Source organism: Ornithodoros turicata, chromosome 7, assembly GCF_037126465.1.
Source record: "Ornithodoros turicata isolate Travis chromosome 7, ASM3712646v1, whole genome shotgun sequence".
NCBI lineage: Eukaryota > Metazoa > Arthropoda > Arachnida > Ixodida > Argasidae > Ornithodoros > Ornithodoros turicata.
In genome coordinates, this window is record NC_088207.1 from 38,705,457 (window position 1) to 38,830,222 (window position 124,766).

The window sequence follows — 124,766 nt, forward strand, 5'->3', positions numbered from 1 at the left end:
TGAGTTTATTGACACTTGGGTGCATCTACTGATCTTGCTTGATCCATGCGCGCTCAACACACACACACACCAAACAACTCGAAACGCCACACGGAACGAAGGCTGGCCACAGAACTTTCACCACAGCAACACTCTACTACGAGTTGTAGTACATTTCCCACTTTCTTTGCTCCTTGCACCTTCCCTTCGCAATAATTCAGTTCGCATTCCAGTCGGTAAACACACACTGGCCGCCATGTTGACCGCAGTAGCGGCTGTGTCCGTTTCTGGCTCCCGCAGGTTTTCAGGCTGCCGCAGCGCCAACCAATAGCGATGCAGCGCATTCTCCTATGCGTAAACTAGCCTACGTTACGGAATTTCGCGCCCGGGCCCCCGGCCCGTCCGCGGGCTGAGTCGGGCTTGTTATTGGCTGTCTGCTCCGGGCCGGGCCCGGGCCGACAAATATGTTTCCGAGAGTCAGGCCCGGCCGGGCCACGCAGCTAATTCCACACAATGGAGATGCATTAGTTCGTATCATCATGCGCTTGCGTCATTCCTGTGCATATTTTGCAAAGACAAGCAAGGGATACTGCATTATGCACATGATTCGACCCTCTAGAACATTCTGAAAGCCACTTTACATTGCTCCTCACGTATTTCACAATCACTTGGCAAAGCTTGGTGAGAGGGGTATGGACTGGGAGAAGGAGTTTGTCGACAGCATCCTCTACCTCCGCAAAATCTTGACAGTGTAACGATAACGCCCATGCCCGCGTACGTTCTGGATTTAATTTGGTCTGGTGCGGTTATGGTGTTAAACCGCCATCAATTGTATGTTTGTCTTCTCTCCTTATAAATTTACTGATAAATTTGTTTTATAATCGCCAGAAACGTCGCGTCTGGAAATACTATGCCGGGATCTACTCGCCGGGACACCGGGCCGGGCCGGGCTCTATTTGCTTAGATTCCGGGCCGGGCTCTAGTCACTGGGTCTCCAGGCCGGGTCGGAAGTCAAAGTCTGGAGTTTCTCGAGATAAGACTCTGCATTCCTGCATTGCAAAACGAACCACTAGTATGACGGCCGGACGCTGAAGCTTTCATCTGTGGCAGGGGTCTCAAACACGCAGCACACAATCAGCTCTTGCGTGGAAGAACTTTATCAGCTGTGGATGTTCATTTAGTATTGGTCATTTACATAGTTTGGGAAATGGGTGACACCATGGCAGGGGCGGATCCAGACCCTCGGTTTGAGGGGGGGGGGGGGTTCTTCGTCGGAACACGTAGTGGGGGAGAGGGAAATCCAATGTATAAACTGACATTTTTTGGGGGTGGGGGCGATCCCCCCCGGGATCCACCACTGCACCATGGGTGGCGAGCATGCTGCCTGATAGTTCTGAGCCAGAAATGGGTGGGTGAGCAAGAGGGGCAACATGGTGAGAAAGAGCCAGTTTTGACAAGTTGCTTGTTAATGGATGCTTCCACAACAAGGCATAAGTAGGCATTTCAGTATGTCTTCACTCTTGTTCACCTCTCAAAACATCAGTGGCAATCCCAAGGGGGGGGGGGGGGGGGGTCAACCCCCCCCCCCCCCCCCAATACATAGCCCAGTCCAGTTTTCGTCTCTTTCCCTGTGACACTCTCAAGGAGAGTGAAGAGGGCGCACCCCCAAACTTGTTACTCGTAAGACTTCCCATCGTCTAGCATACCAATCCTTCCTGCTGACCGCAACACAACAGACGGGACCCTGCTACCAATCTAGTAATAAGATGTATCAACTTGCGTGCCTTCACTTTTAATACAGTGAAGCTAAGCAATCTTTACCAGCATTGTTTGTGAAATGTCACAAAGATGTCAAACAAGCCGTGTCCGATTTCAATATTAATGGCTGAATGAAACAGCTGCAGAGTACCATATGGGCGGCTCGATGCTAGCTAGGTCGACATGAATGCGGTCCAGGTAGAGTACAACGGGCTTTATGCTGGGTACTATACCTAAAATGGATTACCAGTGATAGAATTTCACACGAGAAAAGGTTGAGCCCATGTCCAGAACCCCTCCCCCCTTCGCACCCAAATGGAAAGCGACTGGCTAAAAGATCGCCCCTGCGAAACATTGACTTTTATCGACTTCATTCAATGTCCATTCTTTTTGCCTGCACTGCCTGCACCTCCTAAACTAGTTCAAGGCGGGTGGGGTTAACACCCAGAACCCCCCTGGCTACGTTCACTCTCACATGCCTTCAGTCAAAGCAGGGGGGAGTCCGGATTTCCTTATCCCCCCTCCAATTTCTGTTGTTGCATAGAGTTTTAATTGTTATTAGGTATTATAGTAGCATGCTGCCCAAGGCAAGACCCCCCTTCAGAAAAAAACCTGGATCTGCCTCTGCATGCATGAACTGCCGTGTGTGTGGTTACTGTTATGTTCTTTTACATTTTGTTGATGTAACTGCTACTGTAATACCTGATGGCAATGTAGGTAAATAGATAGATAAATAAATACTGAACAGGTGCTCTACTGATTCCAATGAATGGTCTACAGGAACGGCACAATTTACTGTCATTTTCCCCCCTTATCGTTGCTTTAACGTCACAAAGAGTTAATGTTTTACGTGCCCTCTCGTTACGGCTTTCGGCACGGATCTTCTATCCTGCACGATAGGGGTCCCAGTGGTTTACCTGCATACCCTTCAGGACAGCGCGTCGCCTCACGCAAGCTCCAAAACCCGAGGCGCTGCACGCTACCCCTTCCCAAGAGGGACGTGGATGTCCCGAATATCTCAGACGCTAAAGCATATGCACAGCAAAAGTGCATTGCCTAGACAACAGAGAATCTTTCGCTCGACCTCTGTGTCACGCACAGAGAAGTATCTCCAAAGTAACCTAGAAAATGAATAGAAGTTGTTGAAAAAAGTAGTATTTAAGTTAGATTTTTAAATACTGACCTTTAAAAGTATTTGCACAATACGAAGTTGCTTAATACTTAGGTTACTGTACGTTGTCTGAGTCAAAGGCATGTGCAGGCCTCATAGGCCTTTATACAGGGTGTTTCACCTAAACTGAACAGGAAATCGTATAAGAAGATCCACGTGTCTGAACACTATGGAGTCGACGTGTTTATCTTGGGGGAGATTTTGCCATGACTTCTGAGCACCTCTATCAAATCTAATTTGATCTTTGATCCGAAACGTCAGTGCCTTGTTATATTTTAGCCTGTTGTGTATGCAGTGAGCTTTTATCGCTTTTATAAACAAATTTAACTTGCGCAAAACTGAATTTTCCAATTGATCTCCGAAATTTGCCACGTTCACCTCACATTATTTTTTACAGAAACAGAAAGTGAACGTCGGATTTACCCCATTGCACTGTACAGTGCATTCCCTGTTGCTTTGGGAATAGCTGAAAAAAAAAAAAAAAAAAGTGAAAAATGTTGTTTCGAGGAGTGCAAATTGTCAGCCGAGCTCAGTTCTCAGTAAAATTAATGCAAGATGCGGTGGAAGAAAAATGGTCACCAGCCCCTTCTTGTTTCCTTCTCACTTATCTTCCAGATATCTTTGCCTTGCAACCATGCTGCCCTTATCAGCAGAAGCTGCTTGATAATGGGAAAGTGAAGGGGCAGGTATGGTGGGCTCCACGCATCGCTTCTTTAGGAGATCTGGGCGCAGCCGGCAATTTGCGCTCCTCGAACCGACATTGCAGTAGTGAATGTACTTTGCAATAGAATGGGGTAAATGTGGCAGGTGCTTTCTGTTTGTGTAAAAGAAAACATGAGGTTGACCTGGAAAATTTTGGAATTCAATTTCTCGCAAATTAAATGTGAAAAAGTGCTCAGAAGTCGTGTCAAAATCTCCCCCGAAATAAATAGCGTTGACTGCATAGTGTTCAGACAAGTATGTTTTTCATACTTTTTTTTTTTTCATGTTAGGTGAAACACTCTGTGTAGCAAATTTTAAAGGAGTCCTGTACGAGAACCTGACAGTATGATGCAAAAAAGCCGATGTAGGTTCGAAGAAAGTAACTTTTCCTTGTGTCACAAGTTTAAGTACACCGTTTTCGGGATTTTGTGTTTTGCGTTGTTACGGGACCTGCAAAACATTAGATTGATTATTACTTACCACTCCAATACCAATTGAATAGTGTACTTTACAGGGGGTTTTGTGCTCGATTTTGGCATCTGTGTTAATGCTCATGTCAATGCCTGCTAATGTTCACTGCACCAGCAATAAAGTTACGTAAAATCCCGAAGTACCCTTTGAAGTGCACTACTACTCCTGTGCCTGTATCAATGGCACTAAATGGCACTAAAAAAATGGTAACTAAAAAAATTTCGATTTAATAATGCTCAGCTGTGCTCGTAACAGCAGTTAAAGAAAGAGAGAGAGACAGCTGAGTGCAGAGTGCAGAACTCTTCTAAAGTTCTGTAGTATTCCACTGTTAGAATCACTGACGCAAAAGTGGTCAATATAAGTAAATTTTATAACGTATTCTGGGCCTGTAATAGTGGTAACAAAATCTCACTGAAACAGAGTACAGGCCCCCTATAAAATGCACTATTCCTCTGCATGTGTCACTGCATATATGTAGTATGATAGCAGTACTAAGCAATTGTGAATAATAGTTTGCAGCGATGGCAGGAAAAAAAGAATTCTTCCCTTTAGAATTCTTCCCGTTAGTTCGAGAGCGGCAAAAATAGTGTTTGTTCTAACAACGTGATACATTAACAGTAACATTTTATTTGGAAATGGTGCAACAAGGCAATGCTATATCTCTTCAGAAAACAGAACAAATGCACCCAATTTTACGATTTGAGCAGAGCCCATAACACAGTTCCACAAATTTCCTGTGAAACAACCATTTTCAAATGGGGCATTTAAACATGTACCTCATCAGACACTCTGTTGTACAGCCTGCCGCAGACACATTATTTAGATGGGCAGGAGAGTATGTAGAAAGCTGTATTTACAATTTTACATGCTGTTACTGCACTTGCAATGAGAATACTGACTATGCTTCGGAGAAGTACCTTCGTATATAGTTTGATTTTGTTTCAGTACCTTTTTGATATGTGGGCCACCAATGATTTATACAAAGCATAGGCCACAGTCCATACTTGTCATTTTTGTGAAACAATAATTGGCACCAGCTGACAAGTTTCTACCAGCACAGCTTTTGTGAACTACAGTTGTACCTTGTCCTTAACAAGTGAGGATATATGCATGATGCCTTTATGGAAAGGCAACAATTTTAGATTGACAAAATAAGCATTCTTAATAATATGTTACAGTGGCTGAGAAACTGTTTGCAACTGCTTATGTGCAATGTGCTGTGTAATAACATTTGTGCACGCACATTCAACATACAGTCTTGCATCCCTCTGTGGAACGACTTGCCCCCATGAGGCATTCTAGAACCACTGGAGATTGCAAGTCGCCTCTCTGGAGCAATTTTTGTCACTACAAGTACTGTACCACACTGTACACAATGTGCAGAATATTTGCAACAACTCGCTCTTGCATTTTTTACTTGCTAACCCAGTGCACAATTATTGAAAATAGATGTTAGCTGCTAGCGTTTAAAAAGGTACTCTGGACATATAGCTGCAGAAATTTCATGGCAGCATTTCTGTATCTACTTTATGGCCATATCTCCCTATAAGTACCTTGCTAGCCACACACAATTGTACTCAGGTGGATATAAAGACATATGATTTGTACATTTACTACATGGAAGCAATGGATTTTGTACACAATGTAGATGTACCAGGAAACCACAAGAGTCTACATTATGTCAACAGCACATTGTAAACTACTTAAAACATCTAAAACTTTGTGCATAACCACTTTGTAGATAACCTTACAAAGAGTAACATAATTTCTTCTCAGTCAGATAAAAAAGATAAAAAGACAGCATGTACCATCCACAGCAGAAGCCTCCTTTCACAGTGAAACACATCCATGGCAACCGTGCTACCAGCCGGTCAGGGGTACCATCACCCATTCATCTGAGCTTGGTCCATTTGATGTCTGCCTCCTTTGCTGGTCTTGTTGCGTTTTCAGCTTCTGCAGCTGACACTTGAGGCTCTTGCGAAAGCTTATTAGGCCTTCCTATAAATTTCAAGAAAATTATGCTACAATCAGGGCAGGGGAGGGCAGTGCACCCATGCTGTCAAGTACCATTTGAACTACAGCAAACGTCTAGCAAACGTTACACATTTCGACTGCATTGTAAAAATAAAAGACGTTGTTTAAGCCAACCCCAAACTTTGCAGACTGCTAGACATTTGTCTGAAGCTTTGTTGGAATTTTGTGTGAGTATTATGGTCCTATAGAAGAAAAATAAAAAATCCAGCAAAATCTTGCTCCAGATTAATCTGCACGGGTAAGGGCTGTAAACTATTAAACCGTTCCTCGCAGAGGGGAAAGTTGTGTACCGTGTACGTGAACAGTGGCAATCCAATCTAGATAGAGAAAGCCTGCTTAATGCATCCTGGCCCATGATTGGCTGGATACTGGCAATACTGGTCCAATATTTGTCGAGTATTGCCGATATCCAGCAGATACTGTGCCAAGATTTCGTGGTGCATGGGTAGAGTCGGGATGTCGTCTGCTTCAGCAAATCACCGCAAAGGATATCAAGCACAGGCTTTCTGTGGCTACAAGTGGCTGTCAATGCGGCTGATGACGGCTTGTCTCCATACTTAGCCGCCAAAGCGCGGACATGATTGGTGGACTCTTAATGAGTATGTGCAGTGGCAGCTACAATTATGTTGCATCATTTAAGCGATCAGGCCTCGTACTATAGATCAGTGGTTTGCAACTGGGGGTTTCGTGAAATTGTCGAGTTCCTGCAAGTGTGAGTTGCTCAGTGCTCATCCTAGGCCAACTAGGCAAAAGCCCACTGTGCCCAACACCTCACTGGTGGCATCGGGATAGGCATCGGGATAGGCATCGAGACTGCAGAACCGCTGCGGCTGACGCTCGCCATATAAAGAGTAGACCAAGCAGCTATCATCATCTATCACTGTGTGGTAGTAGGTTCCTCGAACCTGGTACCATTGTGGGTTCCCTCGCATAACATAAGTTGAGAACCACTGCTCCTTGATGGTGTTGACAGTGGTCACAATGCATATGGCCACTTCCTGCTATTAAGCACAAATAGCTAACACAACATGTTAAGTGCAAAAAAAATTTATTTTGTATGCTCTTCCTTGCTCCTAGAATTAAGTAAATACACTAGTCGCTGCTTTTGAACTTATTGAAAATGTTTATATAAATTAATTCAACTTCTTTCTCAACTACTTCTTCTACAACATTCTTCAAGGCCTTCTCAACTAAACCAATCCAATCCACAGTTTACCTGCCTTTTTTGAACTTCTGTAGTATTCTGATACTAACAGAGCTGAGATGAACAACAACAACATGCACTGAAAGTAAATAGAGTACCTTTTCTTTCTCAAGCTGTTCACGTTCATCATAGTATGTGTGTAGCGGCTGAGCTAATAGTGGTTGCTGCAGCTCCTTGTCCAATTCAAGGCTATCAAGAAAGAGACCAGAAAAAGCACGAATACTGAGTTGGATGTACAGTCACTGTTTTAGCTAACCAAGAAGTCACAATCGAATCGAAGAGAGCCTTGTGCAGCGAACCAAAGTTTCAATTCGAAGCAACAACCCAAAAAACGGTGATAAGACAACAAACGTAATCAGAATGAGGTAGCCGAAATAAATAACATCGCAATGAGACAGAACTGAATCAGTGCTAAGATTCGAAAATAGGAACAAGATATGTATTGTATGATATTACCCATTCCTATTCTCCCATCATTTATGATAAGAAAGTTTCAGTGCCATTTTTGTTGTCTTTTCCTCTACAACAAAGCAAGCAATGTATGAAAAAAGAACCATACCTCCTCTGCTGTAGAAGACTGATTTCAGTGTGCAGCTTAAAGTGCCATTGGGCAAGACGTCGATGTGCTTCAAACAACTCTACAGATTCTCTGGAATGCAGGTCAGGAGACAGAGGCTGCAAGGATTTGTGATGTACAAAATTAGCTATCAGGAGAGCACCTGGCTTTCCCACCAGTGATAACTTCATGTACCTGCAGTGCCGGTTCAATCAGCAGGTGAGCGTTTAGACCCAGATCGACATCTTGAGGACATTCTGAGAGAAAAAAAAAAAAGGCAAACAAAGTTGGGCTTAACACAGTGAGGCATAAACTACGTAGCAGCTAGTTTCCAGATACCAATTCACCAGGAAGCCCGACAGCCTTGAAAATACACAAAGTGGAATGACAAAATTATGTTAAATGCTAAATTGATAAGTAAATTTGTGTCCTCACACAGGATAGTATAAATGACTAGCTGTTAGCAATCATAATGCTAGTTTTAAAACAGTATCCATGCCATTCAACATTCTTCCATTGCATGCTAGCCTCAAGGCATACATACATGCATGCATATTTGATGCGATGCTGCACTGCTTTCTAGTGCAAAGCAATTCTTTATCATTCTTCGGCATAAACTCAATGTTGTATTGTATGGGTAGTGAGGAGTACCCATGTAGAGATTCAAACTAATTTATTACCATTTTGAATTTAACAATAACCTTGACGTTACTAGGATATTTTCTCTTCCTATCAGCTCAACCACTATCACACATGTAAATAAACTCTTGTCACAGTGACCACCACATTCGTGTTCTACTCGCCAATTTGAATTTGAATTAAATCTTCCTCAATACAGAATCAAAATTTTAGTGACTGTGTACTCTCAATGCTGAGCAGCATATTCAAGCATACTTTACTGCAGTATTTCCCACCTGGTGTAGAAGGCCACGAGGTTTTGCGAGGTCCGTCTGGTTTTGGAGTAACAGTATTTGCCACAGTAGAATGCCTAGGTGTTGCACCTCCTCTGTTAAAGTCACCACTACTTTCAGGAGGGCTCCAGCCAGGGTTCACTGAAGCTCCAGCAGACCCTGCTGATCCTATACGACGGTGTCCTACAACGAGATGAAGTTGCAAATTGACACCAAGCGATAATGAACTAAAAAAAGCTACATTTCCGATTTTCAAACAACACCACGGACATCATCGAACACTTCATAAAGACAACACATTTTCACGTCCAATGTTCTGAACCATTCCTTCAAAGAACAGCTCAAATTTTTGTACGCATTTTGACTTGAACATGGCTGACGTTTTCATGCACGCATCTCCTGACAAGTGGAGAACAACAACGAGCAGTCCATGTGAAATGCATGCATTTCCAACCTGCATTTTGACATTTCTGTGGGGTAGGGATTGGCATTACATTAGAAGGCTTTCTTTTACCTAGCGGTTTATTCTCTTTGCTCTGGCACAGAACACTGAAATCCACCGACTGCCTTTTTGCTGATGTAGTCACTGCAGTCCCATCACGAGGATTATGAGCGCCAAATGTCTGTGGTAGCCTCGACACATCTTCCGTGCTGCAAGAGAGTGATGCTGGGGCGCTCGCCTGTGTAGGATTGAGCTTGTCGTTGTCCTAGAGAAAGGAAATTGTGCCACATTGATAAAATTCCTACAAGATGGATAAAACAATGTAGTATATGAAGGCCCTCGTGTTTTCGGGTCGAAAATCGGCGAGTCAAAGTCGGGTTTCAGCATTCCAGGAGCTGTCAAATCTGGCGATATCGAGTGGAAAAGCAGATTTTCAGGTGGAAAATAAAAACAAGAGCGCTGCTCGCATATCAGATGACTGTGGCATGCTGAGCAGCTGTGCTGAATGCACGGTGCTTAGCGTTCTCCGGTGCCTGTATTGGTGTCTGCATTTAAACTCTGGCAAGTTATTTATTTATTTATTTATTTATTTAAATACCCTCAGGGCGTTAGCGTTACAGAGGGGAGTGGTGGTTGAAATAAACGGGTTACACAGGGTACAAAAAGCTGAATACAAAGTATAAGAATAACAATGTTGATTACAATGTTACATAATCACTAATGACACTTTTGAACTGAGCGATGGGCGAAATTGATGTCAGTGAACCGGGGAGTGGTCCCAGTCGATGGCGGTGAGGTAGAAAAAGGAGTCAGCGTGAGATTTGGTTGAACAAGATGGACTGTGTACTTTTTGACGATGGTCAGCGCGATTTGATATGTATCTAGGTAGAAATATAAAGCGAGATCGCAAGCTATCGCTATGATAATATATTTTGTGCAACAGGCACAGACGGAAAATTTTTCGTCACAAAGCTAGGTTAGTAAGTTGCAAGTTATGTTTCATAGAAGTTACACTGGCTGTGTGTTGGTAGTTGCGGAAGATGAAACGGGCAGCCCTGTTCTGAATGGTTTCAATGGCCTGAACAAGAACTGCTGAACTCGGGTCCCAGACCGAAACTGCATTTCAGGGTTTTCACTGTTTTCAAGGTTTTTTGGGTTTTACCCAAAGTATGACAATGACGCTAATCGGGCGGTTGACACAAGTTTTGCTGGGTTGAACCCTAAAGCACGAGGCTCTACGTTTATCTAGGCCCGGTGGAAGAGGGAATCTATACTGTCAAAAAGCTTGAACATGTACTAAAGTGCAAAGTTGGGGTAGTTGGTGTGACATTACTAGTTTAGGCTGCCAAGGGGGACGTCGGACAAAGTAGGAGACACGACAACAGAAACAGCTTTACCATTATACTTCCGGTACAATGGGGGTCTCCTTCTTATTTGAAAGCTGTTTCTGTTGTCGTGTCTCCTACTTTGTCCGACGTCCCCCTTGGCAGCCTAAACTAGTAATGTCACACCAACTACCCCAACTTTGCACTTTAGTACGTTATACTTCCGGTACAATGGGGGTCTCCTTCTTATTTGAAAGCTGTTTCTGTTGTCGTGTCCCCTACTTTGTCCGACGTCCCCCTTGGCAGCCTAAACTAGTAAAGCTTGAACATGGACACAGAAAATACTGTTGCATCGTGTTTTCTGTGCACAAGTTCACTGTTTTCAACATAGATACGGCCCTTAGCTTTCCAGACATCCGTGAAATTTTGCGGAACTGGTCATGTCTCGCGGAACCTGCCATTTTCCTGAGAATCGTCCATTTTCTGCGGAATATTCCATATCTTACAGAACCATGTAAGGATTTCAATCGATCTGCGACATTTTTGCGGGTTGAGCCTAATCAGTTGCGTCTGCAATGCCTGACACCACTGATAATGCCAGTTGCACGGCTGAATGTGACGGAAGGAAATTTAATGACAGCAATGGCCGGAGAGAGAGATTGACAGAGTCGAGTCTAGTTTGCTTTGCGCATCGAAAGTTACAAAAGGCTGGAAAAGCGCACAGGATGAGTCGCCGTGAGAATCGTTCTTGGGAGAACGCTGCACCTCTCTTTTTTTTTTCTTTATTGTTTTCTCTTGCCCGTGGAATACTGCAGATTTGTAAATCCCACTTCGCTGAAGACTAATTTTTCCACTGCAGAAAGCCGGGGGCTCTAAACGTAGAGCCGGACAAGGCAGCACCTTAATGACTTACTCCCGCTGCAGGAGGTTGACCTTCTTGCGCTGCACGGCTGCACTCCGCGGTGATCGACGTCGGTTGTCCTTGAGATTCCCAAAAGCCCCCAAATGAAGACATTGCATACCAAGGGCGCCGTGACAGTTGTGACCCCAAGCTACTTCCAGCTTCGCCAGCTGCAATTCAAGGGCTCTTGTTTATGCCCGTCGCAGAAAAAACAGAGAGAGGGCACGTTTCATATGCGCGACTACTCACAATCTTCCGGTGTGGGATAGGAGAGTGGTTCATCAGCGCCAGGAAAGTACTGAGATATCAGTTCCATCTTATGCTCTACTTCAGACATGGAAGGCCTTTTCGTTGGGTCTTTCAACCAACATCTGTACCACACAAGATGCACTAGAATGATTCCACTGAACAATACGAGTGATAAGCAAGTATGCATCTGGAGCTGTCACACTCATACCAGCATGTACCGAACACCAAAAGAAGCACCCCAAACAATTGTCCTCACAGTCACTGCTCCATAATGCTGCAACCGCACGGGTAATCAGTCGGTGCTGCTTTCCAGCACAAGCCATTCGGAAAAGGTCATTAAGGAAGCACTAAAGTGAAAAAATTTATCTTCGCAGAATGAAAGACGCAGTTACCTTGACAGCAAAGTAAAGGAAACGAGACTAATCCCTTGTGTGCTTTACGCGCGAAGGAAACTGCAATTTATGCTTTCCCTCCTCCCAAAGAAGTGCAAAACAGTGGTGCACATTAGGTGGCCAATCATTAGAGGTCTGCACGGGTATGTAATTCTCGACCCGCTCCTGCACCCGCAGACACAGTCTCCCAATCCGCACCCGTGTGAGTTTTGGTGGAGGTACCCACACTCGCGGGTCGTGCGGGTATATTTGCAGGCCTGCACTACAGGGGCATGCAGCCAAGTGGAGCCATTTGTGGACGTTTAATCACACTCTACATTTGCTACATCAAATGCATGATACAGTACATAGTTGTTAAAAGAACGGCCACCAAATCATCATAAAACGCACTGGAAGGCAAGACACGAAAGCGTGTATACCCGCACGACCCACAGTGGCAATGTGGGTGCACACGCACTTTGCCCACGACCCGCATCAAGTCACATTTTCTACCCGCAAATACGAGATTAGTGCGGGTATCCACGCGGACCTGCGTGTTCGCCCACAACCACACAAGCCCCTACCAATCATCATGGAAGGCCTTTTTTGTGGGGACCAATGGGAGGCAGCACTGCCATGTTGCTACTCCTGGGAAGGAGACAAGAGGGAATGCATAGGTTGCAGTTTCCCTCTCGCCTAAATCATGAACAGTGCAACCGAGAAATCCTGTTTCTTTTATGTAGCTGTCAAGGTAACAGCATTTTGTTATACGAGATTTTTTTTTTCACTTTGTAGCGTCCCTTTAAGGATCAATGGATCCGTTATGCTGGTACACGAGAGGAAAGAAGTTACATTACCTAGTCATGAGCGTCTCGAGGGACATCGGGCACCCCTTGATGAGTGGTGGTCTCTTGCCTAAATCGGGGGTAGATAAAAGGTTTTATGTTCTTGTTGATAGAAGGCGTGTATGTAGGGCCATGTGTTTTCTGGTTTCATGTTTTTTGAAAATCGGGGATAAAAATCGGGCGTTATTTCTGGAGTCGTGAAACAGGCTGAAATTGGGGGTCACCCCATCTGGAGGAAAAACAGAATTTCGGGTGGAATACCAAAAAAGGAGCGCGTGTCACATTTTGGGTGAACAGGAGACACGGAATGGCAATGCTGAGTGCACAGTGTCTAACGTTCCCCCGTGCCCATATTGGTGGCTGAACTGGTGACACTTTGCAAAGTTACAGTTTTCAGGGTGTTTCAGGCTTTAACCTTAACCAGGTTGGGACACTTTCATAGATGTGGTCCATTACATCATGGACACATTGTACTGCACGCCAGAATACTGAGGAAAAAAGAATTATTCTTCTACGGGTCGTATTTAGTGAGATGCAATCCCTGGAACACACTCCCGAGCAAAGGGCAGACGTCACAGGGCTCAGAGTTGTGTCCATTCCCAATGGCAGCTGTGCTGTCAAAGCTGCATGAGTTTTGGTATATTTGCGGTGCCCATTTTCTCTGTTTCTATTGCCCCCTTCGTTGTGAAACGTTCAATGCAGGTTCACATCAGTGCAAAGAACCGTCTTTTACGTTGATATGGGATATCCTGACGCGACTCCTCTGACAGTGATGCAAATCAGGGATCAGAGAGAGAGAGAGAGATTATGGGTTTAATGGCACAAAGGCAACAAAGGCCATAGAGCGCCAAAACTACGGTGAGTATGTGAGAGATGATGATGTGAGAGAGAGTGTGTGTGGTAGTTAAAAGCTATCTACAGGTATGAGCGATGAGATGGACCAGGATAAGAGAGAGAGGAGGATGACGATAACAAGTGAGTATGGCAGTTAAAAGCTATCTACAAGTGTGAGCGATCAGGTGATCCAGGATGAGATATTTACATGAGGAGTTCGGTGATATTGGATAAAAGCAGAGCAATACTTAACATCTACATCTGACTAACTAACCCACACATGGTCAAAAATTGGATGACATTATTAAATGTCACAAGAGGAGTGTCACCCAGTAGAAGGGCTGGGTGGAGTGGGACATGGTATCTGTAGAATGCGGTGAAATGCTGTCAAAATGTGATAAAAAAAAAGAGCAGGTTTTACCATGTTTAACCCTAAAACACAAGGCCCTAACTGTATGTTAGAGCAGGCAGAAATGAGATCGACAATAAAAGTTCCTCACCCGTGTGCACTGCCCACATGATTGAAAATGCTGGAGGTCCACAATCTTCGAAGGGCTTCTGTCGCGTCAGCACTTCCCATAATATGATACCCCAGCTGAACACATCACATTTCTCAGTGTAGTTGACACCTACGGGTATAAAAAGATGACGTCTTCTAGAACTGCCCTTCATTTAGTGTCCCGTTTGGCTCTGTGAACAGTAACTTCAAAATCTGAAGCAAATACGAAATGAATAGTTATGTAACTGAACAGAGGGTGAAGCGAATAGTGGTAACTGGACCAAGCACGTACAGGTTGCTTCAGTAACGGTGTCAAAAAATTTTAATTAGAGAAAAGCACGCCTGGAAAAATATGCCATCAACCACAGTTACCTTTAGGGAACTTAGTGCAGGTACTTTTATAAAATTTTAATTGAAATAAATTTAATTTCTTAAATTGAACCCTGAAGTTTGCCAAGTCAACGCCATTTTCTTTTGCCAGAAACAGGAAATGCATGTCATACTTGGCATCACCCAATCACAACAGCAACACAATATCTATGGAACATCAAGAACACTGACTTTCAAACACCTCTGGTGCCATCCAAGCTGCACTGCCTTTGTTGTTCGTCATCACTGTCTGGACGTCACATGCTGTGCCAAAGTCACAAATCTTTAGGATTGTACCTCCATTCACAAGCAGCAGGCTAAAGGAGAAAAAGGGAAATAACGTCTCAGAAAAAAAAATGCAATGTATACCCAGCACATATTAGTATCAGATGCTTTTCCTTAGGGTAAACAATGTGACTGCATGTCTAAGTAACAACACATGTGCCCAGGTTATGCCCACCTGCTTTGCTACATGACTTCACATGATGACCATAAACAGATCGTGATCATAAACGTTCATGCATATCGACGCACTAAAATAATATTAATGCCATTTGTCACTGCGTTGCATTGTCACTCCAGAAGGAAATTTGACGTGATTGTTAGCTTCTACATGATGAAAATTATCCCGTATCTCGTTGGAGCACCGTGTTCAGAGAGACTGAGAGCATGGAGCAAAAGCGAGGCAGTCACTTTTCAGCTATGACTTCTGCGAAGCCCTATAGCACGTAACAGATACTAGACTGGATATTGTTGGGAGAGAAATTGTGCAGGCACAGACCTCCAATAGTCAGTGTTGAAATAGATTTGAATTACTTACTTGGGTGGCTTAAGATCCCTGTGAACAAGAGCCTTTGGTTTCATGTTGTGCAGGTATGCCACTCCCTTGGCGCACTGGAGCACCCAACTGATGGCATGTGCGGCTGTATACTGGATATCCTTCATTGTGTGTAGCACTAATATAAAAAAATAACAAAAACAGGCACGAAAAGGGTGGATGATCATCAATTCAAATGATTTACGGGCAATCCAACGGTGCCTTAATCAAAGTACTGATCAAGTAATGCAGGAGCTGAGACCAAATTGGAGAATTGAGAATTGGAGAATTGAGGGCCTAAAGCTTCAGTTCCACAATAAGATTTGTAAATTAATTAGAAAAATGAAATTAACGGATTGTATAGGGGGAATTGGTACATGTACATGGTGAAAGAATTGCAGCAAAAAGACAAGAACAATGCCTATGTTGTTGTTGTTGTTAAACTGTTGTCCTCGTCTTTTTAGCTGGAATTCTTTCACCACCAGAAAAATTACGAGTTACGTACCATTGTACAAAGACCCACCCTCGGCATATTCCATGACAAGGCACACCTAGAAATATAAGAGCGATGCTTTTTATTAGGGGCTCGCTAATATTAGAGTTCTCGAATTCGAATCGAACGTCAAACGCTCAAACTATTTGATTCGATAATTGAATATCCAACATTCGGTTTTCCGAATATTGGACTGTTTCCCGAATATGAATGACACCACCCCGAAAGTGGGCTCCACGTGATGCTTCCCTGCACGAGGTGAAGCCTGCCTTACGAAATATATGCCATCAACCACAGTTCCACAGTATGCCACAACCACATCCCAAAACGGGCCACTACACGCCAAACGGCCAAAAATGGGACACTAAATGAAGGACAGTTCTAGAAGACGTCATCTTTTTATACCCATAGGCGCCAACTACACTGAGAAATGTGATGTGTTCAGCTGGGGTATCATATTATGGGAAGTGCTGACGTGACAGAAGCCCTTCGAAGATTGTGGACCTCCAGCTTTTTCAATCATGTGGGCAGTGCACACGGGTGAGGAACTTTTACTGTCGATCTCATTTCTGCCTGTTCTAACATACAGTTAGGGCCTTGTGTTTTAGGGTTAAACGTGGTAAAACCTGCTCTTTTTTTATCCCTGATTTGCATCACTGTCAGAGGAGTCACGTCAGGATATCCCAGATCAACGTAAAAGACGGTTCCTTGCACTAATGTGAACCTGCATTGAACGTTTCACAACGAAGGGGGCAATAGACACAGGTTACACAGGTGGGAGGATACAAAGTATCCAAATATCCATGTGTTTACCCAAAATTAATTGTGTTTTCGTCGTCTGAGGAAGGGACATCTTCCCTCCCACGTGCACTTTAACGGTGCCGACGGGGGACTTTAATTTGATGTCTGTGAGGTTGCCGTTAAAAAGTTAAGATTCCTGAATAATGACTGCAGCCCACAAAGAAAAAGGGTGTCTTAGAGACGTCCCGGAGGTTCAGAATTTCAGCAACGCAACTTCCCGGTGCGAGACATAGACCCTCCAGGAGAGAAGCTAAAGGGTGTTCATGGCAAAGCTGAGGCAGGACGCCAATTTGTTTGTTTCACAAGTGACCTGTGGTTGTCCGAAACAATTAAAGCATTGTCTGTATAACATGCCGCTGCCTGACGTAAAATTTGGAAATGACGATAATCACCCCGGTAAGTATAAGATTCACCCTGAAAAGCAGGAAGCACTCTCGTGTAAAATTAAAGAGTAGGGGCTACCCACAGAATAATGCCATCTCTCTCTTGTGACAATTAATGCCAGAAAAATGTCACTAAAGCCATGGGCTACAAATTGCAAACTTTTAGTGTGAAAGCCACACATTGTAAAATTTGCACGAATATTCTATATTCGATGCGACTTCAAATATTCGGATTTGCACACCTACTTTTTACTACACAAAAGTATCAAAGTATGTGTGGCAGCTACATATGCAGTCTGAAAGCATACTTTCTCATATTATTTGGAGAGACTAAAAGAACTAAGTCCGTAAATGAAGCTCCTATGGCTAAAACTAAAAGAGATACAAAACACGAAAAAAAAACAAAAAAAAACTCTGCCTCTAACCAAGCCTACCAGGCTACACATAAAAATTTCAAGCACCAGTACTGCCACATTAAAACGGTGCACACTACTTCGGAAGCTCTTTGGAACCACGGCCAGGTTTGAAAATGCATGTTTTGAGCCTGTAACATCTTGCATCACTCACACCTGATACGTTTATGCACTGCTCAGACTGGTACACTGCACATCCCTGCCAAGGCATGCACTTTTTTCACAAGTATTGCGACAACTATCCCCAAGCAACATTTCCCTCAGCACACCCTGTAGCAGCCTGTAGTTAGTATTCCCAGTATGCGATCCAGAGGTTTGGAATAACGTCAATCTTGTATTTTATTGTGTTCTGAATAATTTTCGAAGCTGCATCAGGAACTTGAAAGCTATACAAAATGCTGTGCATACAGAAGCAGTAAATGCTAAATAAATAAATAAATAAAATAATAATAATAAAAGCAAACATACTGTAATTCATATTTCCTACTGAGGTTGAAAGCCATCAAAGCACAGATGACTTAGATTGGATTAAGGCAAACTCAGGATTGCATTTCAACCTAAATGTAAGAGTAGTTGTGCTCAGAAGTGCACATTTATGAAAACAAAATAAATTATCAGTCATATGTGTAAAACACACATGTAAATTCTACATTTAATTTTTTTTTTTCTGGTTATTGTGCAATCTCTAGGCAGTGCTTCTAGGGGAGTGGGGCACACTTCATGGCCATCCTGCACCATGCAAAAGTTGGGCCATAGGACATCTCTGTGTTTGCACAATGTCAGGTTTGGATAATAGAACTATGAGGTGATGAGTGATAGTATGTTGTAATGACGAGCCTTGCTACTTACAGGACAGTGGACTCTGGCACCATGTAGTTTCACTATATTTGGATGACATACTCTAGACAGCTGACGAACCTAAAAATGTGATAGCACGATTATTGCAATATATACCCAGAAAAGACCGAGAGTATCCAACTGCAATAACTAACTGCTGAGGGGGGGAGGGAGGGGGCTCTATTATTTCAGCATTTGACACATGTCAGCCTCGATACATAAAGCAGTTACAACGCAACTATAACAGTACTATAATAATAATACTGTAACAATGGCCCGCGATTTTTTGCAACATCTCCCCCCGTGAATGCAATGTCGAATAAACCACTGCATTTATGCAATGCGAAGCCATCCCATTTTGCTCGAATGTAACTTCCTGTAGAAAAACAAGAAATCTAGCTTTAATGACGACTACTTCCAAACTGTTGGACATTACGATCTCCCTTGTTGTAAGTACTATGTGCGCATTTACCTCAACTAAAAACGCTTTTTTCTCATGGTCGGACTCAATCGACTTCACAGCGACGTCCTGTCCCTTCCATCGGCCTCTTCTAACAAGTCCGAAGGTTCCTTTACCAATCACCTGTGAAAGAGAAACGACATGACAACAACACGCATCATAACCGAAGACGACAATACGTTAGGTTCCGCGCAGGTTCATCACTTCACACCAGTGTATGCTTTTATGTAGTGTAAAATAAATCGGGAACTTGCAGACCTCAAGCAGCTCGATCTCCCTGTAGTCGATCTCCTCAACGAACGGTAACGGAGATTCAATACTGTCAGTATGGGAGTTGTCGTAACTATCGTAATCATTTTCATAATACATCGTGCGGCATTGCTTATATTAGTTTATTCGATCACTGAACTGCACGTTGCAACTTCACCGTAAACAAACAAAACTGAGTAGCCCCCCAACACAAGATTTCGCTGGCTATTGCCTACTGCATGATCAACAGAAGATCTGATTGGAGGCAATCGCATCTCTCACATCACGTGATCACGTGATCCAATGAAACATTGTTGGTGGCATGTATGCTGAACTAGCTGAACCATAGCTGAAACCGCTGAACTCGTTCAGAAAACCGCCAAGGGAGAATATTAATATTGGACATGTGTCCCATTTTGTCCTGACCTTGCAGGGCATAATGTTTATCGTGAGCTGCAAATAGTATAGCTATTATATCAGTAAAATAAAATATCCAATAGTTGTTTCATGCGGTAGACGCAGGTGAGAGCGGGATTATGAAACGCGCTCTTTTAGACTTTTAGACATCAACAAACTAGCGCACATGTTCAGCTTTTGTGCGTGAATTCACATGTCACAATTGCAGTCATGTCAGAGTTAATGCCAAATGTTGATATTGGAGGTACGTGACAGTTATCTTTAATGATCAGGACAACTTTTACTGATGCACGCAATGTCATTTTGCAGAAGTCGAACGCGATCATACATTCCTTGGTTTTGTGCGATCCCTTCCGGAGGTAAGTCATAATCTTGTCTGACAGGAACATTCCCCGGATTTTCATCTGGGGCGTGGGGAGGAGGAGTGTATGACACCTATATGTGCTGCTTGTAGTGTTTTTGGCCTTTCTAGCCGGTATTTCTTTTTTTTTTCTTTTTAGGGGGAGGGGGGAGTGCAAGATTTTGGGGGGGGGGGGGGGCTGCTGTGAAAATCCTTGTATGTCTGAGGCATTCGTCATCCTTTATGTTTTACCATACGAAGGACGTATTACATAGTTGATATGGGGTAGTTTGTATATCTATACATAATGAACCACCTTCACTATGTAAAGGACATATTGCTACCGTATAACGTTCACAGTACGGATTGTATGCTGAAAAAAAGTTTTTCCTGTGAATACACTGGAATAGAGTGGGGGATATGTTTACCTAAAAAAAAGACTCTGAAGGCACTGGAACGGCTTACCTGATGAAAGTCAATGACAGCATGCTACATACACTGCCTAACATAAATAGGTGACTGAAGCAGTTGATGACGACACGAATTAAGGGATGTCAGGATATCCAGACTTTGCTAAGTGCTTTCTTACGGGTGTCTGCACATTTTTCTGCCTGCATGCGGTGCCCCCTCAAAAATTTTGTGTTGCCCAAGCTTTTGCGACCAAGTCACGACACACTTGTACCATTTTGAAATTCCAGAAACCGAACACCACATTTAGGTTCTTCGACAGGAATGTAAGTAGTGGGTTAGTCCCTTTATACTGCCCCCTGTGAGCGCTCTACAAAGCAAATGTTTCTACTTCAGGATTATTACACTGTTCATGAATCTGATGCGGAGTATGTGTGCCGTGAGGTGTTCAAGACTATGTCGGTGCTCAAATATCTTGGGTCAGGTACGTGAGCACCCGTTAAGAGACCTCACCTAGTCAGCACTAGTAGATGTCCGCGCTGCGAGGAGCAGCTCTTCATAACGCGCATCCTCATATCATACCTGTTACATGAGCGTCTTCATCAATGGCACTTCAGTGTGTTTTTTTAAGAACCTTTACCATTTCACCTTGCCCTATTGGGGTGTTCGTACTGTTTCTATGCACGTACAACTTTGAAAGTCCTACTTTAAAAGTTACGCAAAGTTCTTTGTTCTTCATTGTTTGGCACAACATGGTCATTCATGCACCATAAAACTCCACCTCATCTTCATCATCATTTACTGTCATTTTCGGTGTATAACACGTATGTTATACATGCAAAAAAGTTGAAAAATAGGCTGAGCATGTTATCTACGAGTGCATGCTACACATCGATACATTTCTGCATAGGACCGCCAGCAACCTTGTATAACACGCAGGGTGATCACACTGGCATTCCCGAGGGCATGCAACTAACCTTAATCCTTGAATTCTTTCTGATTTTTTTACACGACAAGGCTGCGCCCCGACAAAACGTGGCATAGATCAATGGGATGTCATGGTACGTAGAGCTGTGCTTGTATGCGCTGCCAGTCATGCTGACCGCTGCTGGAGCCGATGCCGAAGTGTGTCTGGCGTGTTTTCTGTTCAGACTTTTGAGTTTTCAAGTGTCTAGCACTAATAACGCGTGTGACATGAGCAATCTGTAAAGGTGTGCTATACGCCGAAACATTTTCCTCAAGGGCGAACATCAATGGGTGCATGTCATATAGAGCCTGAAGTTTTGGGGAAATATTTCTTTCTAAATTCTGGGGGTAAAAATCGGGTAAATAAACATGTGCACTAAATTCATGCGAATTCGGGAGAAAAAAACTTCCAGTATGCTAAATTCGGGGAGAAATCGGGCTCAGTTACTCAAACTGACTGTACAGGTTTGGTACAAACGGTGATGTAACTGCATTTTTCTAGCAAACAAGTAACGCATTCCTACAGACATCCCAGTGAGGGCAATTTGCCGGGTAAAAATCGGGTTTCACCCTAAAGAGGCAACCTTCAATTCGGGGTGCAAATTCGGGGAACAATCGGGTAAAACCCTAAAACTTCAGGCTCTAGTTATACATGAGTGTGCGTTGAATTACTTTATATTTAATGTTTGTGACATTTTTATAAAGGCTTTGCATCCTTTTTTTTTCATTCTATGCAGTACAAGTTTGAATGACTTTGTAAATGCAGGAGAGAACAAGGTTGGATCAGTATGTCTTAGCAAAGGGAACTTTGAGCCTCTTCTTGCTGACCTTTTACTGGTGAAGCGCTACAGGGTTGAGATATACCGCAACACCTCGTCCAAAGGAAATTCTTGGACCCTCGCTGTCAAGGTAAATGTGAAATTCTTTACTGTAAATTAAACCTCCGAGGATAACGGGCAGGAATAGGGTTAGGGCAGGAATAACATGGTTGTTGTCCTCCAAGGGGCTGAATGTATCAAACCTTCTTGTGGTTTTATTTTTTGTATGTATGGTTTGTATTTAGAGCCGTGTGTTTGAGGGTTAAATCTGCTAAGACCCACTTTTACCAGATCCTCCCCGATTTGCATCATTTTCAGTTAGGGTAAAGCCTGAAAATACCCTGAAAATGAGCTTGCCAAATGCGAATTCAGTCGCCAGTACAAGTACTGGAGAATGCTAAGCACTACGTATTCATCACAGTTCAACACCTGAAACATGTGAAATGCAAGAAGCACTTTTTAAAAATTCACCACCCGAAAAACTGTTTTTACACATGATATACCATCCGATTTTGCTCTATTTTATGGCTTTTGAAATTTAACCCAATTCTAGCCCCAATTTTCGAAAGACACAAAAACCCAAAAAGACAAGGGCGTATTTACATTGTACAAAGTAATGACAGCACGCGGTCTGATATTGGGGTTTTCTTGGATCGTTTTGCTTCTAGGCATCACCAGGTGACTTGACACAAGTTGAGGATCTTCTCTTCACCGGTGCTGCCACTCTCTCCGAAACCAGAGGTGTATTAGCTGTTAGCGTTAAAAATGATGGGAAACAACAGGTAATGGCAGTTCTTGCAAACTGTCTGCATGAATGTTAATATGCAACCTACTGATGATGTGCTTGTGTGGTTGAAGTTTCATTGAAGGCTGAAGCCTGTTATGTATTGTACAAACTGTATCTCTGAAAATTTGATTTTCCTGTAGCTTTCGTGCTGTCATGCACCTCTTCTTGTGGTGTTATTAAATGAAAAATATTGTACGATGCCCCTGGAGCACTTTGCATTTCCCTTAGAACTTGGGGAGCTCGTCAGATTGGATCTGCAAACGTATTGAATGATTGATCTTTGTTATTGTTGCACCATACCTTACAAAATTATCAAGCTTGGCTATGTACGTAGTATTCAATTTCTTCTCCAGATAGTGGGGATTGCTCATGGAGATGCTATTCTCCAGAAGTTGACTGTCGCAGAATTTGTCGATGACGAGCACTTCTCAAACTTAAGTGTGAGTGTTTTCATAATTTTATTGAATATGATTCTTTTGGATTGCTCATCTTGTATTAGCATGCCTACAATTTTCCCTGAGTACAATTTCATGTGTACTCATGATTGACAGACCACGTTATTCATAGGTAGGTGATTCTAATTCACCTATGTCCACAAGACTGTCTTGTGTCCGCGACGGACTGCAGAAAGAACACTGAACTGAAGAGCTTTGTCGCAACTTTATTGACCACATGTTCTTTTTCACGTCTCATTATATATTAGCATGTCCACAATTTTTTTGTACATACGATTCATAGGTCATTCTAATACACCTGTCCACAAGAGTGTCTATGACAGACTGCAACAAGAATGCTCAATTAAAGAGCTTTGTCGTAATCTTATTGACCACATGACTCTTTTTGATTGCTCATCGTATATTACCGTGCCTGCTGTTTTTCTATACACATGGTTGATAGACCATATTATTCGTAGGTTACCCTCATACACCTATGTCCACAAGAGTGTCTTGTGTCTGTGACAGACTGCAGAAAGAACACTAAACTGAAGACCATTATTGAACGGTCCAACATACTTCTCACAGAGTGCAAAGCATGTGAGTTTATTTGAGCAAATTTACACGTTGAACACACTGATGTCAAAGCGCACGTAAACTTCCTTGTGCAGCCGATTTTAGCTGCAGCGACATTAACAGTGACCTGAGTCGTCTCCTGAAGCCAAGTTCAATTCCCAGTGGACAAGTTAGCATGTTGCGTAAGTATAAGCAGCAACCACGGAGACTCGTTGTTGTTGTTACATGGTGTCCGATAACTACGTGGATATTTTTTTCAGCTCAGATAGACATGAAGGCAGCCATGGAGGCGGTTGTTGCAGTTGCACATTATCTAGATGTAAGTGAGCAACGAACAATATCGTCTGTTGACATATGTGTGCGGAAACCTTGTGTGGGACAGGCGTGTGGCTTTTTGCACATTTGTTACGAATTGTCTGGTGAGAAGCCCATACCCAGTTCAACTTGCTGTGAGAGAGAAGAGAATTTACCAGCGGTGTTGAGCATGAGAGGCATGGGCTCTGAGGGGAGTCCAGTACCTGGCATGCGAACGTCGTCGCATGTGGGTCGTTGTCTGTTAGTGGTGATCATGCGAAGTAAACCCTCTGCAGTGGAAGCGATACAGTTGGAGAGTTTCACAACGAGTGTACTCTGCAACAACCATATCTGTTGATAACCCTTTTTTTTTTCTTTTTCTTTCTTTTTTGCAGATGCAAGGGCATCTTAAAATTGCAGTTAAAACAGCTACAACTTGCGCATTATTAAAGCCTGACACACAATCCACACTTTGTTCTGATCTTCTTTTTTTTTTCCCTCTCTTCTTCAGCTCCTCTCAAAAAGTGAAAACTTTGGTCAGTTTGAGCTGTCAACGTTTGACTTCAGTGAGTACGTTCGGCTTGACTCATCTGCTGTGCAGGCATTGGGCATCATCCCAACAACAGAAGGTAAGGATAATTTACCGAAGTCTACGAGTCTACGCTACGAGGCAGTTGTAACGGTGATTGTACAGAATATTTAAAACACAAAGCTTTAGTCGCTAACCTTTCTTTTTTTTTCTTTTCCTCTCTCTCTTTTTTTGTACTTGTGGGAGCCACTGAGTTGGGTCTGAAATATGAAGCAGTCAGGTTAAAAAGGTTCGCCTGAGAGGCATGAAACACTCTGAAAATGTTTGTCTGTGCCCACATCCGCATCCAGCACGACAGCCTCTGCAATGTTTTTCTCAGTTGATATTGAAGATAATATCCCAAAATTCTCCACCATTGCACACTTGGAGCAGAGCACAGTGCTGAGCCGTTGAGCAGGTGCACGTAAAGCTCCTCTTGAGTCGTGTTAGAGCCTACACAATTTGCAAAAGCATTTTGGTCATTCCCCGAAGAAGTGGTACGAAATATTGGAGCTAAAAATATACCTTTCAATTCTGGGGAGGGCGAGACTGTGGCAATGATGTCAGAAAAATCGAATGCCTATAAACTTTTGCAGTCTGAAAAACCGATCGGAAACTGTGCCACATTATTGCAGCGTTTCCTAGTCGTCATCCTGCTGATGTTTGTTATACTCTTTTGCTGTTGCCAGATCCGAGAGCAGATGGCAGTTTGCTTTCACTGCTGAACAGGTGCCGGACACCTGGTGGACAGAGGTTACTATCTCAGTGGATAAAGCAGCCGCTGATGGACGTCACGAAGATGGGTGATTTCCTTTGTGTTGTTTTTTTCTACTCGGTCAATCGAATAAACGGGGATATGTTATGGAACTTAAGTTCAACATGGAAGACGTTACTTAAACTGCGATATATATTAGGTTTTTTTTTCCTTTGCATTTTATAGTTGGCAGCAGTGTGCCATTATGTTGACACATGGCACCACGTGTCATTATGCCATGTGTTGAAGTAAATTTTGCTTGCACCACAATCTCGGTCCTGGACCTGTTTACGTTCTCATTATATCAAGATAGATCATGTAGTATTTATTTCACTGATTACATGGCAGCCTTAAGAAATCTGAATATATGTACCTTTCATCTGGGGCACCTCTGTAGCTGTGACAGTGCAGTATGTACGTCAAGAACACCCCTCTTGAAGGTACACTTGTATAAGAAATGTGTGATGCACAATGTATAACAACCTGCTGCTTTGATAAATGCTCTTATCAATAGTTACTCACAAATTTGGCTTGGGCTTTTTGTTTTCTTATGCACCTTAAGACCCTGTCACACTACGACGACGCGACACCGATTTCTGTCCAACATTGTAGGCAAAGCTGCACTGTGGCTTTCAGTTCATGAGGCTCTCACCCTGACATTTGGTACCACATTACCTTCTAATGCCACCTTCCAAGAAGGCTGCCTACCGATGCAGTGTTTATGAGGTGACAATAAGGCTGAAACCGCTGTCTTGTGCTGGTAGTCCTGGTTTGGCGATGTTTGAATATGTACATATGTATTATACATAAGGCCCTCCGTTTTCCGCGATTCTGCGATTCCGTGAAATGCCGCGGAATTTCGGAATTAATCGTGGAATCCTTCGTTTGGCACAGAATTTCACGTAATCCTTTATTTTTACGGGTGTGCGGATATTCGAGTTCTCGAATTCGCATTGAATATCAATCACGCGAAGTATTCCATTCGCGAATCGAATACCCAATATTCGGGTTTCCGGATATTCAACTATTTGCCGAATACGAACGACACCCCCACAGTGGACTTCACCTGACGCTTCCCAGCATGAGGTGAAGCCTGCTCTACAAAATTGAAGCCTGCTTCACGAAATTGTTTATGCTGCAAGACAAACACAGACAGATTGTAGTTTAGCTCAAGATAATGTTAGCCCAAGTTTATCGTGTATGCTTCACCCGAGGAAGGGGCGGCATCCGTCCCATATGCAGTTTAGCAGTGGCAGTGGGGGATTTTGATTTGATATCTGGGAGGTTGCCCTCAAAAGGTTAAGACTTTTAAATAATGCCTACGGCCCAGGAACAAAAGGGGTGTCATAAAGATGTAACTTCCCCAGGGCATGTATTGTAAACTCCTTCATATAAAGTTCCCATAAACTCTGTAGATGCTGAACGATCTTTCAGCAAGTATAAAATGATTGCAGGCGACAGACCGCACCAGATGAGAACACAGGATATCATGCATGTAATGCTGAGCCACAACAGTGCTTTGAATCTGTAAATTTATAACATATTTTTTGTTCTCACATTATCCAAGAAAATAAACTGTTTCTCGCAGAAAGTCGCAGAATTTACAAGTTACTGCCGTGGAATTTTGAATTTGCCGCAGCAGAAAACCGAGGGCCTTAATTATACATAGAGCCTGAAGTTTTTGGGAAATATTTTTTCTAAATTTGGGGTGGTGGTAAAAATTGGGTATAAATAAACATGTACTCTAAATTCATGCGAATTCGGGTGGAAAAACTTGCAGTATGCTAAATTCGGGGAGAAATCTGGCTCAGTTACTCAAACTAACCGTACTGGTTTCGTACAAACGGTGATATAACAGCATTTGTTGCTAAACAAGTTAGTATGCATTCCTACAGATGTCTTGTAATTTGCTGGGTAAAAATCGAGTTTCACTCTAAAGAGGAAGTCTTCAATTCGGGGTTCAAATTCGGGGAAGAATCGGGTTAAACCCTAAAACTTCATGCTCTAATTATACACAGCCATCAAGTTTGACTTCTTTTTCCTTTTTTCTTTTGCACTTTACCGGCATTGCACCAAGGCTCTTATTTGGTGAAGTTGTCACCCTGACAGGGTGACATAATGTTCCTCGTGACATTCTACACTTCTGCAATTAAACTTTAGTGAAAAGTAGTACATTGCTACATCAGGTACTGGAAAAATTTAAAGATTCTCTTTTATTTGACAGCTTATAGGATAATACATTGCTAAATTTTGTAAGTAACAACAGTTACTATTAGTGTGAGTATATGGAAAACAACATTTATCAAAGCAGCAGGTTGTCATTACACACTTCATGTGCACTAACTGTAGTTGTATGAGGTGTGCCGATCACCATAGTTATCGTGCGTCTTTTATTTGTGGAAATCAGAGGAACGACTGGATGTTGTAGAAGTCATGGTCCACGATGCAGAAGTACGGCATTGCTTGTATGATGATTTCCTGCGGCGTTTCTCTGACCTCGCAAGGTTGGCAAAACGGTTACTTCGGCAGAAAGTTTCACTTCAGGTATGAACAACAGCTGCATGGTTTTTGCCTTTATAATTGGGATCTGTGGTTATTCAGAATGGCAATTATATAGCTTCTTACATTGACATGTTGGTCCTCTAAGTGGTGTAGACATCCATTGCCAGTGACAGAATCTATATGTGTCATAAGAAACATGAAATCAACATGGCCCAAAATTTCTTGTCATGCCCTGAATTGTAAGCATAGCTGATTGGAAGGGAAAGAGATCTTTCACAGGAATGGTGGAATGAAAGTTGGGAATCCAGCGGAAGTGTGAATCCAGCAAGCGTGACAGAGATAGCAGAAAGACTTGAGGGTGAGAGCCTGAAAAAAGGAGAGAACAACCTTCCATCGCTTCTCTTTGCGGTCATGAGTGCATTCCAGGTCATGTGCTCTGCAACAAACGTTGCAATAGTGTATCACACTCTCAGTTAAGGAACTGTGGGTAGTGATCGCGCATGGGCAACTTTGGCCATAATGCGCCAAACAATATGATGGGACCAGAAAAGAAAAAAAAGGAGTACTAAAAGTGCTCATGTGTATGCTAAAACAAAATGGCAAAAGCTGTAAATAGGCATGTGTTACGTATAACTGAAAATAGTATCAAAAGAGAGGCAAAATTGTTCTCAGAACTACAGGTGTTTAGGACAACCAAGGTTGTTTGTAAACACAAAAAAAGGGTACAAGGGCATGACCACCCAGCAAGAGAGCTGGGGGGAATGGTAAAAACGTTTTGTAAAACGCCGAAAAGTGTGACTGGCATTGGCACTCATATCGAGGACACGATACCAGGGAGACTATGTTAGCAGATAGTCGCGATACTAGATCTGTTGAGATAAGTAATTGGAATACACCTATTGGCCAGCGTTGCACACCGTGCTCCCCGCTGTCCAATAGGGGCCGTGAGGCAGACAACGGAGGCTCTTTCAGCTCTCCCACCATCACCAATAGATGCGTACCGATTATTTTTCTCGACTCATCAGGTTATCTCTACTCTGAACAAACTTAGACTGCCAGGATTCAAAACTGGGTCGAGAAGACCCCAGCATATCTGGCCCTCCAGGACGTTCCACCTCTGTCAATCTCATCTACTGTGATGCCCCCCCATCTGGAGGAAGATCTCCTCTACATATCTAACTATGTATCTAACTATGTATCTAACTATGTATCTGACTTCATATCTGACTTCATATCTGACTTCATATCTGACTTCATATCTGACTGCATATCTGACAAGTGGGTTGGGAAGATCGCCAGCACATCCGGCCCCTTCGGGACATTCCATCTCTGTCAATCTTATCTACTCACTCGGACTCATCTGGAGGAACATCTCCCCTGACCGCATATCTGACTGCATATCTGACTGCATATCTGACTGCATATCTGACTGCATATCTGACTGCATATCTGACTGCATATGTGACAAGTGGGTTGAGAAGATCGCCAGCACATCCAGCCCTCCGGGACATTCCATCTCCGCCAATCTCATCTACTCACTCGGACTCATCTGGAGGAACATCATCTCTACATAGCTGAATACGTATCTTACTACTTCTCTGACTACGTATCTGACTCCATATCTGACTCCATATCTGGCTACATATCTGGCTACATCTCTGAGAAGTGGGTCAAGAAGATCCCCAGCACAGCTGGCCCTCCGTGACATTCCATCTCCATCAATCTCAACTACTCACTCGGACTCATCTGGAGGAACAACATCTCCTCTACATATCTGATTACGTATCTAACTGTTTATCTGACTCCACATCTGACTATATATCTGGGAAGTGGGTCAAGAAAATCCCCAGCACATCTGGCCCTCCGGGACATTCCATCTCCGTCAGTCTCATCTGCTCACACGGACTCATCTGGAGGAACGTCATCTCCTCTAGATATCAGACTGTCATTTTGAAGATCACAAGTGACAAGCTTGATTGCATATTTGTACAATCCTTCCTTAATGTTCTACACGTTGATGCTGTCTGCTTGACATGTTCATCGTCAAATTTATTATTTACATATTGAAATTTTTTGGTATGTACGTAGTATTCTGTTTGCTGTACTTGTGGTGTGTGTACTTGCTTCTGCTTATTAACTCTTGACACTCATTTACAGGACCTTTATAAGATGTACCAAATGCTGCAAGTCATTCCTAAAGTATCATCCACCTTGCAAAAGGCAGTAGGAAAAAGGAGAGGATTCATTTTACAGGAGCTTTTTGTAGTACCACTTAAGGTATGCCAATCAATGTCGTCTGCAATATTTAACCCAACACTCAAAACCTGCTGAATGTGAATCCCACCAACCCAATTCGAGAAAGTATTAGAGCTGTGCGAATAGCAAAATTTCCATTGCGAATCGATTTCAGATAATCAGGAAAGGCCCAATTCGAATGATTTCGAATACCTCATGGTAAAATATTTTGTGGTGTTCGTGGTGTTGTGCTCATTCGATGATGTTCTCCAAACTTGTGAGCCTTTTCGTGCAGCATAACATATCGTGAGAGAAGGGTCCTTCTGGGTTGTGTATGGTAGACTGCATTAGTGGGATGAACGCCATTGAGGGCTAGTCAACATGATCTATGCAGCCCGCTTTGTGTGCATCTCCTCATTTCTATGTTTACATTGCGAATTTCCTGTACTTTTTTTTAGAAACTGCACATATTTCCATCTGTTACTGAACATAACTCTGAAAGTTGGGAGTACATTTACTGGAACGTGCAGTGCCTAGAGTACAGCGTTGATCATGAGGTCACAGAAGTTCTAGACCTTAGTGACAGAGTACTGTAAGCAATGTAATCAGGCGAAGCCCACTTGCAATTCGAAAAATATTAAAGAATTTCGAATTCTGAAAATAGATTGCGAACAGCATTCCAGTAGCATTCGATATTCGATTCGTATTCGAAATGTCGAATCGTCTGTCATCTATGCCTTTTTGTGTCTGTATAGTCGATTAGAAAGGTTTCTTGGTCCCCTTAATACAGCGAGGCCTACTGGCTTCACTAACCACGGGTAAGCGGCATCATTCTGTGCCAGTCATGCACGCACCATTACAGTGATTCGTTCAGTGCTCCTCATTGCTCCTGCACAAGTACCATCTTTATAAGTACTAAGTGAATTTAACACTTAATAAGGAATTAATTAATTAATAATGTCTCCGACATGCCAGCAGTGTGCTGCCCGGTGCGTGGCCGAGTTCTTTCCGGCCCGGTGCTTAGTCGGACGCAACTGGGCAATCTCGTATGAATAAACCGTTGTGCACTTTCATTCTTTCAAATTACCTAGTGTTTTCCCCCACTCAAATACACATGACTTTGATGGACCCAAGTGTTGGTTCGCATTATCCGGAAGTCCAAATTAAGAGATCTGAAATTCACGGGATTGCACTGCACATCTAGTACCTGCTGTTGACAACTCTGATTTATACTACAGGAACTGGAGTCCGATTTTACGAAGTACGTAGAAATGATAGAAACTACACTTGACCTTGAGATGGTTGAGAACGGAGAGTTCATGGTTAAGCCAGATTTTGATGATAACCTTCAAGGTGAGACGACCGTGTTTCCGCGTACTGCATCCACACTTTTGGTAAATCATTCGTGACAAAAATTACATTTCAGCTTTACGACGTGAACTTGACTCTGTCGAGAAGAAACTTAACGGACAGTTGAAGAGGGTAAGCGTTCATTGAGACTTTCACATCAGCGTGTTTCAAATGTGAGCTCCTCTTGCTCCACACTAGGTAGCTCGAGACCTAGGGCTTGAAGAACACAAGACAGTAAAACTTGAATCAAGCAAAGACCTCGGGTACTACTACCGGATCACGAGGAAGGTATGTTGTAGTTGAAGTGTGTTGATCTCTTGACGTTTGTAAGAAATCCCCCTTGACATCTAGAGGTGTTGCAAATATAATAGCTCCTGTCTCTTCTGTGCACTGTGCTTCACCAGGAGGAGAAAGTTCTGCGAGGAAAATCCACGTATAGCATCATTGACACGAAACAAAACGGAGTGCGGTTTCGAAGTCCGGACATGCATTCAGTCAATGACACATATTTGTCCACCAAGAAGTCCTACGATGAAGCCCAAGAAGGCATTGTGAAGATGATGGTTGAAATCGCAGGTTTGCACATTTGAAAACATGCTACATATTGTATTTGTATGGTTCTAACATTAACTTTTATGCCTCAAAATATGCATTCAAGATTAGATGTGCATTACAGTTGGGCCCAGAGACGGAAATTCAGATAAGAAGATTAGAGAGCTTAAGGTGTCTAGCCATATTGCATGCTTGCATTCGGCGGCGAGCTGTTTGAGATATAATTTCCCGCTAGCATGGCAAAGAAATAATTGAGCTTGGCAACTGTCTCTGGATTTCGAAGTGTGTGCCTGCACTTATTACTAGTATTTTTTTTTATTTTTTTTTAATTTTCAGTGTGTCCAGCTAGTGCACCTCCTCAAATAGCGAGGTGTATTTGTCGTCACCAAATGTACCATTGAGTTTGTTCCGAATTATATTGCAGTGGTATGTCAGTACAGTAAGCACTAAATGTAGTAGGAATTTCTCTCAAGTCCCACTCCAGCGAGTGCAGTTCATGCTGACTACTACAACTACTGATGGATTATTTCTGTGCTGAGGTGCTGTAATGAGGTGCTACTACGGCAGATTAATCCTTTGGGGATTCTGCTGTTCTGTACTTTTCTGTCTCAAGTACCGGAATATGTATTTTGCTGTCCTTTTGCAGCTGGGTACTCTGACCCAATGCAGTCACTTGCCAATGTGATATCGCACGTTGATGCCCTTGTAGGACTAGCCATGGCAGCTGTAGATGCACCCAAATCCTATGTGAGGCCAAAGATCCTTCCAAAGGGTGAGGTCCTGACTTGTCTCTGATGTCTAACTCGAAATGTACACTTTATGTTTCTAGTGTAGTGGCTGCAGCTGTATTGGGTATGGTATGCATGACAAAACTGCAGAAAAAACAAAAAGGCTTTTGTTAATGATGGATGCTACATATCACTCCATGAAAGGAAACATTATGAGTGAATTTTGTAGGATTAGAACTTTAGACACACGTGCAACACAGAAACAACCTTGTGATACAATTGCAGAGGGCAAAAGTAGAAATTGTCTCTGTGCAGGTTCCGGGATAATTAAACTTGCTGGTTTACGTCACCCTTGTGTGGAAGCTCAAGACAGCGTGATGTTCATTCCAAATGACATTGAGATGAAGAAAGGTGAGTACATGGCAGCACAGTGCTCCAGTGGCAGGCATATTTTTACGGTATGTCTGTATTGCAAGAACCACTCATTCAGCAAGTAAAACTTTGTTGTAAAGACTCGTCTATTTGCACTACGTTTCTTTTTTCTGTGGTGTGTAACTAACTGGCCAAAATTCCCCTTTAATAAATTGTCCTTCTTGTCTTCAGGATCAAGCTCCTGCTATATTATTACCGGTCCAAATATGGGTGGAAAGTCTACGTACATTCGTTCCGTGCGTATCGGTTCCTCCCTCTTGAACCTGCATGTGCATCAGCTGTGTTTGGTTCAATTCAAGTAGTGCGCTCGCTGTCGGAACACGATGAAATAAAACTGCACTTTTTTGCGTGCAGGTCGCGTTGGCCGTGCTGATGGCTCAGATTGGGAGCTTTGTACCCTGCGATGCTGCAGAGATATCTGTGGTGGATGCAGTGCTCACACGGATTGGAGCTGGCGATCAACAACTGAAAGGTGTTTCCACATTCATGGCGGAGATGCTGGAGTCTGCTGCTATTCTTAGGGTACGTCTGAGTTGGGCTGCTGGTGCTCTGCGTATTACTGCGTAGGGTGTCTGTACGGTGCTGGACAAAAGTTTACGGAACACACTCCGGCGCATTCCTTCCTCAGAGTGACATGCTGGCAGCGAGTGGGACCGTACGGACTTCCAGACATGTGCCTCTGTAACCCAGTCGCCTGTTTGTAAGTCTGTAGAGTCTCATTCGCTGCCAGCGTGTCACTTGGAAGAAAAAATGTGCAGTGTTCCGTAAACTTTTGTTCAGCACTGTACATTGATTGGCCATTCATTTTTTGCAGACCGCTACCGAGGACTCTCTGGTGGTGATTGACGAACTAGGAAGAGGAACTTCAACATATGATGGATTTGGCCTTGCATGGGCCATATCAGAGTAAATGTCTATTGCTAATTTATTTTTTGGCATATTCAGAAGGTGTTTTTCAGGGTCTAATATTTTCCTCGAATTTTGGGTTTTCCTTCGTTTTGTTTTTACAGACAGGTTAATATTCGATTCACAGAAAAAGTGATGGCTATGAAACAATATTACTCTTTGTTGAAACAACATATACTTTTCTTGTATGATGTGCATACCTTTTCCTTTTTCTCTCATGGTGATGTTCATTCTGACTGTGTGAGCGATATTTTGTTTTCTTTATGCATGTGAGTACAAATTTTGTTTTCAGGGGTTTGAAAATGGTTCCATTTCATATTTGTCCAGGCACCTGGTGACGTCCGTAAATGCGTATTGTCTCTTTGCCACCCATTTCCACGAACTTACAGCGCTTGCTGATGAAGTTCCATGCGTGCGCAATGTCCATGTCTTGGCAGACATCACAGAGGAAAAGTTTACGCTGCTGTACAAAGTGAAGCCAGGTAGATGGAAGAGCTTTATTCAACCCCTGTTTATTGATTTCTATTAATATTTCTATTGATGCCCTCTAGGTGTCTGCAACAAGAGCTTTGGAATAGAAGTTGCTCAGTTGGCTCAATTTCCAGAACACGTCATTAAGGTATGTACTATTTATGGGTGCATTGCCGCCCGTGACTGTGCATTGGTGCAATGATAATACACTGTACATCTACTTGTGGTAGTCATGTAGCACGATGAGTACAAGAGTTTGGTGCGCTGCCAATGCAAACTACACTATAAAAGTATGTTTACATGAGGTTGCTTGTAGCCTGAGGAGTAGCTTACACACGCGTGCTCAACGGCTCCGCTTCAGACGTGCAATGCCAGTGGATTTCAGATTCGTGTTATCTTCGATGACGTACGAAAAAAATGACACAGCGTTTGTCACGCTGTGTGCAGGCATGGGCTAGGGTGCGACAACAGTTGAGACTATAGGGATGTCAGTATTCACAACTGCCGCTGCGTCTGTGTTACGACGTCCTCGGGTGCACCAACAGCATTTTTGTTTGCGTATAAAACTGACAATGTGGCACATGCTGAGGTGTTACACATCAGTACCCTGGGCTGCATGATAACAGGCAGATAAAGCAGGCAGAAGCAAGAGAGCTCTCTTGCTTCTTGGCAACAACCTGCATTTGTGCTCTTTTGCCTCATATCTGCATTTAGCAAACTTGATAATGTTGTGATGTCTGGTGCGTTAGGTGTAGTCCGGTTAAATCGGGATGAGGTTGATGTTCAGTTTCCGTCAAATGACTGACCGGCAGTCAGGATGGTAGCCAGAAAAATATTTCGGGGGTGTTCTGTGGGCACTTTACATGGGAGGGGGGATTTCGCATTGTTTCCCTCTCCAAAATTAACTACCAAAAGTATGAGTTCGGAGGGTTGAACCCCCTAAGCTCTCTCTCCTCCTCCGGTTACACCCATGCGTCAGTAGCCCAGCAAAGACAAGCGCAAGCTAGACAGAGTAACGAGCTTTGACCTAAATGCCTTCTTCACAATATACTTAATGGACAAATCTTATGATACATGTATGTTGGCAATAACAGTTTGTGGCTTTATATCGTGAGGCAACTATTATCTTGGGGAATGCCACAGTGGTCTGTGTATGAATCTTGCACCTGAGGGTATTTAAAGGGGCCATGAACAGATCCAAAAGAAATCTGAGCTCATGGTATGGAATAGCCCACAAGGATGACTTTTATTTGAAATCTATCCGACTTTTGACATATTTCATTCAACGCGGGCGCAGTACACGCACAAAAGAAGCGTCAAGCAACTGCCCAGCACACCCCCTACAAGCTGCCTGACGTCAGTTGCTTCATTTGCTCACTGTAAGGTTGCACCGCCAGCGCGGACGGTCACCTGCTTCTGACGTCATATCTAGGTTTCTCCGCGGCGCCGGCAACGACCGGGTCGCAGCGGTCTCCTTTTTTGCCAGTGGTTTTTAGTTAGTATTAGAGCTGTGCGAGTATTCGAAATTTCGAATATGAAATGAATTCCTGATGCTATAACTTCGGAACCTATTTCCAGTATTCTAAATTTTCGAATATTTCTTCGAATAGTACTGAAGCAAGGTATCGCGCTCGCCATTCTGCAAGTGAGCTTCACCTCGTTACATCCGAGAGTTAGGTGAATCCCACTCCACGTTACCGCCATTGTTCTTTTGGTGTGCGGCTCCATTCCGCAAGTCGGCACACTCGAGTGTTAGATGAAGCCCGCTTTACAGTGTTTACAATATTCTGTCAGATAAGTATTTAAAGAGATTGAAACCTCAATTCAATCTCTTTAAATACTTATGTTATACATGTGCGAGTGCTAGACTTTTCCCATTTTTGCCTGTTAATATTCTGTCAATAAAGTCAACAGCTTCTGTGACCAACACTGGTGGTCAACACTGTACCCTGGGTACTGCATGCTCTAGTAAATGCATTTCCAACTTTCAGAGTTATGTTGAGTAAGAGATGGAAATATGTGCAGTTGCTAAAAAAAGTACAGGAAATTCACAATGTAAACAGAACACACAAAATCTCTGCACGTGGCACACTGACTGATCCATCGAGTCTGGTACATCTACATTGCTTGTAGCTGATATTAACTGCAACTGATTGATTGTATTGTAAGCGATTGCTCGAACCAGGAGGCCATCTGCTTCTGTACTTTAGGATGCCAGAGAGAAGCTTGCGGAGTTCGAGGGCACAGATGCTATGGACGTTGATGATGGACCTGCGTGAACATGAGTAAATGCGATGGAACCAGCTGTGCTACCTCATAATAGTTGTTGTATATTGTACCTGCTGTAACATGTTCAGTGTATGTGAATGAAAGTTGGAATCTCTCCTTTCTGTGCTTGCTTTTCTCAACTATCCTAGCATGCTCGAAGGCTTATTACAGAGCATAGAACCTGAATCCTCCAGTCCCCCATCTTCGGTTACTAGTGCACATGATCCCGAGAAATTTGTGCTGTCGCAGCTTGGATGTGAGCAACACATAAAATTTAGATCCTTTGAAAGGAAAGTCCGCTCCCCAGAGCAATTGAAAGAAGTACGTTGAGCAGGAGAGTCTGCCTCCAAACAACTGTCCTACGAGCCCTTTCGTTCGAAATCAAATAATTTCCAGAGCTAACTGATTGGTTTTTTGATGACCATGTTCGAAAATACGGGCACAAGTGGTCACTCGGTCGTGAGAGGCGGCAGCGGACCCGTACTCCGGACCCGGGAGAATCGCCTCATCAGCTGCCGTGACGTTTCTGTGACGTTCCACCAAGGTGGTCACGTGCGAGCGTCGCCAGCCGCACCTCCTCCTCCACATTTCGCGGCAGGAGGGAGCGACCGAAGCAAATCATGAGGCCTGGTGTACCGGAACGCCCCCTTGTCGTCACACTATCGTCACGCGTACGTCTAATTGCGCGGGAATTTCAAACCGTATGAATTACAATGACGCCGAAATGGCGATTTTCTTCTTTTTTTTTTTTAGCTGCTCAAGGCTGCGAAAAGTGAAACGGATTTGGGAATGCACTGCCCGTAGAAACAAACATGATGTTTGAAAGGTGAACCATGCCTTTAAAACTTGGGAAAGTTGCTTTTTTTTTTTTTAGTTTCGCGTGTCTGCTCAAACGAATTGTGCATATGAGCATCTGGGAACTGATGCACCGAACGTTGCTTATTATTTTATTGCGATATATTTTAGATGTCGCGCACAGTGAAAGACACCCGTGCGATGACACTGTGTCAGTTCTGCGAACTTGTCATCGAAGTTAGAGAACATGTCACTAGTCGGAAAGTATCATTAAAAGAAGAAAAACAAACAAACAAACAAACTTGCTTTGCAAAGGTGTTGTTTGCTCTTTTCTTTTACCTAATTTTCACGTTTTCCAGACCAGTTTAATCGTGTTAGGAAGGTATTTACTAAAAGCAAAAAATATTGGCGATCAGTTGCATTAATATGACGGAAATGCGTTAGCATTCTCGCGGTCACCCCTTCTGGAACCATGTAGCTACACATGTCCGTACGTGCCCAGGAGCAAACGCCAGTACAGTTTATTTACAGTAGTGTATTTTGCAAATCGGATTTCGATCACATTATTTCGAGGTAGATCCAAGTTCAGCTAACATAAAAAAGTCAAGTATATGAGCGCCATAAACGAGAAATAAAACCACATCGCATGAAAAAGCGAAATAAAATTACATGTAAGTGCGGTGAGCAATTGACAGCGGTTTCGTGCGCACTTACGCATTTAAATAACAAATCAGTCTCCCCACCTCATGATGGCCTGAGGTCCTCGGAACCGTGAACGGGGCGTTGTGATGATGACTCACGGCTTCATTGCAAAGTGAGACTAGAGAGTTCTTCTGCAGTACAGTGTCATGACTACGCGTTACAATGGCGCTACTACGCCCCCATAGCTATTCAGCCAGTCAGTGGGCTGATGTATTATGATTATGTTTGTCTTAAAAAAAAGCACTTCACGAGTCTTTGAACTTGGACTTCTGAGCCAGAAGGAACACTGCCTCGAAGGGACAAGGAAGCGCCTTGCAGTCTTGTAGTAACAGGAGAAGTGGAACTGCTTTCGGTATTTGCGCTGCACGCGCTGTGTTCCTACTCGATATGCTATCGGTTCGTAGAACAGCCCTTGCTGTTGTCGGCCCTCCCATGGCGAAGGTGGCGCATAAATACTTTCGTTAGTTCCCACAGCCCACGTGTAATCTTTGCGTACAATATGCAAGCCAGAGAGACCATTGCACGATGCCCATGTCGACATGACGGTCAGCATCACTGAGCTAGCATCCCTAGCTAGCAGCTAGATCTCCCACCACGCTTCATCACACTGATTACACCAACCACCGTCACAGTCCATTCCTTCCGCTACCATGTCACATGCACGACTGCCGTGTGCCCGCGCCGAGCAAGTCAGCGGTATAGGCGATTTGTCCGCCATGCCGGGGCATCGCACATGAACGCCAGCGGTGTTCCGGAGCAGTTTTTAACGGGCACATATGACAGTGCGCCTTTCGGAGTGTGCTTCAGCAAGTCTCGCACGGGCACTCGCGGTGCACGGATCATGGAACGTGACGTCAGGAGTGACGAACTTCCTTCGCTGGGATACTTGGTTGCGGTAGACCATCACGTGATGCAGAGCCTAGACATGCCCTACCTGTCAACGTCGTCGCTAACGCCTCATAAAGAGGGTTTCCAGCAGCCATTAGTACATCAGCTACGTACTACTACTTTAAAACCTGCAGATTATGGCCCCAAATGCCGCCTTCCCGTCCCGACTGGTCGAATCATTCGCTCCGACGTCACTGCAACTACGTGGTTCGCCTCACATCTCATCGCAGCCGAACGACTTATTACAAACCATACCGCCATGCACAAAGAAATGAGCAACGCTGCAAACTCGCCATTAGTTTGAAATTGCTGCTGTTAGTTCCATCAGCACTCTGCAACGAAGTCCTGCGCTGCGAAGTCCTGCTGCGTTCATGCTGGAGTATGTTCAAAACTTACGCTCGCACCCGTGATCACTGGTCCAGCATGTACCGCATGTTAACTCCTGTATCCAACGCCAACGCCGCAAGCGCCAAATGACTCCGGCCCCTGGTCGGCTACATCCTATACGATCTCCCGCAACACCCACGCAATCGGCATCGACCTTTCGGCCCCTTACCAAACACGTCGGCATGGAATAGCTCGCTGTTGACTACGCTGCATTGAATCAGCCGCCTTACCGAGCGCAACGGCGGAGCAAAAAGTAGCAAGCCAGCCCTGCCTTGGCTAGCCTCTCCCACAACCCATAACCCACAACTACTTCTGAAAGCCTGCCGTACAAGGCCACTACCGCGGGTAGTGGCATAAATGGTTGTTTAATAACGCATATTAATGACTCCTACAACGGTCTGGTCTAATATATTTATTGTGCAGAACTTTATCAGCCTTCATTCAACAGCAGTCTATCATAACCCACAGACAGACGTCGATGACGGTCGCCGCCCATACTTTACAATAGCAGATCGCAAAACGCGAACTTCGTTACCTACACGTTACTTGGTCATAGAAAAAGTGGAACAGCTACGTTAAACTATAAGAGACTATAAAACAAAGAGTAATTGACGACTACATACTGTTTACGTAGCGCCATATCGAACAATTATTTAGCGGACGCATGCCAGACCCTGTCCTACAGTGGAAAGTGCTTTGAAACTCGTGCGTATTCCAAAGAGAAATCTTCAAGTTGCGAATGGCAAGTTTTTTGCGTTTCTGAATAACGGATGAAACTGGGGCATGTGGAAGACTGGACTGGTTAACGTGGCACTGCCCCACCGCAAAGTAAATAAAGAATATATGATCCGATCGAAAGTCCTCAAGGAAAGGAAGTCTGACATCCGCATGACCCGTCGATTGGAGCTGGACGTACCGTCTGTACAAGAGGAATGCGGGCTCGACAGCCGCGCTGTCTTCCAGTAAGTGACGAAAATTAGCGGACGGAGTCGCCTGGCTCGCGATACAGTGTCGTGCTTGTGCTAACTGCATCGTAGAAAGAGGCGACCACCAGCTCTTAGTGACGGCTTCGTCGTAGTGTGATGGCACTTGCTGAAACAGCAGCTGGAGAATGCAAGCCATGATGCGTGCACCACCTCGAGCGAGCTTACTACTGAGGCTGTTATCGACATCAGGAAGTGACGCATCGAACAGAAGCTTTGGTATGTAGACTGTCTTCGATTGCAGGTCGTACCAGCAATCAGTAGCCAGAGCATGGCCTGTCCAAACATCGGAGTACGGAAGACGAAGACCAAAAGACAACGATGCCGAATGTACACGAGTGAAGGACCATAGCGCATGCCTTGCGGATATGTTAGGCAAGCTTATCAGGTAGTCTGATAGCCTGCCCGTATCATCCAGCCAATCCGGGCCAATTGCTTTGAGCTTCATTTCGGCAAGTACGTTTCTTGAAAGTAGCCTTGTGTAGTTATCCATTATACGCATACTGTCTAAGCTTTCCATTACTGTATTCCGAATATCTTCGAGAAAAACTGGAGCCATGCTGGACGTACGCGATGTTTTGGTGACTTTTTTGCTGGCATGCAAGAAAAGGTAGGGTAGAGCTCGGTGAACCATACGCTGACACACCCTCCAACGGGAAACGTGCGAGGTAGGAAAACCAAAATAGTGAGCTACCGACGCTTCAAGTAGGTCACGGCCTATCCCAGGAATAAAAGCGGCGCTCCGGACAACAACATGCACCCCTAAGAAGTTTAAGACGACGTGAATGTCTGTGCTCTGGAGCAGTGTCTTTAGTTCTTGCAGGTAGGTGGCTCTCTTCAGAAGGATCAGCACACCTTCGTCTAGTTTTTCATGTAGAAGCTCACGAAGAAAAGCTTCAACATCTGGCGCCCTCTTGAGAGGAACCACTTTGAACGAACCGCTGTCCTTCCGTCGCGTCAACGCGTTCAGTCGAATCGCAAACTTGACGACTTCATTGATGGACGACTCGGGCATGAATTCTTTCTTCAGGGCATTCATTGCAGCTCGCACTATTCGGTTATATTCCAGAGAAACAATGGCGTGGTCAGCGTTCGGCAAGGCTAGTAGCTTTTCCGGGAGGTCAACGCCTATGATCCCCCTTTCTCTATCAAATCGGTCCGATGACACTCCGACGCTCAGAAGAGCGGACGCGCCGCAAAGAGCTAAAACTTTTGCAGCTATCCTCCAAACGGGCACAGTTGACTGCACGGGTGGTGTGAAGGGAAATCCTTCTAGCGACGACGCTGACAGAAGACTCCACAGCGACTGTAAGTTTCTGTTGCCAGGACCCATATTCACGCAGGAGTCAATTAACTGCTTAAGAGGAGAAAGTTCTTTGTGCAGCGTGGCATCAAGTGGCGACCCTAGTACCCTATGCAGATCATTCTCTAAATCCACGACGAGGTCCATATCGCTTGATGTTGGTGTGTTTCTTCCCGTGCTTTGGTGACGGCTTCTCCATCTACTGCACACGAAGCGGTAAAAGTCATTACAGGGATCGACATCACGAGCTATGATACTGCTGAGATACAAGCCTTCACTATGGCAAGCATTAGTTGCACAAACGTCGAGCCTGTGTCGATCCGCGCCATGCATTTTGCGTGTCACTGGCAGAGGGGCGGCCACAGTCATTGGGTTGCCGTCGTTCTCATAATCGCTCGTATCAGATATTGTTGCCGCGGTTGACGTACTAGTATGTTTGTAGGATTTGCCAGCTCTGTCATATGCTAAGGTGACCGACCCAATAACAAGCAGCGCTATCAAAATGCATGTCGGGTGCAGGAAGACGTCTTTGTTGTACGTGATAAAATGGTTTGCGTTCCCAGGTGGTGCGCTGACGTCACCTGTCGCGGCTCCAGGAGAAATATAGCCGTCATAGCTTCCTTCGGTGGCCAAAGCGTCTTCTGCAGAGCTACATCTGCAGCGCGGGTTACTCGTAGCGCTGAATAGAACATTAGGGGCTCGGACGCTTCGGAACTGAACATCTTCCGGAGTGCACTCTTTGACAGTCCACGGTGTTTTCTCGGCGTCAGGTAGTTTGTCGTAATGAACAAAACGTGGGTTTTTATGGTTATTCGACCGACCCTCTCGTGCTTTGCTAGTGTTAGGATGTGAGGTTGATAGTGGATACTGGCACGTCGTGTCCTGTTTCTCCTGTTTATTATTTTCGCGGACAACCACTTCAGTGGTAGTGCACTGCGTCGGACGTAGATGCCTTGCACAAAGGTGAGAGTCTGCATCACTTAGCTCATCTGCTGAGGTTTCATTACACGAGGTTTTAGGACCAACACAAGCTTCCTTGTTCCGTAAATTTTGTTCGCCTGGTTGGTTCTGTTTGTCGAACGGTGTGGAGGATAACCTGTCGTCCTGTGGAGGGGCAGCGCACACGATTGTGTTTTCCGCCCCCAACAGGTACATATGAGAGTGAAGAGATGCCATTGACCCTTCAGGCGAGGCAGTCGTTTTGCCAGAGTTTAGCATTTTCTTTCCGTCAGTCTTCGGCGTTAGCCTCATGGCCTTTGAAAGTGTAACGCCCCTTCGCCTCGAGTACTGTTGTGATCTGCGTATGTTTTGTGCTATTTTTGACCGCGAACTGTTTCGTGTCCGAACGAAAACTGCTGGTACCGAGTTCGCTGAATATTCCGCAGCGCGTACGGAAGACATGTTGTCATCCATTGGTTTTGCAGTTTGTGCATTCATAGATTGGACTGCTGAGCTCTCTTGCGATGACAAAGAATGCTCCACCAAGTTATTCGGGAAGCTCGGCGCCTTCGCGGATGTGTGCAGTACTCTCTTCTTGCGGCACGCCACACCTGGGGTCTGCGGGATACCCGATATCTCAGATAGATGGTTCTGGTTTTGTACGACCGCCACTTCGTCGTTGTTGTGCCGAGCATACTGTTTGGCACCTGGAACAGTGGTTCTTTGAGACTGCTTGGCGCAGTGCTTATATCTTGAATTCACAAATATTTCTTCGGCTTTCTCGTCACTCTCCATAAACGGCTCTCGTAGGTCTTCGGGCATTGTCGTCGTCAGTTTGGGAAGGGAGCAGCGTTGTGAGAATCCTCTAGCATAGTACGTAGTCGGGAATATCCTGGACACAGACGCTATGCTCGACGGGGAGCGCATGCTGACGTGGTTAATCCCGCTCCGCGAGTGCTCACCCATGTTTCGTTCGGTAACCTCTCTGGCGCGTCTGTTCCGTAAGATGTTTGCCGCCTTCTCGTTGATGGTTCCGAAGATGCTTCCCTTGGTCCTTTTTCCTCCGGTCTTTGCTGGCCAGAATATTGACCTGCTCAATGGCAATACGCGTTGACGCTTGCTTCTCTTCTCGTTGCTTTGGAATAGCAGGAACTTTGAGAGGTCTTGGAGCCGTGGCCATCGTACGTACCGGTACGTTGACGGATTATCCGAATTTGGTCGCGGTGGCGAAATCATAGCGGCTGCTTTCTGACTGGGAGCTGTTCTTTCGTCCCGCTTCTTGCTGCTCATTTGTGAGTTTCGCATGAGAACTGCGATAGCGGCAGGTAGCTCGAATGAATCGTATCCGACGCACGCGAATCGCGCGAATCTTCTTCTTCTTCTTCTTCTACCAATGAGATAATGGCCGTGAGCGCGAATCGCCAGCTTCACTCTTCTTCTTCTTCTTCCTCCTTCTCCTCCTCCTCAGTGTATACACAAAGGGATATTCATTCTTCTTCTTCTGTCAATCAAACGATGGCCGACCACTAAGGCTAATCACTTCCTTCCTTCTTCTAACTGAAGGGTATCTGAAGCTATGTGACCTCCCTGCGGTGGGCACCTGCAGCTCCATTTCTTTTAAGCATCAGCGTAAGCGTGAAGATGTGTCTTGAACGTGTGACGCTCTGACATGAGCGCCACTGTTTCCTTCATTGTCTCATTTTCACATTAGCATGAGGTTGACGATGCCGCTGTCTTTTAAAAATGCGCAGATGGCTTTCATTACTTTCACTTGTTGAAATATGGTGAGCTATACTTGAAACAATATTCTATTTCTTCTGTAACAACTGCAAACATCTTCTTGTTCTTCTTTCACTTATACAGAGTACGCGCAGAATATTTTTTCCTTACAAGCCCATGTCTCGGTTCGTGCAGGATTATGTCGGATCATATGGGCATCCTCCTCCGTGCACCGCCGTTACTAGATAGGTATCGAATTTTACCGTGTGTGCATATTTTGTTACAACTTAGCTTCTATTGCTATATATCCCCCTCCATTCCCGTTACACAACCGTGCTATCGCTTGTACCGCACCATCGTTGTTTCTTCGTAGATTGCGCCATTGTCCCTCAGAACACGCGCTGTGTTTCGTTGTGATAGAGTTAACCGCATTGGTGGTGGTGTACTGATTGCTGCAAAAACTTGTCTTAAGCCTCAGTTGATAACATTGTCTGTTATTGATCTCGAACTGATTTGGATCTGTCTCCATGGTGCATATAGTACGATTGTAGTCGGAGTTTGCTATCGCCCGCCATCTTCACCACCCTCCTTTATTCACTCCTTCCATGACGCTCTTTATGAAGTAACTACCCGATTTCCCTCTTGTTTGTTATATGTAATAGGCGACTTTAACTTTCCTACCATTACTTGGGGATCACTGCCGTCCTCACACCCTCGAAGTTCTATTTGTGACGATTTCCTCAATGCTGCATCCACCTTTAATTTAACTCAGTTAATCTCAGAGCCAACCCGCTTTGGGTCATCTTGCTCGAGTACTCTCGACTTGCTGTTCAGTTCTCATCCGGACACTGTAAAGTCCGTTCAGGTCTTACCTGGCATTAGCGACCACTCCATTATTGTTGCGACAATTCATACACCCTTTGTTAAACAGCACACGGCTACCAAAACCATCACTTGCTATGCAAGAGCCAACTTTGAGGCCATTAACGCAGACCTCCGCACCTTTTCGGAAAGCTACCTTCCTGAATTTTCTTCGAGGTCCCCAGAGGAGAACTGGTCCCTTCTGAAGAATGAGTTCAACCGTCTTATCGATCTGTATATACCACGCATTTCAATTCCTGTCTCTAGTAATACACCATGGTTCAATCGTGAGCTTAGGCGTCTCCGTAATAAGAAAAAGCGCCTATTTCGCAGAGCCCGTAGGACAAGCGACCCCATGCATTGGGCTTCTTACTATTCTGCTGCTAATCAGTTCAAGCAGTCCTTGCTATTGGCAAAGACCGCTTTTTTTAGTTCAACCCTGCCTAGCCTCCTTCGTTCCAACCCCAAACGATTCTGGCATGCTGTTAAACCGCATGAGGACCGAACAGTAAATTTAGTTCTTGACGGAGTAAGTGTACCTGCTACCTTGTGTCCAGCTGTTCTGAACGACGGGTTCACAAAATCGTTTACTGTTTCTGACTATCTGGGGACACCACATGTTAATGTTACATCCCCTGCTATCGTATTTCCTGTGGATCCTCTGGCCCTTGATGTAATAGGCATTCATAAACTTATAGACAAATCAAAACTCTCGTCTAGTTGCGGGATCGATAACATTACAACCAAGTTCTTGAAAAACACGAAGGATATATCTAGTGTTCTATTGTTTAAACTATTTTCGCATAGTTTGCTCTCTGGTAGAGTCCCGGACGACTGGAGGGTTGCGAAGGTGATTCCAGTTTACAAGTCAGGTAGCAAACACGACCCAGGTAACTACAGGCCCATTTCATTAACGTCAGTTCCTTGCAAGTTACTCGAGCACGTAGTTTACTCTAATCTCATTAAATTCCTTGAATCCAATTCATACTTCTCTAACGTACAACACGGTTTTCGCCGTGGTCTCTCATGCGAAACGCAACTAGCTTACTTCACCTATGACTTATTTTCATCTATACACGCTGGTTCCCAAACAGACGTCATATTCATTGACTTCCGCAAAGCCTTCGATAAAGTTCCTCATCATCTTCTCCTTCATAAACTGTCTCTCCTAAGAATTGATCCAAATTTACTCGCATGGATTGGGGACTTTCTTCACAACAGAACTCAATTTGTCTATGCAAATAACACCACTTCCTCAATTACATCTGTCTTATCTGGAGTTCCACAAGGTTCTGTTCTCGGCCCACTTCTGTTCCTAATTTACATTAATGACTTACCGCATGCCATTTCATCAACCATTAGACTCTTTGCGGACGACTGTGTGATCTATCGTATAGTTACATCCCCCTCTGATAAATCTGCCTTGCAAAGTGATCTCCATGCCATTTCTTGCTGGTGTAACACTTGGCTTATGCCATTGAACATTAACAAGTGCAAACACATGTCATTATGTCGCACTAACCATACGCTCAACACTTATTCTCTAATCTCTAGATAATATCGTACTTGACAATGTAAGTTCATATAAATATTTGGGTGTTCATATAACTAACAACCTCACATGGGATCTTCACATTAATCATGTATGCTTGAAATCTAACCAGATGCTAGGCTTCATCAAACGTAACTACTCCAAAGCACCTATCGAACTGAAGCTTCAACTCTACACCACACTAGTTCGCTCTAAAATTGAATACGCGGCGTCTATTTGGGATCCTTACCAGGATCACCTCATTCGGAAATTAGAATCTGTACAGAACAGGGCTGTTCGCTTCATTTTTTCTGATTACTCACGTCATTCCAGCGTCAGCGAGCTCAAATGTCGTGCCTCTCTACCACCTCTTTCTCTACGCCGTAAACTCTCTCGTCTGTTGCTGTTTCATAAAATCTACTATAATGACACTCTTCCCAGGTATTCTCTTTTTTCTCCTCCTCACCGTATATCTAGGTATATCTAGGTACTTGGATCATCCTGAAAAAGTCCTCATTCCCTTTAGTCGAACTAATCATTTCCAGAACTCATTCGTCCCCAAGACAGCAAATGACTGGAATGACCTACCTGCGGCCATCGCAGTGGTCCGGGACTCAACAAGATTCCGTTCCTTACTGCACGACGTATTTTATGTGTAACTTTGTTTTTTTGTTTTGTTTTTTCATTTGCTTCCTACCACTCCCCTCTGTAATTCCATGTGACTTGAGGGTAAATAAAGAAAGAAAGGAAGGAAGGACATGTCATGATAATTTTATGTGCCAGTGTAACATGAGCGACGTATCCAGTGGCTCGACTTCTTATACTTGTTTATTTTCACCAAAGTATATATTTTCGTACGCGTTAGCTGGAATACGAATACTGAGGGCAAGGATACGTACATTAGATTACAGGTGTGACCACGTGGTAAACAAGCAATTTGCCTTAAATGCTTCTTTTACTTTTACGTCACCTTTTATAGACGTTAAAGCGACCGAATCTTCGAAACACAAAAACTGCGACAATACTTAGCACGGGCATAAAACAAAGAAAGACCGTCCACATCGCGAACGAAAAATAGTAGAGAACAGGCTCGCAGTAACGAGGATCATCTCGTTTCGCTGAGGGCCATGTGCCGCTGAATACAAGTATGGAACCAGCCGTTGAAGCAACGGCACCAACGACTCCCACCAGAGCAATAATGACCGGGCAGTACGAGTTCTGACTGTTCCAGTCGAGGGCAGCACTCAGCAAAGGAATCAGAAAATACGAACAGCCCGCCACTGTAAGCGTTACCGGGATACCAGGACTCAGCTTGCAGTTGGACAGGTTCAGCGATCCGATTGTGATCATGGCAACGGGGACGCACAGGAACAGTAGAAATATAATGGTAACTATGACCGACTGAAAGCAAAGCACGATGTACAAGTGCTGTCCATCTAGCTGGCTGGATGGCTCGTCGTATTTCTTCTGTACTCGGTCCATAATACAGCATGACGGAGGTTCCGCTTTGGGAGCCGCGGGTGGCATTTCTGGACGGAGGAAGTCTTGTGGAGGCACCGCTGGCCGCAAAAGTGCACCAGACGGTCTTGCAGATGGTACACGTTCAGGAGTTGGGTATACGATGACGGGTCCGTGGAAGGGAATATACCTTTCAGGAAAGCTTTGGCGGTGGAGTCCTTGAGTGGGTGGTGGTATGTTCATGGACACGCTTGTTCCCTTCAATATGGCGGGTGCGGTGTGCTTCGAACTACGCCTTGCAGTGCACGGACGTGCAATTCCCGGCATCGTGAATGTATAGAAAGACGAAATTAGGAAGAGAACGGTGCGCTTACGGCGAACTTCAATGTCTTCGACTAAATTTGCAAGGCAATTGCATCAGGCAATTCACGACGGCGCGTGAACTTCGTCGTGGATGGATCGATTGTAGTGGCACACCTGGTGGGCCTCTTTGCAACGAGTGTCCAGCACTAAAGCGTGCGGACATGCCGTGTTTTTATGGTGATCACGATGGCAGTTTCTATGCACATCTTATACTTTGCCCGTGCAACGTATCTTCGTGCATGGCAGTGGCGCAGTGGCACGCGGCAGCGTGCAGCTCGGGTGCCCTGAGGGTTCTCTCTCGGACGATAATGAGGTTTCTCCTCCACAATTTGTATGTGCATACATATGTGTAAGTGTGAAATAAACGAGATGCCAACGGAACCCTATAGCTGCATAAAGGGCAACTTGGGAAACTGATTGATGAAGTACTTTAACACATGGGTAGAGTGATGTTGTTTCGTGGTCCTTGTCTTTGTGTGGCTTTTAGCGCTTTGATCATGAACATTACTTTTACATGTCGACAAAAAAAAAAAAAAAAAAGAATGGCAACCTGGTTTCGCAGGTGACGCCTTCTTCAGGGTATACTTTGTCCCAATTCCCAGCCGTTCAGTCTTTCATTATGCAAGCTTTATAATTCGCGAGACTGATTGTGCAGCTGAAACAAATTATTATTACAGCACCTCGAACTGTATAGTATCTTTTCCGACCTCTCCAGCTCGAGAGCAACTATGCCAGTATATAACATTAAATCTTTCGTCGTTTCCCCAACGTACTAACGGATATATATTATTTATGCAACGTACATATACGTGTACATATATTATGTAACTTGCATTAGACACAAGAGACAAACCGTGGGTATTCAGCGTTGCGGTGTGAATGTAAAGCGCCTTTTCACGATTTTCTCGTTTGTTGACCGTATCCCCGAATAAATCCTGCTTCTTTTCATCACCTTGACGTTAAGTATTCCATATGCATTCTTGGGGTGAATTTGTCCTTCATTAAGCGGTCTGCCTTGTCGGACCATGTCTTGGAATACGGTCGCGGTCGTACGGTACGTACTTACGGTACGGTAAGTACCGGTCGTACTGTCGCGGGACAGTATTGCTTGCAGTACTGCTCCCGGGAATATTTTTTCCCCTAAATCATTGGATGCAAGACGTGTACACAGGAATCTTAATTACGCACCAGTGTGCATACAAGAGGTAGCTGGTGTGTCTGGAACCATTACTACACTGATTTTGAGCCACGGTAATTTTTCTAGTCCTGCACCAGTGCTACAACTGCTGATGCCGTGAATTACCTATAAACCTTTGCCGCATCTTCCATGTTCCTTCGCTGAACAAAAGACGACGACGCCAAGCGGTGTCTTTGTTTCCATGTCACGTTCGCCAGGCGAAGGAGGTAAGGCAGCACTCCGACCATAAAGACCCAGTACCGAATTTTTACTATTGCTATAATGTGTGTTATTTTTGGGTAAGCCTATTCTGTGCTTCTGTCTTGCAGATAGCTGTCAGTGTATCTGCTGCCAACATCCATTGGAACAGCACCACTTGCTCGCGAGCACACCGCCGATTGTGACGCTGCCGAATGGCAAGTACCACCGCCGCTGCGATTCCTCTCGCCACTGCGCCGTCCATAGCCATTGCGACCCCTATGGCATCCACGACCACTAGTGCTGCTGCGTCCCCAGCAACACCAGTGGTAACCCAGAAGCACGGAGAGGTGCCGCCGACAGCGCTGACGCAAGAGGAAATCAAAGCGGTTCGAGCTTCGTGGGGCAAAGTTCGGGAGAATTACAGGGTGAACAGCGTCGACTTCTTCATGAAGTTCTTGATGCAGTTCCCAGAGTACAAGGCGCTGTTTCGAGCTTTTGCAGACGAGTCGTTCTTCTCGTTGCACAACGATCCCAAGCTGATAGCGCACGCTTTGTCCGTGTTCTATATGTTTTCAGCGTTTGTAGACAACATGGACCGGCCTGACGTTTTGGAGGCGCTCGTGATCAAGAACGCCAAAAACCACACACTGCGGGATGGTGTTACAACCACTCACTTCAGCAACATTGAGAAGTCCATGAACGAATTCCTTCTTCAGAACTGGCCCAACGAAATGACACCTGCTGCAGTCCGCGGATGGGAGAAGCTATTCGTCACTATATGGCTGACGACGCACAGAGTATTCCGCGAAGATCGCAAACCGACATCTGATTGAGATGTGAGAAGAGCGCCGAGTATGTCCATGCAGTGTAAGCGTGTTTCAATAAAACGTCGTCGTGGTTCCTACAGAAGTAAGATCATTTCTGAAGACAACTTGTTCAGCCAGGATGACGAATAGTTGATGAAACCAAGTTTTTGAGGGTTCACAGAAATGTAAGGGAGTCTAATCCGAGCGTTCTAAGGGAACAATAGAAGTTGTCGTAGGGTCTAACACTAAGTATGTGTGCTGCACCTGCACCCGACTCGGCTTCCTGTCAGAGGTTAGCGATTGTACGTAATTGTATTTGATGCATCTGCGCGTGGGAGGTACGTTAAAAGTGTAGCAAGACCGGAGAGGTCATTGCTAGTAGAACCGCCATATGAGGAAGGTGGGGGAAAGACCCTTTCCAACCCAGCAATGTGGATAACGTCCATTGCAGAGGTAGAAGTAACGATAAATAGGTGAAGACTGTGCTGCCTGGGTGTCTTTCCTGAATGTTCCACAGACGCCCTAAGACACTTTCCCTGTGGAGTCGGCCAAGAATATTCGATCCGTTGGAGCACAGTGCCACCCCAACTCTCTGTTGTACGATTCCGGAATATTCGGTACATTTGTCCTGTATTGTCGGTGTATTTGTCCCTTCGGCCTTATTTCGTTGTGCCGTTCGGCCTTTAGGTAATAGAACTTCGAACGACGAGGCCAGAAAATGACAAGTCACGGAATAAACAAGGCTATGCGTTCGCAGACAACGCACGAAGGACGAAGTAGTAGGCGGAAAATTTTTTCATTTTTCTTGGGAACGCGCGTCATGGTCCTCTGTGGCATCCCGAATCGCTTTGTAGAGTTGTTTGGAATATTGGGTACAGTATGTATATGCGACAAAAAGCCAAGGGCGAAAAATATGTTTTGTTTTGTTTTGTTCATTGCACATTTGTGTTTTATTTTTCCTGAGGCAGCAAACGGGCAGATCACGAATTCTCGTGGTGGCAGACAGGCTACACGTGGTACTGCCGATAGCAGGGCTGCTACGTCAATCCCCTTCACAGATATGTCTATTTTATTTCGGCGAGAGAGCTTGGTAGGGAGGATGATGATGCAGATTTTCTCTGTGCTACTGTCTTATTGAAAACGCACACAGTGGGAAAGGCTAGACCTACATGACCTATATCATTTCGCGCACCCTTCTACCGTATGCATTGAAGAAGAAAACGTTAAAAAGTTCACGCGTGAGGGTTCACAGGGACACCCGGCGACATATTCGGCGACACATTCATTCATTCATTCAAATCGGCGACACTCGCAGGTACGATACGTGTGGAGGCTTTGTAGCTTATGCTATGTAGAAGTGCAATATGTTCTACGATGTAGTTCCGTATCGGGACCACTGGCTTTTTTTAAAGAAAAACGAATAAAAACAAAAATCTAACGCTTTTACCTGAAAGAGGAAGTAATTAGTAACGAAATTCAACAGGAATGTCCCTCGTATATTTCGTAAAACGTATAAAATTTAAATTTTATCGCCGGTTTCTTGATGGCAATCCGCCATCTTGACTGAGGACCTTACTGACCTAACCCGAGGCACAGTCTCGACGCCCGCACCGCCTAGTGCGTGCCTGGGGGGCGGCACCCCAACAGATCCCCCCCCCCCAATCTGTAGAACCTAACTAAACCTAACCTGACTAAAGTGAGGTGTTTTAGCCCATTTCAACGACCCTACCTTTCGGAAGACGGCAAGTTTCGAATCCGTTAGGCTTAGCATTCCCGTGTTTCTCCTGCGCTAAAAGTGAATCGGATGGGGTTGTTTAAATGCATATAAAAAAACTTCTAGTCCACAGAATTTTATAATTCTTACATTTCTAGATTCAGTATATGTTCTTCTTCCACTTCCATGCAATATTTACTTTCCTAACCGTTTCAGTAATTTTTAAAAACGTGGTCCCGATACGGAACTACACCCGCAATATGTAATATTACAAAAACAATATGCGATGGTGTGCAACATCAATGAGAAAATATCGCTGCGGTGATCTTGTCTTGATCTTGTATACTGTCCGCTGCACTGAGATATCCTGCTTCTTTCAAGGAGCCGCAGATCTAGTTCGAACAGTGCGTGTTGGATGAACCGCGATGTAGAGCTTTGCGCAGTGATAGCGCCGGCACTTTCACCTCCATGGTGCTCGTTGCGCGTTATGCACCGACAAATACGGTGCTGACGCGATACCATTGCTACGAGTAGCAGTTCGTACGAGTAGCCTCGAGTACTTTTTCTTACAGTATTACAGCATTTCCTACAGCATAAATATTGCATACTTTATAGGGATAAAGCATGGCTGCCGCCACTCAGCAAGCAGCACCATCGAACACTATCCCGACCGCTAACGCACCTGCAGCGCAGGAAGCTGCTGCGCCCCAAGCTCCGGACTGGACTCAACAACTCCCCATGGAACAGGAAAAGAAGAAGAAGAAGAAGAAGCAGCGGATTATTGTGCAAGACCTGTCAGACGATGAGGACATTCCAAGTGACGAGATTATTTACGACAAATCTTATTCCAAGAAGTCTAAAAAGAAGCGAAAGAGGAGGATCATTGTAGATTCGTCCGACAGCGACTATGAACTGGATGACATAGCAGTCGGCCAAGTCGACGATCAGCGCCGGGGCAAGTCCAAGAAGGAGGACACGAGGAATAAAAAGACGGCACTCAATACGTACATTAATATTTATTCCAGCGCTGGCGGAAATACAGTAGGTGTATCGAATGAGGCGCCTCCACCGCCTACGGTCGTCGTTCCGAAGACGAACGTTCCGGAACAGCCGGTCGCACCTAGTTACCCCGTACGTATCATCACTTCAGCTGATGGAAGCCTCCCAGACAGAAGAGGAAGTGCTGCTAGAGGGCAGGATGTGTTAGTTATACCTATTCCGAAGCATTTGCAATGGAAACTTCGTAAGCTAAATATGCTGGCAAGTCAGGTACAGTCCATGCCACTTGGAGGCGTTCAGGGTTTGTTTCCAGTACCAGAGGACGTAGTGGTTGAGCCTCAGCAGCTGGGCCAGAGGAATAGCGTGCAGTGAGTATGAAAGACACAAACTTCATATCTTTGTTCGCTCTTGCTATTTTATTTAATTTTCGTTCGTATACTGCACTCATAAGTCAGCCATAATGTGTAGCGTCCCATAAATAGTGGGATGACATACTTGAGCGGTTTCAATCCATGTGCGTCAGAATGACCACTACCTCGGAATTTTTTTTTACGTTGCGTTTGCGAGCATTTGGGTTCTTTAGAGGAGACCGTTGGCGGGCAGCAGGGAGCTAGGTTAAACCGTACAGGAACCTTCGTAAACTTTCCAGAAGTATCCGCGACAATGGAATCATTTTAGCATTTTGAACTCCTGTGCATACGTACCACGATTATGGACACGCAGCGAAATGTCGCGTATACTAACTCTAACAATGGTTACAGACGATGCAGTATACGAACAAAGTGTATGACGTCCGTATGGGTGTACGCTGCCGCTCGAGCTGTCGTATAGCTATACAACAATGTACAGCAAAGCCAATATATTTCTACGCTAAGGTACAATGCGATGTTTACTGTAAAGGATAGGGAGACCAGCATCTCCCGCTACTGGAACAGTCAGACAGCCTCGGACATCACTGCAGAGTCACCCGAGTTTCGTGTCAGAGAAGCAAACGCCACAGCAAATGGACGTCCGCGTAGCTGGCGTAGACCAGGCCGTACAAGCATCGCTAATAGGAGACCAAGCAGGTGCGCAGAAAGCATATCAGCTTGGCAACCGGGAAGGAAAGCCCCCTGTGACGGGAATCCAACAGCAACGGTAAGAATGGTTGACAAGTTATTATCTCGCACATTGACAACATTATCTGCCGCACCCTGCTGTCTATGTGTCGCAGCTCGGAGTTGAGCGCTGATACAGGAACGTTTACATACAATATTATTACAGGGTACTTAGTGCGGTATTCTTAAACGTTCTGTATTAGATCCTTCACTCCATTTTTCTGCTACAGAAATGGACCTTGACTCAAAGCGCTACCTGAGCGGAGGGAATCCTTCCCGCTTTCCTCGAATACTATGCATGGTAGCACTGCTGATTCCTTGAAGCTCAAGTGGAGCAGCGCTTTCCTGCATTCACTAGAGCTCATGCAGGGCGTCGAATCGGGGGTCGTTTAAGAATACGGCGGTTGGGTTTAAATAGAAGCATAAATTAGAAGGCGCGGTAGGGGGTTACATACAGAAGCACTATAAATCACTATTCGTAAGGTAGTGCGTTCTGCTATCGCACTTGCCAGATGATGTTAAGGTGCAAGCTCTTGCATTGAAGGATGACTTCGAAGTAGTCACCCGCGAAATAATTGTACAGTTCCGTGTCAGTCTAAAAGGTAACGCTGACTGTGTACGCTTGCTTGCTTCGAAACCCTAAAGCACGTTTATTCCTTCCAGGTAAAACGGTCACCGCTAGTCTCGAATGCCAACCTGATGACACGTTACACTTTTTTTTACAGTCACTTCCTTTTTGAACAACTCTCGTCCATGCCCAATGGTGACAACCATGTTGCCACGTCCCATCGGTCATGTCCAGGAGGACGGCGTTGAGTGGCCGTCGTGTGGTGATGGAAGATTAACATATGTGTCCCGATTTTAACGTGGCCTACACACGACATGGCCACGTCCTCGGTGGGCACACGTTACTGAACGATGAAGTTTCCCGTATTGGTGGGTGCTTCGAAGTGGACGCTCTTGGCCGCCCCACGCTAATCTGAAGGCATACCCAATGCTCGATCAGTCCAATCCACGTTGCCGGGGTATATCATGGGGTACGGGGCAGTGGGGCAGACCCGATGTGGACGGTCCCACTTGTCAGCAAGAGGTGGAAGAGCCTCTTTAGTCAATTTGGGGCATGTTGATTTGTGTGGCGACGTAAAACTCGGAATTAATGGAACAGCGCGGGCGAGTCCTCTGTTCTGCAAACCTTTGAGATATCCTTCTCTCTTTCGAAGGGCGTTTATGTGAACGAGGGAGTGAAGGAAGAGGGTACTTCGTGACGTGAGCAGTCCCGATCATGTGACGCGTGACGTAGACCGACGCTGCGGAAGCGGGCATAAGCGTGTGAGCTGAGAAAGAAAGAAAGACGAAAGGCATTGAGAGCGGCCGACGTCGCATGAGGAGATCGGGCCGTCTTTCCGGGGGTGTTTCCTTCGAATGTTTTTTGTAAATTTCATTACGCAGTGATGATACACCGCAAAGCGAAAATGTTTTGAGTGCTGGCTCAACTTTGCGAATGAAACAGGGCTTCAGGCCACGTTAAATGTCACGTCCCTGCTCCTTTAATGTCCACTTAAATGTAAACATCGTTCTCTATATCCGCTTCTGTAAATGATACCAGTGTACCACTTGTATGTTTCGTTGCATCATTCAGAGCCTTACAGACACGTTGTTAGTCAGTTCAATCAGGTATAGTAATATACGCCATCGATCCTTCTCTTGAAGGCCCGCAGTCCCAGGAGGGCCAGAGGCCAACGCATCGAGGAACGTCTTGCCGGTCGCCTTATTGTCCATGCTCTTTCTCGTCGCGGTCTTCCTGGCCGTGGTTGCATACCAGACACGCTTGGGAGGTGAGCGAAGGCGGAAGTTTACAGAGGAGTGTACACACTGTCACATCGATCGGTCGGGGACTTCAGAATGCGGGTGGCTGGAATAACAAAGAAAATTAAGTTAGCGGGGATAATAAAAACCGAAGAAAACGGAGGCTGCAGCAACGTGCTTGTGTCTCCTTGACATCTATGTTGCAAAATGTATTGCCGTAGAACTTTTACACCGTATAAGCATCGTAGCGCGTGAGCATTATACTTTTCCCGACCGCGCGCAAGTGTTGACTTACAATTTCCTACAGTCCTCTAACCCAATGACGACGGTGCCCATTATAGAAGAGCAGTCTCTGTTCGAAATATTGGTGGCTATACTAGAACTTGAGGCTTTTCCTTCAATCATTATAATAACGGTTCGTCCTAACCCTGTTGCGATTTACGGTACAATGCCATGACCGAAACATTACGAACATTACGAGGTACAGAACACGTTGGTTGACACTGAACATGATGAGAGCGCACAGAGACAAGAGACTGAGAGGCTGCCCGTGAACGGTGTCCAGGGGCGGTTGGGCGATCGCCCCCTCCCCCACTAGGCACTCCGACAAAGAAACCGCCCCCCCCCTCCAAAACCGAGGGTCTGGATCTGCCCCTGACCGGGTGTCCATAATCTTGTCTCCGTGGTATAATCGCAGCGCTTCTCGGCTACCTTCTCTACTACTAGTACCTATACTACTCTTCTCAGAAGCCTTTGACATCGTCAGTGGAAAGACTGAAGATCGGTGACCCGACATCGACTCAGTGACTGACTTTGACTGCGCTTGGACGCATGTCTGCACGACTAGGATGCATTGACTACGCTTTGACTGCACGCTGCACTCAAAGCCGGCGCTCGCGGAACTTTCCGTTTAGTGTAACTCGCGACCCAAACGTGGTATCGGGACGATTCGGGTGTCTTTGTGTATAACTTCAATTTCAGTTTATTTCAATTTCTGCGGTAGAGAAATTTGGTCCATGTACAAAAGTCCCAGGCCTGACGAGGTACATGGACCAACAACTTGTCGAAATCAATCGACTTAAGTAATAATATGTGGACTTTGAACAATATTACCCTCACAAGCCAGCCGGAAATACATATTCTGCATAACGTTGGAAAGAGGAGGCTCTGGGCCACACACCGGTACCTCAATGTCCCGGGCGCTGATCAAGCGAGACGGTTTCAGCAGCGTCGCAAAATTGACCCGGCGCGCGCGGTGAACGACGGCGCGAGCACCTTACCCCCCCCCCCCCCCCCCTTTTTTTTTTTAAGTTGAGCATCACTCGTAGATTGCAATATTTTGCAAGTGCTGCTTAGATAACAAAAGTTGACGTCACACTAGCTCTTGGACGTGTCTTGGATGTCACAGTGTTGGATGTGGTGTGACATTTTACTAATTCGCTTAGAGTGTCTCGTACTCTAATGACTCGGTAACACTACGTTTCTTCATTAGATAAGATGGCCCGCTTCGGCAACAGGACAGCGCTTAGCAGCGGTCATCCTATGGGGCGTGCATCAGTAAGGTCCGGCGCGGAAGATCCTTATTGGTAAGTGCAGATAGTAGGTATCTGGAGGGTGCCTTCGGGAGCGATCACCTCTCTTGCATCTCCCGTTCCATCCCTATACCGTGGCGTGCCTACACTCAAAAAAAAAAAAAAAAAGAAAGAAAGAAAAAGAGGAAAGAGAAAGAAAGGAAACTGAGTAAAATGTGGAGTAATTGCAGTTTCTAGTCCCCTAGATTGCAGTTACTCCCCGTTTTTGTCCCCTAGTCCCGAAATTTACTTCTCGGGACTGCAAATAATCACGCAACTTCATCGCAACTTTGCTTCCGAATGCAACCGTCTACGTAAATATGTGCTCTCAGTCAATTTGATGGCATAAGGCTTCTATGACTTAGCCAACTTAGCAATTTTCTACCCACACAGAGTAAGAAACAGTCAGCGCTTCTTTCTTCGCAAATTGGGCCTTATGTATGTAGCAAGATTTTATATCACTCGACATATCACGGTTGACGGTTTAATATAAAGCATTTTCATGCATGCACAAGAATTATGTACCTGAGACTCTTGGAACCGAGCGTGAAATGCAGTCCGCACTCTGACATTCATTTACTCCCGTGCATTTACTCCCTAAAGGGAGTAACTTTTTTTCTGGCAACGCATTTATAGCCCCTGAAAGGGGTAAGATTACTCCTCCTGAACCTCTACATCACCAAAGTGTCGACGGTCGTCTTCTTTCTCTTAAAAGGGTCTTCAACAAAGCTTGTAGCAATGTCTAGGGCCTCCGATACCATGTGAGTGGAAGTCTAAGGGTGCAAATCCCTCACATTCCTTAACGAAGCACCAGTTGGGTGAACAAAATATCGGGACGGCTTGCACGTTGATGAACTTGCTCAGCGTGCCGTTCATGGTGGCTTTACCAGTGTTCTACGCACGAGCAGCGTTGAGGACATAAGCGCATTAAGCATTACCGAAGCTATTGAGAACGCAACTGAGGATTTCCTTAACAGTTGTGTAAGCTGCCCTGGTGCTCTAAGAGGGTACATTTCTTGACATTTGCCGTTGTGTACGTGTGAACTATACATGGTGTGTTTTTGTTTTCGATGCAGGGACGTCGATAACTGAGCATGGTTTTGGAGGACATCCGCATGTCTGAATACGTGCAGAGTGCTAATACCGAGCAAGACAGCAATATGAATTCCTTATGAAAATCAACATCTATTTTCCACGAAAACATACGCATGTCTAGTGTATCATTTCAACGAGAAAACAGTTGTATTATATTAAGCAGAAGAAGCCGCTGCACAATTTCTGCATTGAAATCCAGAGTCGATGTGTGGCCTCTGTCTGTTTCATAAATTGTGCTGGGTACAGCTTGGGACAAAAGTTTACGGAACACCGGGGTGTCGCACTTCTCCGTTGGAGCGACATCCGAAAAGCGAACGGGAGCAGACACACACACTGATAGATGGATGGAATTGCCGGTCACCCGTTTCTTATTCGATCTCTTCCTGATATATAGTAGGCGGCCGCTCCCATGAAGAAATACGCCAGTGCCGTGTTCCGTAAACTTTTGTCCCAAGCTGTACACGAAAACTCTGGGCAATTCTGAAAAACTTTGCATGGACGCCCGCTCAACTCGCACCTTCTTGACATCATTAGCGAACCACAAACAATTACATACTGTACACGGTATTCCAAATGCCGTTGAAACCGATGATCTGCTCTCACACGCGACACGCGTTCCGCTTTCATTGCGCTGCAACATGCTTGGAGCGTTCTTCATCCCCTTGGTTTCGTTCATAGGCCCGCAGCGCAGCAAGACGTTCTTCAGTAAGAGGTAACTGTCTTGGGTTGTCCCATGACCACTTTTTGTAGAGTAAAACGGTAGCACTCATTTCAGGTTTCATACTCTACTAGCCACTATTGGACACACAGCCATGTGGTTTGATAAAGCGCCACGCCACGCGCCGACGCTCCGCGCTGCTGCGCCGCGCATAGGCTGCTCCAGTGCGCTCAGCGCTGCAGCGAGTTTTCACAAACATCGTACAGATAATTCGAGGGTACCACAACAATACTGTCGCATTACAAAAACTTGCGGTGTCTCTGCTGATCGAACCACGCGTAATTGTGTGACATTGCTGCTGATTCGTTGAATTGCTAAGGCATTACACGGATAATTTAAAATCCCACAGGATAGCTTATAGACATTGCTCTATGTAGGAACAGATTCGCATTGAGAATTGCATTGACAGAGAATACCAAGAAATACACAAGTCCAAGAAATACACACGCACACGTTTTATAGTTTGTGGTTAGTAAACATTTCACTCAACTTCAAATGCTGCGTCGCTTCTTCTCTCCCGTTGGTGGTAGCCAAGGTCGTGCTGAAGACTGGGAGCTGGTGGGTTCAAATCCTACCACCGACAGTGCTACTAATACTAATCCCCCCCCCCCCACTCCTTCCTGCCGTCCTCTCTCCATCTGTTCACATCTCTACTCCGCTCATAGCCACAGTTGCTTCGTGGCGCTCACACGGAATCGAAAATGAAAATCGAAGAGCCAATACTGCAATCCAAGTATTTCCGCGTTATATTCAAAGAACCATTGATTCGAGGCGTCGCGCAGACGCTCAGCGGCCTGGTGCGCCGAGCATAGGCTACTCCAGTGCGGTACAAGTATGATAATCTATCGGCGCTCAGCGCTACCTATGGAACGAGCGTCGAAATGCCGGGTAGTTGGAAACAGTACATAATGATCAAAGGTATAGCAGCCAGGGAGAAGGACAAGGAAGCGCACCAACGAACTGCTGGGTGCTACCTATGGGTTTTTAGCTCATATCGCACAGAAAATCCAGAGGGGTAGCACAATGATATTGCCACGAATCATCTTCGAGAAACTTCCAGGGCACGCACGAAACGGTATATCCCGGCACATGCTGAAGAAGATGAAAGAAGCTTCCAGACACTAGCCCGCCATACAGACACATCGCCTGCTCTCTGGCAAACGCACGTGCTCTTTCTAGACTTCTCGGCGCGACGCTTAAATGCTGGTGCGCTCCAAGCTGGAGCATTCATTCTTTGGACTCAGTTGTGTTCAGAGAGCTACTACTCTTGTGCTTTTGCTACCAAGTGTTTAATAAACCATTTGCTGTTTATTCGACGACTCGCCGGCCCATCAGACGACGACTCGCCGGCGCATTAGAGACTCCGAATGCTACAAGCTGCCATTTCTTGCCTACTGCTTGCCGTCGGCCTATGAAACTTGGTACATTGCTATGCTATGCTACTACGAATGCGATTATACCACTACACTACTCGTCATATGGGTCAATCAAAGGCGCTTAAAGGGAAACCATAATTCCGGGCAAATTTCCGTAGCGATTCCGTTTAGAAGTGGGTCACTGCATCTCGGCTAAAACCTCGTCTGTGAAAGTACGATCGAAACTAGAAAACTGGCAGTCCTTACGTGCCAGAGGTCGGTCATAGGCTTCCAATGCTGCGGCCTGACAAACCCAATAAAAATGGAATGCGTTAGGTTACGCTCTTGCAAAAGCGGCGTCAGGGGTCTAAGACGGCGTCAAGCAATACCCGGTGCTTTTTATTCGATGCAGATTTTTCATTAAAAACGCTGGGAGAGCAACATAATGAGCTCCGCTCCAATACCAACCCCTGTTACTAGATGACGTCATAACCTAGCGCCAAAAAGTAACTCCGAGTCGACCCTCAATCCACGTCAGAGGGTAACGTGCATTGGAGCGATAGACATGATTGGAGCACGACCTACTATTAGAGACCTGGACATCCGCAAGGCTCCCAGCACCGGGGTAGTAGTTCTGGCAATCGCCGCTTCGCTTTGGGATTTGGCGCTAGCTAGCACTATTTGTTACCACGAACCAGGCGTAATGGTACGTGGTACGGTAATGGTGTGACATTGCTGCTGATTCGCTGAACTGCCAAGATACTTGATTTGCCGAAACCGCGGCAATGTATGGTGGACTGTGTTGACAACGGCGAAGGGGTACAGAAGAGAGTAGCGCGTGCTTAGCAACAGCCTATGTAGTTGTGTATGTAGGCCTGTGTAGCAGACGAACGATGGTGGCAATGATGATAATAGTGTACATGTCATTTTCTCTCCCCAATAACCCTATGTGGCGCTTGCAGCGGTTACTAGCGTAACTAACCCATGACCCGTCTCTCCCATAGGCAATTGCCATTTGTCCAAGTCTCTAGTATAGAGTACGTCGTGGATTGGTGTAGGTGCTGATCTGCTCACCAGATCGCGTTGCGGCCGAGACAAACCATATCAAGCCAAGTCATATCCTCCCTGCGCTCCTGATGCGTGCGGTTTTGGTTTCGGCTCATTTGCATAGCAAAATTCGGGGATGGATATTTCGTCGTACGCGCTTGTTTCCGGATTTTTGTAAACAAATAGAGTAGCTTTCAAGGAGGATTATCTCCCATTCTGGTGTCTCACTTTTGCACGAAAGGCCCTAATTAAAGAGATAATTTTAGGTAACTTGTCATCTAGTAGTTACACATTCACTTCGAGAGGATGTCCGCCTGGCCGTATAACTCACCTGCAAAAAAGGCATCTATGCTGTTCTCGTAGCTTTTTAAATAAAAAATCTAACAAATAAAGGGGACGCACTGTAATTCAGGTTGTGGCCGTCCAAACGTATTACTTCTCTTCTTAATGGAAACTTGAAGAGCAATTCGATAAGGCTGTGGCTTGCATGATAAAGTATCCCGAAATCTATTCCGCCCATCTAGATATTCGTAGCACCTGCACCGTAGATATCAGTGGGACCAGATGTGACGTCCATAATTTGCTTAATCATGCGGACTAGTGTGGCACGTTTGTAGTTCGTGGAACGTAGTTCGTTCGTGAAGACGAAGCTGCACGGGCAGGGATGCTCATACGGAAGTGGTTCTGCTCAGGGCAGCAGCTACAGCTGTCACGTCAGTCATCGGACATCCAGTAAGTTTCCAGGATTTCCTAACTCGTATTTGCTCTTCGTTTTTAGGGCGAGAGCTGTACTATTTTTGAAGTGTGACGTGGGCAAGCATTGCGCTTGTCCCATCCTACAGCTGGCAATGCAACTCGCATTTGCCATTAGAACCACCAAGTTTCAGGGATTTCCATAATAATTTCTATTCAGAAGTCAACACTTGACGTTGTTGAAAGACCACAATTTCGCTCTGAGTAATCTGCACTGAGACGCTGTTCTGAAGGAATCACACTCCTGTTCTTCGATGCGCGTAGTTGTCCAGCGTAATGGACATAGCTTTTAGTGGAGCGTTCTCTGGTAAGGGAGAGTTCGATGAACACGGTTGAGGAACGCAGCCTTCAAGAGCAGTCATAAACGTGCAGTGTACGATGAAAAGATCGGAGCGTTTAGCGATCTGTTGTAACTTCAAGTTGTGTGTTAACGGAGTGTGTTAAGTTCCACTTTTAGGAGCAGGAAGCTTACAGGATGTAAAATCTCTTCCTGAAAGTAAAGGCAGAGAAGACAGAGCAGGGAAAATATGACTTTGGCTGGGCATTCAAGGAGTGCCAAATGTTGCAGTTACTTAACTGAATTCCACAACTGAGGCAGGGCAATAGGGCTCTATAGCAATAATGGTGGCCTTTTGGACATCAGGAAAGGACACCACCACCACCTCAGATATATTTTGCTTTCCCTGTGGTTGTTGTCTTTTTGTAATGTAGCCAGCTAGAAATGTCATTTTGACAGCATTAGTAACAGAGGTAGGTAGGCCGACCACGTGACTTGCCGCGTGAAAAAGAAGAAGAAACTACACTCGTAAACTTCTGCGTGACAGGGGGATTCTGTTATCGACGTTGTTACATGTTACGTACATGTTATGTCACTATAGGTTACACCGTACGCGTCATATTGTTGGATGTGTTGACTTTAGATATATATTCTTCCAGTGTGGGGCTCTCGTTTGACTTGAGGCATATTTATATTGTGAGTGATCGCTAAAGTGAGCGGAGCACGGAATGCGATTTTTTGTCATCTTCTGAGCTGCAGAGCAGTTTCTTAGGCACAAACAAAGATCTAGGCTCATTGAGATCTAGAAATTACTGTAGTCTACCAAACAAGACATTTTTCACGGAAATTCCGTGCCGACCTATGCGAGTTCAAAAATGTGTTGGGAATCCCATAGCGGATGAAGGGTGTCGTGCCCAAGGTGAATGAAATCTATGTCCACGAGGTAATTTTAACGTGTCTCTGCCAGGAACTAAAAGCTTCCGAACGAAGCCATCTACGTGTGAAAAGCGCAAGAATGTCAAAGCTTGCTGGAAAGCCAGCAGCCATACCTGGGCCTGTCGCAGCAGCAGCTGCAGCAGCAGCAGCACCACCACCACCACCTGCCACAGCAGCATCACCTGCCACAGCGCCAGCAGCAGCACCCGCCACAGCAGCAGCACCCGCCACAGCAGCAGCACCCGCCACAGCAGCAGCACCCGCCACAGCAGCAGCACCCGCCACAGCAGTAGCACTCGGCACAGGAGCAGCACCCGCCACAGCAGCACCTCCCACAACAGCACCTGCCACAACAAACGGCACAGAGGGTGTCGCAGGGAATGCTGAACAAGAGACTCTTCCTGCACCAGAAGCTCCGCAAAATGTAGACGCGGGTCAGTTTCCCGTAGTGACGCCTGGAAGCAAAAAACGTAAGAAGAGGAGAAGGGTCATAGTTGAGGAACTGACCGACGATGACGACTCCCTGAAGAGTATCGTCACTTTTGACAAGGTATATCCCGACGATACTATAGAAGACGCTTATCCCAAGACAGACAAGAAGAAGAAGAAGAAGAAGAGACAGATTTACATCGACGAAGGCAGCGAAAAATCTGGGCACGTCACGGTTGATCTGCAAGAGGAGCCACGGGGCAAGAAATCGAGGAAAGATAAGAAGAAGACGAAAGCTGCGCTGAACACGTACATCAACATCTACTCCAACACTGCCGGTTCTACATACGGCGTATCGAATGAGGCACCTCCACCGCCGACAGTGATCATGCCGCAGGAGCAAGCCGAGCCGGCGCCTGCTGAGCAGAGCCCTGGACCTCCACTCACTTCCGGGAGGATGAACCTGGCGATAGCAAAGGCGAGAGAAGGGAAAGGACAAAATGTGCTGGTCATACCAATACCTCCGCATCTGTCCGGAAAGCTGCGTGAAATGAATGCCCTGGGAGTAATGGAAGAGCGGCAGGACAACGCGCAGTGAGTGTGAACGGATGCTTGCATATTGCTATGGTACCTGCTGATTTTCTGGGGTTGCAATATCTGGAATGTGTTTCGTAGGATGCCCCTACTACAAGGCCGATCCAGAAGTTCAGTCAGAATGAGCAGTGCAGCCAGCATGGGCCAAGTTGCCAATGATGAGAGTGGCCCAAACACATACCAATCCGTCAACCAAGATGAACAACCACTAGTGCCAGAGAACCGACAGGACAGGTAAGAGAGGACGAGAGTCTATAGAGACATTAGTGCTGTCCTGAAAGGTTGATGGTGCGATAAACGGAGAAGCGATATTGCGATAGAATAATGAACATTGAAACCAGGGTGTCGAACCGAACGCTAATCGAAAACCGTACCGTTATTTTTACCGGAGCCGAACCCGAACCGAAATTTTTGTGACGCTGTTGAACCCGAACAGGAGCAGAGCCGGACAAAATAATAGTGGTAACCGGTTTGCAACAAAACGGTTCGGACATAAAAGTAGTCAGCATAAGAGTTTAAGTGTGTCTCAATACTCGAATGGGGACACATTGGTCTCCATATCATGGATTTCGCTAATATTCACCTAGCAGTCAAACGACGACGTATAGTAAGTATGCTTTCAGCGTCTTTTTTAACACGTTGAAGTGCAGTTGTCCTTCTGCGCGCCGCGGCTAGCGCCCCACGCACGCGCTGCGACGTCTGCTCTTCGGAGAGGAGGCGCCACGCGGATTTTTGGTTTTACCAAATATGTCCATCCATTTCTCATTTCTCTCGCTAAAGGGAGTACCTGACCTCTAAAAACGTCAATGCAGGCAAGAGCAGTAGGCTATTAGTCATGCATTTCCTGATAAAAGCAGTTTTATGGGAGATATAAAATGGAAGCGCTGAACCGGTTCGATTTTTGGCGTGGCCGAGCTGGAACAGAACCGGAACGAAATCCAAGCAACGCGACCCCGAACCCGAACCGAACCCGTATTTTTTGCGTTTGACACCCTGATTGAAACCTCATTATTCAATGCAGGGAAAAGCTTGACTAGTAGTTGCAAGTAATCAAAGTCTCGCCCCTATAAGCTTCGCTACCCGTAATCGTACTTCAGAGGATGGACTTTGTTGTAATGATGGAAAACCGACGCCTATAGCATGAAAGGTACTGAGACGATCGAGAACACATAGCCGCGATCCATAAGGTAGCTCAAACATACTTTAAAATTCCGTTTCAGCTGAGGTCTCTCCGTGTTTGTCGGCTCCGTGCTGACTGTTCAAACAATGAATATTCCAGGGTTTATACCCGTATGCGAGGGTAGCACGCGTCGAGTATTCAGGTAGTGTGCAAAGGGTCTGGACGTGACGATGCGTCGAATCCTTGTCAGCGTGAAACTTATCACAGAGGCAATGACAAAATGAGATAACATTCCCCTTTATCCCTTCTAAGTCTAGAAAGTTATACCTCAGACTTTCTTCGTGTCATTTCACTGACTGGTTCGGGAAGAGTGCAATTCCTGCGTAAAAAAAGAGAAAAAAGAAATCCGTATAAATAGCAAATCTTCTAGTAACGTTCCTCCTCAAAGTACTCAGTTGAAGAGAACGTAAAAGCGGACAATCCAGCGATTCGCTCAAAGCGAATTGAAGCAGAAGCGTCAGTTCGGGAGTCGCCTATATTTCGAACAGAGAGCAGCCGAACGATGACCTCTGTTCGAAATATCGGCGGATCCCGACGTGAGGCTTCAGCGAGGTTTTACCAATGTATACTGTATGAATCCTCAGTTGATTCTGTTAATTACGAGTAAGTATCTTTGCTCATCAGCATGTACATATGACGGGTAATATGTACGGGTGTATTCCAAATCTTGGAAGGATCTCTCAAGTCCACGCAGCTTTTCTTTTTTCTCTTTTGAAGGGCTCCGACGCCGGAATCCACAGGCGACGACAAGCAGGCCGCGGTTCGAAACGTCTTGACCTTTGTTGCCGTTGTCGTTGTCATTGTGATTGCTATCGTACTGGTAGTACTTGCGAGTGGAACAGGTAAGAATACATGTTTATATTTAGTATATGGGGTGAGCTCCCAGAAGACACTCTTAAACCTTAAATCGCGTTCTCGTTTGTCTCCACTCCCAGTATGTCTCCCTTATCTTACTTACCGTGGGGATTCACACGAGCTCCTACAGAATATTCTAGTGGAAGAAGCAGCAAGAACAACGGAAGTGGTATCTGGCGTACTTAACAGACGACACTGTCATACGTCTGTCCCAGTCGTCTGCAATCAATCCACTGTCTGCGTCTGTTCTTGTCGCCTGCAAGATATTCCCCGCGGTTAATAATAATAGTGCACGAGAAGACGTGACGATGAGCGTCGCAGGGAATGTCATTCGTGTGATATTACACGGTTACATACAGTGTCTTTGTATTCGTGTCCTCGTCCTCTTTGTCCTTGTATGCACAGTGCTGGACAAAAGTTTACGGAACACGCTCCGGCACATTCTTTCCTCAGTGTGACACGCTAGCAGCGAATGGCACTTACATGGCACTGTATGGACTTACAAACAGGTACCTGGGTTACCTAGGCACATGCCTGTAAGTCCATACAGTGCCATGTAAGTGTCATTCGCTGCTAGCATGTCACTCTGAGGAAGTAATGCACCGGAGCGTGTTCTGTAAACTTTTGTCCAGCACTGTAACATTGTTTCTTCGCTCTCATATGGCAAAGTCTATGCCACTGTATGTGTGTGTTTATCATAAACACTGTGTAGTTGCAGCACATCTCGCCACATCTGCGAGAGGCAGTCTCATTGGTTGCTTTGTTAGTGACGAAGACAGGTTCTCGAATGGAGCTGTTGACATCACGAACCAAGCGGCCAATAAGGCGGTGCGTCACTTGCGGATGTTGAGCCAGATAGAAATGGCGCACAGTGTGCGTTCAGAATGCAATGAGGGATTGATTTTGTCGTGCGGTGCGGGTGGTGAAATTAAATTGGGATGTATGATTACTATATTTTATTACATTCAAGAGATGTTCGACCAGTTTTGTCGAGCCGCGACGTGTCGTAGAGAGTTGCAGTCCCAGGATGCCTTGCCTTGCGACGCGTCGTACATTTTGTCGTACGCGTGCCTCCCACTTTGGTTCACCAACAGTGTACTTTGCTGAGAAGAAGAAGAAGAAGAAGAAAACACTTCTAGGGATTTAGATCATGCGGGGATCATAGCGCCATTCATGTCGAGTGACTCAACATAGCACGGGGTCTATCACACCGTGCTGATTACTGACGTCCACAGAGTAGTTATTATAGTCCCTGCCTATATAGTCCCTTCCCGCTTATTGGCAATGTTGTCGAGCCGCGACGTGTCGTAGAGAGTTGCAGCTTCAGTCCCAGGATGCCTTGCCTTGCGATGCGTCGTACATTTTGTCGTACGTGTGACTCCCACTTTGGTTCACCAACAGTGTACTTTGCTGAGAAGAAGAAAACACTTCCAGGGATTTAGATCATGCGGGGATTATAGCGCCATTCATGTCGAGTGACTCAACATAGCACGGGGTCTATCACGCCGTGCTGATTACTGACGTCCACAGCGTAGTTATTATAGTCCCTGCCTATATAGTCCCTTCCCGCTTATCGATCTTGTGACCTTCCTCACCAGGGTCAGGACACCAGTCTGAAAAGCCGTCGTCAACGATCGCCGGTGGTAGTAATCCACTGGTCCAGTTTCCAAAGTGGTCTGGGGACAAAGATCCATATTGGTAGGTCGAATGAAAATGGAATCTTGAGAGGCACTCCAAGAACCAACGATCCTTTCATGTTTCAGTTGTTGACATCAATCCTGTTAGAGGTTAAATGTAAGGGCGCCACTTAAATCTTCCGTTTCTCTGCAGGGACATCTGAGATGTAGGAGGACAACTCCAAATATGTGATGGCAGCACGGCCAACTGTGCGTCATTGTCCATTCTCGGGAGGCGTCCAATAAATTTGCATTGGCAAAGCAGCGGCAAGAATAAGTCGGACGACGGCGGACGACTTCACTCGTGTTCATTAGGAGCATAATTAAGCTATACATGAATCTACTGCACGCATAATGTATTGAAATATAACGTGATATAAAACATCAAAAATTTGTCATACATGGCATGGACCAAAAGTTAATGGATGCTGTTTCGGATATGTACTGTGACGCTCTCTCGCTCTGGCGTAAAGGACGCCGTCAAAAGACCCAGCTCAGTTAGCTCAATGTTTGCAACTGGACCATCCGTGTCGATCTCGTTCTTCCGAGGAGCCAACCAAGGTTCTTCCTCCGAAAGCTTCCCTGAAATGACGAGGTGAGAGCTGTAACATTTGGGGAACCTGCTGCGACGGAGTACGACGAGGCTTATCTCGCCTGTGCGAGTCATTAGGTCGCTAGGTATGACGGTGTTCGCCTTTTCAAGGGGGCGAGGTTCATGCCTGCTGTGCTATGTGCTGTCCGATCTAAAGAAGGGTTCCGTGTACACGAGCGCTCAAAATGTCACCACAAATGACAAGTAGATGAGGTGAGTTCTTCAGGTTCAAATGTGATAAGGTGGTCTTTTAGGTCTTCCATGCCATCAGTTGGTTAGTGTCGCGAGGCAACTGTGGCTACGAGCGGCGTATACAGGCGTGGACAGATGGAGAGAGGACAGCAGGAAGGAGTGCGGGTCAGAGGGTCGAGAATGAACGGATAAAAGCATGGGTAAGGAACATCTACTTCGTGTTGTGCGTAGAACTGTGTCCAAAGATTCCCTTATAATATCAGCAGTCAGTGTGAGTCGGGTACTTACACTTCTTCTGTTGATTAGAAGATGGTGGTTGGCGAAGAGGTCCGCGTTCCTGCTCATGTGGCACACTCACTGGAATCCTCGTGCTATATGGTGTCTGTTAGTCGTCTTTGCCGCAGGCAGAGGTACCGTTCCTGGGGCGGGTTCCTGGCAGCGCGTGTGCACCGCAGCATCGTAGCCGTAGAGAGTTGCAGGAACCCGCCACGCGGAGAGTGCCAGGAACCCGCCCCTGGGCTTGTGTGACACTATAGAGGGCTAATCGTTTTCCACTGCTCGTGGTTGAAGTGTTTTTGAAGGCATCTCTGTTGTTATTCTCTTCTTTAAATATGTGTACACTTTGTCAAGTAAAAACTGTTGTATAGTGGAGCGGTTGTGTGTCTATACTTGTCTATTCTCGACCGTGTCTCTCGTAGCTCCAGTTCTTTTTTCTTGATGCTGGCTTACCAGCAAGCCCAATTTTCTGCCTTGGTCCCACAAGGCGCCGTTCAAAACTGAAGAGTATACGGTACATGGCACACAGACGTGTGACACGTGTCACAGTGAGGCGCACGAAGGAGTCGCAAAATTCTGATCCAAAATTCTATGGCAGGTACCTTAAAGAGTTACAAACCGGGCTGTTTGGCGGAACATGTTTAAAAGCGCTGAAACCTTACTACTTTTATTTCTCCCCTGCACTGTGGTTTTAGCGCCTTTAAACGTTCTTTTATTACACAAAACACTGGCATGGTCCAAGCGGGCGAGCCGTAATCTGCGGCGACTGATTTCCCAAATTTTCCGCGAGTCTTTCACGCTTTTTGAAAACTTCCAACGATATCTCCGAGTCGAGGGCCCTGACGGGGTGCGACAATACACTGAAGTACACTTCGATCGTGCATTACCCTTGTGATTCACGCTTCAGGGATGATTCACGCTTCAGGGGTGGCGGGAAAGGGGGGGGGGGGGGGGGCTTAAGGAAGTTTTCTGCTCCTGAAAAACTCCACCTAGGTTGACGAATTCAAACTACTCAGGGAAAAGAGGTGCTGACGCCAACAATTGAACCGTTTGAACGGGAATTTGAATTCCTTAATTTCTGGACGTTTGGAGCTTACGTGTCCGTGACGTCCCTACTTGCGGTCTGCCTCGGCCAATTCTCGTTATTTACCAGGTTGATGTTCCAGCTATAAAATAGAAAATATAACAGGGCCAACGACTGTGTACGTCCGTCCGTAGCTTTATTGAACAACGTGATCACCAAAAAAGTTACCGCCAACGTCGGCCCTGGAAAGTAGAATTTTGACAGAAGTGCGAGAAGATGTATAAGCGTGTTGGTTGAGTAACACGGTAACAAACGCGAAGAAACAAGGACTGACAGAGGACGCTATGTTAGAATTTTGAGGTACTGTTTTTGTTGTACGTGCAATAGGTGTGTACGGTAGACTGTCATTTATTTCGGAGGGCAAGCACGTGAGGAAGAAGAAGACGAAGTATTTGGCGGGTGCTTGTGTTCGTTTGAGTATAGCTACATCACCGTGAGACGTCCCGACCATGGTAAGAAAATCCTTTAATTATGTGTTTAGGTTATACTCTTTGCCGATGGGCAATAAAACGTGCCACTGCGCAAGTAAGGCACGGCGTGGTTGAAGGACCGCCCTTGCTGCGTATATTGCCTCTCACATGTTGTTTGTCCGTATTTCCAGCCCATAGTTCAATGCATTTTCTGCCTCACCAGAAGAGGTCAGATGACGATCTTCCTTACGGTGCGTATCGTCGTGTGGGCCAAAGGAGCAAACCGAAGAGAGAAAGTTCCATCTTATTTCTTACCGAAAGCGCTTGTGACGCAACATTGTCACATGACGTCATCCGCAGGAGAGCGCCACTGTCGCTAGCAGATTTGCCGCCATAACGTAGGTCCGTAGGTTGACTGTCCAGGTCTTCACCCACATCGCATTCATCGTACATTTGCTTGTTTTTAAAGTGACTCTACTGTGTGAATACTATTTGTACTGCCACAATTCAAGTAAGTTCCATGTTTTCTACGTTAATAGCCCTCAAAATAGCGAACGCAAAGCGGAACCAAACTTCGAGGGACCTACATTATGGCGGTGATTTCGCCTTTTCGAAGCTAGTGCCAACACCACATAGACACAGAAAGCCTGCGCACTCGTCGACTTGACGTAACAATTAAGTCAGCCAATCAGGATCGTGTTTTCAACGACCGTAGCCAATCACGAACGTGCTTTCAGCGGTCGTGGCCATGGAGAAGAACCGCCGTCGACTGCGAGTTGTGACTGGACGTCCCCGCGTACTAAATCGGAAAACTTGGAAATAAAGCGCATAACGGCCCCCAATCTTTCTCAAAACTGGTTTTCTGGAAAGCGTCTTGATCTTTTTGTTCAACTGTTTAGGTCTGCAGGTTCCAGGTGAGCTGCAATCATTTGCGGGTTCTTGAATTGGCAGAACGGTGAATCGCAGTAGCAGACGAATTCTGACTCTTAATTGAAAGAGGGAGAGGAGGCAATGCGCAGGCTTTCTCTATCTAGGTGGCGTTGCTAGTGCACTCTGGAGGGGTGACGTCAGAGAATAAACTATATTTTATGACCGATAAAATGTGGGTTTCCGTATGCAGGCATCATCCATTGTGACCTTCCTACTGCTGAGCCTCTTGGGCTACCACTTCGGCGTGTTCCAGTTCCTGCTCTACGTGAGCTTTTGCTATTCCCTCACCGGCTTGTACCTTTTTGTAGAAGGTGTCTTCGGCGGTTTGGGAAGTGGCACGGCGTCGATATTTGTAAGTCGAACATCTGATATAGGTACAGAAGTGTATGATGAAGCATTGTTTCTGGGAAACTTTTGCTCTCTACTTTTAGGACTGCGGACACCATCTTGAATTGTGTTTTCTTTATTCCTCGTTATTTGATTGAGTATCGTTTAACTTGGTGTAGCTGGAATAATTTGGTTATAATGCTCATATTCCGTCCTTGGACGTCGATCTTTACTGAACGCCGAACATGAACATGGAATTCATAACAACGAGAAATTAGCCGAGGTGGGCTTCCTGAGTTCCTGAGTTTGATTTAATTTGATGAAATTCATCCCCAATATGGATTAGCCGAGTCACCTTTACCACGGGCATCAGATTTCTGGTTTATTTTAACTTGCTTCCGCGGTCAGAAAGTATTGTCGAAGCTTGAATTTTGCGTCGTTCTGACAGTGCAGGACGTCCTTCCCCGCGTGGTACAAGGGATCGACCGCGCATACCTCTTTACGGCCATCGAAGGCAGGATCTCTTTCGTGGCGGATCATGTGTATTGCGCTGTATAAAAGAGAGATTAAATTGTCGGCAATGAAATACTTCCAAATACGAGGGAAAAGCATATTTATATTTCAATATTTCGAAGCAATACAAGGAAACACAGCTTTTTACAAAGGCAAATCGAAAGCAGTGTGGTGTCCCTAGTACCTTGATAGTGTTTCAGGTACGCGCGACTGTCCCCAACGCTGTTTGTTCGTGAGGCCCTGGCAGAGGTGCTGAGGATAACACTGAGGAATTTCCTCGACGTTCGTGCAAGCATGCACAGAAATCGGCAAGGCGTTGGATAGAGCAAATTTTCACGGTTTTTACTATAGGGTCCGCTTGCATACGAGCGTTGAGGAAATTATAGCAATGCAGACCTCAGTAGTTTTGCCATTGCACTATGAAGTAGCAACGTTGTGCCGGAAGCACTACTGAAGCTACAGAAGACACCACTGTTCATCACATCAATCTTCATGTAAGCGAGCCCTTGAAAATCACTCTAAAATCAGTACTTCACCACATAGCACGCTCCTTGCCAATCACCATCCCGAATGACATGGATGCTGCCCCATGACTGGTTAAAAACGGGAGGCGTAAAAACGGCCTTTTTGGGGCACGTATAGAGTTACGTTAATATTAAGCTGTATCTCAGATGTAAAATGAAGTTGGGGTTGCTCTCACATTTGTTTCACACATATTCTCTCTCTGTGCTCTGAGCTCAGCACATATTTCTCTCTCTGTGCAGTTCGGGTGTTACTACATCGTAGGTGCCATCCTCTACCTCATTGGCGGCTTCCTCCTGTTTAGCAAGGGATACAGTGAGACTATGGCCATCGTTGCAGGGGTACGTCCCTCTGATTTGCCAGTGTTGAGATAAAGTACGTTTTGATAGACTTTTGTTTCTCTAGTGAAGACATCTTTAATCGTTAATCGCGAGCACCACAGGGCATGGTGTGAGGTGGGCTCAGGTGGGCTCTTCGTATGTATACCCTCTTTCTAAAGAGAACGAGTAAAAATTTCTAAACTTTTAGACTACGAACAACATTGTCCCCGTGAGTGTCTGACAGAGAAAAAAGCCCAATTAAAAGTAGTGGTCAACTAACGTTGGAATATCCACGACGCTTCGCCCCATGTGGTGTGGAACCCGCGCTGCTTCAGATCGGGGTATGCGCACTCGTATCCGCGGATATGGAGTATATCCCCACATCCGGCTTCGTTGCATCTGTAGGAAAAAAAAAAAATCTGCACGACGAAACGACACACTACGACAAACGAATGACACCCTAGGACACGCAATTTTGAATCCATTGAGTGTCTTCAATTGCGGCTTCACCAAGGGCGAACGTCGGTGAAGACACCAATGTTTATTTACGGGTACCCGCGCGGTCTGCGGAGGCGCGCGGTTTTATCCGCAGTTTATCCGCAGGAGTTTCAAGACGTTCCATTTCCATGTGGAAACCAGGACGTCGAGTGGATATCCGCGCGGATCCGCGGATATAACGTCACCTGCGCACACCTCTAGTAATAGGAGCTTATTACGATCCGCAGGACGGATACTGAAACTCGTACATCTCTGACATCACGGCGGCATCCTTGGCCGAGGTCACGTGATTTCGAGAACGAGTGGCCGAGGCTCTCGCTCCTCTGACGTCAGAGCTTGACGTGGACGTTCGGTTTTCGGCCTCACCAACTGCGACACGTATAAACAATTTTTTTTCCTTAACATTTTCGTGTATAGTTATTATGTAATGAACGTTATCTATAAAAATGTCGCAGCCCCTTTAATGGTTCCAGGTCATCGTCGTACCTCGGTTATTGGCGCCGATTAGCCCAAAAATCTAACAAACGCAACGTATTGTAGCTGTTCGCGTTCGAATTCGTGCGCTGTAGAAGCGCAGTAAGAATAAGTGGCTGTTGGAAGGACACTTGAGGAACACGGTTCTCCTAAATAACCACCATCACGAACGACATCGTTGTGTCCCCTGATTTGTTGAAAACGGGAGGCGCACGCGTTTTTGTTATGACACTTATACAGGGTGTCCCAGAAAACGTGTCATTGAATTTTAACAAAAAAAAAAAAAAAACTACACCACCTAGAGTCATGCGGTCAATGGCATTTGTTCTTACTGGGTTTTTGCCACCTCCTCATGTGAATGTCGTGTAACGTAAGTTTAATTATGTAAATTTTTGCGAGCTTAAGTCGGAAATTTGCCTAGTAAAGGTCACTTTTTTTACCCCACTAATGTGAAGAGCGTGTCTAATTTAGTCAAATTAATGATTATTGACAGGGATATTCAGTAGCTATCCCATCGGAAAAAATAGCCGAACATCATGCTCTACGGAGATCGCACAGAATAGCGCACGATGAATTTTTCAGCGCAATCTTTGTCAGTCCGACGAAAGGAGGTTGGAAACCAAGCCCTCCCCGACATCGCAGAAAGAGAAAAAACAGGCACGGCTTATCATGTCCGACTTTCGCTGGGATAATGCTTTCCCTCTCCCAATTTTAGGAACTGTTACTTTTTCTACTATCACTCTGTGGGCTGGCTTCGGAACCTCATTTCGTCGCACTGAGAGTGATTGCGCTCAAAAAGTCATCGCGCGCTATGGTCCGGTGCTCCGAAAAGCATGATATTCGGCTATTTTTTTTCCGATGGGATAGCTCGTAAATATCACTGTGAATTACCATGAATTTGGCACGCTTATCATATTGGTGGGGTAAAAAAGTGACCTTTACTTGGCAAATTTCCGAGTTGAGTGCGCAAATATTTACATAATTTAACTTAGAGTACATGACAATTCACATTAGGAGGTGGCAAAAACCTAATAAAAACAAATGCTCTTGACCGCATGATTTTAGGTGGCGTAGTTTTTTATTATAATTCAATGACATGTTTTCTGGGACACCCTGTATATGCAGTTAGGTTAATTGTCCCGAAAATGCGTGTGCTATGCGCTTTCCACAAATCAGGAATGATGATGTATCATACTGTGCCATAGTCAGCCCTCAGCGTGAAGCTATGTTTTAAGAGTGTACGTCTAGCTTAGTAATTTCTCACGGGCATGGGCAGGGTTTAAGTTAGACAATCTCAACATTATAACTATCATGCCTCATTTGCTGGTCGCGTGCTGACCGGAAGGCCATGCAGCCTTCTACGCCATGGGATTGTCGGACATCTACCGGGTGTCACAGTTAAGTCCCCGGGCTAAATATTTCGCGAACGGGGGCACAAATCGACGAACTTTCTCTATTACAAGTCTCGGTCCGATACCATCTACAGGCTGCGCACCGTGTGAATGAGTGGGAGGCGCTCATTATTTAAATAAAAATTCAAATGAGTTTCGTAAAAAACACAATTTCTAAAGCAGAGCGCTGTCGGCATTAAAATGGGTACTACCCCTTTTGGGACCTTCAGTGGACACCTTTTAGAGTAAACTCTGCCACGGTAAACGAGTCATTTATTGGAGTAATTAGTTAGTTTCGGTTTACATATTTTGTCGTGGATGGTCGCGGTGAAGCGCAAAAGGACGTAATTCATTGGTGGATATGGGAGTGGAAGAGCGTCCTACCCGCTTCACTGCAACCAGTCGCGACAAAAATATGTAAACCGAAACCAATTTACTACTGCAACAAATGACCGGCTTCGGTGGCAGATTTTCCTCTAAAAGGTGTCCAGTGAAGGTCCCAAAAGGGGTAGTACCCATTTTAATGCCGACAGCGCCCTGCTTTAGAAGTTGTTTTTTTACGAAACTCATTTGAATTTTTTATTATTTTTATTTAAATAATGCGAGCCTCTCACTTATTCACACGGTGCGCTGCTTGCAGGTGGTATCGCAGAGATACTTGTAGAAAAGCTCATAGATTGGTGCACCCGTTCGCGAATTATTTAGCCCGGAGATTTAACTGAGATGTATACCAACCCTGTATACCAACCTCTACATTGTCTTCTAGACCTCTAAAGGTATGCTGTCATATGTTTGTGCAGGTATTTGCAATCATCACCGGTGCTGCGCTTGTAATCTTTGCAATTTTTGGCTCCAGGCTGTGAGCCCGTTCACAAGGTCGACACTTCGGATGAGCAGCTGTGTGGCTCCCCGAAGCGTTTATTTCTCAAACTTTCTGCAACACTGTGTACAGTACTACGAATTTATAGCGGGTTCTATAATTTAACGCAATAAATAATTTCCAAAAGCGTTGGCGTTGTGTGACGTTTAACATGGTTCGGAACCCTCCCTCATTCGTCAAGTTGTCCATCACAATCTAAAAGCAGAACTTCGTGGCATAGCACGCCAACGATTGCCAGTTATCAAGTTCATACAGTTATCATCACTTCTGATTCAAAGACAGGCGGCGTACGCCTTTTTCTGTAAATTAGCATATGTACCGTAAAAGTCGTTGATTTCGTATGGAACATATTTCGCGTTTTGGTGGAGGCCATAGTTGACGTGGGAACTTAAATTCGCGAAAAACGCAGGCTCATGTTTCTGGGTGACCTCAGTGTATCTACCTCGCGTTTTTGGAGCTGGCGAAAAATCGTTCCACGCGAAAACAAACAAACAAGTTCAAGGAAGTTCTCAGTGCCTTCCTTCTCCGCGTATTCACACCTGCGACATTCCAAGAATACTCCAGCGGAAGATGCGAAAAACGTCATAGCTTTCTGCTGCCACATGATCAACGTCACGCCCTTTCGTGCTCTTCTAACCATGGGGATATCCCGCGGCTCAGCCACAAGATATTTCGTAGCAGACGACAGGACCAAGAGGTGTCGTCTGCACCGAGCGCAGTACACTCTTAAAAATGAACTTCACCACATAGCACGCTCCTAGCCAACCATCATCCCGAATGACAACGTTCTCGCCCCTGATTTGTTGAAAACGGGAGGAGGAGCCTATTTTGTGCTCATTATGCACGGCACAAAATAGGCTCCTCCTCCCGTTTTCAACTAATCAGGGGCGAGAACGTTGTCATTCGGGATGATGGTTGGCTAGGGGCGTGCTATGCGGTGAAGTTCATTTTTAAGAGTGTACACCACACCTTTATATTCCGGCGCCGTGCGAATGCTCGACATTACACGCGTCGGAACTTCCGTCCCGTGAGCAGTTATTTGTTTTTCTTCCACTAGAATATTCCGTGAGGATGTCGCTCGTGTGAATACACGGACTTTTTTCTTCTCAGCTCACGCGCTGCTTATATCAGCGCCACCTACACTTAGAACGATGAAAGCCAACCATTGCACATAATGATACCTTTATCAATCCCGATTTGTGGAAAGCGCGGGGCGTACGGCTTTTCTTGGAACCGTATAAGTGTTCCAAAAAAGGCATATACCTCCTGTTTCTAACCAATCAGTGGGCAGAACGATGTCATTCAGAACGGTGATTGGCTAAGAGCGTGCTAGGTGGTGAAGTTCTGTTTTTAGATACCAGCTCCCGTGGCTCAGTGGCTAGCGTGCTGGCCATGTCACGGCTATGCTCCCATTTTCGACAAATCAATACACAGAATGATATCATTCGGAATGATGGTTGGCAATGAGCGTGCTATGTGGTGAAGTTCTGTTTTAACTGTGTGAAGTAACGGCCGTTCCGCTAACGACCTTACACTCTTAAAAATTAACCTTACCGCATAGCACGCTCCTAGCCATCTACCATCTCGAATGATATCGTTATCTGCTCTGATTTGTCGAAAACGGGAGGCGTACGCCTTTTTTGTGACACTTATGCTGTTCACAGTTGTCACAAAAAAAAAAGGCGTAGGCGTCCCGTTTTCAACAAATCAGGGCAGATAACGATATCATTGGAGATGGTGGTTGGCTAGGAGCGTGCTGTGCGGTGAAGTTAATTTCTAAGAGTGTAGGTTTGCCGTTTGACTACACTCTTAGAAATGAACTTCACCGCATAGCACGCTCTTTGCCAACCATCATGCACTCTTAAAAATGAACTTCACCTCATAGCACGCTCTTAGCCAACCATAATCTAGAATGATATCGTTATCTGTCCTGATTTGTTGAAAACCGGAGGCGTACGCCTTTTTTGTAACAATTATGAACAGCATAAGTGTCACAAAAAAGGCGTACGCCTCCCGTTTCTAACAAATCAGGGCAGATAACGATATCATTCCAGATTATGGTTGGCTAAGAGCGTGCTATGAGGTGAAGTTTATTTTTAAGAGTGTGTCGAATGATATCGTTATCTGCCCTGATTTGTTGAAAACGGGAGGCGTACGCCTTTTTTGTTACAATTATGAACAGCGTAAGTGTCACAAAAAAGGCGTACGCCTCCCGTGTTCAACAAATCAGGGCTGATAACGATATCATTCGAGATGATGGTTGGCTAAGAACGTGTTATGCGGTGAAGTTCATTTTTAAGAGTGTAGGGTATAAATCGTCGCGTCACACCCCACGCTTTACAAGTTAGGTTTGTGATGCGGGCTGTCAAGTGAGGCAAGAGGGTCGTGTGAAGCAGAGGTTCATTGAATGCTGGAATGTTCCAGCTATTTCATTGAAAGATGCATTCACTCGCTGTTTAGTTGAAAGATTGAATGATGTCTTTTTGCAGGTGCATAGAATTAGCATCGTTTACTCACACCAAGCAGAACCATCACGGGCACACTAAGTGTGTGTGTGTGGGGGGGGGGGGGGAGATAATTTCAGTCCTTTTGAGGGCTATATGTATTGCCAGAACCATTAGACTAAATGGACTGAAGTATGGTCTGCTCTAGAATGGACGTAGTTACTAGCAGGTAGTTACGTAGTATAGTAATATGCTGTCCACTCGTTGAGATGCGTACAAAATAATTAGACGAACCAGAAAAAGTACAGCTACATACTTTTTCTATCCCCACTTTAACTCACCGGACAAGCGCGTGTTCAACCGGAGTGTATATTAAGAGGAATTCATTCAAAGATTTGCAAGTACTTCACAAGCTTCTGTCACTTGAACGCAAAATACACTTACTAATCAAAGTAATAATTTGAAACATCGGAATATCAAGATATACAGGGTGTCTCAGTTAAATCCCGGGCTAAATAATTCGCGAACGGTTGCACCAATCGAAGAACTTTCTCTATTACAAGTATCGGTCCGATACCATCTACAGGCTGCGCACCGTGTGAATGTGTGGGAGGCGCTCATCATTTAAATAAGAATTCAAATGAGTTTCGTGAAAAACATAACTTCTAAAGCAGGGCGCCGTCGGCATTAAAATTGGTACTACCCCTTTTGGGACCTTCAGTGGACACCTTTTAGAGCAAACTCTGCCACCGAAGCGGGTCTTTTTTTTTTTTTAAGCGAGGCGACAGGAGGTGAAAAACAACACAGACACCGGTCGTTTGTTGCAGTAATTAATTGGTTTCGGTTTACATATTTTTGTCGCGGCTGGTGGCGGTGAAGCGCAAAAGGACGCTCTTTCACTCCCTTATATCCACCAATGAATTACGTATTCTTGAGCTTACTTCGCAACGGGGGTCATGAAGAAAAAGTAACAGCGTCAGACAGGCTACGCCAGTCCTCACCCGGCTTATCTGACTGATATGCGCCCTTTCTCTGTTATGATCGCACGGACGAAACACAGTTAATCATATAGTGCCTTGGTATCACATGCTTTCCATTTTTCTTCAGCACTCCCCATAGCGAAGTAAGCTCAAGAACACGCAATTCATTGGTGGACAAGGGAGTGGAAGGACGTCCTTTTGCACTTCACCGCGACCAGCCGCTACAAAAATTTGTAAACCGAAACTAGTTAGTTACTGGAACAAATGAACCCGCTTCGGCGGCAGATTTTTCTTTAAAAAGGTGTCCACCGAAGGTCCCAAAAGGGGTAGTACCCATTTTAATGCCGACGGCGCCCTGCTATAGAAGTCATGCTTTTTCGCAAAACTCATTTGAATTTTGATTTAAATAATGAGCCCCTCGCACTCATTCACACGGTGCGCGGCTTGTAGGTGCCTAGGTGGTGGTATCGGACAGATACTTGTAAAAAAGAAAGTTATTCGATGGGTGCACCCGTTCGCGAATTATTTAGCCCGGGGATTTAACTGTACAGCGTCGCGAATATTTGGCCACATGTGGCTGATGCCCTCGCAACAGTACACGTGCTGTTTTGAGTGCCGAAACAGCAGTAAATTCTGTGAGAATCGCTGTACGTTGGTAGATCATTGTCAGTGTACAGATGGACATCGAACAAGGGCTTTCAAGAGCGTGCGTTTCACACGCAAACGATTTCATGAAGCGCCTCAAAGTGCAGCGGAGGTTCCGTCGGCGTTGAGTGGAAGCCAGTTTATTCTCATTATTCATCATTTCTTGTGGGTGATGGTGTGGGCGTCGATTGTTTTCGCGTCTGATGTACTATAGCAGGATCAACTTGAAGCAGCTCTTTTGGAAAGCATAAAAGAGCGAGAGAGAGAGAGAGTAAAAAAAAAAAAAAGAAAAATCGCAAAAAGGCGTGATATATAACGAGCGGAATATAGAAAGGACGCCCATAATAAAGGACGTTGAAGCTTCCTTTTCAACACACACAGCAACAATACATAAAAGACGCCCACGGCAAAACAGCGTCTTTTTTTCAGTTTCGCCTGCGTAAGTGAAATTGATTGCAACGTAAAATAGACGGTGAAATGTGGAAAGGGGAGCACTTCCCAACAGCGTTTTATTGTTTCCTGTGGAGTCGTCGCTTCTGCGATTCGGGAAAGAAAGGATGTCATGTTTGACGTCCTACCCCCCCCCCCCTCCCCCAGAAAAAAGCAGAAAGCAATTTAAATAACTGAAATAATGGTTTGTAGATCTGGCAAACGATCACCTTTTGCCTCGCCGTGTCCGACTTCATAAAACTTCAGGCGTGCCAACCAACAACGGGACCGTTTTTGTTGGATGGTTGGGACTGCAATGGTCTGCATGATGAACGCATGGCAGCCCTTGTCAGATAAAATGGTCAGGAAACAGTCTCTTGCGGAGCTGGATGCTCAGTCTCGGGTTTTCGTCATGGATCTTAGCCCTTGTCAGACACCAGGGCCCACAGGCATGCGTTTCAAGGCAGTCACCACATGTTGGGTGTAAGACTGTTAAGAAAAAGATGGAGAATAAATATTTGCTATAAACCGAACTTTTTTTTAAATTTCTTTTTTACATATTTGAGGACCCCCTTTCGATGGATGTAGTCATGGAGTCGAGAGACGAAAGAGGCGCTCGATTAGTGTTCGAGGAAAAAGAAAAGTGTCGGAGCAAGTGAGGCGTAAGTAGGGGATTAGAGTAATGTATAATTAAAGGCCTGAAAGCCTCACGATTTTCCCACTGGAAGCTTGTGCCGATTGAGTCTGCTTTCTTCCCGCAGTGGGTCCGGCTACATGGCCCAATAATAATAATTGGGAGTAAATTTACACGTAAGGTGAATCAGCCTATTTGTGTGGCGGCATGCTGCACTTGCCGCGGTGGAGGACTGCGGGTAATTTTGACCGCCTGGGGTTTCTTTTGACGTGCGCCGGCATTCTCCGACACACGGTGCTGTAAGCAATGTTTTACCTCCCTCATATTCCTATACCGTCCTCGGCCGGTCTACATGGTCGTCCAGAATTGTGGCGGTGTCGTTGAATGACGCTTAAAGGTACTGTAAAGCAGTAGACAAGCATGATATGCCGGTGATGTGACTAGAGACTTTGTTGCTTCTAAATACCATATGCGGAACCATACGACCGACAACGCGTTATAAATATTTTTAATTTGCCATGAAAAATGCGGCGTAGTGGAGCGGTGCGACGCCTGGTGTCAAACAACCCCCTGTACAGCGGGCAACACTGAAAATTGGTATTACACACTAATACATCGGAACTTCGTTATTTTAGTAACCATATTATTAGTTTACCTGTTTACCTATGTATTCTGAAACCCATGTTAACAGTCTAACCTGTTAACCCCGTTCTTGCAAAGTAACCCAGCGCTGGCCGCTGCCCGATGGAGGCTCTCCCTACTTCTCTGCTGCGCCTGCGCGCTCCTTCTGTTCGCGGCCTCTTTCGAACGAACAAACTCTCTCTGTGAATCTCAGTGAACAAACAAGTCCCGACGCTGTCTGGCTTCTTGAACGTCTGACACATTTTTTTCAACGGCTCAGCATTTCATTTCAGTTCGCTTATCCGTTTATCCTCAGATGTGGATCGTTGTGTGGATTACAGGGGCGGATTGTTATGTCGAGCCCAGTGTTATACGCATGCAATGTGGTTGCCGCCGTATGTGTCAGGAGTACGAATTCATCTCGAATACCTAGTACAGTGTTGCCCGTAATCTTTAATTGTAATTTTCTAATTAATTGCACCGTCGATTGGAATGAAACTTGCGCAGTTTTTGTCCTGGTGGCTTGAACTATCGAATAGCCACACTAAATAACATTTGATCGGTGCTGCTTTACAGTACCTTTAAGTAAATGGGAGAAAATGTAATGTCTAAATGTGAAAGTCTAAGAAAATGTGTAGTCTAAGAGCAATAAAATCCCGCGGTATGGCACGCATTCGGAAGAAAGATGGATAGTTTTGCTAGCAATAACTGAGCGCATTTGAGTTTTCATGTGCGCAAATGATAAAGTGTGACGATGGCGGTTCGCGTCGTCTGCTTGCTGGAGAGGAGACCGTGCCCGGTCAACGTCAGACATTTAAATTACTTCACGTTCGTATTCTACGTCAAAGTTCAATAGATGCAACGTTTACTCTGAGACACAGTGGTAACGAATTGCGCATGAGTGTTGCACACAACGCTTGTAACTCCATTGGTGGGAAATCGCTACACGTAATTACCACAAGGTGGAGGACGGTACAGTACAGTCGCTTCATATGGACAGCGCCATTATGACAGGTAAGTGAACTAAGTGCGACACAGCTATTCCTCAGGAGCGTTCGGGCCTTTAGCAATACATGCAGGCCTACTTCAAACCACGTGCATTCTAAGAAAAAAATGGAGTAATTTTACTCCTTTTGGGGACTAAATGCATTGCCACAAAAAATATTCCCTTTCGGGTGTAAATGCGCGGGAGTAAATGAATGTCACAGAGTGAGGACCGCATTTCACGCTCTGTTCTATGAGTCCCAGGTACATAATTCGTGTGCATGCAAGAAAATACTTTGAAACAAACCGTCAACCGTGATGATCAAGTGACATAAAATCTTGCGCCATACATAGGGCACAATTTGCGGTTAAAGAAGCGCTAACTGTTTCCTACTCTGTGTGGGTGGAAAATTGCTACGTTGGGTGAGTTATACAGCCTTGTGCCATCAAATTGACCAAGGGCACATATTTACGTAGACTTGCATTCAGGTGACCATTCGCGAAGTTCAGTGACAATTTGCAGTCCTGGGGGGTAAACGTCGGGTTAGGGGACTAAAATGAGGAGTAATTGGGCAGTCTCGAGGAGTTGAAGCTGCAATAACTCCCTGCTTTACTCCTTTTTTTTAGAGTGTGGAAATCATTGTCGGACACCAGCACGCCACTGCGTAGTACTTTGCTCAACACAGCTGGCCGGAGTTCGTCCTTCGCTTGCAGGAGCGCGGGTTCCTTTGAAAGAGGTTACTTTTTGGTAAGTAGGTACATATTTCTTATATCTTATCGGTAATAAGTGCGAGAAATTTGTGACGTGAACACAGTTTATTCCCCTAGTTTTGTACTTATAGCCAGCCGTCGAACCTATGCTGCGTTCTCTCATGTGGATTTTGCGAGTGCTTCCTTAAAGACTTCCTTAAAGGTTCCTTAAAGGTAAAGGCTTCCTTAAAGGTTGCCCTCCAACAGACTGATGTATATTCTTTGTTCTGTAATGAGTGCAAGTATTGCTTCCTCGTAGATTCACAGCAGTGTCCTCGGAGCTCTGCAGAGGTTGTCCATGCAGAATATTCTTGTTCAATAACTACTGTGTGTGTTATAGTTTATTGTACGTATCATATATGTGATGCATAAAAAAAACAAAATTCTTTCACCACTCAATGGTCTAACGGTACGAAGCTGTCACGGAAACCTTGCTCAAGCACTTAGCTGGAAAGGGTGGTGGTGGTGATGGTGAAAGGGCTTGCCGTTGTCGGCCTCACGTATGTGGGCAACGTCACGACTGACGCCCTGGGGAAATGTGCGTCCTGGGCCGATTTCTAGGGGAACTGTGCCGACATATGTCTGAAAGCGTCTGAGGAAAACCCAGGAAAAACCCCAGACAGCACAGCCGGCACCGGGATTCGAACCCGGGTACCTCCCATTCTCGACGTGACGGGAAGGGACGTTCTGACAGACTGTGACCAAGACCATCCTACGGCATGCGTGCAAAGTAAGGATCAACCACATGCAGTTTCACAATTCTAACAGTATTTATTCTCAATTTCATTTGACTCAGAATCAGAATAAAGCCAGTTATGCTGAGACGGTGCCAATTGTCCAAAGCCAATCATGCGAAGGAAAAAAAAAAAAAAAAACCGCCGCTGAAGCTTCACGCAGCAATGGAATCTGCATCGTGAACGAAAGATGAAGGCGACAAAGGTATAGCTCAGACTGCAAATACAATAAAATAGAATGCACTAACGACATTTCACTGTCAATTTCGCCGCTTCCGAAAGGACAGGGTTCAGTTTAACAGCCCGAAAGATGAAATTATTCGTTCGCATTGCGCCTTTTTTGCCCTGCAATTGCGTGCAACCTGATTCGCCCGTTGTCCTGCACAATTCCCCCCACCCCTATTCTTTGATGTCGTCTTATTTATGTCAACGCTATAAGTTACGTGGTCTTTCCAGCGTCGTTTTATGGCTCGTGTGACGTCAACTTTAAATGTGCGCGACCATGACTTGGCAAGAGTACTTACACAGTGGAACGTCTGTTTCTACTGATATTGGGCGCGACATAACGTATCGCTAGACAAATGGGGGGTATATGTTTATTAAAAAAAAAAAAGAAAGGAAAGGCAAATGGATCTTGCACGGGGTGTACGAAGACACACTAATGTACCCAGACTTGAGCACTTGCTCTGGCCGAGAGAGCGTCTGTCATTGGAAAAGAAAAATGGACTGAGGCAGAGAAAATGTGTTTATTTTCCAGGCTATCACACTCTATCTCTCCGGATTCGCTAATAGAGAAAGTACGGAAGTGTTTAGCATGCGTCGTCACGTTCTCTACGCGTCCGTATACAGGATCTTCACCCGCGCTAATTTGCATCCCGGAAGTCTGAATCCTCTCTGTTCTAAATGCGCACAAGGGGTTCCGGCACTATCCGAGTGTACACTATTGGAAGTTGTAGTTTGTAGTTGTCATTACTTAGCTAACGTAGATGAATGTGGGTCACACTTTCGTTCGTAAGTGCGGAGAAAACAGTACACCCTAACCTTGCACTCTTAATATATGAACTTCACCGCATTGCCCGTTCCTGGCCAACCATCATCTCGAGTGATATCGTTATCATTCCAGATGGTGGTTGGCTAGGAGCGTGCGATGCGGTAAAGTTCATTTTTAAGCGTGTGCGAGAGATGTCGACGTTTTGTGCAGAAAAGCCGCGCCAAGTACCGTATCTTTACCACGCTGGTTGCTCGCATATCTTTACAGGGAAACGTGAAAAAAAATGAAAAAAAAGAAGACTTTCGAGCTGATTTTGAAAATAATTCAGAATAGATTTACACGCAAGGCGAATCGGTCTGTATTTGTGTGGCTACATGCTTCACGTGTCACTGGGTATTCGGACTGCGAGCGTTTTAGTTGTAGAATAAGCATTTGTCCACACTGCGCACGCGCTGTACTCAAAGTCACGCCCTGCTCATTCCTCGCACACATAGTTCTAATTTCGGCCACCGGGGGCTCTGTGACATACGGCGGATATCTCCGGCACACGGTGCTGGAAGCAGTGTTTACCTCTCCCACATTGCTACCGTCCTCGGCCGCAATAGAAATTCCAACTGATCGGTAATCGAAGTAGTCAGGCCCATTGTGTCGTGGGTTATTTTCATTTTTTTTGTTTCATATTTGCACGAGCTAACATTGATAAATATAGAGATGTAGATTTTCATTAATGCAAATATTTAAAAGAATGCCGGTGTCTATCACTGACCGAAAAGTGCACTCGAATTTCCGCGCGCCGTACACTCTGAAAGCCGAACTTCTCCGCATAGCACGCTGTGCGCCAACCATTGCCACGAATGATCGGGTCATCGCTTCGGATTCGAAGAGAGAGAGGGGGCGTACGCCCTTTTCAGGCAATTTGGAAATATGATAATTGATAGCCAATTATCATATTTCCAAACTGCCAGAAAAGGGCGTACGCCTCCTCCCCCTCCCCTTCGAATCAGACGCCGGACAACCCTATCATTCGTGGCATTGGTTGGCGTATAACGCGCTATGCGGTGAAGTTCCGTTTTTAGAGTACGGCGAGCCCTTTCATCGCCACCACCACCACACTATTAAAAATGAACTTCGCCGCATAGCACTCTCCTAGCCAACCATAATCTCCAATGATATCGTTATCTGCCCCGAGTTGTTGAAAACGGGAGGCGTACGCCATTTTTGTGACACTTATGCGGTTCATAATTGTCACAAAAAAAGGCGTACGCCTCCCGTTTTCAACAAATCAGTGAAGATAACGATATCATTCGAGATGATATTTGGCTAGGAGCGTGCTATGCGGTGAAGTTCATTTCTAAGAGTGCACCGCCATCCTTTTTTAGAGTGTAGAAATAACGAAAAAAGAGCAGTCAACATTAAAAATAAATGTGTGTCGCACTGAGTCTATATAACCAAAGGGATTGCCGGTGAGATGAGGGTTGCGGAAAGCATTACCCGCATGACTCCCCCGTGAAGCGAGCCAACCAATGTGAGGCGTATAGAGACGACTGCTTTGGGCATCCAGCCAGTTTTACTGTACGCATTTTTACGAACTGAACTCGGAAATTTGCCAGGTAACGGTCGCTTTTTTATTCCACTAATGTGAAGCGCGTGCCGAATTTACTCAAGTTCATGATAACGGACGGGGATATTCAGAAGCTATCCCATCGGAAAAATAGCCGAATATCATGCATTTCGGAGTACCAAGAGCCCAGTGCTCGACGACTTTTTGAGCGCCCTCGTCGTCAGTCTGACGAAAAGAGGTTGCTAAACCTAGCCCACAGAGGGATAGTAGAAAACGTGACAGTTCTTTAAATTGGGAGAGGGAAGGCATGATCCCAGCAGAAGCTGCGATAAGCCGTGCTTGTCTTATCTCCTTCTGCTATCCCTGTGTGGGCTCAGTTTAGCAACCTCTTTTCGTCGCTCTGACAACGGGGACGCCCGCCGTCGAGCGGTAGGCTGTTTGCGATCCGAAACTCGTGATGTTCGGCTATTTTTTCCGATGGGATAGCTCCTGAATATCCGTGCGAATTATGATGAACATGAGTAAATTCGGCACGCGTTTCACATTGGTGAGGTAAAAAAAAAACGACGTGTACTCTGGCAATTTTCGAGTTCGGTTCATAAAGACTGACATAAAACTTAAGTAAGATTACGTTCACATCAGGAGATGGCAAAAAGGTAGTAAAAACAAATGCTGTTGCCCTCATGCTTCTATGTGGCGTTTTTTTTTTTAATTATTCAATTACAATTCAATGGCACGGGTTCTGGGACACCCTGTATACCAGACTGCGTCTGAAAAGTAGCCTCAGCATTTTCAGCGCACCTCAAGTCAACCTAATCAAACTCACCGCTTAGCACGCTCCTAGCCAACCATCATCTCGAATGATATCGTTATCTGCCCTGATTTGTTGAAAACGGGAGCCGTACGCCTTTTTGTGACACTTATCCTGTTCATAAATGTCACAAAAAAAGGCGTACGCCTCCCGTTGTCAACAAATCAGTGCAGACAACGAAATCATTCGAGGTGATGGTTGGCTAGGAGCGTGCTATGCGGTGAGGTTGATTTTTAAGAGTGCAGTTAAAGATGCAGGGCACACGTGTGAATTCAGTGCCCTTTGTTTTTCGGCTGTTGTGCAATATTTAGGCAGTGCACTCTTAAAAATGAACTTCACCACATAGCACACTTCTAGCCAAACATCATCTCGAATGATATCGTTATCTGCCCTGATTTGTTGAAAACGGGAGGCGTACGCCTTTTTTGTGCTACTTATGCTGTTCATAATTGTCGGCTAGGAGTGTGCTATGCGGTGAACTTCATTTCTAAGAGTGTGGTTCTGGAGAGGAGGGGAGCTTCATCCTCTCTTAAAAATGAACTTCACCACATAGCACGCTCCTAGCCAACCACCATCCCGAGTGACATCGTTCTTTCTCCTGACTTGCTGAAAACTGGGGGCGTACGCCATTTTGTGTGGTAATTATGAAATTATGCATAAGTTGCCACAAAAAATGGCGTACGGCCCCCGTTTTCAGCAATTCAGGGTCAGGGGCAAAGGGAAAAAACGACGTCACTCGGGAGTGACGGTGGTTGGCTAGGAGCGTGCTATGTGGTGAAGTTCATTTTTAAGAGCGTACCCCAGGCGAAAGTTGGGCTCACGGCGGCTCTGTGTCGCGTCCAAGCACAGGTTCCTAATGAAGATGATTTCTTCCAATGTTGCGACAAACGTTTTAGAAGGGTACTCTATCGCATTTTTCATCATTACTTTTTCACACATTTTCAGGCACGCGCAACTCACGTCCGAAACACGCATACGAAAGAGAGAGAGAGAAAAGCTACCATGCGCGTAGAATACTGGATGATGGCACGCACAAAAAAATAAGATTTTAACGCTTCAAGGGAGATGTACCTTTCTACAAGCCGGCGTGCGTGACACGTTTACAAAACGCAGGCTCTTGTTCCGAGCTTTTACGCGAATTACAAATTGGCCGGCAAACGCTTGAGCCTCCGCCCCGCATCTTCCTTGTTTCCCCTTTCGCGCTTTTTTGTTTTTGTTTTCCTGACTTAAGTCTTCCTATAACTAAAACCATAAAAAAAAAAGAGGCTTTCGAGAAACGGGCTCCTGTTGGCTGCTCCCTTCCTGGTGTTGGCGGCTTCTGTCTAACACCTTTCACTGTTTGCTGCGCTCGAAATCGCATTGCTTCGTCCGTGTTCGTATCTTCCCCGCTTCAGTTCGGCGGAACAGTTTTTCTTCTGCTGTTGTTGCATGTTCGCGAGCAAGCCTGTCTTTCTCGCTTCTGTTTCATTCTCGCTATTTCCTCGCAATTTCACTCGTGCTCCTACTTTCGACTGAGCGCCGCGGCGGAAGGTATGGAGATTGGAAGGATTAGAATGGGGTCTAGTATTCTGCATTGAGGGAAGTGCTCCTGTTTTTTTTTGTTTTTTTTTTTTGCGTTATCTTTGCATTCATTTACTTTTATATTTTGTCTCTTCTTCCTCACACTATGTATATTTCATCTGTGTCTGAACTGTAAGTACAACCTTGGGGTTACAACTAGGAGTTTTAAGTAGACTTAAAGGAGGTAAGAACTCCTGCTTTAAAAGCGATAAAAAAACCCCGTGCCAGGAAACAAATAAAATGACGACACAACACACAGCACAGATTGACGAACAAGCTTTGTTTTATTTGTTTCGCGGCACGGGGGTCTTTATCGCTTTTAAAGTATGAAATACCGAACAGCCCAATTTTTAACCATTTTCGTAAGAACTACTATCTGCATGTATTATTTACGGGTGTAATAGGTGTAATATTGTTCTTCTACGCATCCTAATTCTATTTACAATTTATTGTTCAATACCTCTCCTTCGTAACGCTGCACGCTTCCGTGCAGCGTTACTACAAAAACGCACTTTTTAGAGGATATGGGAGACTAGACGTACCGCCATCCATATACCTCTATCAATTGTTATGTAATTTGAAGAACTGTAGCGCCCAACCAGACGCCTACGCGGAGGTACACGTAACGTCCTGCTCTACACTCTTAAAAATGATCTTCACCACATAGCACGCTCCTAGCCAACCATCATCCCGAATGACAACGTAATCGTCCCTGATTTGCTGAAAACGGGAGACGGAGCCTACTTTGTGTCAATTATGCCGTACATAATGGCTCCATAACAGGCTCCACCTCCCGTTATCAACGAATCAGGGGCGAGAACGTTGTCATTCGGTATGATGGTTAGCTAGGAGCGTGCTATATGTGGTGAAGATACGGACCTACCGGATTCATCTATACAAAAGGTGTCACAGTTACAAGTTAAAATCGCCGTTTGGAGCCGACACAGTCGGCGGGCTAGCTTGGTAGAGTTCATAGCCCCTTTAATCTAACCTGACCCTATAAGAGCGGAGGGAAGCAGATTGAGATGGACATAGACACCTACTCACACCTCTTCGCAACATGTCCGCATCTCCACTTTAAATACCACTTACCACTTTGAACCCTTCTGGTGAGCCCTTCTACGCAGCACACGTACTAAAAACTCTCAGATATGATGCATGTCATTTTGGCTTCAAAGCAACGACACCGACAGAGCTGTTTATTTGAGCCCCCCTGTCGCTACATACATGGTTCGCCCTGTCGATTGTAGTCCACAGCAAGATCATCTTCCGTACGTACACTTCCTAGGACGGCCCATAATGCCGCTACACACGCAATACCGTCCCCGCTGCTGTTGCGGGCGACGAGATGCCGGTGCGCGCGCGGCGCAACCGGAAAACGCCGCTGCTACTTTTTCTTTGAGGCACGTGACGCCAACGTCACAGCCAACGTGTCTCTCCGAAACGACCAATCCGCATCGCGCGCCTTTTCCTTGTTTCTTCGCTTCATCTCGCGCCAAGGGAGAGAATAGTTTTCGGCGATGCGACGTACGGCACAGGATCTTCACGAAATTGAGCCCTTAACAGCTGTCGCTGTGAAAGTTCAAATTTGTGCAGTGCAATCCCTTCCTCCGCAACCGCTACCGCTACTTTGTGGAAAGTGAAGACGCGAGTAGCGTTCGGCGAAACGTTCTGTATTCTTTTTATCATTACAACTCACGTAGGCACGTACGCCTTGATCCTCTTCGTAATATACAGGGTGTTTGACGAAAATCTCCCGGCTGAATAATTCGTGAACAGGTGGCGCCATCGAAGAAATTTCTTTTTGGTAAAGATCCTTGGGACATCGGCCATGAACTGAGTAGTGAGCGGCTCATTTGCATACGCTCACTAATTAAATAAACATGCTAACTTTTAGCCTTTGCTTCGCATGCTTACGGAACCTCTGTTCTACGCATCAGGACCTTCAGTAAAAAGTATTCCAAGGAAAAAAAAATCGCATGGACACTTAGTGATTAGTAATTAATTGGTTTCGGTTTACATATTTCTTGCGCGGAGCAGTGCACCAATGCGCTCTTTGGGTCAGCTATCCGGCTGTCAATTTCGTGTTCATTCGCCTGGTTCACGCACGGGGGCGACGGAACATTAGGAACAGCCGCAAGGGACGCTTCGGTATTCGTTATCAAAGCGACTGGTAAACAGCGCTGGCGGTTCTGTCGTTCCGTAGGTGAGATAACGTGCTCTTATCATGGATGATGACGAATGCGCCACGAGCGCTGTGAACTAGTGGGGTACACTCTTAAAAATTAGCTACACCATTAAGCATGCTCCTAGCCAACCATCATCCCGAATGACAACGTTCTCGCTCGATTTGTTGAAAACGGCAGGCGAGGCCTTTTCCCCCTTATGTTCGGCATAATTGATAGTACAGAAAAAGCGTAAGCCTCCCATTTTCCTCAAATCAAGGGAGAGAACGTTGTCATTCGTGATGTTGGTTGGCTAGGAGCCTGCTATGTAGTGTAGCTAATTTTTAAGAGTGTACCCAACTAGTTCACAGCGCTCGCGGCGCATTCATCATCATCCATGATAAGAGCACGCTATCTCACATACGGAACGACAGAACCGCCAGCGCTGATTACCAGTCGCTTTGAGAACGAATACCGAAGCGTCCCTTGCAGCTGTTCCTACACTGTTAAAACAGAACTTCACCACATAGCACGCTCCTAGCCAACCATCATTCCGAATGATATCATTCTGTGCAATGATTTGTTGAAAATGAGAGGAGGCGCCTATCTGGGACAGATTATCTTGTCCCAGATAGGCACCTCCCCCCTGTTTTGAACAAATCATGACACAGAATGATATCATTCGGTATGATGGTTGGTTAGGAGCGTGCTATGTGGTGAAGTTATATTTTAACAGTGTAATCTTCTGTCACCACCGTGCGTCAACCACACTCTCAAAAATGAACTTCACCACATTGCACGCTCCTAGCCAACCATCATCTCGAATGATATCGTTACCGGCCCCGATTTGTTGAAAACGGGAGGCGTACGCCTTTTTTTGTGACAATTATGAAAATCATAAGGGGAAAGGGTTACAAGCCTTACCCACGGAACAAACACGCGCTGTGAGTGAGGGAATCAGAGCTATCTTATCAAAAATGAGGTCACCCGACGGCTTGTAACCCTTTCCCCCCTCGTGTGGCGTGTCAATGTAACCTCCTCTCTTCGCAGCTTTGCGCTCAAACTACGAGCCGTCATAAAAGAGGCGGAGCCAAGGGCTCATTTCCACGGATTTTCGACAAATTTACTTCGGCAATTTCCATTGCATTACGAGTGGGATTATGTGCTATACTGAGTAAAATGACCACGGGGAACCCATTTCCGCAAAGAAAACGTTAGGTTGCCTTGGGAAATTTCGGAGTTCAATTCAAGAAATTAACTTTCCGTCAATTGAAATGAAATAAAAATGTTACCAATATGTGGCAAAAGTTATTGGCAGAAAATCTCTTGACCGCATGTCTCTCCGGGGCCTACGTTTTTTACTGTAAATTTCTATCATGGTTGGTGGACCACCCTATAGAAAGCTTGTGTTCCTCCGTCCGCGGCAGTCGCCTGTGAAGCGTGCTTTCACTGCATTGACCGAATGAACGCCGGGGAAGCAACAGTACGCAGCAGTAATGGGATTCCTCCACAGCTCCCTTAGCGAGCAGTCGAAACGTTGCTGCGCTGTTCTAGTGGAGTCTGATGACACTTAGGCATGCCCTTTGTGTTTGCCCATGTACAGTACTCGAGAAGCTAGCATCTGAGCCGCTGAATTCGTCGCCTGACTGATCAACCTTTCCCAATTTTTGTTGTTCGATGCATACCAACGAGTCTTTACCCATCGGCGGTGCAGAAGACAGCGCGTACATGCAGACGTGTTGGGCGCTGCGAACGGAAGATGAATATTGATGATTATTTATTCTGCAGCCCAGGATGTCCACGTGCGCTTTGTGAATTTGAAGGCAGAAAAATTTAGTGCCTCTCTGTATTATGCAGGACGAGCTTCCGGGCGCATCCTACAAGTATTCCATGCTTCGGCTGCATGGAATTTTAAGTATCTTTCTACCCCTCACAGTGATGAAGGCAGAAGTTGTTGTTATGCTGGTCAGTGGACTTTTGGAGTCGTTCTCTTTGTCTGACTCCGGTTGTTACGAACGATAACAGTCGAGCTAGGCTCGTATTAACTAGGCATGAGCAAATGTATGCATGTTTGGGTGAAAACTTGTTACGACGTGCAATAGTGGAGTTAAGTAAATGTTTCAAAAAGCAAACCTAAAGTTATGCTTGCGCTTGTGCATGTGCATAACCCATTTTCTCGTATTAAGATATCGACTAAGATCCTTCTTTCGTTGAGAGATATGTATGCAGCTCTCTGCATAGATCTACACATAGATTTTATGTCGTTATTTGGATGTTTCGTGGTAGAGTCGCGAAATTTACGTTTTTAATTCTGTGCACCAACGGTACTTTATTATCGCGCATATCGCGTTTTTCAATAGCTCATTGCAGTCCTGCTGTTCGACTCATTTGAGTATAATTTGTCCCAACATGCCGACCGTTAAAACCGATTAGAAAAAAAAAAAAAAAAAAGAAAAGAAAAAGAACGAAAAAAGAAACTCGAACGCACAGGCTACTTTATTGTGTTTGCCCATTGTCCTTTTTTCCCCTTTGGTCTATTCTAAAATGCTTTTGCTACAAATGTCTACCAGCTGCGTGTTCGAGTGTACAAAGGGTCCGCACCTTTATACAAAGGGAAAAAAACAACAACAACAAACAAACATGGAAGTGGACACTTTCGCTGCGTTCCTTCGTACGTTGCCTTATTTTAACACACGTCAGCCGTGCTTCACACGCAGACTTATACTGACTTTGTATTTCATGCTCATACTCCATCGTCGTTTCGCTGTGCTAACACTAAACCTAAGGGGGCACTCAAGTGCTGAAATTTCTCGAAGAAACTTCAAGAAAACTCAAAGAAATTTCACTTTGCACTCAAGTGCAAGGATTCCGTTACTTTGACACCAATACAAAAGGAACGTTAATCGGTTGCGTCGTTCGTGATCTTTTGAGCGATAGAAACCGCAATTTAAGCTTTCCTTCTCCTTCTTCTGTCTCCTTCACAAGAAGCGCGACAACGCGGACAGGCCTCTGATTGGTTACCTCAAACGCCCTCCCGCGAAGATTAGACAAACCGTTTGAAAAGATCAATGAGAGCTCGCTCCGCATTGTCGGCCTTCTTGAGATGGAGAGGGAAAGGGAAAGCGTCAACTTCGTTTTTTTTTTTTTTTTTCTGTCGATCGTAAATTATGGACGACGCAACGGATGAGCCCCGTTTCTTTTGTTTTGGTGTGAAAGTAACGGGATTTTTCATTCCGCGAGGAGAAATTTTTGTACTTGTATTTTATTTATAAATATTTTTATAAAGCTGCAGAGGCAGCTTGACAGCAACCGTACCCACAGATACCAGGGTAACAGCAACAGAAAACACACTATTGTTTTATATTTATATATTTATATTTTCATATTTATTTTATTTTGTACTCGTACTTTTGTATTTTGTTGTTACTTTAACACTGCCTAAAAAAAAAGATATTTGTTGGTCGCCGGTGAGCGACGACTCGAGCGCCCTTTCTTATCATCCCTTGCAAATCAGGATCTCGAAAGATGAATTACCTGCCTTGGGTGCAAGCCTGAGACATCGAAAATATTCCGAGACAGTAAACTTTTTTTTTTCTTTCTCTGAGCAGTCTTTCTTTCCTTACGGTGATCCATTCAAGTGTCTCGTGACTGTTGTTTGAAGAGCGTCAATTGGACGCTGGTGTCATTCGGAGGACCATCTGTTTTGCTACAGTTGACAGAACATTACTATGCAGCGAGAGAAATGGTGCATAAGTCGAATACATGTAGCGAAGGAAAGAATGGCGCGAGGAGTGGAAGATTGCTCCAGAATACACGTCACGTCACAGCAGGCTTGTACATATCTTGAGCATATATAGTGCTTAAAATAGTGTATATTAAATGTTTTCCCCGGTATCTTACTCAGTAGGGTGTTCCGAAAGGTGTTTGTACTCGTTAATACTTTTGCAGTATTCTCTACTAATTACACTCTAAAAACAGAACTTCACCGCGCAGCACACTGTGCGCCAAACATTGCCACGGATGATGTGGTGATCGCTTCAGATTCGAAGAGAGAGGGGAGCGTACGGCTTTTTGTGTCAGCCTGGATATATGATAACCGACATAAAAATCACAGGGCGGTTACAGTGTAACGCGAATTTCGGCGACAGCTGTTGTGGGTGAATGTTGACAGTTTTATTGTCGATTTATGCACAACTATTTTAGAGCGACGAGTACCGCCTTGTGATCTGCGAAGTGAGTGAGTGGTGATGTGGTCGATATTCTTGACGAGGTATCGTTTTTTTTTTTTACTTTCGTATTTTTTTTTTTTTTTAAGGAAAAGGGAGGTACAGCAAAAAAGCTGCAGAGGCAGCTTGACAGCAACCGTACCCCCAGATACCAGGGTAACAGTAACAGAAGACACACTATACAATCCAAGAGCATATCAATCTACACAACAAGCAAAAAAAAAAATATATATATAATGGCAATGCGCCACACACTGCGCGCGCACATTTTGTACACAGTCTTATCGAAACAGAACTGCATCTGTAATAAATGGAAGACCAAATCAATGCAGGTCTTTCTCGAGGTTGTTACGGTCCCTGTTCTGGTGGCCCCAGTTCCAGCAGAACGCTTTCTGTAGACCGGTGATGAAGTTGGTGGTCCTTGCATTGATGTTAGCACCCAGCAGCAGCATCGGCGATGGCATGTGGATTGCTAAGGCGTAGGTGAGGTATAAAGTAACTTGGGACTGCATCACAGGCCTGCCCTCGCAGTCCCACATTAGACTTTGTGTGTTCATTACCGTATTTTTCGGTGTCTAACGCCCACCCTTAAAAACGGGCCGAGTTTGAAAAAAGTTCTATGTATAACGCGCACCGCAATGTTCCACCGCTGCGCGTTATATATCGAACTTTTTTTTCAAATTCGGCCGGTTTTTATAGGGGCGCGCGTTATACACCGAAAAATACGGTATATTGAATAAAATATTTCGATTGATTGATCGATCAATTGTTATAACTCGTGGGACTGTTACGGTGGGGGCAAAGTAGGCGGCCACGACGATGACTCCACTCGCAAATTGCACCGTACACCTCACCCACGTCTTCGCCGTCACCAAAGGGGTGTAGGGGTAAAAGCGTTGACCCCATCTTGCATGTAGATGGCCATCCCGGACGCGTGGCCCTTGCAGTCGTGTCGAGAGTCTCAGCTATATACTCTAACCCCGGTAACGGTTCGAGGCAGTCTTGGGTAAGTTACTTCTAAAAAGTAACTGAGTTGCAGTTGTAGTTACTTTCTTGGTTAAGTAACTAAGTTACAGTTATAGCTACTTTCTTGGTCAAGTAACTAGTTACAGTTACAGTGACTGAGAAAAGTAACTTAGTTACATTACAGTTACTTTTTATGAAAATGACCACGAGAGGGTGATACAATAGTTAAAAATGTACATTTATTTACATTTACTTAAGTGCGATAAAAGTATTATTGCACTTAACCAGAAGCTGTATAAGTCAATATGTGGCTCTCCCACAGGGAAAAATACGACCTGTGTACGTACGTAAAAAAGGATCGACATTTATTCGAGTAACTAGTTACATTTTGCAGTTGCATTCACGGAAACAGTAACTAGTTTCAGTTAAAAGCTACTTTTCTGGAAATTTAACTAGTTACTGTAACTAGTTAACCCAAAAAGTAACTAGTTACAGTTACAAGTTAGAAGTAACTTAATTACTACCCAAGACTGGTTCGAGGAGCCGTGGCTGCACGACGAGCTGGGCCTTCGCGAGCTCTGCGCTTCCGTTCGCGTTCTCGTGCCCGTCGCAAAGCTTGTACGTTAGCAGGACCCGTATCTCCATGGTGTCTGAAGCAGAAAGACTAAAGGTTTTTTTTTTTTTTTTTTTTCACTCAAGCGTCACTTTTTTTCTCTCCCCTCGGCGCGCCTTCTGTCCTCCTTTTCCACTCCCCTCTTCTCACCCATACGTCTCCTCCCACTCCTTCCTTCTGGACGACGCCGACGCCACGATCTCGAGAGGCACGAACAGCTGTCGCTGTAAAAGGCAGCTATATGATTACGAGAAAAGTCAAGGGCAAGGCAACAGCGTCACTGAAATGTAGAGTGAGCTTTTCCACGTAAGTGTAGTGTGGCGAAGCACGCTATACAGGCTGATTCTGCGGACGACGCGATGTCGTGAAACGAGACACTAACAGCTGTCTCTGTATAAATGCGCAATTTGAGAAATCACGGCAATTACAAGAACACGTCAATCTAGAGGAACGATCGCGAGGCACTAACACCTGTCACTAACTTCTGATTCGAAGAGACAGTGAGGCGTACTCCTTTTTTGTGTCAGTTATCATATATCCAAAGTGACACAAAAGGGTGTACGCCTCACTCTTTCTTTTTTCGAATCAAAAGCGATAACCCTATCATTCGTGGCAATGGTTGGTGCAGAGCGTGCTATGCGGCGAAGTTCTGTTTTTAGAGTGTAGCTATATGATCACGAGAAAATCCAAGCGCAAGGCAACAGCTTCACTGAAATGTTTTTTTTCTTAAGTTCCGTGTGAGCGCTGCGAAGCAACTGTGGCTGTGAGGGGCGTACAGATGGAGAGAGGACAGCAGGAAGGAGTGGGGCAGAGGGGAGGGGGGAGTTAGTTATGGGGAGTCTGAGACAAGAGTCCCAGATAGGCGCCTCCCCCTTGTTTTGAACAAATCATAACACAGAATGATATCATTCGGAATGATGGTTGGCTAGGAGCGTGCTTTGTGGTGAAGTTCTGTTTTAACAGTGTACCACGATATACTTTCAAGGAACGGGTGTAAGAGAGGGAGCGGGGTATCAAAATTAGCTTGTACGAGAGAATCAAATCCATCCTGCTCCAGGTAACATTTTGTGTAAGACTTTTTTACTCTACTGAATTGGTTTCTAACGAACTGCATTTGATCAGTTGAGGACAATACCATTCTTCCTGCCACAAGTGTTCGGCTTCCTCGTGGCATGGTCTGGTGTGTTACCGAGATGACCTCACAAAAAGCAAATATGCGAGCGGCCGTTCAGACTGAATACACCATTATAAGCGTTTTTCTCTTCATGAAAGACACCCGCGCAGCAGTAGCAAAGATTGCAAAGTCCTTCTTCTTCCTCCACATGAAATTCCTAAGCCGCGTATAGGATCTTCCACGATTCTGGTTCTGGTCTTCCACGATGATGCCAATACATATAGGATAGTAAGGCTCTTTGTGTACGGAGTTATTAATGCAACAGCAATACCCAACGGCTACGCCGTTCTTTCTTTCTTTTTTCTTTTCTATAATCAAACTCAAACTCAACCCAACGGCTAGTTAACGTCGAAAGCCAGAATCTCTCTTAACGTATTTTTATATTTTCGTTTTCATGATAGCTCAGTTTTTCTTTGCGTTTCGACGCGCCAAAGATGTTGGCAACGGTGCAGTGAAGAAGAATCGGGAGTATTAAAGCATCGGCCACTACAGCCTATCGCGTAGCCTCTCCAGTATCATTTCACTCGTCCAATTATTTTTTTAGAACGTAAGAAGTTGGTACTGTCTTGACGCACGATTAAAATTTATAAGGCCAGTGATCCATTGAAACATAAAAGCTATAAGCTCAAACTATAGCTAACGTAGACAGGGCACTGCACTATCTCTGGACTTACTCGAGTTCTCAGCGTCTTTGCAGGTCCTTTGAGAGTACTGTTCTAATGTGAAAAAACAATGCTAACGTTACAATCTCATAACAGAATCGAATGTGGCAAATAGAAACGAAAATGTTGCAAAGTCCAGCGTCTGCTTTCATAGAGTTAAAAGTTGTGCCTCCTGTTAGATGGTGTCTCATGTATAAAGATTTGCGCCAGGCTTTCACTTGGTAAGTGTCATGTCTTGACGGAATGATATCACGTTCCACGTGATCTTTTGATGTCGCCCCCAAACGTTACGTGCCTACGCACCGACGCATGAGTTCATAATCATCATAATCTACTATACACTTTTACAACAGAACTTCACCACATAGCACGCTGAAGGCCAACCATAATGATGCCTGTATCACTCTTGCACTCTTAAACGTCAACTTCACCGCATAGCACGCTCCTAGCCAACCATCATCTTTATATCGTTATATGCCCTGATTTGTTGAAAACAGGAGGCGCACGCCTTTTCTGTGACAATTATGAACAGCATAAGTGTCACAGAAAAGGCGTACACCTCCCGTTTTCAACATATCATAAAAGATGATGGTTGCTCCACTCTTAAAAATGAACTTCACCACATAGCACGCTCCTAGACAACCATCACCCCGAATGACAACGTTCTCGCTCTAGATTTGTTGAAAACGGGAGGAGGAGCCTATTTTGTGTCCATTATGCACGGCACAAAATAGGCTCCTCCCATTTTCAACAAATCGGGGGCGAGAACGTTGTCATTCGGGATGATGGTTGGCTAGGAGCGTGCTATGTGGTGAAGTTCATTTCTAAGAGTGTAGGAGCGTGCTATGCGATGCAGTTCATCTTTAAGAGTGTGGGTTGTGGAAAGCGCGTGGCGTACGCCTTTTTGTCACAATTAACATAACTGCATAAGTGTCACAAAAAGGCGTACGCCTCTCGTTTGTAACCAATCAGGGGCAGAACCATGTCATTCGCGACGGTGGTTGGCTAAGGGTGTGCTATGTGGCGAAGTTCTGTTTTGGCTATAGTCGTGACGATGCCCACTTGAGTGCGGTCAACAACGGCAAGCTACCTCGACCCCCCCCCCCCCCCCCTCTGTTTTCAAAGTGACGGTGCATCCATTGAGTTTTGCTTTATGAGCGATCTGTTCAAGGCCAACTTACTGCGAGATATTATCCATTGTCAATTACCAATCTCTCCAGTCACATTGCACGTAAAATTTCTTACACTGTACGAACTTTACACTGAATCTCCTCTCGTAACATCAGAAACCTACAGCCACATGTGGTCCCCCCCATCCAATGAGGGACTGCGCGCGTGCTCGCCCATTCGACTTTCCTCATGCACTTTCCTTTCTGTACGAAAATAAAGGTAATTAGCGCGGTTGCGGGAGTGGCTAATTTAATTGTTTGCTCCAACAGTTTGGAACAGCTTGGTCGGCATTTGTTTGTTCACCTCCGTCGCGTTTGCTGACGTGGTAGCGGGAGCTGTAATTGAGGCACCGATTCCATCACTCTCCGCGTGTGCACCCCCCCCCCCCACCCCCCCCACCCACTAACAGGACCTCTCGGAACGCACCACGGCGGAACAATGGAGCGGTAATAGCAGGATGATGTTGGCAGTACGTGTAGGCGGTTCGAAAAGTAAACAGAGCTTTTCGACATCCGCGTTCCCTCTCTGAACGAGAAGCTTCCTGGTGCTCATATTTGTTGGGAAACAGAGTGCAAAAGAAGTTCGAATGACAGGATGCGGCGCAGATTCGCTGGTGCATAACAATGGAGTGGAGAGAAACCGAGAGATAAGGCACACGAAAACAGCACGCCAAGCTGCTGAGACACAACATGAACTGAAAGCTGCAAAAATGCCGCCTATCCAGTGAACTTGATTTGCACCTTCGTGAATGCAATGGCTGCCGGCATCTTTTCCGTGAAACTAAGGTTTTATCCAGGGAGCGAAACGTGGAAACAGTGTTGGTAGACACCTTCAGTTGCTCCCCATCCAACCCCTTAGAGATTTCCTGGGTACGCAGTGTTTTTTGTGAACTTTGCTGTGTCTAATGAATTTGTCGTGCTGTCTTGTGTACTAATGGGTAAAGGTGGCTCGAGTTTAATTCTTCTGCGCCTTGAGCTAGTCAAGCCGCTGCACTCGTTGCACGGGAACACCAGTGGGGCGATGCGCTCACGGTCACTGCGCAGTATGCTGTGCTGTATATAGTATACGTCTTTCTTCAATGTCGCGCCGTAAAACTTGAAAGGGAAGTGATACGAAGCGAGTGCTGGTTTCTACACCTCAGCGTGTTTTGCGTAAATCGTGCGTGACGCTATTGTCTTGCCGTCGAAAAATAATTACCGCGCGGAATCGGTGCGCCGCAAAGTATGCGCCACAAAAGTCACGCATACAATGGTTTAAAATGCGGCTTTGAGCCGTTATCTTTGCATGCTGCATTTCAATTCGAATCGATGGCTCCCTCGCACATGCAGGCAGTCATGCAGAGACGCCGTTGAAAGATCAATCCGACACTGTTCCTTGATTTCAGCTACGTGGTCCCCGAGAAAGAATGCGTACGTTCAAACGGGCGAGGGTAAATTGTTGCCGAGAGGAAAGCTCCTAAACCTGCGAATAATGGGCATGGATTTATTGATAACTGTGCGTGCGGAGCCTCACGGAGCGCGCTCCTGCAATTTGTCGATACGCAAATTAGAAATTGACGCACATCGTTTCTCAGTCCCCGCCAGCCCCACATTCAATATTTGCCATGAAAATGCTACAAAAAAAAAAAAAAAAAAAAAGAAAGAAAGAAAGACGAAATAGGAAACGGCTATACAGTGAAGATTTATAATCGCTGTGTTCGTACGTGTCGAACGCGCGTTTTGTCGATTTTGTCAAGTATTTTTACGTCAAGTCACGAGGTTTTTATCCGTTTCAGACGTGTAAGAAGATTGTTCCTGCATGTAAAGAGACTCTAAACATAAATGTACATGTAAATATACATAAATGTAAAGATAAACAAAAAGAGCAGAACGTGCTGGGCAGCAGCGAAAGCTAAGAACACGCACACGCAACCCGATCGGTGTTCTTCGCGTGCGTCTCTCATTCTTTAGCCCCGTTCCTTAGGAGTGTTCCATGCGTAAATTCAGAGCACGATAGAAGTAGCTGCTAGCTGTTATATTAGGTAATTGCAATTGGAGATCAGTTCGTTAGGTTATCGACGTTACAGATCGAATCGACCTTCTTATTTACTTTGTGCGCACAATAAAGTAGATTGTCACCAAAGAAAGGAGAAGAGTGAATTGGGAAGCAGTGAACAGCTTCTTAATACCTAGATTGCAATTACACCCCATTTTAGTTACGTGACCACGGAATTTACGCCCCCACCCCCCCACCCTACAACAACCGCAGCAATAATAAGCTCGATGGTCCATAAACGTCGCCTGCATTCTTGAAGCAGAGCTTGGGCGCGTAACACGCCAAGACCGTTATGACTCCTGATTTGTGGAAGCAGGGCGTACGCCTTTTTGTGACAGTTACCGCGTATTCAAACGAGCGCCTTTCAAACGCCTTTTTGTGACAATTATGAACAGCATAAGTGTCACAAAAAAGGCGTACGCCTCCCGTTTTCAACAAATCAGGGCGGATAACGATATCATTCGAGATGATGGTTGGCTAGGAGCGTGCTATGCGGTGAAGTTCATTTTTAAGAGTGTATGCGCATTTAGCTCTGAAAGGACTAACAATTATGGTAGTGCATTTAGTGTAGCGCAGAAACGGTCAACAGAAAGCACCGAAATTATTCTTTGATCCTGCTCTTGTACACTTTATGCTGGTTGTGCCGTATGCTGCTGGTTCGATAATGAGATTACCAATATTTCGCGAACAATCATGTAATTTTGTGGCGCATCTTGTTTAGCTCTTTTTCTCATATACTTGGACGAGAGGAAGATAGACAAAGTTATGAAATTCATCGCGCCGGTAACGTTCCGGGGATTTTGTAGTGTCTTCTTAGGAAATGAGCTGGGAAGACGCTTGCCCCATAAATCATTTACAGGAGTATGGAATTCGAATAAGTAATGCAGGTAAGCCTTCACCGTAGGGAAGTAAAGAACAGCACGCTGAATGAAAAATAGCAGGAAATGGACATCTTCGTTTGCAGTATGACATGTCGCGTCGTTCCCGAGAGAAGAACTCGGAGGGTTACATCGTACTGGCGGTGTTAGTCTGTTCGAGACAGCTCTTCTCCTATAGGCGAACGGCATTTTCGAGGACTTAGATATCCTTGACTTGCATCATCTTTCTCAAAACACATTACATTTTTACAGGTTACCTGATACACTCTTAGAAATGAACTTCCCCGCATAGCACGCTCCTAGTCAACCATCATCTCGAATGATTCGCTGTCTGTCCTGATTTGCTGAAAACGGGAGGCGTACGCCATTTTTGTGACAATTATGAACCACATAAGTGTCACGAAAAAGGCGTACGCCTACCGTTTTGAACAAATCAGGGCACATAGCGATATCATTCGAGTTGATTGTTGGCTAGGAGCGTGCTATGCGGTGAAGTTCATTTTTAAGAGTGTATCACCTTCCATGAAATGCTTTAATCGAAAGATTGTAGTGAAAACAGGAATTTTTTTTAGAACTGTTACTTGCTTGCTTTATAGGGATTAAGAGTGCTCAGCCAAGTGTGCTGCTCGCTAATGGTGAGATATATATAGCGCAGCGCTAACACGGAATAAAAAAAATCATTCGCGGATTCAGTCACTCGCACACACTACAGTGCCGAAAGTAATAACAGTACTTTGTACTGTACTTGTATTACAATACAAAATGTTTATATTCTATTTACTACACTATTTTAGAATATCTTACTGAGAGCTTCTGTGACAGGTATACTTTATGAGTACTTTCTGATTCTATCTGAAAGCTACGGAAGCGCTTTCTTTGGTCTTGCTGGGATGTGACGACTTTTTTTCGTGCGCTTTTCAGCAAGTGTTTCGCAAACACGTGCGCGCGATGAATACGGGTTCGTTCGACCACTCAGGTCGAACGGTCAAATCCCATGAGACAACTTAATTTTCCTCAGTCATTGCTTTTTATGGCACCTTGCACAGCCCGTCATCTCAATTGCCCTCCGGTGTGTTCCCGTCTACTTTTTTTTTTCTTCTTCACCGGAGGTATATACGATTTTACTATGGAGGTTCTTGTTGTCCCAGACGAGCTGTAAATGGGACTCACCTTGATCAGGTCTCTAAAGTCAAACGCGAGAGGAAAAAGGTTACTTTCTTAGCTTTCGCACATTTTACACATTCATTGCTAAATAAAAGAGCACGCGAAATAAAGGCGATGCTCTTTTTATATATTGTTGACCGAGTTACCAGTCACGAAAAAGGTGAGACCATCTTCCTTTATGCTTTAGCTCACTATATCGTATACGTTTATTTTACCATGTTTTTATGTATATTGTTTATGTTTTTGTGCTATTTTACATAACAGCGAACTCCCACCAACTTACCCGTTTTTCCACACTTAGGATTTTGATATCTTTTGGCACATCAAAAAGTTTCTGATGCCTTCTATAACTTGTACGGTGCATTGACTCCATCACGTGTATACATTTACATTCAACGTCATTCGACGTTACGTTTTGTTATGGCATCCAATACGCAACGCGAAAAGCTGGTATAGTTAAACAACACCAATCACACATCTGTTGACACGCATGAACCACCGTATAGCCCGTTCGTCAGTTCCTCCTTATTCTCACGCTCGTTCAAAGACACACAAGCGCAAACAGACGCGTCAACGAGAAACGAGAGCAGAGTCAAAATTGCCAACCATTGCAGAAGCGAGACACACATTTACCAACGTCTTTCCGCAATGCAACGTACAGCGAATGTGGAAAATAGTGGTCACAAGCAGAAAACACGCACTAAAGTACGCAACTGCATCCTCGAAGAGCGGACAAGCAACCGAACCAGCTGCAGATGTAGTGCAGCTGTCAATCTTGGTCTGTTTGCAGAGTGTTAGTGTCAGCCGGGAAACGATGTACGTATGGGTCTTTCCCTTCTACTCCTTCATGTGGCTTTCCGAGTAAACATGCATACGCGTACATCAAGAGGACGGCGCAATAAAGGGGAGGGAAAAGGAGAAGGCGATACCATGTAAAGGAACATTGTAAATGCATTCACGTTCTAGTATGACAGCTTTTAGTACACGGAGGTCGAGCTGTCTGTAGCGGTGGAGTGCCTGGTGACGCAACGGCGATGACGTGCGGTATAGACACATGCCATATATGGGAAAGAGTCCTGGAGTCTCATAACGAGATATGAGGGAGTTGGCTTCCTGTGCGGGGCAGCGCCGTTTACGCAAGGTTATTCCGTACATGTTTACGACTTTCGAAACGTGTTCGGTTTTGGAGGAGGGCATCTTTTTCTTCTTTGTTTCTAAAGCGGGGGATCTCTTGGAGTTTGTCTGTTGTCGCCTATGCTACCTGGCGTTGTGGTCTCCCTCGATATGATGAAAGCCTATGTTTGACTACAATCCCTTTCCTTTTCGCAACGTTGCAAATGTTTGGTCTCCCTGGTGTTCCTCATATCCTTGCTTCAGATTCTGTACTCAGGACTGACTAGTGACTCGTCAGTTGTCCATGGCGACGTCCGCCAACCCTTCCAAGTCACAAGGGGTGTGCCCCAGGGGTGCCTATTGTCCCTCGCGCCATTCCTCCACTGTATTGACCCTTTGTTGCAGAAACTTCCAGCTTCCCCTGGTATGTGTGGTTTCCCTCAACCTATGATCGACATCCTTAAGCCGATGATATCTCATTTTTTCTTTTTTTTTGGGGGGGGGGGAGGGAGGGGGGGAGACAAGGTCAATCTATGGGCAAAGCGCTGCGCAACTTCCAGCCGTACTCGTTCGTTTCTTGCGTCCAGCTGAACACTACCGAGAGCGTAAAGCCTTACCAGTTGCTGATATTGATGAAGTAACAACAACAACCTTATTGTGACCATGATGATTGGGGTGTTCCATCGCCACAGGCAATACTCTACGATGTAATGAAGCTTTATGCGGGGATACATCTCGTATTTATCAACTCTAAATATTTAGGCGCTCTTTTTTTAATCACAGGGTTATGAGTTATGGCCCGCGAAAGCTTCAACGCCGGATGCTCCACAACCTTGAACGCAATGTTTCAACAGCAGGAATATTTCATCTCCCTTTCCAAGAGCGCGCTTTTCTAATTAACAGTGTACTGTGTAGCAAATTATGGTACGTCTCCCGACTGGCTTCGGCCCCTCGTGCGGTCTGCGTTAGGATGCCTACGATTATTTTCTCCTTCTTCTCATGTTTCAGAACGGCGCTCGTTAGGCGGCTGCGCTCCTTCAGAAGGTCGGAGTCACCCACTCGCTTTATGTAGAGTTTTTGGGGCTCTAGATGACACCGAATACCCTGCCGGACGAGACTTCTTGCACTGCACTGGTTAGGCCCTTTGCGGCCCTTGCCCTTGTCCTAGTGCAGTGCTTGGCAATACCACGGTCTCTCAATACTCTTTCTGGTCTGGAAACTCCGCTCGAATACAATAGAAAAGGTCACTTAGGGACAATTTCTCCCGCATGGGGCGATCGCGTCGTTCGGGGGGAGACACCCTCGTGGAGTAGACGACGTTTCCATAGCGCTGCGTGTTTTTAGGGAAGATTTGATCAGCTACTTTTAAAGTTCATTTCGGGTTCAGAGCAGAAATAATTCTCGAATAGGTTCATGAGTTCAGCCCGCACATTTTAGTTCAGTTAGCGTAAATTTGAAGATTTTCCGCGTAGATTGCAACTTTCGTTGTTGTCTTTTTCTGACACGGAAAATGTTGATTTTACTCTCACTCATATCTCTCAATGACGGTTGAGAAACATATTAATTCATTCTGTTACACAATCACACGAACTAGTGATGTGTTATAAAGTAATGCCGCTTTCAGTAGGTATTTCGTGAGGGCGAAACTTTCCAAACGATAGCAATGGCTCTCATGCGTTCCCTTTAAACATAATGCACGTGATCATCCCATGATAATATTTCTGAAGAACCTTCAAGTATTCCTACTATTTTTGCGGCTTGGACTGACTGACCAACCAGGTCTAATAAGGAGATTCCAACATGATTTAAGCCGGGTTACTAAATTAACAGGATAGAATTTCCGCTTACTGAAGTGTGGCCCTAATAGCACTTTTCAGCTATAAAACTTGGCTGACGAGATTCAGGTGTCAAATTCATCGCGTTGGAGATAGCCTCGGCGTATCAGTCAGATCAGTTCCAGGACGTTCCAATGAACAAACTATTTAAAATGATAAAATTGTAGCGGCGTGTGCTGCTACAGAATGAAGTTTTATGTGCGAACGGCCACTGTTCTCATAGCTCGGAAATAAATTTTAGGACTGGCCAAGAACTACATTTACAAGAAAAACGTTGCAGTATCTGGTGACAAATAAATATAATAACCGGAAAGAGATAAGTAAGGAGAAATGCAGAAAAATTTAATGAGTCAGTCTTTCGCTTGAAAGTAATGATGAAGCCAAAGAAACGATATTTTGTAGCACTATACGCGGCCATGAATGAGCTATAGAGTCTGTAGTGTATAGGCCGCAGAAAAATTTCACGTATTGCAGATCAGAAAGGAAAAAGAAAAATGAAAACGTAAAAAGTGAAAACATCATCCCTCCCTCACCCCGCTTCCGATTCAGCAAAAACGAATATATAAGCCGGTATGTAAACAGGTGCGTAAACGAGTAAACGGGTATTAGCTAACTTCGTTTACTGCTGCATCTTTCCTCGCAAGTTGTTCCATAAGAAATGTTATTGTATTGACATCATGTTGAAAGACCTATCATTTGAAAATTTTACGGTTCTTATAGTGTTTATTGATGCTCCACAAATCACGCTCATCGCAGTACACCTCCAATAAGGCTATTAGCGAATGGTTTGTATTTATTCCCGTATACGAAGTCATCGCTGTTTTGTAGACAAAGAAAAAAATACTTTCATTCACTTCTGGTAAAGTTAAGGCTCCGAGGAATATAGACATTCCAAAATGCTGCGTGCTCGTATCAGTCTCCTTCATCTGTGTAGATCATTCTTACACACGAACAGAGTGCAAAGATTGCAGTAAATTTCAAGGATATTTAAAAAAAATGAACCTCTGTTTACGCACGCAAAACCCAAGCACCAAAAAAGAAAAAGTTCTCACTTCCAAACACCTGCAGAAACACATGCAATTGATACGCGCAGGCAGCGGCGGACACGAAAGTTTCCTTCCGAGCGACGATGCGCCGCCACGTGTCGTCGGGGCGCCCTAAGCGAACTTTTCGCGGGAGTTTCCTGACCAGAAAGAGTATTGAGGGACCGTGGCAATACTTAAACACTTAAACTTACCACTTAATACTTAACACTTAAAATTTAATACTTAAACACTTAAACAAAATACACTAAGTGTACACTTGAAGAATGTAGAGGGTTGCGTCAAGTTCCACTTGGCAAAAGTAACAACACAGATATAAGACACTGAAGCTTTCCTTTAATGGTTACAAGCTTTCATGCAGTGCAAAAACAACATTGTTTTTTTGTGTGTGTGTGCGTTGTGTGTCATGGTGTTTTTGTACCTGACGAGATGCAGTCCACTGCATGAAAGCTTGTAACCATTAAAGGAAAGCTCCACAGTGTCCTATATCTGTGTCAATATGTATACACTATGACCAGCTTCTCCTCCTCTGTAACGTTAAACATGTCTTAACGTCAGGTGGCTGTTTAACCACAAACAAGCTCGGGCTCATCACGTTGAAGTTCAGACTTCAATGTCCCGCATTTGTGAGCTTTTGAGTGCCACGGCTGTCGTAGTAACAATTTAGCAATCTTGTGTTTAGCTTGGAGTGTCACTGCATTGTTTCCCCTAGGTTGTTTGCGACTTTCTATGGAAAGCTGCATGGAAGGGTTCTTCCCACAAATGACTGCTGTTAGGGTGTGACCGGCAGTCTCTTAGTAGACAAGGCAGGGTGACCCCTGTCCTACGTGACCGCCAGAGGGGCTGCCGGCAGCCCCTGTACACTCTTAGAAAAAAGGGTAGAGCAGTTAGGGGGTGATAGTTGTCACATATGTTGTGCCTAAAAGGTTGCAAAGTTCTACATGCTACCTCACACTCGGCCACGAGTGATAGGGTTACCGCTTCTGTTTCGGTGAGCGAGGGGGGCGTACGCCTTTTTGTAGCAATTTTGATATATAATTGCTTTTACCAGCTTTTTACACCCTTTATCAGACGCTATGTGGACCTAGGTGGTAACTATAGATGTTACCACCTTTCCACGCCCTTTTTTCTTAGCGTGTAGTCCGTCCAAGGTAAGACAGTTCATTATGTCATTGATGAGGTAGCAAAAAACATTCGGGTTTCTCGTATGCCGTGTCATCTTCTTTAGATACCGCGCAGGTGGGCGCCGAGAGATGGACATCTTTCGTTGCTTTTTTGCTGTTGTTGGCTATGTGTTGTGGCGCAATCGATGCAGGGCTGTCACCCAAGGAAGACATGTCCTTGTCATGTGTCCTATAGCTTTACAAGCAGGTCGTCATCCACCTAGAGACGCAACTCGTTATCCTAGGTGAAGTTGAGTGTCTTCGCCGTTGGTCCACCCGATACATCTCAGTGAGCAGCGGCGGTGTATTCTTCTCCTGACACTAGCTTACATGGGATGCAGGGATAGGATCTGGAACGATGACCTACAAAAATGACCGCCACAGCGACAAGTACATCGCTTGTAACGCAAACACTTGCAAACCAGGCCGTCATTTCGGTGTTCACACACCGTTCCTGCTATACACAGGTGATCCCCAGAGTGAAGCCACACCGACGTAAACACCCGATGGCTATCTGCAGTCAAACCGTCCCAAAAATAAATTGCAATATTGCGCCGTTCCGTTTATCACAGAAAATAACGCTAGAAGACGCTAGCTTTGGAAACGGTAACCAGCCTTTCCCCCGATGTGGGGAACTAATCGAGTTACAACAGATATCCGTCCTGATACAGTCGGTCGAACTTCTCCGTCGCCCTCTACGTCTGTCTTTGCCGACAAGAAATAACTACTTTGGGGTATCAGTTCCTTTCTGGAGGGAAGACATCATTTTCTTTCTTTCTTTTCGTTGTTTTGGATGCCGGGGGAACGAAGGGGGGTGGCCACCATCGACCCAATGCTTGTGGGAGCCCACACACACTGCACACTGACGTCCAAACGATTGATCTTCCACAAGATGGCTTCGTGGTTTCTTTTTGGCATTTATATATACCTATACACATCTGGCAACACTCGCGCACACCATTTTGTATTCTGCGCTTGTATGTGTTTGTTGCTCTGCGACCGCATCGACCTGCGGGATTATGGGAAAAGGATTCTGTTCGGCACCTCGCCTTCTTTCGCTTTCAGCTATTGGGAAGAAAAGCAAAACGAAATCGAAACCTTATCGCGCACGTCTTCTGCTGGTTTTGTCAGGAGACCGCCATATCACGAGAGGAAGGGGCTGATAAGGTGTGGGATATGTACGGGTGGAGTCGGGGGATAGAAAGTGAGGGAAAATCGGGTATTTTTATAGTTCCTCTACTGCATGATTGGACTAGTCGCCGGTTCCGTAAAGCCGATTGCGAGGTATACGTACAGCAGCACGCCTGGTTTCGTCCGTAGTCAAGACTCAAATCGTAGCTCTGGGAGAGATATGGATAAATAAGATTTAAAAAAAATAAAATAAACGAATACTGTTATTCGTAGCAATCTGTGAGAGTGCACTTTCTGGTGCTTTTTCTGCACACACACGCATGCGGATACGTATGCATATACGCTGGATGATGATGAGGTGGACGATACATAAGAGCTGGACAAGGGCTGTACACTCATTTTCCTTTTTGGAGCGTAATACCTCAGGGAAGGGTTGCTGGTTAGGAATTGTTAGTGTGCACAACGCCAATTGGTCAAGACTAACCTGCGTAGGGACTCAATAAAAGCTGCATTTACTGGTTTGTATAGGGCCCACCAACAGTCCTCTTGGTCCGCCCGTACCATGTGTTCACATTAGCAACATTCCCCGGAATACTCCTGGGCGTCATTGCTTTCTGATGCCACATAAGCGCGAGCACTGAACGTCATGCATTTTCGTGCTTTTCTAATCGTGGGGCGCATCCCGCGGCGCGACCGCAAGATATTCCGTAGCAGACGACAGGGGCGATGGTGTCGTCTGCTGTGTGCGCATTGCGCCACTCCCGTTATTCTGGCGCCGTGCGAATGCTCAACATGCGGCAGAACTTCCGCCTCGATGAGGAGTTGCCCCCTTTTTCTCCCACTAGATTATTCCTTGGGGATGTCGCTCGGGTGAATACACGGTAAGAATTTGTGGAGAGAAAAGAATAGGATGAGGGAGCAACTAGAATGGCACCTGAACAAGTGCGAGTGCCCGAAGATTAGTATCGGGAGGTGGCCGCATATATCGCAATAACTCGTTTGATGGGGCCCAAATATACAGACAATGTTTTAGTCGCTCCCATGTACGACATTACGAAACGGGACAGGCTTTCACTAATATGATACCGATGAGAGCGTAGAAGCTTGTAACCAGCCCTCATCTCGTTCCTAAAGTTTCCAACGCGGACCCTCCTCACGGTACATTGAGCATAACAAGACGGCGGTCGTGTTCCGTCGGGGAATCTAATTTAATATTCGTTCCTGTTCTTACCTGGTAGGTCCGGGCGAAGGGAAGGGCCACCGGTGGTCGCTTTAATTAGAAGCCTGCGCGTGCCAGCGCGACTAGGGAGAGACGTACTGCTTCCACTGCCACAAGGAAGCAGCAGTACATAGGGAGAAGACATGTCGTACATGATGTCTGTAATGCTATCTTCCAAGTTCTAAGCTGTACACCTGTGCTGTTGGTGTTATTGCAGTGGAGACTTCAAAGTAGAAGTGTACACACAATATGGGTTATGAAGCATGCCAGTATCCCGGTTGCGCACGGCCGTTTATCGTCGTGTGGGGCTCCTCCAAACTTTTCAGAAGGGTCGCGCACTTTACGGGGAAAGAGGACGCTAGAGCGAAGGTGCGATCTTCCATCAGCAGCTTTCATTCGGAATATTCTTTACACACGCTGTACGTGGCCATTAAGTAAGGAACCTGCCCACAGTTCTATACGAACAATTTAGATATCGGGAAGAGTCGCTTCTGAGGCTTGTGCATTCCTAGCTCGGCGACTAGGACATGATCTCCTACTCACATTGAATGTGAAGAAATATATGTGTGGAAGAAGGTGCTGTTGGGAGAAGGTGCGGTGAGCCTGCCCGGAGGTGGCGGCCCGGTGCGCCCAGGGAGAGAGGAGAGCGAAGGGTGAATGAGGGAGGGGAGAGATGATGGTGGCACAGGAGAGAGAAGGGAGTGCAGTCCCTCTTGCGCTGGGGTTTGGCTAGTCCAAGAGAACTGCCCACCACAGACAACATGCGAGCGTCTCTCAGTCGCCTTCATCGGGATGTTCCCTGTACCACGATAACCGCCAGGATGATTGGCGAAGCTGCCCCATCGAAGGCAACCACTGGCGCGTGCACTCCAGGATGCTATACGGTCTCTGCTGACGTTATAGTTGCGCACAAAGGCCTCCTCCATCTCAGATTAGTGTCTCGTGCCAGCATTACGTACTGGGTACATTAATGACCTTACACAGACAGAGGCATGAACACCATCATCATGTTTACCAGTCTTTGGATGCTGTCCCTAGACAGAAGCCGTCTGTGTCACTTAGGGACGGCCAAAGGCGTTCTCAGCATGTCGTAGGAAACGTTCTCACTGGCACGAAGCGGCAGCCCGAAGAGCGCGATAACGGCACGATCGGCGGTGTTGCTCCTTGTGACACCCCATAAGGGGAATGACATTGGGGGAAGGTGCGATCAGCCTGCTCGGCGGTGTCGGATCCAGCTGCTCGGTGTACCCAGGGAGGGAGAAGAGAGAAGGGTGCAAGAAGGAGGGGAGAGATGATGGTGGCACAGGAGAGGGAGCGGAGTGCAGTCCCTCTTGGTCCGGGAATTGGGTAGTCCGATAGAGCTACCCACCACAGACAACATCATCCGTCATTGGGATGCAACCAGTACCACGGTAACCGCCACGGTGATTGGCGAAGTTACCCCATTGACACGCCATAATGATGGCAATGTGGACACGCCATAAGGTGCACGCAACACGTGCTTGTCGACACGCCATAAAGTCTATGGAAACACTATGGAAACATGCGCCCTTTTTGTGACACTTATGCTGTTCATAATTGTCACAAAAAAGGCGTACGCCTCCCGTTTTCAACAAATCAGGGCGATATCATTCGAGGTGATGGTTGGCTAGGAGCGTGCTATGCGGTGAAGTTCATTTCTAAGCAGTTCTCCTGTTCATCATGTTGCTGCTCTAGCTCCATGCTCCTGGACGTGGTGCTGCAGAACTACTACCGCTACTACTACTTATCTTCAAAGTGGCACGCAGCCCACGTTCTTCTTCTTCCCGCACGTTCTGAAGTTCTTCTTCGTCAAACGTGGCGCATAGCTCACTGGCAATTGGCCACGGAACACTGGTTTATTCACGAAACTAACACACTATGAAAAACGCTGAGTAGATTATATGTAGGAGAGGATTCAGAAAATGAACATGAGAGAACTGATGTTCTGAGGCTGGAACAACATATACGAAGAAACATAAGAAATTAACGATGAAAGATGAAAGTCACTGAAAAGGTTAGCCAGCTGTAGGACTCGAACCCACATCTTCTGGATTACCGGTCCCGGGCTCTACAAAGTGAGCTAAGCTAACACGCCTTCTCAGCGACTTCCAGGGTGCGTCATCTGAAGGGACAAACCAGTCACTCTCTCTCACTCATCCTCTTTTCACTCTTACATTTTTGCACACTCATACACACATTCATACGACAGGGTGCACCCTGACGCACCCTGGAAGTCGCTGAGAAGGCGTGTTAGCTTAGCTCAGTTGGTAGGGCCCTGGACCGGTAATCCAGAAGATGTGGGTTCGAGTCCTACAGCTGGCTAACCATTTCAGTGACTTTCATCTTTCATCGATTCAGAAAATGATGCCGGATGAAGCCGGCGAGCTACTTTCAGCACTACCACCACTACCGCCACCACCACCACTACCTCATTTCTTAGAGTGTATATCAATAAGGTGCAACTAAAGGCACTCACTAAATTCTTTTCGCGTTTGAGGTCAAAATCCAAATTTTGCCCAAATCACTCTCTGCTACCAACCGCGTTTTAAAGCCTGCTTTTTCTTTTTCGCTCCCTATACGTTACATCCAATTGTTTGTCACCTCACGACAAATGGGCGCCCTTTGTCACGCGAATAGTGAGCCACATAAGTGGAGCGACACATGAAGAAGAACCTTGTAGTAGCAGTGTTATCGCATACCTGACACGGAGGTTGGCACCTTGATCCCGTCCGCTCGTTGCAGCCTATTTCCTTTTCTTGGCTGATGGACGGCCGCCTTCATCCGGTATCTAACAGCCTCCCTGGCTGCCTTTCATCCCGTTCTTCGGTGGCTTCACTCTATGCTTTCCCCATTAGGGAGCAAACACACGCTTCCATCCCGTAATGAATCCCATCATTCTTCTCTCACTGGTTTGTTGTGTGTACATTCCCAATCATTCCTTCGAGCGTTCCACTAAGACCCTCCTTGCGCTGTAGGTTAAGGTGTGCTACTTTTTCCCAGGGATACTTTTGTGCTGTATTTTCTCACACTCGAGACGATAAATATCAGCAGAGCTTCCTAATAATTGAACTGAGAAGATTGACTGTACTTGTCAGGAACATTTACAGTAACAAATGTGTACAATAACGCGTAATGGAATCTAGCAACATGTAGTGACATAGTTACCGTCCATACATCAGTTGCGTTGCATTAGTTGTACACTCTTAAAAATGAACTTCACCACATCGCACGTTCCTAGCCAACCATCATCCCGAATGACAATGTTATCGCCCCTGATTTGTCGAAAACGGGGAGGCGGAGCCTATTTTGTGCCATTATGTACGGCATAATGGCACAAACAAAACGCTCCCTCTCTCCCCGAATCATAACCGTTAACCCAATCATTCGTGGCAATGGTTGGCGCAGAGCGTGGTATGCGGCGATGTTATGTTTTTAGAGTGTGGGGTTGACTATATCCGCACAACGTGTACGAGTGCAGCGCACAATCTTAGTGCGCAAGAGAGCTTTCAGTCTTGCGCGTCAGAAAAGCTCCTTCACTCGGCTGCCAGTCTGTGATGTCATCTCATCCGTCCAATGGTGAGGCGCGCACCTTCTCTCTTTCTTTTTGCGATTGCATTTGGCGCTGCGCGTCCCGCGTCTGACACCGAGCAGTCGACCGATCGGGTTGCTCCCGCGCTACAGCAGACGACTCTCGGCAACCAATAAATGTGCTCGGATGAGCTGACGTCACAACACGCCAGAAGGAGCAGGGCGAGCTCGGCTCCGCTGCGCGTATTCTTGTAAACTAAGTTTCTCAGGAAATGCGCGCTTCCAAGAGGAAATATTTTGCGCGAAACTTGCAGGATGTAGTATCTTCATATCGCGCTGTAAATTTTTTGTTGTTGTTGGAGGTGCCCTCCATGCTACTTTGAGAGTAGGTTCCAATTACTCCTATAACCTATGCCACTGAACCACCTGCCTGTTTGTTTACACATTTACACTCAAAGAAAACGCTTTCATTCTTCCTGAAATATGCAGAATACAACAGTCAGTAAAAAAAGAAGAGATTATTCTTTAGATTAAAAGAAGAAAAAAAGATATTCTTTAAGTGCTGCTAGCTTTGGGTGAGACATTGTCGGACGTGACTAAAGTTAATTTAATTGCCACTTTTCCGGGGATGGCTTAACCATTAAGGAACGATCAAGTATGTAAATCACACAACTGGGGCTGCCTCAGCGAGTGAGAGTCAAGATGAAGGAGCCATTAATTATTCCTCAACTGCTTCTGTCGTCTGTAGGCGCAAACAGTATGCGCTTACACTTAATTAAGTATCGACACCAAAGAAGAAAGCCCCCTGCCAAGACTCAATGATGGGTGAATGTGTAGGAATTACTCCGCGTGGGTGATTTTATTAGGCAATATTGACGGGCAAGCGCGAGCTCAGTTCCTATAGATGGGATGCGTAATACACATTCCAGTGTGACAACGACATAGAGTGGTTGCGTTTTAAACAGTTAGTAGCGATGTGATGGAGCTTAAGTTGGGGAGCTAAATGGGAAGATACAGGAGGCTGATGGACAGATAACGCAAATGTAACACAAAATGCCTTTCCAAATTCCCGCGATGAAAACAGCGGCCATACTCGCGGCTCTATAGAAACTCTACTCTATACTCTCGCGCGACTCTATAGCGGCTCTATAAAAAATAGAGCTTTGTTTGTTAGCGCTGAACAGGTGAGTAGGAAGCATGCGAGCGAGATAGTGCAACGGACTCGTAAGTAAGATTTTCCTCGGGTATGAGGAAGAAAACCCTTTGTCCATTCGTGTCTATCTCGCGTTTTTCTCCTTATGCACAAGGATGGAAGGAAGTGGAAGGAAATGTTTCTTAAAAACGTAGAAGGTCCAGCGAACCGGTAAGCTTCTTCAGACCGGACGAGGCTCTTCAGACAGACTTCTTCTCGACATAGACTGTTCTTCTAAGAACAGAACCAGAGGAAGAACAGTCACTGTTCGAAATATCGGCGGCTCTCATTCTGAGGCTCTTCCCACAATGTTACCTAAAAGTTTGTAAAAGTGCGGTTTTCTGTGGTTATGGTAAAGCGCTTCAGAACACCGATAGTTTTTTTTTTTTTATTGCTACCTGGATGATGGGACAAGTCGCAGTGCTTGACCATATCGTGGTATAAACAATACTGCCCTCGCCCTAAAAGCCGATAGTTCCCCGAAGGCCGCTGTCGCTCCGATGCACTACCATTTCAGATACACCGAAGACCAGCAACTGCTATAGTTGTTGTTCTTCGATAAGCCCATTAGGATGAGTTCGTTTCTTCAATACGAAACGAACCCCTTCTAATGGCCTAACCCCATACGCAATAACACTTATATCACGTGCACCGGCTTGTCCGCCTGTCTTTTAGTTGAGGTGCCCTCTGGCTGGTCCGTCTAGTTCTGCCACGCTCCTTTTACAGCTCTATTCTGCAGGAACTTTTAGTTGATAAGAATTAGACACTCGCTCTTGTTTAAGATTGGCAGGGTTTCGAACTTCAGAGCGACTCTGGCTTTATTACGATCAACTGAGCCACTTTTCTCGTGACTCTGACTTGAGATGCAGTACAGCACAGCTTTTCTGTATCCACATGCGTGTGGCATTGCGGAAGGCCTGGGGCATATCCTGCTGCATGGCCGCGCTTCAAGAACAGTCATTGTATCCTTGGGTACGTTGCATTATGTTTCATATGCGTACATTCATCCAGCTTCCCTTGTACATGCGCACCTACTGCTGAAGACGCCTGAAGGCGCCTGAACACATGTTGCTAGCACTTTGGAGTACCGAGGCTTCAGCTCATCTGCACAACGACGGTTTTTCCTTTCTGGTTCCGTTTTCGTTTCCGGCTCGGTTTGAACGCGGACAGGTTACGTACCGCAGGGAAATACCTTACCAGGCCCCCGCGTCCGTCGCGAGCATTCCTTCCGTGCTTTGGGGCAGAAAATTTGGAGCATTTTCTAACGCATAGATTCTTTCCCATTTCGTTCTCCAGGAACTTCCTTTTAAGATAAGTACTGGCGTCATCCTATACGTGTACTCGAAAGGCGTACATAGTACCATATTCACCTGGCCACTTGTAAGTTCGTAGGAGAATGCGGAGTCACGGCGACTGTCGTCTCATGCCGCAGCGAAAACAACGGTGGTCTTTTTTGTTGTGGTGTTGTGGTATTCCTTCCATTCGCGGACATCGCTATTCAAAATGTACGAAGACGACGAAGACGGGGCTGCACTTGCTGATTTTCGATTGTTTTATGCTTCATGTGCGCAGGCAAAGAGGTCGCCAATTTGAACGTACGTGCAACACAATGTCGCGAACAGTGACTTACAACTTACTCGTGTAAAATAACTCACGCGCATCACGATGTTGTTGACACTGACTCGTGCGAACGAAAACTGTCGTGGCGAATACGCCCGTTTACCCAACTTGCCCATCACCGGTTTTAGGCAGTGCCCAAATACATCGTCGTGTGAGAGTGTATTGGCATCAAATGGAAGGCCGGCCACAGGGGCAGGCTTCCTGCAGCATCTCAAATAGACTCGAACAACATTCTGAATACCAACTCTCGCCCAGCGACTAAGGCTGTTCAGAGATTGCTATCGTCGTGTGTTTGACAACATGTTGTCAAACATAGTTAGAGCGCTTGCTTGTATGACGGCACGGTCACACTGGTTATACACACGTGTTTGAAAACATGTTTTGCCGGTGTATAAGCAGTGCGACCAGCACTGTATGATCATACATGTTTAAGGGATCTTTGTTATACACGTTCGTCATACATGTATGACGGGATGTTCGTGTATAATGTATAATGTATAACCAGTGTGACTCCGGCCTTAAAGCGGTAGTTCCTCTATTCTTCTCAGATATGAATGTGTTGCGTACCGTCAAGGTCACTTCCAAGCAGCGTTTATAAAGGCTAAATTAAGGTAAAAGGTAAAGGCTAAAAGGTAAATTACTGCCCTAGTAAGCGCCCCACACTGCCATAACGATAAATAATAAGCTTATTCTGTGCCGTCCATAAATTCTAAAGAATGTTCCGGCAAACATGGTTCCCCTGCTCAAGAGCAGCAGGTTACGAGAAAACAGTTTCTTTCGCGATGTCTGCTAAATGATATACCGACAAGTTGGTTCCGCGTGAAAATTGTCGCTGATGTATCATGTGGGCGTCAGTATATGTGCAGGCATGTAATTCACTATATAGGACAGTGGAGTGTTTGTGGATTGCGACAGGGCGAACAGCATGCCTGTATGCCACTCTATATAGGGCGAAACGCTTACAAAAGTAAGCCGTAGCGAACAGAATACTGAGAGTCTGTAGACTGTAATGTCTGGGTTGTCCCTGCAAAAGGCTGAGCAAGCTCACATGTTGATCGCTTGGTATGTGACGTGTTACTATCAAGCGGACTGCCTGCCAACGTGTGGTGTACAAACACCGTGTCATATACCTCCCCAGACATGTTTTCTCATCATTTTCACTCCAGACCACGACATTATCACAAGGTTCAGGAACGGAGGTTCAGGTTCAGGACGAAATGAACACCCTAACTTGTCTACGGTGTGGTATTTAAATGCAAGTTCAAGTGCACGTCAAGTCCAAGTGATGTCCACTAGTCCCAATGTGCCATGGACGAGCTGATCTTGTCCATAGGTGTTTTCTGTATTCATGAACGCCACTTGTTGACTTGTTTGCCACTCCAAAGGTATATGGAAATGTATGTGGAAATTTGACATTTTCAGGTCGGTTCTCACTTATGTAGGGTTTGTTCCGTTATAGCTCCCCAGTGGAACACAACCACAGGCGGCATCTTACGTTTTGAGATTTCTTAGTTAGGCACATTGATGACTCGCGAACGATGCGCAACACATAATTGACAGAAAAGAATATTAAAAGCAATGTCAATAAGCGGCGGCGTTCTTCGGTCGATGTGCACATTGCTTGAGTCCTTCCCTAATGCTGCCTCTTGACGCCTCTCGTGTTTTACATCGCTTAATGGTTGTGTACCATAAACGTGATTGAGTTTTCTTTTCTAAGGTCTCTATTGTGAACGCTTCTTGGAGCTCCTCTTCTTCACTCTTTGCGTATAGGAGAGCGCCGAAATATCCTACAGACTCCATGCATAACTTAATAATCTGTTATAATCACTTAGTTTGACTCGCTGACCACCGGGTCAACATTTGGTAGTTATCGTCCTTGTTTGGTCTGTTGTGCGACCAAGGGGGATGAAGTACAGCCGATTTCAGTGATGCCACGAGGGAAGACATAGCACGCGACGGCATGAAAAGAAGTCTTGCCACGACCACAACGATTGCTTCCATTCGCACTGTACCACCGAACAAACGTTAATGCCCCCTGATGCCCACCGCACCAATGAGATTTGCATTAGGAAGATAACCGAAAGAAAGCCTGCGTGCAGTATTTATCGGAAGCATGACACTCATTAAGGTTCTGTCGCAGCTTTCATGCGTGCAAACTGCCTCCATCGATTGGTAAACTATCCCTCATATGAAGCCCCCCCCCCTCCTTTCCCTCCACCACCATTACAAGCACCGACCATGCAGTCTCATTTCAACACATAGCTCGCCCATCCTTAACGCATTGTCTGAACGGGGGATAAATCACTTGAAAGAAAAAAGCAAAAATAAGGACGATATTCGCCTGGCCAGGCAGAAACATTGCCAAGTTCTTTGAACTGGAACAGCGCTTCGAGGAAAGATTTGTGATTGTGGGGCGTAGCCTCGGCTTAAACTGCGTTTCGCTGAAAACGTTATGGGAGGATCTGCTCGTAATCCAGTGAAGGGGATCGGGTTGGCTGACACACTAATCTTGGTCTGTGAACGGCGTATGGCGTGGTCTTTAGCGAACGGCTACTGTTAGCGCTGGCAAGGTCGAAGGAGTTCGTGTTGTGGTTTCTCCTTTCGTTCAGGGTGCAATGGGAAGGGTATCGTGATTTAGGCAGGAGCTATGGAATGTGTTTGACTTTGGAAGGTTCGGTGCGATGGTGGCATTTCAAGCTTAAAGAACACCATTCAGTGGTTAGAGTGAACTATATAGAAAGCTGAAAATGTAGCTGAGTGCTGACTAGGTGATTTCACGTTTTGTAAGCTGACCAGTTGCAGTATAGCTGAATCGGCGTTGCATCCGCTACAGAAATTAAGTAACGGAATGCCGTTATTTGCTGCTTCGCACAATAATAGTGAAATGCTTTTTCGATACCGTACCTTCCTGTCGTGCACAGGGCATGACGTATCTACCCGTATACTCACAGACTATGTGCTCGTAGTTATGATCCTTTAAATCACAATTCAACATTGCTTCATAGATAATCATCATAGCATGCATACACACCAGCTCGCTGCACAGGCGTGTTTTTGTAAGTTGCTGTGAACAACCTTCATGGCATGGAATTCCATAACCTTGTGGAGTCATTTGTTTTGTTCTTGCAGAATGTTGTTGTTTGTACACACGCACACATACATTGGATGATGACGAGGTAGGCGATTCACCGCCACTGTTACGTACGTACGTACATAAATAAATAAATAAATAAATAAATAAATGAGGGTGATGGCGTGAATGGAGAGGAACTCAACAACAACTCGTAGGCCTTGCATCTGATGTGAGGGGTCCGATCATGGCCCGAGAATTTTGGCTAAGTCGAACTGGCGTTGTTCGACGCGTTGCAGAGTAGTTTCCATGAAGGTGGGCTCGCGATCGTACTGTCCACAGACCAGGAGGATTTGATGGAGGTCGCCGCGCACATCACACGTGGAACAGAGGCTGGATGCGCCGACACCGAGGGGATGTTTGAAAGCCGGTGTAAAAGCCACATTAAGTCTCATGCGGTGGAAGACTGTGGTAAAGGAACGTGGCATTCGGCGGGGGAGACTAAGGCACAATGTGGGGTCAACGGAGTAAAGCAGAGAGCGGGTGGTGATGTCATGCTGCCATTGAGAGTGCATCTTGGGGCCAGTGAGGCTTGAGACGAGGTAACGGCGATCCCCCCGAGGCAAGATGATGGGGAGACGCCGGTTGTACTGATGCGCGCCTGCGGCTGTTCGATCTGCGTCCTCGTTTCCACTGATGCTCACATGACCCGGGATCCACTGGAAGACGATAGAGTGGCCCTGTGCGCTTGCTTTCTTATATACTTGCAGAATTTCAATGACCACAGGGCGGACTCAGTGACATATACACGCCGACAGAAGTAGGAAGAGAAGGGTTCCCGCAACTTGCCTCTACTGCTCCAAGACTACATGGTGCAATGTCTAACCAATGATGCAATGGCTAATGTCTAACATTTGTGACCGGAACGGCGAGACTACAGAAAGCGCACCTGTTGTGGTTAATGTTGTACCTGACAATCTCCTTTCTTCTGATGCCAGTGAAAGAGGGCAAAATACCCCCAGGAGAACTGACGGTTGACATCGTGACGACAGCGGATGTTACACCTCAGGGATGGAGCACGGACTGTTACCTATTCTGTACATCAACGGGGAACCCAGTGAAGAGTCGACGAGGTACTTCTGGACACTTTTGCTACAACAGGGGAGAGACGCGTACATGCTGTACCAATCATTCAGATCTTCGGTTGCTCCGTGCCAGCGGCTTCTAACGGCTGGTGTAGCACCTCTGCAATGGATTGTGCACGCACGTATTCGGAACGGGGCCCGTTTGCATAAAAGTTGAGCACGGGTCTCGGACTCAGTCTCAACAGCTTTGATAGCGCGCGTGCTCAATGCACTGCCAAGACTATTGAGATTGAGCCTGAGACTCATACTCAACTTCTATGCAAACGGGCCCGGGTCTGCAAGGTCTTTCCAGGCTGCGGGAAAGTGCGTAAGTCAACGTCGCCAAGCCTGTCCAAGCCAAGCCGGTCTCGAAAGACTAAGGAAAAGCGGATTGAACGAATCAGAGAGCTCTGTTGGTTCCGGGGTCAGCTCAGTGTCGTCTGTCCTGTCGCTGGCTCGCTTCGGAGACAGCGATGAGAGCTCTTGCGTTTAGTGATTCTTCCGTTCACGTAGAGTTCATACGCTTTGGTTTGCGTAACTGTTTTCTCCCTATTCCTTGTATTATCGCGTTCTTGTTTTCGAACAGTTTTCGTAATTATGCATATATGCATCGCTGTATAGGAAATATTTTTTGAACAGAGATGCACAGAAACGCAAATATGTACAGAAATATACGAAGGGGTGAGTCGTGGGAACTTGCAGATATAATCAGATAGTTTGTTCATTCTTTTAGGAAAATCTAGACTATTTCAAACGATCAGGAGCACCATTAACTTTCCAGCAGAACGACATAAGTATCACCCGGTCGATACGAGTCAATACCAAGCAGCTGGGACGGCTCTCGATTCGATCTCCCTTTCGCCTTATTATTTGAGAATTCATAGGCGGCGTCAGTTCTTAAGAGGACACGAAAAATTGATCACTCTATATCCGATTTCATATTTTCTACGCGACACAAACGAGGCGGTTATCTCTTTCCTAAAAATTGCCTCATTCGGTTACATATT

General features: G+C 45.5%; 5 protein-coding genes and 1 long non-coding RNA gene across 6 annotated transcripts; 5 read left to right on the top strand and 1 right to left on the bottom strand.

The window, feature by feature from the left end:
* Positions 1-4,688: 4,688 nt before the first annotated feature.
* Positions 4,689-19,342, bottom strand: LOC135401060 (mitogen-activated protein kinase kinase kinase 7-like). Its single transcript, XM_064633196.1, has 16 exons — positions 19,084-19,342; positions 18,838-18,948; positions 18,378-18,446; positions 15,944-15,989; positions 15,442-15,577; positions 14,814-14,938; positions 14,254-14,382; positions 12,932-12,989; positions 11,704-11,825; positions 11,467-11,624; positions 9,301-9,493; positions 8,790-8,969; positions 8,071-8,132; positions 7,879-7,994; positions 7,418-7,508; positions 4,689-6,079 (listed from the first exon to the last, which is right to left on the bottom strand). Exons 1-16 carry the CDS (start codon positions 19,192-19,194, stop codon positions 5,942-5,944), a joined length of 1,845 nt encoding a protein of 614 aa, XP_064489266.1. The 5' UTR covers positions 19,195-19,342; the 3' UTR covers positions 4,689-5,941.
* A 176-nt stretch (positions 19,343-19,518) lies between these two features.
* On the top strand, positions 19,519-36,997 carry LOC135401059 (DNA mismatch repair protein Msh2-like). The gene is made up of 26 exons (XM_064633195.1): positions 19,519-19,735; positions 19,801-19,850; positions 20,530-20,565; positions 20,636-20,723; positions 21,972-22,114; positions 22,692-22,805; positions 23,164-23,250; positions 23,724-23,844; positions 23,916-24,002; positions 24,081-24,139; positions 24,626-24,743; positions 25,372-25,485; positions 27,844-27,980; positions 30,096-30,215; positions 31,412-31,526; positions 31,600-31,655; positions 31,722-31,811; positions 31,928-32,099; positions 32,722-32,847; positions 33,119-33,214; positions 33,407-33,471; positions 33,590-33,757; positions 34,050-34,141; positions 34,469-34,623; positions 34,693-34,760; positions 36,823-36,997. The coding sequence occupies exons 1-26, from the start codon at positions 19,702-19,704 to the stop codon at positions 36,889-36,891; spliced, it is 2,580 nt and encodes an 859-aa protein (XP_064489265.1). The 5' UTR covers positions 19,519-19,701; the 3' UTR covers positions 36,892-36,997.
* A 13,017-nt stretch (positions 36,998-50,014) lies between these two features.
* LOC135399855 (uncharacterized) lies at positions 50,015-51,096 on the top strand. The gene is made up of 2 exons (XR_010424431.1): positions 50,015-50,213; positions 50,316-51,096. It is a non-coding gene; the product is annotated as an uncharacterized LOC135399855 (long non-coding RNA).
* Positions 51,097-52,013: 917 nt separating this feature from the next.
* Positions 52,014-59,480, top strand: LOC135401063 (uncharacterized). Its single transcript, XM_064633198.1, has 6 exons — positions 52,014-52,308; positions 53,323-54,074; positions 54,607-54,843; positions 56,514-56,638; positions 58,102-58,195; positions 59,257-59,480. The coding sequence occupies exons 2-6, from the start codon at positions 53,332-53,334 to the stop codon at positions 59,270-59,272; spliced, it is 1,215 nt and encodes a 404-aa protein (XP_064489268.1). The 5' UTR covers positions 52,014-52,308; positions 53,323-53,331; the 3' UTR covers positions 59,273-59,480.
* A 3,499-nt stretch (positions 59,481-62,979) lies between these two features.
* Positions 62,980-69,495, top strand: LOC135401061 (guanine nucleotide-binding protein G(s) subunit alpha isoforms XLas-like). The gene is made up of 6 exons (XM_064633197.1): positions 62,980-63,127; positions 64,393-65,384; positions 65,466-65,618; positions 67,282-67,406; positions 69,018-69,117; positions 69,250-69,495. The coding sequence occupies exons 2-6, from the start codon at positions 64,441-64,443 to the stop codon at positions 69,257-69,259; spliced, it is 1,332 nt and encodes a 443-aa protein (XP_064489267.1). The 5' UTR covers positions 62,980-63,127; positions 64,393-64,440; the 3' UTR covers positions 69,260-69,495.
* A 2,108-nt stretch (positions 69,496-71,603) lies between these two features.
* On the top strand, positions 71,604-77,627 carry LOC135399856 (uncharacterized). The gene is made up of 5 exons (XM_064631594.1): positions 71,604-71,691; positions 71,841-71,900; positions 72,770-72,931; positions 74,184-74,282; positions 77,425-77,627. The coding sequence occupies exons 1-5, from the start codon at positions 71,689-71,691 to the stop codon at positions 77,485-77,487; spliced, it is 387 nt and encodes a 128-aa protein (XP_064487664.1). The 5' UTR covers positions 71,604-71,688; the 3' UTR covers positions 77,488-77,627.
* Positions 77,628-124,766: the final 47,139 nt, after the last annotated feature.

Excerpts from the sequence above, each read along its gene's own strand:
- LOC135399856 (XM_064631594.1), top strand. Across the intron at positions 72,932-74,183 it reads GTGGCACGGCGTCGATATTT|TTCGGGTGTTACTACATCGT; the intron begins GTAAGTCGAACA and ends CTCTCTGTGCAG. Across the intron at positions 74,283-77,424 it reads CTATGGCCATCGTTGCAGGG|GTATTTGCAATCATCACCGG; the intron begins GTACGTCCCTCT and ends ATGTTTGTGCAG.
- LOC135401059 (XM_064633195.1), top strand. The coding sequence starts at position 19,702 with ATGTCAGAGTTAATGCCAAATGTTGATATTGGAG. Across the intron at positions 22,806-23,163 it reads AAAATGATGGGAAACAACAG|ATAGTGGGGATTGCTCATGG; the intron begins GTAATGGCAGTT and ends TTTCTTCTCCAG. Across the intron at positions 30,216-31,411 it reads TTTTTGTAGTACCACTTAAG|GAACTGGAGTCCGATTTTAC; the intron begins GTATGCCAATCA and ends TTTATACTACAG.
- LOC135401060 (XM_064633196.1), bottom strand. The coding sequence starts at position 19,194 with ATGTATTATGAAAATGATTACGATAGTTACGACAACTCCCATACTGAC. Across the intron at positions 9,494-11,466 it reads GTCAACCTCCTGCAGCGGGA|GACAACGACAAGCTCAATCC; the intron begins GTAAGTCATTAA and ends TCCTTTCTCTAG. Across the intron at positions 6,080-7,417 it reads AACAGCTTGAGAAAGAAAAG|GAAGGCCTAATAAGCTTTCG; the intron begins GTACTCTATTTA and ends TGAAATTTATAG.
- LOC135401063 (XM_064633198.1), top strand. The coding sequence starts at position 53,332 with ATGGCTGCCGCCACTCAGCAAGCAGCACCATCGAACACTATCCCGACC. Across the intron at positions 54,075-54,606 it reads GGCCAGAGGAATAGCGTGCA|GATAGGGAGACCAGCATCTC; the intron begins GTGAGTATGAAA and ends TTTACTGTAAAG. Across the intron at positions 56,639-58,101 it reads ATACCAGACACGCTTGGGAG|ATAAGATGGCCCGCTTCGGC; the intron begins GTGAGCGAAGGC and ends TTTCTTCATTAG.
- LOC135401061 (XM_064633197.1), top strand. The coding sequence starts at position 64,441 with ATGTCAAAGCTTGCTGGAAAGCCAGCAGCCATACCTGGGCCTGTCGCA. Across the intron at positions 65,385-65,465 it reads GAGCGGCAGGACAACGCGCA|GATGCCCCTACTACAAGGCC; the intron begins GTGAGTGTGAAC and ends TGTGTTTCGTAG. Across the intron at positions 65,619-67,281 it reads CCAGAGAACCGACAGGACAG|GGCTCCGACGCCGGAATCCA; the intron begins GTAAGAGAGGAC and ends TCTCTTTTGAAG.